Source organism: Bufo gargarizans, chromosome 7 (assembly GCF_014858855.1).
Source record: "Bufo gargarizans isolate SCDJY-AF-19 chromosome 7, ASM1485885v1, whole genome shotgun sequence".
Taxonomy (NCBI): Eukaryota; Metazoa; Chordata; class Amphibia; order Anura; family Bufonidae; genus Bufo; species Bufo gargarizans.
This window is the reverse complement of record NC_058086.1, coordinates 52,396,519-52,525,321: the sequence shown is the minus strand read 5'-3', so window position 1 is coordinate 52,525,321 and position 128,803 is coordinate 52,396,519. Positions and strand designations below refer to the sequence as shown.

Sequence of the window (128,803 nt, the reverse complement as noted above, 5' to 3'; positions counted from 1 at the left end):
CACAGCACTAGGGGGAGCTCACTGTATAGAGACTGATACAGCCCCAATTAAAGGGAGTGTGTCAGCAGGAAAGTCCCTGATACACCCAGTACACTGCCTGGTAGAGCTCAGCGGAATATGATGATCCATTACCTTCTATCCATATGCAAATGAGCAGTTAAGTGCACCGAGGGTGGGTCCAAGCCACTCTGTGCACCTTTGCTCCTCCTTGATTATAAGGGTCAGCAGAGATGACTATGCAGGAACCTAACCCTATCAGCCAGGAAGGAGAAGTGGATGACACTTTGCAATACTGGGGGACGAGAAAAGTAAAACATTTTAGCACTAATCTGACATTTGCCATTATTTGTGACTTTTCTATGCCAAAATATAAACCGGGAGAGCATGCATGTGTTCTCTGCAGAGAGCGGGGAATAAGCCTCTGCTAGACCCCCGTGTCCCCCCAGACTGCTCTGGCAGTAGCTTATCTCAGGTATGTTGAAATCTCAATCTTTCTCTCAACATCTGACATCAGGGGAGAGCAGGGTACACCCCTACGCATTGGGTGGTCGGTCAGTCCTGCTAAAATCGGCAGGTTCGGCCAACATTCATCTACTTTTTATGGCCATTTTAACAGCTGATACTACTAAAATAATTAAACCTAACAGACAACGTTTTTATTCATCCATTCCAGTCTCTTATCCTACAGTACAGATCCAGAGGAAGGAAACGCATGACGTAGAAAGTTCCTCGACGCCAAATCTGGGAAACTGAATAAATGGATCAGTGACTGTTCTTCAGAAGTCTAGTAACTATACCTTCTAATATTACTACACTCAACAGTCAGATCCCTCTCCATTTCAGTATGTTTACCATCACAGCCTCTGGTAGAGAGCTCCACAGTCTCACCGCTCTTACAGTAAAGAGTCCACAGTCTCACCGCTCTTACAGTATAGAGTCCACAGTCTCACCGCTCTTACAGTATAGAGTCCACAGTCTCACCGCTCTTACAGTATAGAGTCCACAGTCTCACCGCTCTTACAGTAAAGAGTCCATAGTCTCACTGCTCTTACAGTAAAGCAGGGCTTGAAAAATTTCCTTGGAATCTAGGAGTCAGCTAAAAAAAAGTTGAGACGTTTTTTTTTTTACCTTATAAAGCCTTATTTTCAGCGACAAAAATAACACCTCCTAAATTAACATATAAAGAACCAAACAACATGGGTATTAACAACATATACAGCGTCAGTGTACAGAATCGTGCGCACACATACAGCGGCAGTGTATAGTACCGCGCACACATACAGCGGCAGTGTACAATACCGCGCACACATACAGCGGCAGTGTACAGTACCGCACACATATACAGCGGCAGTGTACAGTACCGCACACATATACAGCGGCAGTGTACAGTACCGCACACATATACAGCAGCAGTGTACAGTACCGCACACATACAGCGGCAGTGTACATAATCGCGCGCACACATATAGCGGCAGTGTATAGTACCGCGCACACATACAGCGGCAGTGTACAGAACCGCGCACACATACAGCGGCAGTGTACAGAACCGCGAACACATACAGCGGCAGTGTACAGAACCGCGAACACATACAGCGGCAGTGTACAGTACCGCACACATATACAGCGGCAGTGTACAGTACCGCACACACATATACAGTGGCAGTGTACAGAACCGCACACACATATACAGTGGCAGTGTACAGAATCGCACACACACACACAGCGGCAGTGTACAGTACCGCACACATATATACAGTGGCAGTGTACAGAACCGCACACACATATACAGTGGCAGTGTACAGAACCGCACACACACACACAGCGGCAGGGTACAGAATTGCACACACACACATACAGCGGCAGTGTACAGAATCGCGCACACACACACATACAGCGGCAGTGTACAGAATCACACACACACATACAGCAGCAGTGTACAGAACCGCACACATATATACAGTGGCAGTGTACAGAACCACACACACATATACAGTGGCAGTGTACAGAACCGCACACACACAGCGGCAGTGTACAGAATCGCACACACACATACAGCGGCAGTGTACAGTACCGCACACACATATACAGTGGCAGTGTACAGAACCGCACACATATACAGCGGCAGTGTACAGTACCGCACACACATATACAGTGGCAGTGTACAGAACCGCACACATACAGCGGCAGTGTACAGTACCGCACACATATATACAGTGGCAGTGTGCAGAGTAGAGTTGTTGCGATAACAAATTTTTGATTCGATTTCGATACCATAAAAAAAGTATTGCGATACTCGATACCATGCGAAAAAATGTACAAAAAAATCCACCTGCATTCCTTTTTTTTTTTTTTTAAATGGCGAATCGCGCAGTTTTATTTATTTATTTCTGTTCCGACGTTCACCACATAAATTTTTTTATATTTTAATAGTTTGGACTTTTCTGACGTGGCAATATGTGATATGTTTATTTATTATTTTTATATTTTATATGTGAAATTGGGAAAGGGGGTGATTTATACTTAATATTTTGGTGTGGTTTTTTTTTTACACTTTTTATTTAATAACTATTTCCCCCCTTAGGGGCCAGAACCTGGGATCTTTTCATCCCTTGTCCTATTCACCCTGATGGATCTCTATTAGGGTGAATAGGATCTCACACTCTCCCTGCTGTCCTGTGCATAGTGCACGCAGCAGCGGGAGCTGACTATGGCAGCCAGGGCTTCAGTAGTGTCCTGGCTGCCATGGTAACCGATCGGAGCCCCAGGATTAGACTGCTGGGGCTCCGATCAGAAGCTGTCACTGCCACCAATGAAGAGAAGCGGAGGGGACCCTGTGGCCACTGCCACCAATGAGAAGGGGAGGGGACCCTGAGAAGGGGATGGGACTGCCACCAATGATTTTAATCCTGGGGGGTCGAGAGGGGCGGGCACACTGTGCCACCAATGATTTTAATGGGGGGGCGCACTGCACCACCAATAATTAACCCTTAATACAGGAGGCGGGTACTGGCAGCAGATCAGCGGCAGTTAACCCCTCAGGTGCTGCACCTGAGGGGTTAACTGCCGCTGTTCGCAGCTCCCTGACAGAGGCAGGGTGCCGGCTATGCAATTCTGCTGCCTCCTGTATTATGTGTTATATGGGTCCGGACTTTAAGCAACAGGCAACACAGAGCGGCGCCCAGAGATGTCCTAGCACTTACTATTATTCCTGGGCGCCGCTCCCTTCGCCCGCTGTGCCCCATTACTGTCTCCTGCTCCGTATGCTAATTACTATCGGAGCAATGGGGAGGAGACAGCAGCTTCTCTCCTGGGCGTTCCTTCTCCCTGCGCTGTGATTGGACAGCGCTACAGCCAGGGAGAAGGAACGCCCACATGATGCGGACCCACTGCGTCATACCTACCTCCTCCGCTCCCCCGATGCCACCCTGTCCACCCCGCTCTCTGTCCCGGGTAATCCTTCCCTGCGAGAAGTCCACGTAGAGGCGGCGGAGTGCCGGGAGCGCTCCGGATTACTAGGGGGGGGGGGGCAGCCATGTGAGGGAAAATACTCAATTCCTGATCGATATGGCGACCTGGCGCCTGGGATTTGTCGAGCAGTAAAGAGTCCCATAGTCTCAGTGCTCTTACAGTAAAGATCCCATAGTCTCAGTGCTCTTACAGTAAAGATCCCATAGTCTCAGTGCTCTTACGGTAAAGAGTCCATAGTCTCACTGCTCTTATGGTAGAGTCCACAGTCTCACCGCTCTTACGGTAAAGATCCCACAGTCTCGCCGCTCTTACGGTATAGAGTCCACAGTCTCGCCGCTCTTACGGTATAGAGTCCACAGTCTCGCCGCTCTTACGGTATAGAGTCCACAGTCTCGCCGCTCTTACGGTATAGAGTCCACAGTCTCGCCGCTCTTACGGTATAGAGTCCACAGTCTCGCCGCTCTTACGGTATAGAGTCCACAGTCTCGCCGCTCTTACGGTATAGAGTCCACAGTCTCGCCGCTCTTACGGTATAGAGTCCACAGTCTCGCCGCTCTTACGGTATAGAGTCCACAGCCTCGCCGCTCTTACAGTAAAGAGCCCATAGTCTCACTGCTCTTACAGTAAAGAGCCCATAGTCTCACTGCTCTTACAGTAAAGTGTCCCTTTTCTGTGCTGGTGTAGAAATCTTTCTCCTAGACGTAGAGGACACGCCTCTTTTTCACAGTCATGGATGATGGGGGTGATCTCTGTACTGGCTGCTGATGTATTACACTTACTTTTTAGGTCACCTCCTCAGCGTTCAGCTGTATGAAGAAGCCATGGCCCTGGTGCAAGCGTTGCATCCTCTGCAGTCTTTACTGGCACGCGGTCTGCTTTGCTGTGCAGGGAAATTGCATTCACCACACGAGGAAGGAAACTGCAATTACCGGGCACCTTGCTACAAAGCGGACGGCGAGCAGGTAAACACTGAAGAGGAGCGCCATGTCAAACTGCTGATCTGTGGGGGTGCCGGGAGGAGAATATCATGAAAGCGGACAGCCCCTTAAATAAGCATATAACATTGGCACTCAGTATATCAGATGTGACGCCAACGTAACAACAAAATCTACACAAAGGTGTAAAAACCATGTCAGAAATATTATATAATTATTACACTGTTAAAAACTCTTCACAAATAAATCTGCCACCTGCTGAGGTCAGTCACGTAAGGCAGTCAGTGCGCTGTAAAGTACACACAGTGCGGTATTACAGGTAAGATCCAAACCTGCAATCCCAAGAGGGACCCCCAATTCCCCTCTTTGAATGGAGTATTGATCCGCTGCTCCATTCATTCCTACAGGCTGACTGAGCGGAGTCTGTGTCGGCCCCTATAGAAGTGAATGAAGCTGTGGACCAAGATGCGCACAACCGCTCTATTCACAGAGGGGTCTGGGGCCCCCGTGATGGGATGTTATGTTTGGCTTGGCCTCGGGATCTGCGATGTCTCGGTACGACCGTCCGTAAAGGCCCAGATATCATCTGCTCTGGTTAATCAGCTCTTAACAGCTGATTCTTTTGGTGAGAAATAATTGTTTAGGCAACTACTGCCCCTATCATCCTTCAGCTGCCATACCTATAGGGATCTATGTCAGCTCATGTGTATGTGGCCTCCTGACAATGTCAGGAGATAAAGATTGGGCATGTTAATGTTCAACTGCCTGATCCTTTTCTTCTGGAGAAATATGCCACTGCCATAGGAGTCTCTCTCCTTTCCCTATGGCCGGTCAGGTCCAGTACAAAGAAGCGGTCACCTGCCGGCGGTGCCGGGACAGAACTGCTGAGGCCTCTGCTAATAAGAGGACCACTGTCCCTGGCACAGGCATCCCTGATTGACGACGTTGGGGGTCTTCACAGTCCTACAGTGCAAACTCTGCAGTCGTCTCTCTGTGCACCACTCTGCCAGGGCACCTGGTTTCTAAGAAGCAGCACCTTCCTCTGCCCTTGGGCGCCTCAACTCCACAGAGCGCTGCTCTCAGGCCCTGACCACCCACGCTGCGCTCTGTTACCGCACCCTAATCACATGTCCTCGCTTTACAATCATACACCCCTTCACTGCTGGAGCCGCCGGCTACTGTAATCATAATAATGCAGCGCAGGAAGCAGACTGCACCTTGGTGGGATGTGGGGGGGTATCCAAACACTTTATACAACATGGAATAAATGAACAATTAGCTTGCCCTCTGTCCTGTCTCTTTTCTACTCTCTGTTCACTGCACCCTCCCAATTTGTAACCAGCTGGGTGGTCTCTCCCCCCCCCCCCCTTTTACCCAAACACAATTAACCATTTAAACACAAGAGAAAGGACTGATTACATTGTGTCATAGCCTAGAGGAAGTGGGGGAAGAGCAGGAGAGAGGTGGCAGAGGGGGTCCATGGACAGCAGTGGTAGAGGGGCTGTGGGAGAGGTGAATGGAACACAGAACAGCATCACAGAGAGAGAGATCACAGATCTGTACTTCATATAACATGGCAAAAAGTGCTGCTTATATAAAATATTAAAATATGTGGTAAAAAAAAGTCACCAGATCCTGCAGATTTGGATTGTCAGTACAGCACCAGGAATATTGTATGTATTATTGTATTCTCTGCGTCCTTCACATCATGTCCAAGTGTAAGCACAGATTATATAACTACTATAATACTGCCTCCTATGTACAAGAATATAACTACTATAATACTGCCTCCTATGTACAAGAATATAACTACTATAATACTGCCCCTATGTACAAGAATATAACTACTATAATACTGCTCCTATGTACAAGAATATAACTACTATAATACTGCTCCTATGTACAAGAATATAACTACTATAATACTGCTCCTATGTACAAGAATATAACTACTATAATACTGCCTCTATGTACAAGAATATAACTACTATAATACTGCCTCCTATGTACAAGAATATAACTACTATAATACTGCCTCCTATGTACAAGAATATAACTACTATAATACTGCCTCCTATGTACAAGAATATAACTACTATAATACTGCCTCCTGTGTACAATATAACTACTGTAATACTGCCTCCTATGTACAAGAATATAACTACTATAATACTGCTCCTATGTACAGGAATATAACTACTATAATACTGCCTCCTATGTACAAGAATATAACTACTATAATACTGCCTCCTATGTACAAGAATATAACTACTATAATACTGCTATGTACAGGAATATAACTACTATAATACTGCCTCCTATGTACAAGAATATAACTACTATAATACTGCTATGTACAAGAATATAACTACTATAATACTGCTCCTATGTACAAGAATATAACTACTATAATACTGCCTCCTATGTACAAGAATATAACTACTATAATACTGCCTCCTATGTACAATAATATAACTACTATAATACTGCTCCTATGTACTAGAATGTTACTATAATACTGCCTCCTATGTACCAGAGTATAACTACTATAATACTGCTCCTATGTACAAGAACATAACTACTATAATACTGCCTTCTATGTACAAGAATATAACTACTATAATACTGCTCCTATGTACAAGAATATAACTACTATAATACTGCTCCTATGTACAAGAATATAACTACTATAATACTGCAATAAGAAAGAGAAGAAAATCCAGCTCTCTCCGGTGAAAAAATGCAAAACTTTATTCCAGCGAGTTAAAATCCATACAGGTGTACAAACACAGTCAACATGTTTCAGACCTCAAAGGAATATGGGTCCTTCCTCATGACAAACGTGTTAATGAAATGGGAGCTCTCCCTTAAGTAGCCCAAACTAACCCCAGGCTGATAGATATCACCTGGGAGGTGGAGACCCAAGGGGGCGTTCCCATGCACATGACAAAATAGAAACCCTATTAAACAATGGCAGACACCAGCAAAAGGAAAACACTTACATATAGATAAATTACGTCACTAAAAACAGTGATCATTGTACTAAGTAAAAATACAAGTACAAACAGAGCAAAAGTAATAATAGCAAAGCATATGTGTGGTAGAAAAGACGAAACGGTCCCAAATCAATACTGTAAAATGAGATCATGACGTCTATTTAAACCACAGGGCTGGCGAGATTCTAACTGGAAGATCCAGAAGGCCTCCCTATTGAGGAGTTTCCTCCTGTGATCTCCCCCTCTAGGCGGCAAAAAAACTCTTTCTATACCCTTTACTAGTAGGTGGGATACATCACCAGCATGTACCACTGCAAAATGCAGGCTGACTGCAGAGACATTCCGGTCCTTATAATGAGGCACATCGGAAATGTGTCTGCGAATCCGATTTTTTAAAGGGGTAGTGGTGCAGCCCACATACAACAAAGAACAAACCGTACATGTAACAAGATACACCACGTATTTGGTGTTACAATTGATGTAGGATTGAATATTATATACCCTCTCGTTATTCATGGACTTGAACGTTTTTTCAGTAGTCATATGTTGGCAACAAATGCATTTTTTATGACCACACTTAAAGTTACCTTTATGCTGTAACCAGGTGGCTTGTGGTTTTTTGGACACTGAAAAAAAGCTAGGGCTAATAATATTGCCTAGGGTGGGTGCTTTCTTAGCTACACACTTTATTCCGTTAGACACAATATCAGACCACTCGCCATCAAAATTGAGTACATTAAAATATTTCTTCATAATTTTACATATGGCAGAAAACTCTTGGCTATATTGTGTAACGAAATAAGTTGCTTGCTGGCAATGATTAGAATCCGCTGGTGACCTGCGTGCCTGAGATTGTTCCGGAAAAATCAACGACTGTCTATTAATTTGTGAAACCATTTTTTTAGCATGTTGTATATCTTGCTGTGAATAGTCCCTACGTAACAGTCTATTAGTGATGTTAGAGGCTTCTGTCTCAAAAGCTCTCTGATCGGAACAATTGCGACGGGCACGTATAAGTTCACCCCTGGGGATGCTATGGATAGTATGGGAAGGATGGCATGACTGGGCCAGAAGTATGGTATTACCTGCTAATTGTTTGCGATAAGTCAGTGTGTTGACTGCACTAGTGGAGGGATCCCCCCTCAGGCACAGATCCAAAAATTGAATCTCAGTTTGGTGAGTATGAAACACAAATTGTATATCATCCATGGATGATATACAATTTGTGTTTCATACTCACCAAACTGAGATTCAATTTTTGGATCTGTGCCTGAGGGGGGATCCCTCCACTAGTGCAGTCAACACACTGACTTATCGCAAACAATTAGCAGGTAATACCATACTTCTGGCCCAGTCATGCCATCCTTCCCATACTATCCATAGCATCCCCAGGGGTGAACTTATACGTGCCCGTCGCAATTGTTCCGATCAGAGAGCTTTTGAGACAGAAGCCTCTAACATCACTAATAGACTGTTACGTAGGGACTATTCACAGCAAGATATACAACATGCTAAAAAAATGGTTTCACAAATTAATAGACAGTCGTTGATTTTTCCGGAACAATCTCAGGCACGCAGGTCACCAGCGGATTCTAATCATTGCCAGCAAGCAACTTATTTCGTTACACAATATAGCCAAGAGTTTTCTGCCATATGTAAAATTATGAAGAAATATTTTAATGTACTCAATTTTGATGGCGAGTGGTCTGATATTGTGTCTAACGGAATAAAGTGTGTAGCTAAGAAAGCACCCACCCTAGGCAATATTATTAGCCCTAGCTTTTTTTCAGTGTCCAAAAAACCACAAGCCACCTGGTTACAGCATAAAGGTAACTTTAAGTGTGGTCATAAAAAATGCATTTGTTGCCAACATATGACTACTGAAAAAACGTTCAAGTCCATGAATAACGAGAGGGTATATAATATTCAATCCTACATCAATTGTAACACCAAATACGTGGTGTATCTTGTTACATGTACGGTTTGTTCTTTGTTGTATGTGGGCTGCACCACTACCCCTTTAAAAAATCGGATTCGCAGACACATTTCCGATGTGCCTCATTATAAGGACCGGAATGTCTCTGCAGTCAGCCTGCATTTTGCAGTGGTACATGCTGGTGATGTATCCCACCTACTAGTAAAGGGTATAGAAAGAGTTTTTTTGCCGCCTAGAGGGGGAGATCACAGGAGGAAACTCCTCAATAGGGAGGCCTTCTGGATCTTCCAGTTAGAATCTCGCCAGCCCTGTGGTTTAAATAGACGTCATGATCTCATTTTACAGTATTGATTTGGGACCGTTTCGTCTTTTCTACCACACATATGCTTTGCTATTATTACTTTTGCTCTGTTTGTACTTGTATTTTTACTTAGTACAATGATCACTGTTTTTAGTGACGTAATTTATCTATATGTAAGTGTTTTCCTTTTGCTGGTGTCTGCCATTGTTTAATAGGGTTTCTATTTTGTCATGTGCATGGGAACGCCCCCTTGGGTCTCCACCTCCCAGGTGATATCTATCAGCCTGGGGTTAGTTTGGGCTACTTAAGGGAGAGCTCCCATTTCATTAACACGTTTGTCATGAGGAAGGACCCATATTCCTTTGAGGTCTGAAACATGTTGACTGTGTTTGTACACCTGTATGGATTTTAACTCGCTGGAATAAAGTTTTGCATTTTTTCACCGGAGAGAGCTGGATTTTCTTCTACGTTTTTTTCTACTATAATACTGCTCCTATGTACAGGAATATAACTACTATAATACTGCCTCCTATGCACAGTCGGCATCGGCGCTGCAGATCCTCTACTTGGAGCACACAAAGTTTACAGGGCCCGGTGAGATGTCTGACCCTATTAATCAAGGGGGAGTCTGGGAGGAGCATGGCTTTGGTGGCCATTTGGCACCAGGAGTGGTGTGGAGTGGACCCGGCCTGCATGTTGGTACCTGCATTCCTTGGATATACTGGAGGCCACTTTGGCACCAAAAATGACAGAAATTAAAGCGGGCCCAGCATGCATGTGGAACCTACACTCGCTGAGTTGTATGGTAGCCGTCATGGCACATAACAGGTAGAATTAAGTGTTAGGAACCCGTCTAACAGAGATCGCCTTGACGTGCGGCAGACGGGCTCAAATAATTTTGTACAAAATGACCTGCCAAGCATCTCTAACTTATTAGTATAGCACTTGCAATTATGATGCCATTTTGTACTTTATTTGGTTTGCAGAGAGCTGTTGCATTGCATGTTTTGTTTTACAGTATTGTTCTCAGCCATAGCAACGTGCTCCTGCGCTTTGGGATGTGCTGACTGACCCCCCTTTTTTCTTTGCAGTTTGGCGCTCGCTCCTCCCAGTACAATGTATTCACCACAATATTCAGATCTGTCAGACGGAGACAGAACTGGAGGGATAGACTGGGTGCCTGATGGGGGATTAGATTGTGAGCTTCTAGGATGATGGGAGTGAGACATTGTGTGGACTGTGCCGCAGCACACTGCCAGTGCCAGACCATTACTGCAGATATCCGTCTCACCATTGATTTTACTAAAATAAATTAATAGTGAACAGGACCCTGCAAATAATAGGGTGCAGGCAGCGGCCCCATAGAAGACATCTCAGTAACAAACCTCCCAATCCTTTATTATCATATAAATAAGTCTGGTTGGTGGGGGAGGGAGTGGCGGGAGGGCGGGGCTTCTTCTGGGGCGACACTAGATCTCCATTAGTTGCTCGTTCCCCACAATGATCTCATTTACACGTTTTTCTGCAGAGAAAAAGAAGAATAAAGCAGGTTACACAGAGACAGCAGATATTATAATACACCGCTATATAATGTTACACTGTAGAAATAACGTCACAAGCAAAGCGGCAGCGTCTCACACAGGGACAGACTGTTCTGCAGCAGAGGTGCAGAGGCGGATTTAGAAGCCTTTACAATTCAGCCCCTGAGTGGAACCCCCATATTATATACATTACACACTATGGCCATGCAGTCTGCCATTACCTCAGTGTATAACATCCAGCCTCTAGCCATGCAGTCTGCCATCACCTCAGTGTATAACATCCAGCCTCTAGCCATGCAGTCTGCCATTACCTCAGTGTATAACATCCAGCCTCTAGCCATGCAGTCTGCCATCACCTCAGTGTATAACATCCAGCCTCTAGCCATGCAGTCTGCCATCACCTCAGTGTATAACATCCAGCCTCTAGCCATGCAGTCTGCCATCACCTCAGTGTATAACATCCAGCCTCTAGCCATGCAGTCTGCCATCACCTCAGTGTATAACATCCAGCCTCTAGCCATGCAGTCTGCCATCACCTCAGTGTATAACATCCAGCCTCTAGCCATGCAGTCTGCCATCACCTCAGTGTATAACATCCAGCCTCTAGCCATGCAGTCTGCCATCACCTCAGTGTATAACATCCAGCCTCTAGCCATGCAGTCTGCCATCACCTCAGTGTATAACATCCAGCCTCTAGCCATGCAGTCTACCATTACCAGTGTAGAACATCCAGCCTCTAGCCATGCAGTCTACCATTACCTCAGTGTATAACATCCAGCCTCTTGCCATGCAGTCTGCCATTACCTCAGTGTATAACATCCAGCCTCTAGCCATGCAGTCTGCCATTACCTCAGTGTATAACATCCAGCCTCTAGCCATGCAGTCTGCCATTACCTCAGTGTATAACATCCAGCCTCTAGCCATGCAGTCTACCATTACCACAGTGTATAACATCCAGCCTCTAGCCATGCAGTCTACCATTACCACAGTGTAGAACATCCAGCCTCTAGCCATGCAGTCTACCATTACCACAGATGTATAACCTCCCGCCTCTAGCCATGCAGTCTACCATTACCACAGTGTATAACATCCAGCCTCTAGCCATGCAGTCTACCATTACCTCAGTGTATAACATCCAGCCTCTAGCCATGCAGTCTACCATTACCTCAGTGTATAACATCCAGCCTCTAGCCATGCAGTCTACCATTACCACAGTGTATAACATCCAGCCTCTAGCCATGCAGTCTACCATTACCTCAGTGTATAACATCCAGCCTCTAGCCATGCAGTCTGCCATTACCTCAGTGTATAACCTCCCGCCTCTAGCCATGCAGTCTACCATTACCACAGATGTATAACCTCCCGCCTCTAGCCATGCAGTCTACCATTACCACAGTGTATAACATCCAGCCTCTAGCCATGCAGTCTACCATTACCTCAGTGTAGAACATCCAGCCTCTGTCTAGCCAGTCTGCCATTACCTCAGTGTATAACATCCAGCCTATAGCCGTGCAGTCTACTATAACTACAGGTGTATAACATCCAGTCTCTAGCCATGCAGTCTACCATTACCACAGTGTATAACATCCAGCCCCTGCCATGCAGTCTACTATAACTACAGTTGTATAATATCCAGCCTCTAGCCATGCAGTCTGCCATTACCACAGTGTATAACATCCAGTCGCTAGCCATGCAGTCTCATATCTAGTCTCTAGCCGTGCAGTCTACCATTACCTCAGTGTATAACATTGAGCTTCTGGCCGTGCAGTCTACTGTTACTACAGGTGTATAACATTCACCCCCTGCCATGTAGTCTACCATTACCACAGTGTATAACATCCAGCCTCTAGCCATGCAGTCTACCATTACCACAGTGTAGAACATCCAGCCTCTAGCCCTGCAGTCTACCATTACCACAGTGTATAACATCCAGCCTCTAGCCCTGCAGTCTACCATTACCACAGTGTATAACATCCAGGGTGGGTCTTCAGGTTGTACAGTCAGGTGGAAGGGGGGGGGGGGGGGGGTAATGCTATGGGGGTCTTGAGGTTGTACAGTTTCAGCCGACAGACATTGTGGACACTTGTATGGTGACAGCTTAGTGGGAACAGTTTGGGGAATGTGGAGGGTCCAGTACTTTTCTCCATATATCCACATACAGAGTATTACTGGGAGTGGGGATCTTCGGAGCGCTGCTTGTTTTGACGTTGCTATCATTTGGCTCGGCCCCAGTCACGCTCCTCATACACCTGCAGATGAGCGTGACCCCTGCAGAGCCTGTTGAGTCTGGCTTTAGAGGTGGTCTCCAGATCAGCAATGACTATGGTTGACACAACCCTGCAGATGCTTACAATAGCCGCGTGAGTATTTACACCGCACTCTACAGCGGCAGAGGCTTCGCTTACATCTGCGGGGCACTCGTGCCGGTCTCTGGGTGGTGGAATCGGAAGCCATGTATTTTATCTGCTTATATTCTGCACTGACACTTAGTTCCCACTGTGCCGAGACCACCCACAGAAGACAAATCTCAGTCTATCCCCCCTATGAGACTCTGGGGCTTCAATAGCACACCACACGCCCCACATAGAGCGGCTATTATGGCAACGATGGACATTATTATGTGCGCAGAATATCTGAACGATCACATTAAACCCGCCATATGTGCCGAGGGGCACTTAACCCTTTAATGACCAGACTATTACTGATGGCGTTTCAGCGCTGTAGCTTCCCCAGAACTCAATCCTCAATATTTAGCTGGGTGCGGTGGAGCCGAAACGTCGCTGAACTATGTGGTTTTACACAACGTGAAATTAGACATCTTTGTGTTTTTAGAAATTTGACCCAATTCTTTAGACGTGAGCAGCTTTCCAGCTACAGATGTTCTTCTACCCAGATCTGAGTAAACTAAAGGGTCACCAGGTGGCGGGACATACAGCACAGGGCGTGAGCTCACGTGTCACGCCAGTGCTAACCTCTGAACTTAGAACTTGGGGTGCTCATAGGAGGCCAGAGTGACGTGGAGGAGGGCAGATGTATACAGTGCTCTGTACATCACTCACCTTTACTATTGATTTGAAGACCCGAGCCGAGCAGGCAATCTTTAATATCGGCGCCGCTGTGGATGAAGGCCTTGTTACAGATGACGCTTCCCTGGAGGTTGCAACTGAGGGAAAGGCAAGAGACAGTGGCGTAAAACACTGACAACCGGATGACTCATGCCGACAACCAACCAACTGTCCTCAACCAACTTTCTGTGACCCTTCAATATTCAGATGCTAACGGCAAAATGTAAGCTCTTGGTCCGAGAATCAGAAAAGATGATCCCGACTGAAAAACAAAAACAAGTCTCCCTCCTGTCCTGTTTGTTTCAATGAGTCTGGGCTGTAACAAACCCTCAGCAGTGAGATGCATTAGGTATATTCTGATTTTCTGGATGTAAAACTAAAAAATGTCAACTCACTGACAGCAAGCAGAGATCTTGAAAACAATAAGAAATTGAAACACTTAGGGGGAGAAATTATTCCCCCTATACCTTCTTTCAGTTCTAAGCCCATAGGCCCCAACACATCATTATTTACGGCAGCTCCGATCTGCCGTGGGTCTCGTTCTGGGGCACGGACTGCCGGAGGAGGCCGCTATGTTATGGCCTGCGCCTCATCGTAAAGGACATGCCTCCTCCGACAGCAGACGCCGGTCTGGAGGAATCAGGGCCAAAGTCTTTTAGAAAGTTGTAGAACTGTTCATTATACAGCAATAAGCTTGATTTATGGAAAACTGGACATCAGCCCTTTAACACGGATGCTGGCTGACAACTAATGAGCACTATTACGGTACAGAGGAGTTGTCAGATGACTTTTGACTTACAGTCCTGCTCTACCAGTGTCAGTCTTCACTGTAATTTTGACAGTCTGTCAATGAACCACAAAGCAGAGCTCGAGGCTCTTCCAGGCAGCGGAGCTCAGCGAGCAGGGGATAGCGGCGGGGGGGGGGGGGGGGTGCTGACTACCCTGTGCTATCAGAGCCAGGGGCCCGGCCACATTACATGTAATGAAGAGGGCAGGAGCACCCTGTGGAGACGGGACAATGCCTGTCTCCCCCACGAGGCCATGTGCAGGGTGGGGTGTGACAACGGATGGGGGTGGGGTCCTCTCTGATGGGTGGAGGGGGATTACACAGATCTGTGTGTTAAAACAGCCGGACCACCTAACAAGATAAGAATGAAGCACCTCTGCTATCAGCACCAGCCCCTCCCCCTCCAGGGCACACACGCCTTGTAAACAATGTGACCCCCTGTGGAGGGCACATGGCCCCCAGCATGATAGCAGAGGTCAGAAATGGCAGAGACCGGAATAGATATATTTATGCTCATTAACCATCTCCATAATGGATATAGCCGTGTCATTCACATGGCCCAGCACGTCCCGCAGACCCCATACGGTCCCCCATGTGTCTGGTGGAAGGTTGGTCTGTGATGCACTTAATTTGTCATTCCCCCGACTGCCGTCACAATGTCTCCTGAACGCTTCCAGGGGTGATGTCAGGGATCACAATCTGTGTGCTGGTGATGAAATGGTTAATGTACGACCACCCAGCTGCCGGTGAACTCCGGGCTCAGCTCCGGGACACAGCAGTGCCACCAAGCGGCTGCCGGAGGAATGGCGGCAGTCCCTACCTGTCCTGTATCGTGACGTCGTTCATGATGATGCAGTTTGTGATCTTCACTCTCCCTTCGATGACGCAGTTGGCGCCCACAATTGAATGCTTCACAGACGTCTTGTCCCCGATCTTCGTCTGTTCCCCGATCATGCTGTCTGTTCCCACCTGCAGAGCGAGAAAAGAAAAGGTGGTCAGGGCAGGAATCTGAGGGATCCAGCAGGGCCAGAGATCTGTAAAACCTGCCCTGCTTCATACAATCAGCCGCTGCAGCTTTCTGATACATGTTGTGTCTTTAAGATCTCTGCTTGCTGTCAGTGAATGGAAAATTAATTTTATCAAAAGTTGTGACAATCCTGTCAGCTAAGCAGACTCCAGACCGTTACATTTTACCTGCACTGATACATTGTAACAAGTGCCAAGAAAGGAAAGATGCCAGCTGACACAGTGTCACAAGCCCCTCAGCTGTGAAAACAGAACCAGGCCAGGACACTACCTCCTGATCGCTGCTCTTAATTGTCTCTACCACCAAGTGTAAGAACCGTATTACACTGCGGCATCTCAGCCATGAGTGCGATGTACTAAGGGTCAGGGCGCAGCGACATGTCGCCTTATGATATCCCGCCTCACCATGAGCTTATCCGCGATGTCGGCCGTTGTATGGACGCGAGGCTCTTCACTACAGATGGAGCTCTGTGGCACCTGCAAAAAAGTAAGAGTCACCACGTGTCCAGCGTCTCCTCGCGGGCGCTCAGGAGCCCGTGCGTACAGCATCCGATGGCACCTCACCTGCTTGTTGGCCTCCATATACATGGCCAGGCTGTTCACCCGGCAGCACAGCTCACTACTGGCCACGTGCACATAACAGCGCAGGCGGCTGCCATGATACGACTCCTTCATGTCGCCCCGGTGGTCGTTCCAGCTGGACTTGTCTAAGGCCATTTCCAGGAGGCTATCCCGCGGTATATAACTGTAGATGTCTAGGAGGGGCGAGAGGTCAATATGATGCGATAGAAGTCGCTACCTATGTATATACCATAATATCCAATCTATATAACAAGGGAACTCCGCAGCCAATAACCTAGATAAACTGTTGCAACATATTGTAAGCCTTCAGCAGAAGCAATGAGGCGGCCATGTAGACGGGGAACGACAGGACAGACACGTATATGACGGGTGCCGGACGGGTTCTTACCTTTCTTGTCTGTTTCGTGGTTACATTCTTATGTGAGAACTGTTTACTGACGAGATACGGCACCAGCTCCCGCCGGACGGAGGAGAAGGAGCTGCAGGGGGAGAGACAAGAAGATCTACAGCCGCCAAAGAGACACGAACGGGGAGGTTGGTCAAAACTGGGGCAAAGGGAAACTGACTCAGCTGACCCTGGAGCCAATCACATTCCACCTTTCATTTTTCAAAGCTCCTTTTAGAAAATGAAAGGATCAATCTGATTGGTTGCTGTTAGCAACTAAGTCAGATTCCCCTTTGCTTCAGCTTTGATAAATCTTCCCCTAAATTCTGACAGTATCTAATGACCCTCTAATGTCTATGGGGCCAATAACACAGCGACACCAGGAAAGACTAGGATCAGTTACTTTCGCCTCCATCAATAGTGTCACCTGTATTTAAATTCACTGATCTCCAGAGCTGCACTCACTATTCTCCTGGTAGAGTTACTGTGTACATACATTACTTATCCTGTACTGATCCTGAGTTACATCCTGTATTATACCCCAGAGCTGCACTCACTATTCTGCTGGTGCAGTCACTGTGTACATACATTACCTATCCTGTACTGATCCTGAGTTACATCCTGTATTATACCCCAGAGCTGCACTCACTATTCTGCTGGTGCAGTCACTGTGTACATACATTACTTATCCTGTACTGATCCTGAGTTACATCCTGTATTATCCTCCAGAGCTGCAGTCACTATTCTGCTGGTGCAGTCACTGTGTACATACATTACTTATCCTGTACTGATCCTGAGTTACATCCTGTATTATCCTCCAGAGCTGCAGTCACTATTCTGCTGGTGCAGTCACTGTGTACATATATTACTTATCCTGTACTGATCCTGAGTTACATCCTGTATTATCCTCCAGAGCTGCAGTCACTATTCTGCTGGTGCAGTCACTGTGTACATATATTACTTATCCTGTACTGATCCTGAGTTACATCCTGTATTATCCTCCAGAGCTGCACTCACTATTCTGCTGGTGCAGTCACTGTGTACATACATTACTTATCCTGTACTGATCCTGAGTTACATCCTGTATTATACTCCAGAGCTGCACTCACTATTCTGCTGGTGCAGTCACTGTGTACATACATTACTTATCCTGTACTGATCCTGAGTTACATCCTGTATTATACCCCAGAGCTGCACTCACTATTCTGCTGGTGCAGTCACTGTGTACATACATTACTTATCCTGTACTGATCCTGAGTTACATCCTGTATTATCCTCCAGAGCTGCAGTCACTATTCTGCTGGTGCAGTCACTGTGTACATTAATTACTTATCCTGTACTGATCCTGAGTTACATCCTGTATTATCCTCCAGAGCTGCACTCACTATTCTGCTGGTGCAGTCACTGTGTACATACATTACTTATCCTGTACTGATCCTCAGTTACATCCTGTATTATACTCCAGAGCTGCAATCACTGTGCACATCACCTACGTACTCATTGTCGGCTAAGAAGTCCAGCACGTATTTCCGCAGACAGTAGAGGTGAGCGTCTAACATTCCCATTTTCATGTGAATTCGGGGATATCTGCAGGTAGAAGACATCATTGATATTTTCAGGGTCTAATAAACCAAACATTACACAATAAACGTTTGCTCTAAGAAGCAGCCGAGCAGTGAGAGGCCACCGTTACAGGACACATACAGTCACCCAGCTTTCCACAGATCCCGAATACCATATATAGCTTTTCTGTGTGTCAGTCTTTACTGTAGCTTTAGCATTATAGTCATCAATCAGGAGGTGCAGTTGCTGCAATAGAATGCACAGTCCCTCTCACCGGGGGCCCCCACAGAGCCCGGACTGGTAGGGATCCTGCATTATTCATCATGTCAGTAGTCACAGTCCTGTGTTCTCCTGTGCAGCTTCTAACAGGGAGCGATCTCTGTTCATCCTGGGCCTTCTAGTGTATGAATACAATGCCAGAACTACAGTAAAGACTGACACAGTCAAGCAGAGCAATAGTTAGGAATATACCTTCATATTAATTCATCTATGTGCTTTCCAGGGTGCGTGGAAAGCTGGATGACGTACAACACTCGCTATAGAGAGGAGGCAGTGAGGTGCTGTCGGTATCTGACCTGTAGGGTAATGAGGCACGAGGCACACTTTGCCTCACAGGCTATAGATATTGGCCAGGTGTAGTGAGAGTGGGTGGCTGCCGCTATCTGCAGACAGGACGGGCTCAGAATTGCACAGGGGATCCGAGAGGTCGACCTCTACTGCGCACATGATGGACGCAGCAGGTGTGGCTTCCTCCTGGCCGGTCGCTCCATTCTCAGGTTTCATAGGGAAGAGAGAAATCTCAAACTTCACTGAAAATATCGGGATGGACTGATTATATTAGAGGCGTCGGGTGAGATGGCGGACGGAGAGCGCAGCGCGGATACCAACCATAAGAAGACACATGGCCGGATTATCAGCACGCTGGATCAAAGGGGACACTTGAGCACTGACCGCCCTTTGGTGCAACACAGAGGTTTCTATCAGAGCCACATGTACGCGACCCCCTGCAGCAGCCATGAGAGCCAGAGCTCCCCCACAGCATGAAGACTCACGGCGACCACAGACAGTAATCAGGGTGATTCATGACTTCGGGGCCCCTGCAGCAGCACACCTGGGACTAACAGCTGCGGGCCCTAATCACAGCACGAAGCCTGGACTCCTCGCCCACGGCTGGAGGAACGCACCGCCACATCAGGCGACTCACCGCTGGAAGATGCATTTCTTCAGGTCCAGACCATCGTCCAGGTCCTCCTCATTGGCCAGAAGCAGGAGTCGGGAGCCGCTGTCGTCCACGCCGATGAAATCTCGCTCCTCCACTGACAACGAGAAGCGGGATTAATAAATCCGCTACCTCATGCACCATACAGGCTGCCACAAAGGGAACCTACACCCTGATGGAAACCACCGCCCTCACCAGTACCCGCTCCTACTCGTAAAGGATACCGCTTATAATACAACTCTCCTGTCACTATACGCTCAGTATGGTCACATCCCTATACAGTTTGTCTAATCAATCCATAAAGCACCAGCAACACTGGCCGAGCATGCATGTGTTCTCAGTGGGAGAGGCAGCAAGCCCCTGCCAGAGCCTCCATGTCCACCCTCTAGACTCCTCTTTCCTCTCCAGTCTCCTTTGGATCTTTCCCACCCCCAGTGCCCCGGAGATCTCGTGTACCCCCCCCCCCCCCATCTACCACAAGGGTAGGGTTAGGACACCCTGATAGACACAGGCTGTCAGGACATGAGGGGAGTTGTAGTTTTGGAATAGTTGGGGGGACACTGCATTGGGTAGACAGTTGGTCCCACACAAATTGGCAATGTGTATGGGCCCCCTACATATCACAGGACGCACACGTCGCGACTCACCAGCCTTCTGCTTCCCTTTCTGCCCGGGAACATGCTCGCTGGGCTCCGGCGCTTTCTGCATCAACATGGTGAGCGTGGCATTGTGAGCTCGAAACAGGTCAATGACTTCGTGCAGAGCAACTTCCGTGATGAGGTCGCAGCCGATTACCAGGACGTCGCTCTAATGGGAGTCAGTGAAGTCAGACAGGAGTCAAAATACATACCCCAAATATATGATTACAACGGTCACTTACTGCAAACTGCTCCAATCACTTCCAGAGCAGTATTCACAATACAGTCCAGGAGTCTGTTCCAGCAGACTACGGAACTTACCGTATTCAGCATAGCCAGACACTGCCGCCTCTCCATTCACTATAATGGGATCCGATGGTGATCCAGTGGGTATCCGCAGAACCGATTATAATAAATGGGGATCCAGCGGTGTCCGGCTACAATGGATATGGGAACTCCAGTAGTCTGATCCTCTGCTGGAACAGACAACCGGATTTACATGCTGGAGATGTGAACGTAGTGTTCAGTACTTCCAGAGCTGCATTCACACTGCTTATGCTCCAGACACTTCCAGAGCTGCATTCACACTGCTTATGCTCCAGACACTTCTGGAGTGACAGTCACAGGGTCTAAAACTTGCTAGAAGTCTCCAATGCAACAGAAGTCAAATGTCTCTGACTTTCTTGCGCCCTACACCTATATTTCTAGTACATGTCTTATACTCTGCTCACATCTAGAGCTGCATTCTCAATTCTTACACTGCTGCTCCATTCAGTATGCTTAAACTCCAGTAACATTCCAAGGAGCATTCATCATATGTATGCTCCAGTCACATCCAGGTTTCTTTTTTAATACTCCAGTCACTCTCAAAGCTGCTTTGAGTATTCTGCTTTAAGTGCGATGTAGTATTTGTCTACAGCACTGCAGAGCGCACTCGGCGCAGCCCCGGACCCTGTGAGCTCGGAGGTAGTTTTACCTTTATCTTAGAGGAGATGTGGCGCAGAGAGTCGGCCGTCCCCATCTCGGACGCCTTGTCATCGGGCAGACACACGACCTCCACCTTCATTCTCATGTCTGGGATGTATTTCTGCACCTCCTTGGTGGTCACCACAATGACCTCTGCCACCAATGAGAACACACGTTATCTACGGACCACCAGGCGCAGAAAACAGTGGTGTATGAACGGAGACTCGGGGCAGAGGTTCCTGGGATCCGCACATTACACACTCACCCTCGAATCCTGCCCGCTCCAGCATGTTCAGCGGGTACCACACCAGGGGTTTATTGCCCACCGGAAGCCGCGGCTTTGGGATACTGGTGGTGAGGTCCTGCATCCGGGACCCCCCATAAACCGCCATCACCACCGCCTGTAATTCTACCGCCATCCTGAAAGAAAACAAGATTAATCGCCATCCCAATTCCTATTTATTAAAAGGCCAGCATCCAGTAAATAAAGCGTCAATTTTCTAACAGACGAAATTCCGTTTCAGTTATCACCAATTTCAAGATCTTCGATTGCTGACGGTGAATGGTAACATGAACCTGTACAGCTGAAGGTTTGTTACAGAGAACCCTCTGTGACCGATACACGTTACCTGCACGGATACAGTGTAGCCAATTAGCAGGACCGAAGGGAGAATTGTGCTGCAGACGTCCTGACACATTGTAGCAATCCCTCAGCTGTGGGAAGTATTCGGCTTACATTTTACATGGATTTCGGTGTTATGGCGCCGATCCATGGCGGGATCAGCGGCAGGAATCTGATGGTCGGCCTTGGATTTCTCACCGGGATTCTATGACAAGTCCACGTTGGATTTCTCCAAGCATGTGAACATAGGACAGGTAGGTGCTCAGCCTCTGAAGGTAAATAACGTTTCCATTCAATGACTGCAAGCAGAGATGTGAAAACTGTGAAGGGCACGGTCTATTCATTTCCCTCAGATGCTGATATTGGGATCTGAGCGCAGCGGTGGGATGTATACAGGTCTATGGCTCGGGGGGCGTCCAGCACTAGAGGAGATCACCGACTGCGGTGAAACGGTCGCACCCAGCAATACCGAAACTTACAATGCGACAATTTCACCGCAAGTCACATGAAATGGCGCAGAAGTTAAAATGCATCAGTACAATGAGTGGTCAGTCTGCTGGGACTTGTAGTGCACCTAAAGAATCCATAACTCTATACAGGGAGGTCCTTAGCAGGTGGGGCATGCTGGGGATTGTAGTCCCACGCCAGCCGTTGTCTACAGGAAACCTAGCCCCTGATCTGGCAGTAATAGGGCATGCTGCGACTTATAGTGACAGACGAGGGATGACACCCTGTCCGGCACCCGGAGGGTGAGTGACCCGGTACCTGTCAGTCGGCAGCGGCCCAGTATCCCGTAGATCCCTCAGTTCCGGCGCTGGAAGACGGATCCCACTCAGGGACAAAAAGCCTCAGCGCAAACAGACCACGTGTTCTCCATGTGTGCTGTGTACAGCCGGCTGTCACATGACCGTGCCGAGGCCACGTGACCCGCTGGTGAATATCTGGTATGTGAGAGACACATGGCGGGGGCGGGGCCAGAGGAGTCACCGAACCTTTCATCCGGCAGCGCCGTTAGCCGGATCCTTATCCTTCTCCATTGACCTCTGCGGCTTCCTTTGTATTTTTTTTATGGCGGCATTTATTATTCTATATATATCCTGATAGACAGGTTAAAAAACCTGCGATGCGCCATTGTTTTTTTTACGCAATTCACCACACAGTAAAAATGATCTGATAACGTAATCCTCTGGTTCGGACGATCGCAGCGGCGCCAGATTTATATCGATTTTATGTTTTAAGACTTTTAAACCTTTGATAATGAACACGTAATAAATCGGTTTCTGTCGCCTTTTTCTGACATTACTTTTTTGTAGATTTTTTTGAGTGTGAGCTGTCATTTTTATGCTACCATTTTGGGGCAGATACGGCTTTTTTCATAATTTTTTGTGGAGACGACTTCTAAAATCAGTAATTCTGGCCTTGTGTCATATAAATGGCGCATGGTTCAGACGTTCTCCGAGATTTATTGTTTTATTTTCTATTGTCTTTGTTGTTTTTTTACAGATGGGTGTGCACGGCCGGCACCCGCTCTGTACACAGTGCACTAAGGGGTTAAAAGGGTTATCCGAAATAATGAAACATCTCGGGCAATCCTCCTTCTCCTGCAGCGGTGAGGCGCCCGTATCCGCCGATCGCTGGCCTCAGCCGTGTTCTTGGCAGTTGGGGCTCATCCGGAGCAGTCGGTGTACCGTCCCTATGTGATATTATGGGCTGTAGTCTACTCACAGGGGGGCACATCATGGCCGCCCGCTAAGCAGACGAGGAGTACGTGACCCCTCCACACTCTGACCTCCCATCATTGCTCCTCCTGCTGCGGGGTGTCGGAGCTCTCGCCCCCTTCATCCAGTAGATCCCTTGTGAGGCCAGACGCTGGAGGAGAGGGCTCGGCTGTTGGATGGGGTCGAGGTCATGTTCTTCCCCCAACCATTTCTTTATGGAGCTCGTGCCCCGGGCGCGGTCATGGAGAAGAGAAGAGTCTTCCCCAAACCGTTCCCACAAAGCTGTCATGCAGCGGCCATGGACACCAATGCCATGAGGCGACCGGCACAGTTATTGTGCTGACGGTAATGGCTGAGGAGGTCTGGACTCTGCAGTGATGGAGTTAGCAGAGCATTGGTTACTTTTATGCACTTGCTCCTCAGCACTCATCGATCCCGCACTCTAACTTTACGTGGTCTACACTTCGTGGCTGAGTTGCTGTGGTTCCTTCCACTTTACAATAATACCGCTCACAGGTGATGGCAGAATATCTATGATCAAAAATATGTCAGGAAGTGATTGGTGGCCGCAATGACATCCTATTACAGGACCACGCTATGATTCAGGGAGCTCTTTACAAGCCCTTCTGTCACCAATGTCTGTAAAGGCGACTGCATGGCTAGAGGCTGGATGTTATACACTGTGGTATTGGCAGACTGCATGGCTAGAGGCTGGATGTTATACACTGTGGTAACGGTAGACTGCATGGCTAGAGGCTGGATGTTATACATCTGTGGTAATGGTAGACTGCATGGCTAGAGGCTGGATGTTATACATCTGTGGTATTGGCAGACTGCATGGCTAGAGGCTGGATGTTATACATCTGTGGTAATGGTAGACTGCATGGCTAGAGGCTGGATGTTATACATCTGTGGTAATGGTAGACTGCATGGCTAGAGGCTGGATGTTATACATCTGTGGTAATGGTAGACTGCATGGCTAGAGGCTGGATGTTATACATCTGTGGTAATGGTAGACTGCATGGCTAGAGGCTGGATGTTATACATCTGTGGTAATGGTAGACTGCATGGCTAGAGGCTGGATGTTATACATCTGTGGTAACGGTAGACTGCATGGCTAGAGGCGGGATGTTATACACTGTGGTAACGGTAGACTGCATGGCTAGAGGCTGGATGTTATACACTGTGGTAACGGTAGACTGCATGGCTAGAGGCTGGATGTTATACACTGTGGTAACGGTAGACTGCATGGCTAGAGGCTGGATGTTATACACTGTGGTAATGGTAGACTGCATGGCTAGAGAGTGGATGTTATACACTGTGGTAATGGTAGACTGCATGGCTAGAGACTGGATGTTATACACTGTGGTAATGGTAGACTGCATGGCTAGAGACTGGATGTTATACACTGTGGTAATGGTAGACTGCACGGCTAGAGGCTGGATGTTATACACTGTGGGTAATGGTAGACTGCATGGCTAGAGGCTGGATGTTATACATAGTTAATATGGTTGAAAAAAGACAAACGTCCATCAAGTTCAACCAAGGGATCGGTGGGGACGCGAATCCCAGAAGGAAGTGAGACTCAGATTTTTACATGTTTTTAGAAGCATTAATGTTTTTTAATTTTAAGAATTTGTCTAAACCCTTTTTGAAACCGTCCACTGTTCCTGCTGTGACCACGTTCGGAGGTGTCTATTCCACAGATTCACAGATCTCGCAGTAAAAAAGTTTTGACTCTTCCGGAGACTGAACTTCCTCTCCAGTTGGAGGCAGCGCCCCCTTGTCTTTTGAGCGCATTTTACATGCAACAGCTTTTACCGTATTTTTTATATGGCCCATTTATATATTTGTACAGGTTAATCATGTCCCCCCCCCCCCTTAGATGTCTCTTCTCAAGACTAAATAAATTCAATTCTTTTAATCTTTATTCATAACTAAGACCCCTCCGGGCCCCTTATCAGTTTAGTCGCTCTCCTCTGTACTCTCTCCAGCTGCAGTGCATCTTTTCTATGGACTGGTGCCCAGAACTGGACTGTGTATTCCAGATGTGGCCGCACCAGCGCTTTGTAAAGTAGTAATATTACATCCCTGCCTCGCGAGTCCAGGCCTCGTTTTATGCATGACAGTATCCTGGTGGCCTTAGAAGCAGCTGATTGACATTGTACTGTTATTTATTCTACCATCCACAAGGACCCCCAAATCCTTCTCTATAAGTGACTCTCCCAGTGTTACATCCCCTAGGACAGTGATGGCGAACCTATGGCACGGGTGCCAGAGGCGGCACTCAGAGCCCTCTCTGTGGGCACTTGCACCCTGGAAAAGTATATGGTGTACCAATATGCCTTAGGCCTCCTGCACACGAACCCTGTGGCCGTGCTGCGGGCCGCAATGCAAGAACACTGACCATGGGGCAGCCGCAGTGGATCACAGACCCATTCACTTTAATGGGTCCACGATCTGCAAAAAGATAGGACATGTTCTATCTTTTTTCGGAACGGAAGTACGAGATGAAACCCCATGGAACCTCTCCGTAGGGTTCCGTTCTGTGCTTCCGTTCCGCACCATTCCGCATCTCCGGATTTGGCGGACCCAAGTGAAAGCGTCCGCATCCATGATGCGGTGCCCATGTATTGCGGATCCGCAAATGCGGTCCTCAATATGGCAACGGGACACCTACAGTCATGTGCAGGAGGCCTTAGACTTTTCCTGCCATTCATCAGCGCAGGCGTACTATGAACACCACAGGCAGGGCACTGAGTGTAAACAGGCTTTTATAGCGAAAAGTACATGGAAGATATACTATACTGGACTGTAGTATTCAGGGGAAATTCCCATGTTGGCACTTTGTGATAAATATGTGGGTTTTGGGGTGCAGTTTGGGCACTCGGTCTCTAAAAGGTTTGCCATCACTGCCCTAGGACATATGGAGCACGGAGATTATTACTACCAAGATGCAGAACTTTACATTTGTCCACATTGAACCTCATTTACCAAGTTGATGCCCAATCACTCAGAGTGTCCACGTCAGCTTGTAGTATATGGACATCTTCCATAGACTGTACAGTACTACATAACTTAGTGTCATCTGCAAATATAGATATGGTGCTATTAATCCCATCCTCAATATCATCAATATATAAATTAAATAACAGAGGACCCAGCAGTGAACATTGGGGTCACCCCTTATAACCCAGGACCATTGTGAATAGGAATCATTGACCACAACTCTCTGGACTCGGTCCTTCAGACAGTTTTCAATCCAATTACACACTATACTTTCCAAGCCAATAGACCTTACTTTACTTATTAAGCGTCTATGAGCAACAGTATCAAAAGCCTTTGCAAAATCCAGAAACACTACATCCACAGCCTCCCCTCTGTCCAAGCTACTACTCACCTCACTCCATCCATAACCGCCCCTCTGTCCAAGCTTCTACTCACCTCACTAGACCCACAGCCGCCCCTCTGTCCAGTCTTCTACTCACCTCACTACATCCACAGCCGCCCCTCTGTCCAGGCTACTACTCGCCTCACTACATCCACAGCCGCCCCTGTGTCCAGGCTTCTACTCACCTCACTACATCCACAGCTGCTCCTCTGTCCAGGCTTCTACTCACCTCACTACATCCACAACCGCCTCTCTGTCCAAGCTACTACTCGCCTCACTACATCCACAGCCGCCCCTCTGTCCAAGCTTCTACTCGCCTCACTAGATCCACAGCCGCCCCTCTGTCCAGTCTTCTACTCGCCTCACTCCATCCACAGCCGCCCCTCTGTCCAGGCTACTACTCGCCTCACTACATCCACAGCCGCCCCTCTGTCCAGGCTTCTACTCACCTCACTACATCCACAGCCGCCCCTCTGTCCAGGCTTCTACTCACCTCACTACATCCACAACCGCCCCTCTGTCCAAGCTACTACTCGCCTCACTACATCCACAGCCGCCCCTCTGTCCAAGCTTCTACTCGCCTCACTAGATCCACAGCCGCCCCTCTGTCCAGTCTTCTACTCGCCTCACTCCATCCACAGCCGCCCCTCTGTCCAGGCTACTACTCGCCTCACTCCATCCACAGCCGCCCCTCTGTCCAGGCTACTACTCGCCTCACTACATCCACAGCCGCCCCTCTGTCCAGGCTACTACTCGCCTCACTACATCCACAGCCGCCCCTCTGTCCAGGCTACTACTCGCCTCACTACATCCACAGCCGCCCCTCTGTCCAGGCTTCTACTCGCCTCACTACATCCACAGCCGCCCCTCTGTCCAGGCTTCTACTTACTTCACTACATCCACAGCCGCCCCTCTGTCCAGGCTTCTACTCACCTCACTACATCCACAACCGCCTCTCTGTCCAAGCTACTACTCACCTCACTACATCCACAGCCGCCCCTCTGTCCAAGCTTCTACTCGCCTCACTAGATCCACAGCCGCCCCTCTGTCCAGTCTTCTACTCGCCTCACTCCATCCACAGCCGCCCCTCTGTCCAGGCTACTACTCGCCTCACTCCATCCACAGCCGCCCCTCTGTCCAGGCTACTACTCGCCTCACTCCATCCACAGCCGCCCCTCTGTCCAGGCTACTACTCGCCTCACTCCATCCACAGCCGCCCCTCTGTCCAGGCTACTACTCGCCTCACTACATCCACAGCCGCCCCTCTGTCCAGGCTTCTACTCGCCTCACTACATCCACAGCCGCCCCTCTGTCCAGGCTTCTACTCGCCTCACTACATCCACAGCCGCCCCTCTGTCCAAGCATCTACTCGCCTCACTACATCCACAGCCGCCCCTCTGTCCAAGCTTCTACTCACCTCACTACATCCACAGCCGCCCCTCTGTCCAGGCTTCTACTCGCCTCACTACATCCACAGCCGCCTCTCTGTCCAAGCTTCTACTCGCCTCACTACATCCACAGCCGCCCCTCTGTCCAAGCTTCTACTCGCCTCACTACATCCACAGCCGCCCCTCTGTCCAGTCTTCTACTCGCCTCACTACATCCACAGCCGCCCCTCTGTCCAGGCTACTACTCGCCTCACTACATCCACAGCCACCCCTCTGTCCAGGCTACTACTCGCCTCACTACATCCACAGCCGCCCCTCTGTCCAGGCTTCTACTGACCTCACTACATCCACAGCCGCCCCTCTGTCCAGACTACTACTCACCTCACTACATCCACAGCCGCCCCTCTATCCAGGCTTCTACTGACCTCACTACATCCACAGCCGCCCCTCTGTTCAGACTACTACTCGCCTCACTACATCCACAGCCGCCCCTCTGTCCAGGCTACTACTCACCTCACTACATCCACAGCCGCCCCTCTGTCCAGGCTACTACTCACCTCACTACATCCACAGCCGCCCCTCTGTCCAGGCTTCTACTCACCTCACTACACCCACAGCCGCCCCTCTGTCCAGGCTTCTACTGACCTCACTACATCCACAGCCGCCCCTCTGTCCAGACTACTACTCACCTCACTACATCCACAGCCGCCCCTCTGTCCAGGCTTCTACTTACTTCACTACATCCACAGCCGCCCCTCTGTCCAGGCTTCTACTCACCTCACTACATCCACAACCGCCTCTCTGTCCAAGCTACTACTCACCTCACTACATCCACAGCCGCCCCTCTGTCCAAGCTTCTACTCACCTCACTAGATCCACAGCCGCCCCTCTGTCCAGTCTTCTACTCGCCTCACTCCATCCACAGCCGCCCCTCTGTCCAAGCTTCTACTCGCCTCACTACATCCACAGCCGCCCCTCTGTCCAGTCTTCTACTCGCCTCACTAAATCCACAGCCGCCCCTCTGTCCAGGCTACTACTCGCCTCACTACATCCACAGCCGCCCCTCTGTCCAGGCTTCTACTGACCTCACTACATCCACAGCCGCCCCTCTGTTCAGACTACTACTCACCTCACTACATCCACAGCCGCCCCTCTATCCAGGCTTCTACTGACCTCCCTACATCCACAGCCGCCCCTCTGTCCAGACTACTACTCACATCACTACATCCACAGCCTCCCCTCTGTCCAGGCTACTACTCACATCACTACATCCACAGCTACCCTTATGTCCAGGCTTCTACTCACCTCACTACATCCACAGCCTCCCCTCTGTCCAGGCTTCTACTCTCCTCACTACATCCACAGCCGCCCCTCTGTCCAGGCTTCTAGTCTCCTCACTACATCCACAGCCGCCCCTCTGTCCAGGCTTCTAGTCTCCTCACTACATCCACAGCCGCCCCTCTGTCCAGGCTTCTACTCTCCTCACTACATCCACAGCCGCCCCTCTGTCCAGGCTTCTACTCTCCTCACTACATCCACAGCCGCCCCTCTGTCCAGGCTTCTACTCTCCTCACTACATCCACAGCCGCCCCTCTGTCCAGGCTTCTACTCTCCTCACTACATCCACAGCCGCCCCTCTGTCCAGGCTTCTACTCTCCTCACTACATCCACAGCCGCCCCTCTGTCCAGGCTTCTACTCTCCTCACTACATCCACAGCCGCCCCTCTGTCCAGGCTTCTACTCTCCTCACTACATCCACAGCCGCCCCTCTGTCCAGGCTTCTACTCTCCTCACTACATCCACAGCCGCCCCTCTGTCCAGGCTTCTACTCTCCTCACTACATCCACAGCCGCCCCTCTGTCCAGGCTTCTACTCTCCTCACTACATCCACAGCCGCCCATCTGTCCAGGCTACTACTCACCTCACTACATCCACAGCCGCCCCTCTGTCTGGGCTTCTACTCACCTCACTACATCCACAGCCGCCCCTCTGTCTGGGCTTCTACTCACCTCACTACATCCACAGCTGCCCCTCTGTCTGGGATACTACTCACCTCACTACATCCACAGCCGCCCCTTTGTACAGGCTACTACTCACCTCACTACATCCACAGCCGCTCCTCTGTCTGGGCTTCTACTCGCCTCACTACATCCACAGCTGCCTCTCTGTCCAGGCTTCTACTCACCTCACTACATCCACAGCCGCCCCTCTGTCCAGGCTTCTACTTACCTCACTACATCCACAGCCGCCCCTCTGTCCAGGCTTCTACTCACCTCACTACATCCACAGCCGCCCCTCTGTCCAGGCTTCTACCCTCCTTCTCATAAATACAAATAAGGTTAGTCTGACAACTTCTGTCCTCGATAAACCCATGCTGGTTATCACTTATAATATTATTTATAGTCACATACTCCTGTAAATTGTCCTTTAAGATTCCTTCAAACATTTTTCCTACAACAGAAGTTAAACTAACTGGTCTATAATTACCTGTGGAGGACCTAGATCCTTTTTTGAATATGGGCACCACGTCTGCCTTGCACCAATCACTTGGCCCTGTACCAGTCCATAGAGAATCTTTACAAACTATAAACAGGGGCACAGCAATGACTGAACTGCGCTCTCTAAGCACTCTTGGTGTAATCCATATGGACCCGAAGCCTTGTTCCCATTTACCCAATTTAACTTCTCTTGGACCATATCTACAGTTAGCCAGTTAGGTATATCACTGGATGTACTAACAGCCCCAGCACCACAGATATCAACTCCTTTCTCTTCTTTTGTATATACAGAGCTAAAATACCCATTTAGTAACTCTGTGTTTTCCTTATGTTCAGTGACTACCCCCCCCCCCCCCCCCCTTACCAGGCCAGTTTACTGGCCATGGATCCAAACTTTCTGCGTTTTCTTCACTGAGCCACTTAGTTATCACCTCTGCCGTGTGACTATGTCTCCATCATGCTGGAAAATATATCCATCCAACCATCCATGTCCACCAGATTGCTCCTGGATGGTTGGGGGAGGTGTTTGATCCCATCCCTTATTCGTGGCAGTGTTCTGTGAGCCCACTGCCTTGGAAGAGAATCACACATGAAGGGGCTCAGGACTCTTTACTGCTGGCAGGATTCATGGCAGCGCTCAACGTTTCTTCTCCAGAACAGTGGGAAGGGGGCTTCATCAGAGACGATACCCTTTCCCGAGCCCCCTGCATTCCGGTCCCTGTACTTCCTGCAGAATGGCAATCTGTGCCTGAAGTTGTTCTTGGAGAGAAGCAGCTTTTTTGCCATCTTCTTGACACCTGGTAATCCACGAAAAACCTTCACCTCCCTGAGCGTACAGATGCCTCCACACCTGCCTGCTGCCATTCCTAAGCAAGCTCTGCACCGGTGGTGACCTGATCCCGTACCCGAATCCTCTGTAGGGGACGGTCCTGGGACTTGCTGGACTTTCTTGGGCACCCTGAAGTCTTCTTCACAGCAGTTGAAGCTCTTTCCCTGAAGTTCTTGATGATCCGATAAATGGCTGATTTAGATGCAATCTTACAAGCAGCAATGTCCTTTGCCTGTGAAGCCCTTATGATGCAAAGCAATGATGACTGCACGTCTTTCCTTGAAGGTAACCATGGTTAACAGGAGAAGACAATGATTTCAAGCACCGCCCTCCTTTTAATTCTATCAGACAGAGTGATACCAGCTGCCCTGTCCTCGTTAACACTTTCTCTAATGAGAAGATCACTTTAATGATGGTGGCAGGGTATTTTGTGGCATGGCCGAAATACTGCGGAAATGTTTTAGTTTTTTTTCATGGCAAAGAATGACTCTACAATTAACGGACACTCATCTGATCACTCTTGTGTTGTGCTATCTCGTCAGCATATACAGTACATCGAAGGGAGAGGCCATAAGTATTTTATAGCTGGCATTGCCAGTGAAGCAGGCTCCGCCCCCTGTGGGTGTGACCTCAGCCGGTCACTCAGCTCTCCCAGGGACAGATAGAATTCTGGAAGGCAGAGTAGAATTTTAACAACTTGCCAGATGAGGAGAACGTCACTGTCTGTGGTGCTCATGGTGCAGCTATGCAGGGGTTAATGTGTGCCAGCTGCGGGAATAGGGCCACAGTAGATGGGACCACCCAGGCGGTGGAGCTGTTTGTATCTGTGTAGATCTGGGCTATATGTTTGGTGCGTGCTGCTTATTTGTGCGTCTGTGTTTATGTGTGTGAGAGACAGATGTATTTGTGTAATGGTGCGCTCCTCTGCACGCCGGTAATTGTGTGTGTATTTACACAAGCAGGCACAGATGTGCGGCCGGCGCGCTGGGTGGCGAGATTTGTGTATCTTTGTCTGATAAATGGTATGGATCCCGCCGCGAATAAGGGAACATCACACAGACGGTCACCGAGGGCTCGGATCCGGGAAGAGTGCCCCCCACGACCAGCTGACCCCTAGGCATTCTGCGGGCCCCTCGTATGTCCACCCTGAGCAAATCACCAACATAAATGCCTGTCCTCCCTCTGACTACATGTAAATTCCTCACCATTTCCCAGATCTCTGCTTGCTGTCACTGAGTGGAAACATCAGGCTACGTTCACATCTGCGGGGAGCAGAATACCGGTTTTCTGTGTCTGCCATAGCTGGACACTGCTGGTGCTCTAGCAATAATGCACGCAGCGGTTATTTTATTACACTGTAGTGAATACGGATCTGGCAGGCGGTACGGTACGGTAATTCCGGTACCTCGCTCCTCTGCCAGGAATACCTGACCTTATTTATATTCACAAAGAAATACATCAATTGTATCCAGCCTAGACAATCCTCTGATCTTAGACTGATACATTTTACCTGCTCTAATACATTGTAACAAATTATCAGAACAAGAGAGCGCTCTCGGCTGTGGATGTAAATAAGAATGTTCACATGCGCTGACAGCAAGCAGAGGTCTAGAAAATGGTGAGGAAAGTAAATGGGAAGATTTACTACAAAAAATGCACCAAAATGTATGTGTTGTAGAAGGGAAGCGGCGTGGCTAAGAACAGTCATAAATCACGCCGTATTTATGACGCACAGTTAATGCAAATCATTGATGCAAGTGTCTGACGTCTAATAAAATGATGCAACACGGGCCTCAGTGATGAATCTGCCGCATCTTCATTTAGGACGGTGATAAGAAATCAACTGAATGAAAGAGGGCCAGGGGACGATGTATCATAGCGGACAGCGTATCACAGCGGACAGTGTATCATAAGGAATAGTGTATCACAGCGGACGGTGCAGGACGGTGTATCACAGCGGACAGTGTATCACAGGTGACGGCGTATCACAGGGGACGGCGTATCACAGGGGACGGCGTATCACAGGGGACGGCGTATCACAGGGGACGGCGTATCACAGGGGACGGCGTATCACAGGGGACGGCGTATCACAGGGGACGGCGTATCACAAGGGACGGCGTATCACAAGGGACGGCGTATCACAAGGGACGGCGTATCACAAGGGACGGCGTATCACAGGGAAGTATATCACAAGGGACGGTGTATCACAAGGGACGGTGTATCACAAGGGACGGTGTATCACAAGGGACGGCGTATCACAAGGGACGGCGTATCACAAGGGACGGCGTATCACAGGGAATAGTATATCACAAGGGACGGCGTATCACAGCGGACGGCGTATCACAGCGGACGGCGTATCACAGCAGACAGCGTATCTCCGGGGACAGTGTATCACAGCGGACAGTGTATCACAGCGGACAGCGTATCACAGCGGACAGCGTATCACAGCGGACAGCGTATCACAGGGAATAGTGTATGACAGTGGACAGCCGATACATTGTTACACACGTCGGGGGCAGTCGCTGTGGGTAGTCTGAGTGCGGCAGGCGGTGCTCATCACTTTATGTGGCTTCTCCTCAGGTTTCCTGCAGGTTTTTATCTTTTCACCCTCAGAAACTCCTCTGAAGATTATCCCTAAATGTACAGAAAGAAGCCCCCAGATTATCTCTGAGACCGCCATAACTGCCCGTGAAACATCCACCTCCTATCTGTCTCTGTCTGTTATATCTCTCAGTATCTAAAGTTGGCCGCACAGCAGCAGATAAGTACCGAGGAGTGCGGGCGGCCGCAGAGGCGATCCACCGACCTAATAACCGACAAAAACAAACTCCACTGCACCTCCAAGAAAAGAGTATTCACCAAATAGCAGCAACGTTTCACTCCTCTCAATGGGACCGTTCTCAAGCAGTGACAAGGTGTTTGTTTTTTATCTGTCCGTCCGTCTATCTCAGGGATGCTCCATCTGCACTGGGCTTTTATTGGCCCCTTGGTGCAGTCACAGGGTTGCTCAGTGTGTGGCCCCAGGGTGTGATGTGAGCCACACATGTCACCTATAAAGCAGCCGCTCACTGGGAACGACCTGCAGGTGTGCGCGGCGGCGGCGGCGGCTCCTGGTGCCGACAGCTACGTGTGACTCACACGACACCTTGAACCTCGCAGACATCATGGAAAGTGCAGAGCACACACATGTCATCGCGTCCACCTCACACGCTGAAGGTGACACAGACACGCAGTGTGAGGGAAGGAAGCGACCGCGGTTACACAGCGATTCAGAAACATCGCCCCCTGTCTCCCACGACATGAACTACCACAAGTGTCATGGGTCACCCTCCATAACACGGTCCTGGAGATGACAGACATCAGTCACATTGCTGAAGAGACAACGGGAGGGGGACGCCGATTCATGAGCGACAGCTCTGTCTAAAGACTTGTGATTCAGAGGTCTATCCCATTCTCCCCTGTAGTCTGCTGCCCTCTCCTGGTGACATGCTGCAATGACGTCTACTCCATGACATGTTGGCGTCAGGACAGCAGGGCAGAAACTATTCTCAATGCAAGAAGGGTCATTTCTAAATGCATCCATACATCTCCCAGGCATGCACATACTGCGATGGCCGCTCCATCCACAATATCTACATCTATTACACAGTACAGGAATGCAGAACTATTCACACCCTTTAAGTGTAAGTAGAGGCACCTTTGGGGGCTCTTACAGCCTGGATAACCCCCTTGCTCTTCACCGACCCCCAACTATTCTGCAGTGTTGCACTTCAGGTTTCCCCCAGGATTTCCCTGTATTTTGCTGCGTCTATCATTTCCCATCACAATTATCAGGTCCTGCTGCAGTGGAGCCCACTACATAATGAGCCCCCAGACTCACGACTGCTAATGCCGCCAGTATGGACTTATCAATCATTTTCCAATAATTTTAATATTTCTATTAAATGAACATCAATTTGTAGAGAAGATTTTCTAGAAGCCCTGTAGAACAAGCACCCAGCCCTCGGGCACCATAGTCGAGGTAGCACCACCTCCAGGCGGGTACAATAAGCAGTATTTCACCGCACACTGTCAGAGCCATACAAAAAAAAAAGGTCACAAACCACACAGCCGCCAGGGACAACTGCGCAGGAGCCAAGCAGCAACTAAAGGTCTCTGGCACCAATCAGGGTATTAAGAGTTCATAGAGGACAGGCATAAATAACATGTGGTTCTCCCTGCGCCGGGGCTGAGTCTCGTATCTCGCCATTTTATTCCTCCCATGGGCTCATGTCTGTATCGATGGCCACACAGTTGTACGCAGCGTAGCGCAGCTTCTCCTCGCAGATCTTGGCGCTGGAAGACACAAAATGACAATGAACACTCGTGTGCAGAGGAGGCAGAGATCAGCAATGCAACGCGTTTCGGAGACTCTCAACCATCAATGGCAGATTATGACGCTGGCCAGTCAGCAGGGGGCGTCAGGCACAGATACTGTACCTGGGGTAGCTGGGCAGGTATAAAATGCTGGAGCAGGTGGAGGACTCCGGGAGGGCGTCCGTAGTCTCTGAACTATGGGTGAGAAATCGCAGGATTAGAGGGCTGACGGCGGCCGACATCAGTCTGCGTCCAGCACAGATCTCCTGCATATACCATGGGCTGAGCGTACTCACCTGAATTTACCTGGAAAGATGTAAATCGGCGCTGGAAGACGACTGCGCCCAGTGACAAACCTGAGGAAGCGGCTGCGATCCTCTGAAAAGTACAAGACAAATACGTTTCGTGAGATTCTGTAAGGAGGGAATGTCTATACCAGGGATCTCCAACCTGTGGCTCGCCAAATGTTGCTAAACTACAACTCCCAGCATGCAACACCTGAAATTCCACAGACCATTGTTCTATACACACAGGGGCGCAGTTCACCACAAACAACTGTAAAACAGCCCAAATCAACCCCCACTATTGTGTAAAGGACCAGCAGCGTGGAGTTCTGTCCAACACCGGAGCCTTTCAGTCCCACAGACGCGTCTGCGGATATTCTCCTACCCGGCGTGCAGATATTCTCACCGTTTGTGAAGTTACTTAGAGCCTCCCAAAAATACAGAACCCGAGTGTCTGTTGGTTCCAATTCCTCAAACCTGGCTGCAGAAAACATGAAACGCGTCAGAACCAACAGAGGAGAGTTACAGATTATAGAGGCAATCCATCCACAAACTTACCTTGTTTTTTTAAGGCCTCTACAGAGATTTCAGGGTCTCCGCAGACTCTTTTTTCCAGTTCCTGCCAGGTGAGAAGGTCCAACACAGCCTGAGGAACGACTTTCAGCAGCCCGGCCTGGAGGGCTTCAATCTAAGGCAGCAGCGTACATGGCGTCAAATGAAATAGTACAAGCAGTATTATACTTCAGAGCTGTACTCACTATTCTGCTGGTGCAGTCACTGTGTACATACATTACTTATCCTGTACTGATCCCGAGTTACATCCTGTATTATACTCCAGAGCTGCACTCACTATTCTGCTGGTGCAGTCACTGTGTGCATACATTACATTACTTATCCTGTACTGATCCCGAGTTACATCCTGTATTATACTCCGGAGCTGCACTCACTATTCTGCTGGTGCAGTCACTGTGTACATAAATTACTTATCCTGTACTGATCCTGAGTTACATCCTGTATTATACTTAAGAGCTGCACTCACTGTTCTGCTGGTGGAGTCACTGTGTACATACATTACTTATCCTGTACTGATCCTGAGTTACATCCTGTATTATACTCCAGAGCTGCACTCACTATTCTGCTGGTGCAGTCACTGTGTACATACATTACTTATCCTGTACTGATCCTGAGTTACATCCTGTATTATACTCCAGAGCTGCACTCACTATTCTGCTGGTGCAGTCACTGTGTACATACATTACTTATCCTGTACTGATCCTGAGTTACATCCTGTATTATACTCCAGAGCTGCACTCACTATTCTGCTGGTGCAGTCACTGTGTACATACATTACTTATCCTGTACTGATCCTGAGTTACATCCTGTATTATACTCCAGAGCTGCACTCACTATTCTGCTGATGCAGTCACTGTGCACATACATTACTTATCCTGTACTGATCCTGTGTTACATCCTGTATTATACTCCAGAGCTGCACTCACTATTCTGCTGGTGCAGTCACTGTGCACATACATTACTTATCCCGCACTAATACACTATAATATACAGTATACAGCAGACCGGACATTTCAGCTGCAGCCTCTTCTCCTCTGTCCTCGTCGTGACACTTACCTGCTCTTTGCTCTCCTCCAGTCGCGCTTTCTGCACCATTCGGATGAATTCCTGACGGTCCTCGTAGCGCACGGATATGTTGCTGCCTCCAGGCACCAGCTCCACCATCCTCTGATCGCTGAGGACCGTTGTGTACGTCAGCTCCCCGCCAAACTTAAACTCAAACGTGTCCTTATCCATCACCTCCATCATCTCAAGCAGCTTCACCTGATCGAGAAAGAAACAGCGCCCTCAGCAGGTCAGGAAAGGTACAACAGTTTATTTGCAGTCTTGACCAGCCCTTTAAAGGGGTTCTCCGCTTTATTTATACTGCTCACCTATCCTCAGGACAGGTCATCAATATGAGAAAATGGGGGTCCGACTTTCAACTCCCCTGCAGATCAGCGCTGCCTTCTCTTCATCGTTTACCTCATTGTCGCAACCGCAGCAGTGAGCAGTGTAACTACAACTACACCGTCCCATTCACTTTTATCAGACGGCCCCTTCCTATTTCCCATTCACTTCTATGGACGGCTCCTTCCTATTTCCCATTCACTTTTAGCAGGCGGCACCTTCCTATTTCCCCTTTCACTTCTATGGACGTCCTCTTCCTATTTCCCATTCACTTCTTTTCACGGCTCCTTCCTATTTCCCATTCACTTCTATTCACGGCTCCTTCCTATTTCCCATTCACTTCTATGGACGGCCCCTTCCTATTTCCCATTAAATTTTATCAGACGGCCCCTTCCTATTTCTCATTCACTTCTATGGACGGCTCCTTCCCATTTCCCACTCACGACCTCTTCCTATTTCCCATTCACTTCTATGGGACGGCTCCTTCCTATTTCCCATACACTTCTATGGATGGTTCCTTCCTATTTCCCATACACTTCTATGGACGGCTCCTTCCTATTTCTCATTCACTTCTATGGATGTCTCCTTACCATTTCCCACTCACTTCTATGGGACGGCTCCTTACCATTCCCCATACACTTCTATGGATGGCTCCTTCCTATTTCCCACTCACTTCTATGGACAGCCCCTTCATATTTCCCCATACACTTCTATGGAAGGCTCCTATTATTTCCCATTCAATTTTATCAGATGGCTTCTTCCTATTTCCCATTCAATTTTATCAGACGACCTCTTTCTATTTCCCATTCACTTCTATGGGACGGCTCCTTCCTATTTCCCATTCACTTCTATGGGACGGCTCCTTCCTATTTCCCATTCACTTCTATGGGACGGCTCCTTCCTATTTCCCATTCACTTCTATGGGACGGCTCCTTCCTATTTCCCATTCACTTCTATGGGGCGGCTCCTTCCCATTTCCCATTCACTTCTATGGGGCGGCTCCTTCCCATTTTCCATTCACTTCTATGGGGCGGCTCCTTCCCATTTCCCACTCACTTCTATGGGGCGGCTCCTTCCCATTTCCCACTCATTTCTATGGATGGCTCCTTCCCATTCACTTCTATAGACGGCTCCTTCCTATTCAAGTGAATGAGACGGTGTAGTTGTAGTTACACTGCTTGCTGCTGCGGTTGCGACGGCGAGCAGGTAAACAGTGAAGAGAAGGCAGCGCTGGTACAAGCGTGGCCTTCTCTACTAACAGCCGATTGGCGGGGTGTAGGGAGTCGGAACCCCGTGATCTGATATTGATAACATATAGCGAGAATAGGTCAGCAATAAAAAAAAAAAGCGGAGAACACATCGTGTAGTCACAGAGCAGGACTCACAAGCAGAGAATCGATGGATGGGAAATCTTTGCTCCAGCTCACTTCCTCGCCAGTCAGCCGCTTCCATATGAGGCCGGGTAATGCCAGGACCTGCGGGCACAGGGCGGTCAGCGGAGGAGGGGAGAGATACAGAGAAGCACAGCTCATTGAAAGCGTAAATACCAGGAACTCCTTGCCCCGCAGCGCTGCGCCCATCAGCTGCCCGATCCACTCGTACTTTGCCAGATCCCTGCAGGACGGGTTGGTTACGTACATATCCCGCGCTTCACCGATGCCATTCCCCTGGTGTAGAAGGAATAATCACATGTAAGCCCCTGATACCATCATGGCAGACACCGAGGAAACGCAAGCCCTGTCATTTCTGCAATGTTCAGTTTACATGGGAAAACCGGCTCCTGCCACGTGCGATGTGATGGTTACACCGCTGCCCAAGCTGTCGGGGGAGCGTCAGCCACAACCCTGCTGACTGTTTCCACCAGAATGATGGCATTAAGAGAAGCTTTATGCAATGTGTTCATCCTATTATCAGACTCTTTCATGAGTCTCTAGACGAATAGTCGCTTCTCACCTGATTAGATGTGCGCACGAAAAACGGCAGCGGCATGGGAGAATCCGCCGAACTGGGGCAGAGCTCTTCTGATATATCAGACAGACTGTCACGAAAACCTCCACCTGCAAGTCCAAACCAGGAGTGAAAAACGTAAGAGGGGTCACACAGAAAATACCATCGCCAGCAACATCTGGCTAATGGACAACCAAAGATGGAGGCTGGATCACCAGAGCGGGGAAGGGGAATATATAATCAGTACGAATCCCCCCCTTACCTTGATCAATGATTCCCTCTGCTATGAATTTACACTCCCACCACTGGTCATAAATGATCGGCCACCTAAAGGGTAAAGAGCGCAACAAGGTAAGGAACTGGGCGCAACAAATAATAATGGACCACAATACAAGAAAATTGTCCTGATGAGTGCCGGATGCAACAATGTAACTGTAGAGAAGCTTCAGGGAGGACTGGATGCAACAATGTAACTGTACAAAAGCCTCAGGAAGGAATGGATGCAACAATGTATCTGTGGAGAAGCTTCGGGAAGGGCTGGATGCAACACTAACTGTAGAGAAGCTTTAGGGAGGACTGGATGCAACAATGTATCTGTGGAGAAGCTTCAGGAAGGACTGGATGCAACAATGTAACTGGAGAAGCTTCAGGGAGGACTGGATGCAACAATGTATCTGTGGAGAAGCTTCAGGGAGGACTGGATGCAACAATGTAACTGTACAAAAGCCTTTAGGAAGGAATGGATGCAACAATGTATCTGTGGAGAAGCTTCGGGAAGGGCTGGATGCAACACTAACTGTAGAGAAGCTTTAGGGAGGACTGGATGCAACAATGTATCTGTTGAGAAGCTTCAGGAAGGAAAGGATACAACAATGTATCTGTGGAGAAGCTTCGGGAAGGACTGGATGCTACAATGTAACTGTACAAAAGCCTCAGGAAGGAATGGATGCAACAATGTAACTGGAGAAGCTTCAGGGAGGACTGGATGCAACAATGTAACTGGAGAAGCTTCAGGGAGGACTGGATGCTACAATGTATCTGTGGAGAAGCTTCAGGGAGGACTGGATGCTACAATGTATCTGTGGAGAAGCTTCAGGGAGGACTGGATGCTACAATGTATCTGTGGAGAAGCTTCAGGGAGGACTGGATGCAACAATGTATCTGTGGAGAAGCTTCCGGGAGGACTGGATGCTACAATGTAACTGTGGAGAAGCTTCAGGGAGGACTGGATGCTACAATGTAACTGTACAAAAGCCTCAGGGAGGACTGGATGCTACAATGTAACTGTGGAGAAGCTTTAGGGAGGACTGGATGCTACAATGTGTCTGTGGAGAAGCTTCAGGGAGGACTGGATGCTACAATGTGTCTGTGGAGAAGCTTCAGGGAGGACTGGATGCTACAATGTGTCTGTGGAGAAGCTTCAGGAAGGACTGGATGCAACAATGTATCTGTGGAGAAGCTTCAGGGAGGATTGGATGCAACAATGTAACTGTACAAAAGCCTCAGGAAGGAATGGATGCAACAATGTATCTGTGGAGAAGCTTCGGGAAGGGCTGGATGCAACACTAACTGTAGAGAAGCTTTAGGGAGGACTGGATGCAACAATGTATCTGTGGAGAAGCTTCAGGAAGGAAAGGATACAACAATGTATCTGTGGAGAAGCTTCGGGAAGGACTGGATGCTACAATGTAACTGTACAAAAGCCTCAGGAAGGAATGGATGCAACAATGTAACTGGAGAAGCTTCAGGGAGGACTGGATGCAACAATGTAACTGGAGAAGCTTCAGGGAGGACTGGATGCTACAATGTAACTGGAGAAGCTTCAGGGAGGACTGGATGCTACAATGTATCTGTGGAGAAGCTTCAGGGAGGACTGGATGCTACAATGTAACTGTGGAGAAGCTTTAGGGAGGACTGGATGCTACAATGTGTCTGTGGAGAAGCTTCAGGGAGGACTGGATGCTACAATGTAACTGGAGAAGCTTCAGGGAGGACTGGATGCTACAATGTATCTGTGGAGAAGCTTCAGGGAGGACTGGATGCTACAATGTATCTGTGGAGAAGCTTCAGGGAGGACTGGATGCTACAATGTAACGGTACAAAAGCCTCAGGAAGGAATGGATGCAACAATGTATCTGTGGAGAAGCTTCGGGAAGGGCTGGATGCAACACTAACTGTAGAGAAGCTTTAGGGAGGACTGGATGCAACAATGTATCTGTGGAGAAGCTTCAGGAAGGACTGGATGCAACAATGTAACTGTACAAAAGCCTCAGGAAGGAATGGATGCAACAATGTATCTGTGGAGAAGCTTCGGGAAGGGCTGGATGCAACACTAACTGTAGAGAAGCTTTAGGGAGGACTGGATGCAACAATGTATCTGTGGAGAAGCTTAAGGAAGGAAAGGATACAACAATGTATCTGTGGAGAAGCTTCGGGAAGGACTGGATGCTACAATGTAACTGTACAAAAGCCTCAGGAAGGAATGGATGCAACAATGTAACTGGAGAAGCTTCAGGGAGGACTGGATGCAACAATGTAACTGGAGAAGCTTCAGGGAGGACTGGATGCTACAATGTATCTGTGGAGAAGCTTCAGGGAGGACTGGATGCTACAATGTATCTGTGGAGAAGCTTCAGGGAGGACTGGATGCTACAATGTATCTGTGGAGAAGCTTCAGGGAGGACTGGATGCTACAATGTAACTGGAGAAGTTTCAGGGAGGACTGGATGCAACAATGTATCTCTGGAGAAGCTTCAGGGAGGACTGGATGCAACAATGTATCTGTGGAGAAGCTTCAGGGAGGACTGGATGCAACAATGTATCTGTGGAGAAGCTTCCGGGAGGACTGGATGCTACAATGTAACTGTGGAGAAGCTTCAGGGAGGACTGGATGCTACAATGTAACTGTGGAGAAGCTTCAGGGAGGACTGGATGCTACAATGTATCTGTGGAGAAGCTTCAGGGAGGACTGGATGCTACAATGTATCTGTGGAGAAGCTTCAGGGAGGACTGGATGCTACAATGTAACTGGAGAAGTTTCAGGGAGGACTGGATGCTACAATGTAACTGTGGAGAAGCTTCAGGGAGGACTGGATGCTACAATGTAACTGTGGAGAAGCTTTAGGGAGGACTGGATGCTACAATGTGTTTGTGGAGAAGCTTCAGGGAGGACTGGATGCTACAATGTGTCTGTGGAGAAGCTTCAGGGAGGACTGGCTGCTACAATGTGTCTGTGGAGAAGCTTCAGGAAGGACTGGACGCAACAATGTAACTGTACAAAAGCCTCAGGAATGAATGGATGCAACAATGTATCTGTGGAGAAGCTTCAGGGAGGACTGGATGCTACAATGTATCTGTGAAGAAGCTTCAGAGAGGAATGGATGCTACAATGTATCTGTGGAGAAGCTTCAGAGAGGACTGGATGCTACAATGTATCTGTGGAGAAGCTTTAGGGAGGACTGGATGCAACAATGTAACTGTACAAAAGCCTCAGGAAGGACTGGATGCAACAATGTATCTGTGGAGAAGCTTCAGAGAGGACTGGATGCTACAATGTATCTGTGGAGAAGCTTCAGGGAGGACTGGATGCTACAATGTATCTGTGGAGAAGCTTCCGGGAGGACTGGATGCAACAATGTATCTGTGGAGAAGCTTCCGGGAGGACTGGATGCAACAATGTATCTGTGGAGAAGCTTCCGGGAGGACTGGATGCAACAATGTATCTGTGGAGAAGCTATCTGTGGAGAAGCTTCCGGGAGGACTGGATGCAACAATGTATCTGTGGAGAAGCTTCAGGGAGGACTGGATGCAACAATGTATCTGTGGAGAAGCTTCAGGGAGGACTGGATGCAACAATGTATCTGTGGAGAAGCTTTAGGGAGGACTGGATGCAACAATGTAACCGTACAAAAGCCTCAGGAAGGACTGGATGCAACAATGTATCTGTGGAGAAGCTTCAGGGAGGACTGGATGCTACAATGTATCTGTGGAGAAGCTTTAGGGAGGACTGGATGCAACAATGTAACCGTACAAAAGCCTCAGGAAGGACTGGATGCAACAATGTATCTGTGGAGAAGCTTCAGGGAGGACTGGATGCTACAATGTATCTGTGGAGAAGCTTCAGGGAGGACTGGATGCTACAATGTAACTACAAAAGCCTCAGGAAGGACTGGGTGCAACACTGTAACTGTGGAGAAGCCTCAGTAGGACAGTAACTGTCTATAGAAATGGTGCCGGGCGGAGGCACACCTACCGGTAGTCCAGCGGCTTCTCCGACTTATCTGTGGGCTTCAGGCCTTCGTACACCTAGAGGCAGAGTTCACACAAGGATCAGATCTGAGAAGATGCAGTCCCCCCCCCCCATTTACTACACAAAATGTGGCAAAATATGGAGTGCGCCAAATGTGTGATGTGTTTTTGAACCTTTTTTACAGATATTGCCCTGTATTAACCCCCTGGCACCTGGCTGAAGACGGTCTTCTTGTAGGTGGGGTCCAGAGCCGGGTTGTCCCTGTGCTCCACCGCCAGCCGGCGGTTTATGTACAGCCGCGGCATGGAGTTGGGTCTGCTTGTCTCGGAGTCCTTCAGGCACTGCGTGATGAGCGGACTGCGGCATTTGGACAGAAGCAGGAACGGTTTAATGTGCTGAAAGCAGACAGACAACGTGTTAAAGGGCCAGGTCCAGTAAATGAAGCGTCACTGATGTGGAATGGACAGTCCTACTACTTTCTAAGAGACTTCACATTTTCATTCATCATTTTCAAGACCTCTGCTTGCAGTTAGTGAATAAAAACCCCTTCATTCTGTCCTGATCTAGTCCTGCACACACGGCTGATGGGTTTGTTACCAGAACGTCAGCAGCAATCATCCTGTTACAATGTGTCGGTCCAGGCTGTTTTCCTCACAGAGGACTGAATACAACGATAACAAACCCTCAGCTCCGAGAAGACAAGATGGGGTTTTGCAGTTCTAGGATTTACAGCGCTGACAGACGGAGATGTGAGAATCTACCTTCAACTGGTTAAACGTGCCGACACTGTGGTCCCAGAGGGGAACGAGGCGATGGAGGACGTTGTCGAGCAGCTTGACAAATCTGGGGAAGGTAATAAATGATTAAGGAACAATTCCCCTAAAATCCCAGCAAATCCCGGTCCCTGGGACATTATCCTCTAAGCTGGCTGGGTGACAACTGACAACCCTCACCGCTCCCCCACCGGTTGTCACTTGGCTTATATAAAGCTAAATGATAAATCTGCTCAGACGCCGTGTCACGTGTCCTGACCTCTTGATGACGGTCGCTCTCCGGTACAGGACGCCAGGGTCAATGGCTTCCAGGCGCGGGTATCGTACCAGGTTGGGAGAGTGAAACATGTCGGCCGTGAGCCCCAAATCCCTCTCCTTAGAGGACTTAATCTTTATCCCGTGGATCCGGACATCGAGCCTGTCATCTACAGGAAGGGAGGAGAAAGGATCAGTAACTTACTAATGGACTTTCAGGTCCTCATTGTTTTCTAGATGCCCGCTTGCTGTCAGTAAATGGGAACATTCACTGGACCGGCCGTTATATACAATGCACCTGCAAAGTCTTCACACCCTCTCACTTTCCTCACATTCTGTCCTCTCGCTCCTTGTGCTATCAGTTCCCCCATAATTCTGCCCTCAGTCCCCAGAATGAGAACAGAAGGGGAGAAATATTTTCAAATTCATAAAAACAAAAACAAAATTTGGCTTGGACATAAGTATTCATCCCCTTTCACATGGACAGAAGTATTCATCCCCTTTCACATGGACAGAAGTCTTCAGCCCCTTTCACATGGACAGAAGTCTTCAGCCCCTTTCACATGGACAGAAGTCTTCAGCCCCTTTCACATGGACAGAAGTCTTCAGCCCCTTTCACATGGACAGAAGTCTTCAGCCCCTTTCACATGGACAGAAGTCTTCAGCCCCTTTGCTCTAACATTTGACACTTTGCTCTGGTGCCTCCCATTTCTCTGGATCATCTCTGAGATGTTCTGCACCTTGATTGGAGTCACCTGCGGTAAATTCTGGCGATTGGCCATGATTTGGGAAGACACGGCCCTGTCTATATAAGATCTCACAGCTGACAATGCATCAGAGCAAAAGCCAAGCCATGAGGAGGAGAGAACTGCCTGTAGAGCTCAGAGACAGGATTGTGTGGAGGCTCAGATCTGGAGAAGGGGAGATTTCTGCTGCACTGAAAGTTCCCAGGAGCACAGAGGTCTCCATAATTCTTACATGGAAGAAGAAGAACCAGGACTCTTCCCAGAGCTGCCGCCCCCAAAATAAGTAATCCAGGAGAGGGAGGGAAGCAGACCTCGTTTATCTTATAAAATACTCTCAAGGTAGAGGAGGTCTTGGACTCCCCAACATTAAACACTATTATACTGCTATCCATATCTACCTCAGTCACGGACCTTTCTATCTTAGGACCTGACTACCTTAGAATACTGTGGTTGTCGGGTAGCGCTGACCTCCAGGCTCTCTCAAACATGGTACGATATCTGTTTGGCGCTCTCTATGCAACTCCCACATCTTATTCCCTTTAAGTGGTCAAACGAGCCTCTGCATTCATTCTGGACCAGGCCCCACGGAGTCAGCGGAGCCTCCTGTAAGTCTTCTTCTAATAAGATTCCAGATTGTGATACTTCACAATTGCAACTATCGTCCATTACCATCAATGTTCTGCAGTATCAGCATTTCTGGGTGAAACGCTCTTCGTTCTTATCCTTCAGCGACGTGCAATCGCTTCTACTGCACAAGAGTACAAGACAAAACCTCCCTTCTTTATTCTCCCCCCTTTATACTATCCTGGGGGCATCCCTTTCAGATGTGGACACCTTTATCTTAGCTTTTCGCCAGGCATCAAAATACAAGAAAATCACCACAAGTTATTATCAAGGTGGAATCAGACACCAGATCTTCGGTTTAGGCAGGTGTCGGACACCAAGCTTTGCTGGAGATGTAACTGACATGTGGGTCCGCTCAGTCACATATGGTGGTATTACCCGCTGGTGATCTCCTTTTGGACATCGGCTCAGACACACACGCCACGGGCCCCCCGATTTGTCTTGGTAACACAGCTCCTAGCTGCGGCCAAATGTTTCATTCCCTGCTCTGGCTGCAACCTTATCCATCAACTGAGCCCCAATGGTTGCAGAAGGTACGTCGGAGGAGCTGACTCGCTGGCGGGCTTGTAGACTGTTATGTGTATATAGGGCCGTGGCTACAATATGCTAGAAGTATTTAGTTAATACACCTTTCACTTCACCCCCCTCCCCCTTATGCTGGCATGGCATATGAAAATATATGGCATATTAAGGTTTCATTCAGTGGCATGATGTTATATAATCGGATATGATAATTGTACTCAATGTTTACATTCATGCTGGAGGATCGCAGTGATTTTGTTTGTATTTGTTTATTCTTTTTGTTCTTTTTATGTAAAACTGAATAAAAACTAATTTGGTAAAAAAAAAAGTAATCCGGAAGAATGGCGGTGGCGAGAGAGGAGACCAAGAACCCAATGGTCCCTCTGGCCAAGCTCCAGAGATCCTGTGTGCAGATGGAGAAACTACCAGCAGGTCAAACATCACTGCGGCCTCCACCAATCTGGGCTTTATGGCAGAGCGGCCGGAAAGAAGCCTCTAATGTCTGGAAGAAACTAGGCGCCGCTCATTACCTGCCCAATACCATCCCTACAGTAAAGCATGGTGGGGGCAGCATCATGTCTGGATGTCACGGTAGGTAAGATAAGGGAAGGAAACAGAACTCGACAAGGCAAACAAAACAACTGACTAGGCCCCAAATGCTAGGGAACAAAGGGATCACCTCCTAGCAATCCCTAAAACACTTTCCCTAAGCTGCTATGCCCATGTGCATATCTGGATGGTAGAAATGCACGTGCCCACGTACCTAAGACTATAACACAGTGAACCAAACCCTCAGCTGCAGGGAAGAGGGAAAGAGACACCCAGCTCCTTCAATAACCGAAGGAGCTATCGTCACCCTAGAGGCTTAGTAAAAACAGACACAGAAGGAACAAGGGAAAAGGGCTTATCTAGAGATGTGTTGGAGCAGACGATCCACCAAACTTCCAGAACTCACACAAGGCAAAAACTATAACCCGCAAAGGCTATAGGGAGAGGGAGGAATAAATCGCCTCACAATTACCTAAAGAACAACACCTGGGAGGAGGTGGGATTCAGTTCAAACCCACAACAAAACAAACTGTCAGATCGAGTCACGTGCAGCAACTCTGACAGATCTCCTCAGAACACCCACAGGGCAGGGCGTGACACTGGAGGAGACCAGATGCCGCCTATCACCTGCCCTATACCATCCTTACAGTGAAGCATGGTGGTGGCAACATGATGCTGGGGGGACAATCTGAATGGAACAAAGTCCAGAGATATTCTTACTGAGAACCTGATCCAGAGCTCTGGACCTCAGACTGGGCAGAAGGTTCTCCTTCTAACAAGACAATGGCCCTAAGCACACAGCCAGGACAACACAGGAGCGGCTGAGGGACAAATCTGGGAATGTCCTTGAGGGGCCATAGCCAGAACCCATGGAACATCTCTGGAGAGACCTGGAAATGGCTGTCCACCAACGGCCCCCATCCAACCTGACAGAGCTGGAGAGAAGAATATCCGAAAATCACCAAATCCAGGTGTAAACCTTGTGGCATCATCTCCAAAAAGACTGGAGGCTGGAATCACTGCCAAAGGGGCAGAAGACTTATGTCCCAAGTAAAGGGTTTGAAGACTTATGTCCTATGTGCAAGGGCTGAAGACTTATGTCCCAGGTAAAGGGGCTGAAGACGTATGTCAATGTGAGATTTAGGTTTTTCCTTTTCAATAAACTAGTAAAGATTTCTCACTTCTGTTCCCACTTTCTCATTCTGGGGGACTGACAGCACAAGGAGCAAGAGAACAGAATGGGAGGACAGTGAGGGGTGTGAGGACTTTCTGATTGCAGTGTAAGCCACAAATTAAACCCTTCACTATGTGTTTATGCTGAACCGCCATATGTCACGTTCCACCAGTCGTCCACTCACCAAAGCACTCGGTAAAGCGGATCTCGATGACCGGCATGTGTGACGTCATGTCATCCAGGATACACACGTCGCCAATGAGGTTACTGCCGGGAGAAGAGAAGAAGATCAGAAAGACACAAAAGTAACAGATGAGGCTTATCAACGGAAAGCTGAAGATCAAATTGTTCTTCACCCCCATCCGGAACCGTTCATGGCACTGATTTAAAGAGATTTTCCAGGATTTACTTTTTTTTTCCTAAGGCTCTATTCACATTATGTTTGGAGAATCCATCAGTTATATCAGGAGAACTCCAGCTGAAGGCTGCAACGTCTCCCACTGTATAGGTATACATTCTGATACAGCCATCTTCATCCACTTTTCTGGACAAACTCCAATAACATAACTGTCCGACTGTCAGGGAGCCAGACGTGGGCAGGACGAGATGATCAAGGGAGGCTGCGGGGATAATGATGGGATCATGTGGGGAAAATAACAGTAGCCTGCGGGGAAGATGAAGGAAGCCTGCGGGGAAGATGAAGGAAGCCTGCGGGGAAGATGAAGGAAGCCTGCGGGGAAGATGAAGGAAGCCTGCGGGGAAGATGAAGGAAGCCTGCGGGGAAGATGAAGGAAGCCTGCGGAGAAGATGAAGGAAACCTGCGGGGAAGATGAAGGAAGCCTGCAAGGTGAGGAGACCCTATGATGAAGATGAGGTGAACTTGTGGGGAAGGCTTCCCTTTGTGCCCTCAGCCCCTTTAGTAAAATGTGCGCAACGTATGCATTTACAGGAGGCGAGTGATGTCATACCGCGCCACCCATAGTCACTCATAGGTTATTATGGCCTCACAGTTTTTAAAGGACTAGTACAAGCTACGCCATTTCATCCCTCCTTATGATGTCCGGATGCATAGCGGCCAGGCGGGCGCTCCTCTGCCGGAGCCGGATGGAAATGTTTAGTGCATAAATCGTGAGTTTCCTAATGTAGGCGCTAAATGTGATGAATACTGAGCAAGGATGAAGCATACCCCCGCGCCCCCCGCCCCTCATACTCACTCCTCTATGACGACATCCCTCAGTTTCTTCAGGGAATCTCTCTCGCCCCCGAAGACCAAGACCCTCTTGGGCATGAAGCTCCCATCCATGAAGTCGACGGTCAGCAGCAGCTTCCTGTATAATGTGGGGGAGGGGCTTTAATAACATGTAATACGTGAACTATGTGACCTAGCAAGACAAAAGCAGGGCTGAGGATGGGAGTTGTAGTTCGCCAGGTTCTGACAGGTTAAAACCCATAAGCTGTAAGTAGAAAGTTTATATTCGGTGTTTGTACAACAGGACAACTCTTCCCATCATTGCCGATATCCCTTACTTGATGATGGTGCCTTCCTTCATGAGCAGCTGGATCCAGTGCTGGTTTTCGGATCCGTCGCTCTGCCAGTACGTGTCATGGCGGCCGTCCGTCAGAAAGGGCACACTGTTCTCCTCCTGCAACAGCAGAGTTCACAAGTCAGCTCCCTCACAGGTTGTCACACAGCTTTCCTGGGATTCGGACTGGCATCGGTCTTCTCCATCAGGGCACCTGCCATTGAGGATCCTAGGAAAGCTGGGTGAGCTGTCATAGTAGCGCCACCTCTGTGCCGCGGTTTTATCATCTGGACACTGGCAAGGGGCGAGGTAAGAAAGCACCAGACCGAAAGGTCACCGCGATATCAGGCGGATGGGGGCGGAGCCACATCACGTACCACAAAGGACGACACGTTGATGCTTTCCACAATCTGCTTTATGTCCCCAAAATTCTCATCCTCCTTCCCGACGCACTCATATAAGAAGTGAACCAGATCTTCATCGCACTCGTACGTCCAAGAGGGAGGGACGAACCTGCGGACCAGGAAAGATGACATCATGGAGGGAGGCGGGGCTTACGGTGCTATTATAATAAACGCACCTGTAATAAGCTATAATCGTTCACCCTGAACAGACTCAGGAGACTGGACGTAACCTGAGCAGTGGCATTACTGTGGCCTGGCCCTTTAAGGCACAAGGTGGGTACTCCCAGCACACTGGATATATGGGGGAACGTACACACTGTCTGATGACCCAGGGAGGAGCTCACAGAAAAACATAGGATTAAGGCAAGTGCTCCCAGTACAGACGTCGTGCTGGTATGAGCAGCTCTCACCGTAGCTTCTCAGTGGCCTCCACATCGCACTCCGTGATCCGGGATTTTCTGCTGAGATGCACGGAGAATGTGGCGTCCATGACGTCCTCCCACCTGTAGACGGCGACAGAGAGCAAAGAACCAGGAGAGACTGTATGTAGAGAGCATCCTGCGTCATACATGTACATACAGCTCTTACCGTGTGTCATACATGTACATACAGCTCTTCAGTAATGCGTCATACATGTACATACAGCTCTTACCGTGTGTCATACATGTACATACAGCTCTTACCCTGCGTCATACATGTCCATACAGCTCTTACCGTGTGTCATACATGTACATACAGCTCTTACCCTGCGTCATACATGTACATACAGCTCTTACCCTGCGTCATACATGTACATACGGCTCTTACCGTGTGTCATACATGTACATACGGCTCTTACCGTGTGTCATACATGTACATACGGCTCTTACCATGTGTCATACATGTACATACTTCTCTTCAGTAATGCGCCATACATGTACATACAGCTCTTTAGTGATGCGTCATACATGTACATACAGCTCTTACCGTGTGTCATACATGTACATACAGCTCTTACCGTGTGTCATACATGTACATACGGCTCTTACCGTGTGTCATTCATGTACATACAGCTCTTACCGTGCGTCATACATGTACATACAGCTCTTCGGTGATGCGTCATGCATCATACATGTACATACAGCTCTTACCGTGTGTCATACATGTACATACAGCTCTTACCGTGTGTCATACATGTACATACAGCTCTTTGGTGATGTGTCATACATGTACATACAGCTCTTACTGTGTGTCATACATGTACATACAGCTCTTACTGTGTGTCATACATGTACATACAGCTCTTCGGTGATGTGTCATACATGTACATACAGCTCTTACCGTGTGTCATACATGTGCATACAGCTCTTACCGTGTGTCATACATGTACCTATACAACATACTTGCTCAGGGGATTGTAATCCACCCCAAATATCTGCTGCTGTCTGAAGGCTTTGTTGGGCGACTCAATGGGCACCAGCCGATCGCCGCCCTCGTCCTGCTGGCAGAGAAGCACCCAGCCCTCCGCCATGTCACAGCACTCTCTGTATTCCGCCATCTGCTCCTGCGCAAAAGAGTCCGACACGAGAAACGTTATTTTACTCGACTATTGGGGCCCTCAGTGTTCGGGGTCCTGAGAGCGATGAGTGCTTTACTGCACTGCTGCTGAGATGCAGCACGTCTTATACTCCAGTCCCACCCAGAGCTGCCTCCACAATTGCAGGAGAGCCTCCTGTAATCACACACTGCTCCAGCAGTCGTGGCTGCAGCTCTGGATACGACTGGAGGATAACCCTGCTGTCAGATGGATGGGGCGAGCTGACTCCCACCTTGCTAAGCTTCACCCAGAGGCCGCTAGCGTTTCCGTACTTCTCCCCCGTGGCTCGGATGCAGCTTCCTTTACGGATCTCCACGGTGGCACGCGACAGCTTCTTGAGGTTCTGCTTGGAGTAGCCGGGGGCCTCCCACACGGTGAGCAGGGAGCGGGCGGAGGACGCGCTGCTGGGGTCCTTACAGACCTTGTAGAGAACTTCCCCGGGAACGTAGCACAGCGCCTCAGGGAGCGGCACGGCGCGGCGGAAACAGTCGATGCACTCCAGAACACAGCGGATCCGGCCCAGGAGCCGGTGCAGGTTGTTGGCGTCCTGCATGGCTGCAGTGGAGACAATACAGTTATATCATTAAATGGCAACAACGTATCCAGAGGGGGAGGGGGCAGGGTGGAATACGAACAGGAATCGGAAAGAAAACCACTAGGTACAGGAGATCACACGGGGCTGCGATAATGGTGCGCTGTCACTTTAAATACTCCAACACAGAAGGTTGCGAGCACAAGAGCTTACAATCCACCCGGACCTCGGGGCCCCACAGGAGACCTCAGCGCCGCGGACGGTATCAATCCTATAGGGGCACAGCGCCCTGTACACTGGAGGGGGACCGGGACACACAGCGGGACCCTGCAGCGCAGCCTCACCTTACAGGCGGAAGACCGGAGCGGAACCCGGAAGTGCAGCTACCGTACAGCATGGAGTAGAGAGAGCAGCCAGGCTGAGATACAGGGCCCCGAGAAAGCAGCCAGGCTGAGATACAGTGCCCCAAGACAGCAGCCAGGCTGAGATACAGGGCCCCGAGAGAGCAGCCAGGCTGAGATACACTGCCCCGGGAGAGCAGCCAGGCTGATATACACTGCCCCGGGAGAGCAGCCAGGCTGAGATACAGGGCCCCGGGGGAGCAGCCAGGCTGAGATACAGGGCCCCGGGAGAGCAGCCAGGCTGAGTTACACTGCCCCGGGAGAGCAGCCAGGCTGAGATACAGGGCCCCGGGAGAGCAGCCAGGCTGAGATACATGGCCCCGAGAGAGCAACCAGGCTGAGATACACCGCCCCGGGAGAGCAGCCAGGCTGAGATACAGTGCCCCGAGAGGGCAGCCAGGCTGAGATGCACTGCCCAGAGACAGCAGCCAGGCTGAGATACACCGCCCAGAGACAGCAGCCAGGCTGAGATACAGGGCCCCGGGAGAGCAGCGAGGCTGAAATACAGGGCCCCGAGAGAGCAGCCAGGCTGAGATACACGGCCCCGAGAGAGCAGCCAGGCTGAGATACAGGGCCCCGAGAGAGCAGCCAGGCTGAGATACACTGCCCCGAGAGAGCAGCCAGGCTGAGATACACTGCCCCGAGAGAGCAGCCAGGCTGAGATACACTGCCCCGAGAGAGCAGCCAGGCTGAGATACACAGGATAGGATTAGATACACGGCTCAGCAGGCAGTATCACACAGGATAGGATTAGATACACAGCTCAGCAGGCAGTATCACACAGGATAGGATTAGATACACGGCTCAGCACGCAGTATTGGGGGTAAATTCCCTTTATTGGGGTATTTTCACCCGTCTCGGGCAGTGTGGTCTCCAGGGTCCTACCTTCTGGGCACGCAGGGTGTAATCTTCGGACACATTTGACCACCGAGGCCCACACTGCGGATTCTCTCGGGTTTTAGGCTCTGGATCAGCGGAGGATTGTCTGTATTCTGGGTCGTATAGTTCCACAGCAGATGCAAATAGTCAGTATGGTCAATAACCAACGACCCGTAGGCATACCTCCCAACTGTCCCAGATTTGGCAGGACACTAGTTCCAGATTTCAGTGGCTGTTTGTACTGTAAGGGGCATATTTCTGGTATAACTACTGTGAGGAGCACATATCTGGGTATAACTACTGTGAGGAGGCACATATCTGGCACAACTACTGTAAGGGGCACATATTTGGGTATAACTACTGTGAGGGGCACATATCTGGCATAACTACTGTAAGGGATACATATCTGGTATAACTACTGTGACGGGCACATATCTGGATATAACTGCTGTGAGGGGACACATATCTGGCACAACTACTGTAAGGGGCACATATCTGGGTATAACTGTGAGGGGCACATATCTGGGTATAACTACTGTGAGGGGGCACATATCTGGCATAACTACTGTGAGGGGGCACATATCTGGCATAACTACTGTAAGGGGCACATATCTGGGTATAACTACTTCGAGGGGCACATATCTGGGCATAACTACTGTGAGGGGCACATATCTGGGTATAACTACTGTGAGGGGCCCAGGCATTTTTAGACTTAGATAACCCCTTTAGGGGCACTGGGTGTGGTTATGTTTTGGGCGGAGTTAGAGGCGTGGTCTACCATAAAGTCGCCCCTATTTGGGGGGCACATGTGGGGCTTCCTGGTGTAGGAGAGGCTGTTCCCTGCAGCAGGGACCGAGGCCTGGGGCACAGGAGACCCACACATCACCTGGGAGGAGACTTCCATGGATGTTCTGAGCCTTGTAGTCCACCAGAACTAATATGACTAGCACACATATCAGTCACATCCTGATCCATCACAACTCCCATCATCACCACCTAGATCCCATCCTCTCACTGTGCGCGCATACTAGAATATATACGGCCTGGTCACGCTGACAGCCGCTCAGCTCCTTCCTGCCTCTTGTCCGGTTGCTTAGTAACGCTGAATGTGTTGTCAATCCTGATTGGGCGACGGAGAAGCCTCTAACCAATGGCTGATGCTCTTCCTGTGAGTAACTCTGAGGGGGCGTGGTCGTTAGGTAAGTCTAGGTTATGGCTGCGCCCATGTGGAGGCGTGGACTGGAGGAGAAGGGCCGAGGATTCACTGACTCTGCTTGACACCCAGCGGCATGGCGCAGCCCGAGGACCTGCTGTGAGTATGAGGAGTGCTGGGGGGCCCTGCGTACACGCTCCTGGTGTGGGGCCCCCCTGCATACACGCTCCTGGTGTGGGGGGCCCTCTGCATACGCGCTCCTGGTGTGGGGGCCCTCTGCATACGCGCTCCTGGTGTGGGGGCCCTCTGCGTACACGCTCCTGGTGTGGGGGCCCTCTGCGTACACGCTCCTGGTGTGGGGGCCCTCTGCGTACGCGCTCCTGGTGTGGGGGCCCTCTGCATACGCGCTCCTGGTGTGGGGGCCCTCTGCATACGCGCTCCTGGTGTGGGGGCCCTCCTGCATACGCGCTCCTGGTGTGGGGGCCCTCCTGCATACGCGCTCCTGGTGTGGGGGCCCCCCTGCATACGCGCTCCGGGTGTGGGGGCCCCCCTGCAGACGCGCTCCTGGTGTGGGGGCCCCCCTGCATACGCGCTCCTGGTGTGGGGGCCCCCCTGCATACGCGCTCCTGGTGTGGGGGCCCCCCTGCATACGCGCTCCTGGTGTGGGGGCCCCCCTGCATACGCGCTCCTGGTGTGGGGGCCCCCCTGCATACGCGCTCCTGGTGTGGGGGCCCCCCTGCATACGCGCTCCTGGTGTGGGGGCCCCCCTGCATACGCGCTCCTGGTGTGGGGGCCCCCCTGCATACGCGCTCCTGGTGTGGGGGCCCCCCTGCATACGCGCTCCTGGTGTGGGGGCCCCCCTGCATACGCGCTCCTGGTGTGGGGGCCCCCCTGCATACGCGCTCCTGGTGTGGGGGCCCCCCTGCATACGCGCTCCTGGTGTGGGGGCCCCCCTGCATACGCGCTCCTGGTGTGGGGGCCCCCCTGCATACGCGCTCCTGGTGTGGGGGCCCCCCTGCATACGCGCTCCTGGTGTGGGGGCCCCCCTGCATACGCGCTCCTGGTGTGGGGGCCCCCCTGCATACGCGCTCCTGGTGTGGGGGCCCCCCTGCATACGCGCTCCTGGTGTGGGGGCCCCCCTGCATACGCGCTCCTGGTGTGGGGGCCCCCCTGCATACGCGCTCCTGGTGTGGGGGCCCCCCTGCATACGCGCTCCTGGTGTGGGGGCCCCCCTGCATACGCGCTCCTGGTGTGGGGGCCCCCCTGCATACGCGCTCCTGGTGTGGGGGCCCCCCTGCATACGCGCTCCTGGTGTGGGGGCCCCCCTGCATACGCGCTCCTGGTGGGGGCCTGGACTCTCCTCAGTCATTGTTAGGCCTCATGCACACAACCGTATTTTGTTTCCGTGTCCGTTCTGTTTTTTTGGCGGATAGGATAGGGACCCATTCATTTCAATGGGTCCGCAAAAAACGCGGACAGCACACCGTGTGCTGTCCGCATCAGTATGTCCGCTCCGTTGTGCATGCCCTATTTTTTTTTTTCTAGTTTGCGGACAGGGATAGGCATTATTACAATTGATCCGCAAAAAAACGGATCCGCAAAAGAAAACAGATGCCATACGGAACGTCATCCTTTTTTTTGCAGACCGCAAAACACATACAGTCGTGTGCATGTAGCCTTATTCTGCACCCTGTGCTGCCTGCAGGATTTAGGAAGGAGAACTAGTTCTGGGGCCCCTGTGGCCCCTGTACCAGTCACATATGGAGGCCTGCGTGCGGCTCATGGCTTAAAGGGGCAGAAATACTTTTCCGTTTAAAGGGGTTTCCACAGTGCAGCCATGTGTGGTGTTAAAGGGACGGTGCCCTGAATTCTGCCCGTGGGGGGTGTCATGTGACCGCGGAGCCGGCGTCAGGTAAACACAGAGCGCCAGCACCTCAGGCGGGTGACAGTCCTCGGTGCTCGTCTCTGCTGGGACTTGTGGTTTGTGGATTGCGCCCTTCTTCATGTGAGCGGGGTCCTCCCATCAGTGAGACCCCCGCCTATATACATGGGGTGTTGGGGTGACGGCCGGTGTCCAGAGGTAGCTCCGAGGGCCTGAATGTGTCAGCATCTTCCTGGCAGGGTGGGGCCCCCGGGGTCCACTCAGCATCTTCTCTTCAGGGTGGGGCGCCCAGAGTCCACCCCCGTCCCCTTTGAAGGTTTTGTCTGTAGCCTCCAGATAACAGGACCCGGCCCTGAACCTGCAGAGATAATGAGCGGCCGTGTTCCGGGGAGGGCAGGCCCCTGGAGATAAGCAAGCGCCTCTTTGTTTTCGGCAGCCATCTATCGCCATTCCATTTCTTTAAGAATTGTGAATGTGGCCAGTGCAGCTATAGGGCCCGTAGGGATCAGCCGCGGGGGGCGGAGCTACGTCCAAGGATGCCCATTGTGTGATCTGTCATCGCCATGGGCGGAGCTTCTCTCCAGGTGACTGATACAATGTATTCATGTATAATGCATCGTTACATTGTTGCACTGATCGCTCTTCTGTCCTCAGGCCTAAGGATTTCCCGGATCTGAAGAACGACACGTTCCTGCGCGCTGCTCGAGGAGAGGAGTGCCCCCATGTTCCGGTGTGGTGTATGCGACAGGCGGGTAGATATCTGCCAGGTAGGTGGTTTTATGGTGATCTGCAGCCAGTGACTGCGCAGTGTGAACCTGCAGATAACTCTGTACGTATGCTGCTCTGGATGTGACTAGAGTATAGGGTGATGTAACCCGGAGATCTAGCAGAGCAGGTGCTACAGATCTCCCTCTTTCCCTATGACAACACTTCCCGCTCTCGTGCGTAGCTCGGTGTTGTCAGAGGGACTCGACCCAGTCCGACCTGCGGTTTATTTCCTGTGCTAGAAATACTAGAGCTGCAGTCTGTCGCCGTGAGGCCCGGGGCCCCTGTGAGCAAGAAGTGTTGTCATGGGGACATACGAAAAATCGCATTCCGACAAGGGGGCCGCTAGGACAGTAGAATACGTCTCGCAACGCAATGAGGGCGCTCTCCTCATCAGTTACTCCATGTCTCCAGTCACATCCAGAGCTGCAGTCACTATTTACCTTTTATAGCTCGGGGGCAGTGCGGTGAGTGCTCTGGGTACGATGGGAGTAGTAGTGTTGTATAATGTAAGATGGTGGGGGAATGAAATCATGTCCAGCATGTGGCGCGCCAGCCCAGGGGCCCCAGCAGTTGGGCCCATGGATGACTGTGCCGCCCCCATTATTACCGTCTTATCTTTGCTGCCCTCTAGTGGCCGGACTTTGTGTCACAATTTATTTTCTCCTGGTGCAGAATTTCGGGAGACTCGCGCCGCTCAGGATTTCTTCGCTACTTGTCGGAGCCCCGAGATCTGCTGCGAGCTGACATTACAGGTAACAATGGACGCAGTGATGTCACTGTCCCCGCTCTGTAAGGTGGGGGGAGGTGGTCTGCTCTTTACCGCTCTGTCTCTTCACTTGCAGCCGCTGCGCCGGTTTCCTTTGGACGCTGCCATTATCTTCTCGGACATCCTGGTGATTCCTCAGGTGATCTGTGGTTAGATAGATGTATATACTGGGTTGTAATAATTGTCATGTCCACCAGAGCGCGCCAGAGTCCACTCTGCCCCAACCTCATGTGCTCTGTTGGTGTCCTTCAGTCTTAAAGGGCCATACACATGACGTAGGATCCGTGTGTGGGTTACAACAGATTGTGGACTTATGTGTTCTAATTCTGCCATGGTTCAGGCGCTGGGGATGGATGTCCGCATGGAGCCAGGGAGGGGGCCGGTGTTTCCAGAGCCTCTTAAGGGCCCCGAGGATCTGCAGAAGTTGAAGCCCACAGTGGACGTGTCTCAGGAGCTGGGTTACGTGTTCCGGGCGATCACGCTGACTCGTCATAAAATAGCCGGGCAGGTCCCTCTAATCGGATTCACCGGCGCTCCGGTAAGTATCACCAGGGCTCCGTCCACCATGGGTGGGAGCAGGTGGCGGCCGCGTTCAGTGACCCCCTTGTCGTCTTCTCTCAGTGGACGCTGATGACCTACATGATAGAAGGAGGAGGCTCCAATACCATGTCCAAAGCCAAGCGCTGGCTCTACCAGAACCCGAGCGCCAGTCACCAGCTGCTGCAGAACCTCACTGATGTCATTGTGGACTACCTGGTGGGGCAGGTGGCAGCCGGAGCGCAGGTAGTGCAGGGGCCGGTGGGTGGTCTCCGGTTCGGGGCGGTGTCTGGCACTGACTCTCGTCTGTGTTGTCCAGGCCCTGCAGGTCTTTGAGTCTCACGCCGGATGCCTCGGCCCCCGGCAGTTTGCCGACTTCTCGTTGCCGTATCTGCGGGAAATCTCTGGTAGAGTGAAGCAGAAGCTGAAGGCGGAGGGACTGGAGCAAGTGCCAATGGTGAGTCCGGCAGGGTCATGTGACCACGCACCTAGGATGGGGCCGCGCGGGAGGGTCCACAGGTCCAAACCTCATCACAAAAAGTTTTTCAGTAACATGCAAATGTCACATAATATCACGTGTGTGATGTAAATATTCCCGCTCCGCTGCTGGTCACATGCCGGACAGGGGGAGGGGGGGATAATGCTTCAGATTCCGGGTCGTTCATCGCCATCTAGTGGTCATTATACCGTCTGGTCCTTTCTTGCAGATTGTCTTCGCCAAGGACGCTCATTACGCATTAGAGGATCTCTCCCAGTCGGGTTATGAGGTGGTTGGACTGGACTGGACGATCCAACCCCAGGAGGCGAGGTGAGAAGTGGACAGTGTGGGGGTCCCTGGGGTTCTGTTTCTGCCCCAGTGTACCCCAATAATCTGCAGACACGGGAACCTCAAGATCTAACCATTTATTTCAGGGAGAAAACTGGAAAGAGAGTGACGCTGCAGGGAAACCTGGACCCGTGTGCGCTGTACGCCAGCAAGGTGAGCGCAACACTGACCGCACTGTATGTACTATAGCGTGTAATATAGGAGGCATCATTATAGTAACATTCTAGTACATAGGAGGCAGTATTATAGTTATATTCTTGTACATAGGAGCAGTATTATAGTAGTTATATTCTTGTACATAGGAGGCAGTATGATAGTAGTTATATTCCTGTACATAGGAGCAGTATTATAGTAGTTATATCCCTGTACATAGGAGGCAGTATTATAGTAGTTATATTCTTGTACATAGGAGGCAGTATTATAGTAGTTATATTCTTGTACATAGGAGGCAGTATTATAGTTATATTCTTGTACATAGGAGCAGTATTATAGCAGTTATGTCCCTGTACATGGGAGCAGTATTATAGTAGTTATATTCTTGTAGATAGGAGCAGTATTATAGTAGTTATATTCTTGTACATAGGAGCAGTATTATAGTAGTTATATTCTTGTACATAGGAGCAGTATTATAGTAGTTATATTCCTGTACATAGGAGGCAGTATTATAGTAGTTATATTCTTGTACATAGGAGGCAGTATTATAGTAGTTATATTCTTGTACATAGGAGGCAGTATTATAGTTATATTCTTGTACATAGGAGCAGTATTATAGCAGTTATGTCCCTGTACATGGGAGCAGTATTATAGTAGTTATATTCTTGTAGATAGGAGCAGTATTATAGTAGTTATATTCTTGTACATAGGAGCAGTATTATAGTAGTTATATTCTTGTACATAGGAGCAGTATTATAGTAGTTATATTCCTGTACATAGGAGGCAGTATGATAGTAGTTATATTCCTGTACATAGGAGCAGTATTATAGTAGTTATATCCCTGTACATAGGAGCAGTATTATAGTAGTTATATCCCTGTACATAGGAGGCAGTATTATAGTAGTTATATTCTTGTACATAGGAGGCAGTATTATAGTAGTTATATTCTTGTACATAGGAGCAGTATTATAGTAGTTATATTCTTGTACATAGGAGGCAGTATTATAGTAGTTATATTCTTGTACATAGGGAGCAGTATTATAGCAGTTATATTCTTGTACATAGGGAGCAGTATTATAGCAGTTATATTCTTGTACATAGGAGGCAGTATTATAGCAGTTATATTCTTGTACATAGGAGGCAGTATTGTAGTAGTTGGTGTTGTGAAGATATTCATCTTAGAATAATTGATTTCTTTGTTGGTAACTGCATTTCTGAGCTATGAATGTGCTCAGGGCTGTTGTCGTTCCCCTTCCCTCACTCTTTTGGCTCAGGAGGCCTGATGTGAGGGGCATTTAGAGGTAATATTTTCCATGTCGCTCATGGTTCCTGCACTGGTTATACTGGTTGTGACTGCTCTGTCTTCTATGTTTATTGTGCGGGAGATCATCTCTTGTTTGTTTGCTGCAGGAAAATATTGAAGAGATGGTGAAGAAAATGCTGGAGGCCTTTGGGTGTCGAGGCTACATTGCTAACTTGGGTCACGGTTTGTATCCGGACATGGACCCTGAGCACGTGGGCGCCTTTATTTCTGCTGTTCATAAGTACTCTGATAAAAAGGAGAACTGAGGGCAGAACTGTCTGATCCCAGTAGAAGATGGAGAACGTGCAGGACCTGCTGCTTCAGGGGTTAATAACGAGACGATTCTAGCTGCACTGACCACCGCCTCGTCTGTTCTCCTCCGTGTAGAGAGGAGGTCGCCTCGTGTCCTTCTGAAGAGCTGGAGGAACATGTTACAATTACTGGGTGGATGTATCATCAGGCAATAGAATAAACAGGTTTCTGGAGCCTCATGGAGGTGACGTGTCGTATGTATGGAGTCTGCCGCACATCTAGACGGGTGGATTCTGCAGTAAATCACTTTACAATACTAAATATACAGTCAACCAATAGGAAGCGAATTCAAACTATGGAGTCGGCAGAAAGCAAAACCTGAAAGCGTGAATTCATAGAAATCAGAAAAGTGGTCATTTAAAGGGCACCTGTCACCATGCTCTGACCTATAAACCCAAATGTGCTTGTTTACCCTGATAGTTGCCAGCGATCGATCCATAATCTTCTCAGGACTAACCTGTCCGATTTTATCGCCCTAAACACTTTCCCGCTTTTTATACTAATTAACATAGAGTCATATTTCCTCCGAGTCAATCTCCTCAGCGCCGCCTAAGAAACGCCCTACAGATAAAATCTCGCGTGAGCTTCCTTGCTCCGAGTCTAGGTGAGCAGCCCCCTAACCGTCCCCTCATTTGTAAGATTGACAGCCTGCAGCGCAGCCAGGATTGCATAAGTCTCGCACATGCACGGTGCGATCCTGTCTCCGGCTGCCGCTATTAGCCGTGTTTCAACTTGTGCCATCCTGGCCGCGCTGCAAGCTTTCAATCTAACAAAAGAGGGGATGGTTAGGGGGCTGCTTACCTAGACTCGGAGCAAGGAAGCCTCATTTGCATACGACCTCCGGGGGAATAAAAGTAGTTTTACAGCGATCATGCGCCTCAGACATCGTACACAAGAACGTAACAGAAGCCGGATGTTAACCGCTTTAAGGTACTGCTGGCGGGCGGTTCATGATCCATTTTGGTGCTGACAGGTTCCCTTTAATAAAATGTTAAAATCACGTACAATGTAAAACCTGAATTAGAACCAAGGTTTACATTGTACTGTCAGTTCCTGATCCATCTATTCACATGTACAACAAATATTTAGAAATTCTGTGCTGATTAATTTCAGTTCTTACTCAGAGCTCCCACTATGGACGTAATTACATGAGAACAGTCTCTGCAGCCACATAATCTGTATGTAGTGGTGGCTGTATAATCTGTATGTAGTGAGCGCCCTCTAGTGGTGACTGTATAATCTGTATGTAGTGAGCTCTCTCTAGTGGTGGCTGTATAATCTGTATGTAGTGAGCTCTCTCTAGTGGTGGCTGTATAATCTGTATGTAGGGAGCTCCCCCTAGTGGTGGCTGTATATAATCTGTATGCAGTGAGCTTCCTCATACATGCTCAATAACTGCAAGCAGTAGAATTTTACGCAATTCTCTGCAAGGGACTTTGATATTACAAGGACATTGACTGCACTGGAAAGGTCAGATTCTCCCACAGCTTCATAAATCTACTAAGCAGATATTTTCCTTTTCGGTGACTTATTAACATCGGTGGGTTGTCACAGCCCCATTGCTCTAATACGAGGCTCTCCGCTCTCGGACTTTACATCTGTGACTGCCTCTGGGCTTCTTCATGCTGCCATATTCTGCAGTGCACACGTTGCCCCCTGCTGGACAGCCCTGTGCACTGCACCCTGTATCTGCCCTCTCTGAGTTGTGAGCAGGTTTCCAGACTTTGAATATTATATTCAGACAAACAGCCGAATGTTTGTGATTCACAATTTATTCATAAAAAAGCACTGGAATTTTCAACACAATTCTTATAAAATGGTCTCGGCAAATACATAAATAGGGTCATTTTTTTATTAATATTAACAAACAGGCTGCACAAATATAACAAAAAAGCCGTAAAAATAAGACCAATGATACGTCTGTGGCAAGGAATACTGAGGGGAGAGCGCTCTGGGGCGTGTAGAAGCTGAAAGAGACAGACGCGTGGCAGAGTCAGTGACAACCCATGATCACCCCTCCCCCACTCGCCAAGACCTGGCCGCTTCATCACCTGACACGCAAGAGAAAGACGGAAATAGGGGGGGTGGTTCACAGGTAGCACGAGGCCGATGAGTGGGTACAAATAAATAGAAGGGAGAGGAACATAAACTGGTGCAAGGGTGGGTTCACAGGACGTTGTTCATTTTGGGGGTCACCCCCTACCACACATTTATTGCTAAACGTCACAGTCTGCCGTAACTGCCTGCGGCGCACGTTTTGGGGCCACCAAGAAAAACACACTGTCACTCCTAAGGACCCCAAATCAAAGGTCGGGTTCAGGACTCCCACCTCTTCTCAGGGTGCGTTCATTATTGCAATATCCACTCTGTACAACCAGTCGTGTGAATGGGGGGAGGGGGCAGACGAGCTCAGATTCTTGGCACAGTCGCGGTATCCGGTACTGTGGGGCAGAGCCCCCCCACACATTGCACAAGTGGTGACCCCTCCCCAGCAAAAGAAAAAAAACACCTCCCTCCTCCCACCTGAGAAAAGCACTTAAAGCACCACCCCAGCCAAAGCATTCAAGTATACGTCGCCCTGCGGAGGACAGAACCGTCATAAATAAATCTGCTAATCCACATATATTCTCGTATTTACAGCTCCGTAGACGCTTTCTTGTCGCTTTATATCGTGTAGTGTTCCCTGAGATTCAGTTGCAGTTCAGCGATGAGGCGGGAGACACTTCTCGTCAGGGACAGGATGAGGGAGGTGAACGGCGGCGGAGGCGCGTGCCATGGGGAGGCCGCTCTGGAATGGTGGCGGCGGGGGGTGTGGGGGTCAGCGGAGACCTGGACCGCAGCAGGATGGACCAGGGCTTTAAGTCTTTCTGCTACTTCCTAATGGACTTTGTGTTTCAATAACTCTGCTTGTTGTCAGTAAACAGGAATATTCATATTCCAAGGTTGAAAACCTGCACAGGTCTCAGGCAGTGTTCACACTAGCGTCTCATACATCTCACAGCTTAAGGATTGTTACAGTGTATCAGTACAGGTAAAACGTCTTGTTAACCCACAGAGCGGTGCCTTGACTGTGTAACAAACCCTCAGCTGTAAGGACTATTAGGTCTGTATGGGTTTATAGGCTCTGGATTCTAAACACGCATTTTCTCATTCACTGACAGCAAGCAGAGATCCTGAAAAGGGTAGAAACAAAGACAAATATTTACCAATACACATGCACCAAAATTCTGGTCACATGCCATGCGTAACATTTATTAAGCGCCTGACACTTTTTGCGGCAGTTTTCCGGCTCACAATAGCGGCCTCGGGTCAGCCCAGCTCGAGCAGCGCAAGGAAGAGGAAAGCGTCTATTTTCTAGTGAGAAGTAAGATAAATTTGGCGCATCCCCTCAGTTTTCAGATGAGTAAATCTAGTGTCAGAACACGTGACCGGACGATCGCCGCAGTCCCGAGTCTAACACCACTGATTATTTATATATATATATATATATATATATATATACGCTAAAGCTAATCTCAGGGCTCCGACCTCGCTAAGGGCAGCAGGACCACCACTGACCGCCAAGTGTCAGAGAGAGGCCTGCCTCCAGTGGTCACCGCCAGGCGCTGCGCTCTCACCAATGTTACTCCTTGTGACTGGGACACGTTTTCTGAATCTGCGTCTAGTTACCTTTAAGCCCAGAATTTGGTTGCCCCCCCCCCCCCCCCTCCCAGGCGATGCTACAGGAGCCCACTGCAGGATTCCTGCACTCCGCGATGGACTGCTGGGACTTATAGTCCCACAGCTAGGAGCTCAGGCAGACTGGGCCGCAGCGTCCTGCTCCTTGGGGGGGTGGGGTTCCAGGTACACGTCGGGGACAGAGGGACTGCTTCTTCATCAATTGGTTGGGTCATTGCCTGGCCGCCTCCCTGGTGGTCCAAGACACGTCAACCCTGAGTGATGCAGAATCAGAAGTCATTCCCGCGGCTGTTATATGGGATATTGTGTGCACTGCGGCGCCACCCGGTGGAGGGAACAAGATCTCCACCATCCAAAGATGGCAGCGGCAAACTTCACACGATCTCCGCGAGAACCAAACTGGTGACCCGGTGCCCCCATCACCCCCTCTCCCACAGAGAATCATGAAATGTTTGGCAGGTGTGATGAAAGGCTCCTGCTGCGACAGTCCAGGTTTGGCCCCTTGGATATGAAGGGCCCACATAGACAAGGAAGCAGACAGCTCTTCAAAGCTTCAGAGATGGGGAGGCACGAGCCTCAGCCGAACCTCTCCCTCACCAGCATCATCAGCTTCTTCTTGCCTTTATAGATCTGCTTTAAATTGTCTATAAACTGGGCGAACTGGAGCAGTCCGTCCTGGCCGAGGAGGAAGGTCTCCCGGGCTTTGCTGAGGAACTCGATGAACTCTCCGTAGTGCCGGGGGCTGATGTGTGTGAGGCGGGAGTGGGTGGTGTTAATGTAGGCGCCAACCGCTGCATCCAGCAACTGGCGCAGGGGGGGTTTGTCTGTCGACATGAGTTTACCAGAATTTCGCCTGCCAGGAATTCCAGCCAATCCCGGAGCTGTGAGCGTGCATCGTCTAAGGATGTCTGACAAGACAGTGGCGCAGTGCACGCTTTTCACCACCAGAGGCACCAATGCCGCCAGTTCATTTTTGCCCAGTGAGTGACTGAGGGAGCAGGCCCACAGCACGTCATTAATGGCGGGGTGCGTGTCCTGGTTGTACGCCAGGTTGAGGTGGCTCATGGCAAGTGAGCAGAGTTTGAACGCCCGCAGCGGATAGCCCCGATGCTCCATATAGCGGGCGATGGTGAAGAGCTGGGAGTAGGTCATGCCCCCTGAAGCAGCATCCACCGCGATTTGGTAGGCCGTCTCAAAAGCCGTGTGGTCTTTTTCGCAGAGGGTGAGAGCCGAGAGGGCGCAGTTCTGTGGGTCTTTCATGGCGCACTGCAGGGCTAAGGTCCGTGCGCAGCTGGCCAGCTCCTCCCGCTGTGCATAGTCCAGGTTCAGACGCAGTACGGTGCTGTGTGACGTGGCTGCTGCCGCCACAATGCTAGTGGCCTCCGTGGGTGTGAAGAGGGTGTACCAGGTCTGGAGAATGCTCACAAGAGCGCGGACACCTGCGGGGACAGCACAAGACCACATCTCAGCACAGAGGACGCCCATATAACTGACCCCGCATGTCCACTGATCGGACTTACCAACTTCCGTGGCACATGTGACCAGCCACCGCACCATCTCTCTGCGCCTCCAGTTCAGGGTGCTGAGCGTCATTCTCATGACCTGAAGGCAGAACATGTCAGTGATTCAGCGACTGTTCCAAATGCAAAGGGTTAAACCATAAAATATGGCAGCTGAGAAGGCGGCAGCGGCCCGTACCTGCAGCCCGAGCTCCAAGGCGACGTTGAGCAGCGTGGTGTCTGAGCTGCTATCAGCTGGCGTGGCGATCTTAAAAGCGTCCTGGGCCAGCTTAAAGATCAGGGAGGAGGAATGGATGTTCCGCTGTATGGCTTCAAGAACGGTGCGGAGGCGCAGCATGTCACCTGCGGGCGGAGAGGACATTTAAGGGTTAATAGGATGACACAAAAAATTAATCAAATCAATGGCATCAGAGACGAACCAATGAGGAATGTGAGAATTATAACAGCGGGAAATAAGGAGAGCGCGCTACGTGAAGAGCCGGGGAGAAGCATAGAATGTAATTAGCATTCTCACCACAAGAGGCAGCACATGTCTTTCTCACCTTTGGCGGCAGTCAGCATGGTGGAGGCCAGTTCACACTGCTGCGACTCCAGGTGCCCCAGAGTGAACCAGCGGGGATAGCGGCTCGGCACCACGGACACAATGTGATGAGGGTGGGAAACATCGCCTGAGGGGGCGCTGCTCTCCAGCACCGGGAGCCTGAAATACAGAATAGGGATGAAATCGGATCCAGCAACAGCAGCAGAAATATCCACCAATAACGTACCGCCCCGTACACGCCTCGTGGCTCCCAGCTCACACCTCATATATCCTTGAACATGCACCTCCCAGTACACGCAGCTCCCTACCTCCCAGTACACGCAGCCCCCTACCTCCCAGTACACGCAGCCCCCTACCTCCCAGTACACGCAGCCCCCTACCTCCCTGTACACGCAGCCCCCTACCTCCCTGTACACGCAGCCCCCTACCTCCCTGTACACGCAGCCCCCTACCTCCCTGTACACGCAGCCCCCTACCTCCCTGTACATGCACCTCCCTACCTCATGGCACACCAAGCCCCCTACCTCCCAGTACATGCACCTCCCTACCTCATGGTACACCAAGCCCCCTACCTCCCGGTACACGCAGCCCCCTACCTCCCGGTACACGCACCTCCCTACCTCCCGGTACACGCACCTCCCTACCTCCCGGTACACGCAGCCCCCTACCTCCCTGTACACGCAGCCCCCTACCTCCCTGTACACGCAGCCCCCTACCTCCCTGTACACGCAGCCCCCTACCTCCCAGTACATGCAGCCCCCTTACCCCCCTGTACATGCAGCCCCCTACCTCCCTGTACTTGCAGACCCCCTACCTCCCAATACATGCACCTCCCTACCTCCCTGTACATGCAGCCCCCTACCTCCCAGTACATGCAGCCCCCTTACCCCCCTGTACATGTAGCCCCCTACCTCCCTGTACTTGCAGACCCCTACCTCCCTGTACTTGCAGACCCCTACCTCCCTGTACTTGCAGACCCCTACCTCCCTGTACACACCTCCACACATACTCACCTCATGGCGCGGAGAGACAGTTTATAGGCCAGGTCCGCATCGTGGGGCAGCAATGCAGAGAAGAGGTATTTGGCGAACGTGTGCATGGGGACGCTCTCCCGGTGGATGACTTCCCCCAGACCGCTGAATGGACCCCCTAAAACAGAAAGTCCAAGATGGAGAACCTTGTGTCACCGCTCTGTGATTCAGATCCGGGACCCCTCTAGTCTCAGTCCTTATTATTGGGACACTGCCCACTAAAGCCAGAGGGTGGCGCTCTCACCTTCCAGCAGCAGGATGCACTGTTTGCGCAGGGTCTGGACAAGTACCGCATCCAGCTCCAGCTCCTGCAGGCGGGCGATGATCTGCTCCTCATTGCGGCACACTTTATCTTGTGCGTACAGCCCTTCAGGCATCAGCCGCTGCTGCCCCATGCCCATCAGCGCCACCTCCAGTGCCAGGGACAGGTAGGATTCTCCATTCTCCAGTGAGTCGTTCAACACACACACATGTTGGTAGTTTGGGCGCTGGGACTCGCTGCTTTCTGTGAGGGGAGAGAAGGAAAGTGATAGTGGGGGCGTCCTGCACAATACATGACCATCTGGGGGCGCTATATCAGTCCTGAACAGACAACACATGTTCACTTCCCACCTGTTCCTTCCATGGCATTTTCCTCATCCACCCGGCATGCCTCTGTCAGGGTGGTGAACAGACACCCGATGGGGTCCAGCGGGTGACCCACCCACCCCTCCAGGTTGGTGATCGTAGTTGTGTTTCTCTGAATCAGTTCTGCAGGAATATAAAGCCAGAAATGTCTGTAAACCGAAGATAAGAATCTCAACCAGCACCATGCACTCACCCTAACTCCAACCCGGCACCATGCACTCACCCTAACTCCAACCCGGCACCATGCACTCACCCCAAATCCAACCCGGCACCATGCACTCACCCCAAATCCAACCCGGCACCATGCACTCACCCTAAATCCAACCCGGCACCATGCACTGACCCCAAATCCAACCCGGCACCATGCACTCACCCTAAATCCAACCCAGCCCCATGCACTCACCCCAAATCCAACCCAGCACCATGCACTCACCCTAAATCCAACCCAGCCCCATGCACTCACCCTAAATCCAACCCAGCCCCATGCACTCACCCCCAATCCAACCCAGCACCATGCACTCACCCCCAATCCAACCCAGCACCATGCACTCACCCCAAATCCAACCCAGCACCATGCACTCACCCTAAATCCAACCCAGCACCAAGCACTCACCCTAAATCCAACCCAGCACCACGCACTCACCCAAATCCAACCCAGCACCACGCACTCACCCTAAATCCAACCCAGCACCACGCACTCACCCTAAATCCAACCCGGCACCACGCACTCACCCTAAATCCAACCCGGCACCACGCACTCACCCTAAATCCAACCCGGCACCACGCACTCACCCTAAATCCAACCCGGCACCACGCACTCACCCTAAATCCAACCCAGCACCACGCACTCACCCTAAATCCAACCCGGCACCACGCACTCACCCTAAATCCAACCCGGCACCACGCACTCACCCTAAATCCAACCCGGCACCACGCACTCACCCTAAATCCAACCCGGCACCACGCACTCACCCTAAATCCAACCCAGCCCCATGCACTCACCCTAAATCCAACCCAGCACCACGCACTCACCCTAAATCCAACCCAGCACCATGCACTCACCACAAGACCAGTCACTCAGCACTCATCCTCGACACCCAGCACCCAAGACGCCATATACACATACCCTCTTGTTTTCTCTCCAGGCCATGCCGCCCAGTATCACACATATCTGGCCAGCGACAATGATGGGAGTTGCTCACCTTTCTTCTGCTGCTTGTAGATCTCCAGCTGCCGCTGCTGTTGTAGTCTCAATGTACTTATAATGGCGACCGCCAGGCGTAAAGCTTCTTTGGGATAACCGTGTGATCGCAGGGCATCAACTCTTGCGCACGCCGTAGGAACGTGTTCTGAAAAGATAATGTATATTTAAAAACGTGAGTCCCAGAAGAATACACGAGCGGCAATGCAGAGATATAGATTCCCTTCATACACCTCTAAACCACTCCTATTGTGTACAACACTTTCCCACATCAGATACTGAACCCTGGTCGCATCGCATCGTTACGCCTGTGGCTGGCGGAGAACAATAGTTCAATATCACTGCCCACCACCTGTGTAATACCAACAGGGGGATGATGAGGCTTGTAACTCCAGCGGTAATAGATGCTCCTGGTGCTCTCTGCTACTCACCCAGCCATAGGGGTTGTCCCTGGGAGTTGAAGAGCAGGCTCTCTCCATCCCTCTGGCCGGAGGGCGACAGATAGAAGTCGCTGCTGATTATCCTCTGCAGGTGGCTGTCCTGCCAGTGCAGATCACACGCCTCGATGGCACGGGTGAACACCGTCCTCCGCGGACGCACCAAAGAATCTGCAGGAGAAGAGAAGACATCCAGAATATCATCGTCTACCTACAGGCGAGATCAGCGGCTGCTGACAATATCGCTGAACGTCACTGCGCCACTTGTGAGCCGGTGTATGATGGCGGGCAGGAGGGCCTGATTCACATCCCCCGCCTTTGGTGACAGAACGAGAACAAGTTTTGTGGAAGAGTTAAACAGAAGGAAACTCTACAGGGAAGTAAACGCTGAGCACTAATCAACCTCCTGTCCTCTGAGCGAGAGCGCAGCACGCAGGGCAATCAGGACAAGTGCGGCTGACGAGGCCCCAGACATTGATTTGCGCGGCTCATCAGATGATTGGGGGTGAGATTGCTCGGGTCACAAAAGAGCTCTCAGAAAAAGGGAAAAAATAACTGCACAATGTGAAGAGGACGGCGACAGGCGGTCGCAGGAGAAGACAACCCCAGATCTGTGGTCTGCAACCTCCGGCTCTCCAGCTGTGGTGAAATGACAACTCCCATCATGCCCTGACAGATGGCAGTTGTCAGGGCATGATGGGAGTTCTAGATTTACTACAGCTGGCCTCTGATCTAGAAAGGTACTCTGCTTTCAGGAGGTGTGTATGGCAGCTCCAGCTGCAACTTTCTGACATATAGCAGTTTGTGTTTCACTTCCTCACCAGATCTCTGTTTCCTGTCAGTGAACAGAAGTATTCATGCTGAATCCCATCTTAACAATCTTTACCAGGCTCACCAAGGCCTGGATGCAATTGTAGCAAACTCTCAGCTGAACTGAAGGATGAAGTATCAGAAAGTTGCAGAACTTTCCATTCTATGCAGAATGCTCTTTATTAACCCCTGTGCTTACCGTGGCCGTTGCTCTGAGGAAGGGCGTTGGTGATGTTAGGTAGGTCGTTGCCATAATTTCCATCCTCCAGCGGACACATGTCCATATCGTTCCACTTCTTCAGCTGCCGCAGCCAGCACGCCTTCTCTTCGTGTTTGCAGTGCGGGTTCAGGACGATACAGACCCACAGCGCCCCTAAAGACGGACCCAAAGAAAGAGGACTGTGAGGAAAAGAAATGGGAGCGTGACCATGCTGTCCATACACACAGGATGGCCGCAGAGCTCTGCCAGGTGGAGACGAGCGGCGCCACCCACCACGCATGCCGCTTATCACTGGGTGAGACAAGGGATGGGACTTCTATTTGACTCCTCGCCTCCTGTCACTTTGGGCTCATACATATATCTGATGGGGGCACAGAGTCACGGCTGCACACTTACCAAGCTCATCCCATAGCTGGCGGCACTTATCCGTCATCCCTGTCCCCTGCTGTCTCCACAGCACTAGCCGGGGGTCCGCCATGAACTGCTCCGTAATCAGGGTCAGCATGCGGGCACCATTGGAATCCCTCATCCGCAGCATCTCTCTCACCTGTGGAGACGGTATAATGGGGGTCACATTCGGGGTTCACTTGTGCGATTTCAGCCTCTGTGTGAATAAGCTCCTACCTTGGCAAACATGGAGTTGAGCTGCTTCCCAGAGCTGTAATATCCTCCCTGAGACAGGAAGAGCTTGACCTGCTCCCGGACCTGCTCCTCGTCCAGATGCCAGCAGTTCTCGTCATTGATGCTTGCTCCGGCCGTGGGATCGGGGGCACCTGGAGGGAGTGAGGAGACCGAGTGATGAAGGGCGGGGGTCGGGAGGGTGGCAGACGGGATCCGCCGTGTACGGGGCTCATTACCGTGCACTTGGTTGATCTCCGAGTTGGAGGACAGGATCTCGTCGGCCAGCTTCTGGGCGGTGGGAAGCACTTCCGTGTGGTGCGCCGTGATCAGGTACTGCACGAACTTCTGCAGCTGGTCCCGGTTCATCTGGAAGAGGGTTTCTGAGATGGGAAGACGCAGCTTGACCTGGTCTGGCTTGCGGATTCGGTAGAGTGAGAGCGCCACCACGTGGGCACAGTAGAAAATGTCCCTGTTGCCACAACCACAGGTCACTGAGGTGATTTTACAGCGGTCAAAACTGATGGCCACTTTGTAGGTGGCTTCCGGCTCGGACTGCGTGGCCGGCTCCGTCACCGTGCCGCTGAGGTGGAAGCCTGCAAGAGAAGAAACAGACTCATTAATCATCAGTCTCCTGCTCTGGATCCTCAGCGTCCTCTGCTTGCTGTCAGTGAACGGGAATATTCTTGTCTAGTCATACAATTGTTGGTCTGTTACAATGTATCAGTACTGTGTAGGGAATCCTCTGTGAGCTCCACTCATCAGGCACACAGATCTTACCTTACATGAATCTGTCCGTTAACTGACAGCAAGCAGAGATCTCGAAGATGGTGAAGACGTTTATAACAAAACTGCAGAACATTTATGAATGAATAACTGGACGAGTGCGTCACAGAGAAGAGATCAACTCAGAGTGACCCCAAAGGACGGGCAATGGTCGGGAGGGGGGGGGGGGGGCACAAGCCATGGCCGGGGACTTCTCCTCCCATCTGCAGGCGGACAGCGATAATCGCAGCCAAAAATAATTTCCTCTACTCAGAAAAGGGAAGAAAAATTGTGCGGCGGCCAGAAGTCTTGAGGGAGTCCAAACGGAAATTGGGAGGGGTGAGAAGGAGTTACTGACGAGATAATGATAATCGATGCGGGCGCCATGGAGGACGAGGGGGGCAGATACAGAAGGAGGCGACTCCTGTACCAGCGCCAAGATGAAGGGAGACAAACAAAATGGCGCAAAGTCCACAAGAGGCAGGAAAAATGGCGGATACAAGGACAAGAAAGGGTTAATGGCACCCACTCTGCTTGCTGTGAACTCCCTGATTACTGGATGCATGCAGCAGTCGGAGTGGAGGATTCCTGGAGGAGACCCTCATCCTGCTCCGCCACCGTCCCCTCAATGGTCGCTGTTAACTCCTTATAGGTCAGAGGTCGACGGCGCCCCCAAGAAAGCAGCGCGTGCTCTGTAGATGGAGGCCTCAGTTCTGAGCAACAAGCCCGGGGCGACGACCAGGCTCGCCCCCAAATAAAAGCCCTCCTCAGCCTCTGTGTCTGGTCCACAGAAACATGGCCGCTCTTAAAGGGGTAGTCTGGCTGTCCTAGAACCTAAGGGGATGAGGCAAATCTGCTGATCAGGATTGTGGGAAAGCTGGGTGACAACCCTCCGGGAGCTGGGATCGTATAGGGCCGCCCGCCGAACAGACGGCGGATTACATACACACTGCTGCTTAGATACACACTGCTGCTTAGATACACACTGCTGGCTAGATACACACTGCTGGCTAGATACACACTGCTGCTTAGATACACACTGCGGGCTAGATACACACTGCGGGCTAGATACACACTGCTGGTTAGATACACACTGCGGGCTAGATACACACTGCTGGTTAGATACACACTGCGGGCTAGATACACACTGCTGGTTAGATACACACTGCTAGTTAGATACACACTGCTGCTTGGATACACACTGCTGCTTGGATACACACTGCTGCTTGGATACACACTGCTGCTTAGATATACACTGCTGCTTAGATATACACTGCTGCTTAGATACGCACTGCTGGTTAGATACACACTGCTGCTTAGATACACACTGCTGCTTAGATACACACTGCTGCTTAGATACACACTGCGGGCTAGATACACACTGCGGGCTAGATACACACTGCGGGCTAGATACACACTGCTCATTAGATACACACTGCTGGTTAGATACACACTGCTGCTTGGATACACACTGCTGCTTGGATACACACTGCTGGTTAGATACACACTGCTGCTTAGATACACACTGCTGCTTAGATACACACTGCTGGTTAAAAACACACTGCTGCTTAGATACACACTGCTGCTGCTTAGATACGCACTGCTGCTTACATACGCACTGCTGGTTAGATACACACTGCTGGTTAGATACACACTGCTGCTTAGATACACACTGCAGGCTAGATACACACTGCTGCTTAGATACACACTGCTGCTTAGATACACACTGCAGGCTAGATACACACTGCTGCTTAGATACACACTGCTGCTTATATACACACTGCTGCTTAGATACACACTGCAGGCTAGATACACACTGCTGGTTAGATACACACTGCAGGCTAGATACACACTGCTGCTTAGATACACACTGACACACTGCTAGTTATATACACACTGCTGGTTAAGATACACACTGACATGCTGCTAGTTATATACCCAGTGCTGATTAGATACACAGTGCTAGTCAGATACACACTGCTGATTAGATACACAGTGCTAGTCAGATACACACTGCTGCTTAGATACACACTGACACGCTGCTAGTTATATACCCAGTGCTGATTAGATACACAGTGCTAGTCAGATACACACTGCTGATTAGATACACGGTTCACTTCCCGGTCAGGGCCTCACTAATGTGTTTGCACAGGCGGCAGGAGGACATATTGGTCCCTGAACCTTTGGAGGCATGTGAGGAATGGCGAGGGGCTTTGTTCCAGTAATCTCCCGGGCAGGGGGAAGAATGCACCCCTTCACTGCCAGCACACGTCACCTCTCCAGCTGCAGGGCTTCAGGCAGACACAAAGCAGGGTCTCTGTGCTGGGGGGCATGAAGAATGAGACCCCTCTGTGTGACACACCATAACCGCCTGGGACAGTCAATAATTGGGGGAGGTCATAAAATAATTAAAGAGCCGCTCCCAAAGCCCCACATTCCTGACCGATGAGATATACTGCACCCGGTCCAGTCATCCTGAGCCTCCTGATTCATAACATGCAGATGGCCACTGACGTTCAATATTTCTGTTGGTTCTGAAGGGAAGGTTACCCAGTGCCCCATGTATGCTTCCATTCACTGACAGCTATCCACCCCTGTGGTCGAGTCTCCGGCCACCGCTATCCACCACTATCCACCCCAGTGGTTGAGGCTCCGGCCACCGCTATCCACCCCAATGGTGGAGGCTCCGGTCACCGCTATCCACCCCAATGGTGGAGGCTCCGGTCACCGCTATCCACCCCAATGGTGGAGGCTCCGGTCACCGCTATCCACCCCAATGGTTGAGGCTCCGGCCACCGCTATCCACCCCAATGGTGGAGGCTCCAGCCACCTCTATCCACCCCAATGGTCGAGGCTCCGGCCACCTCTATCCACCCCAATGGTTGAGGCCCCGGCCACCGCTATCCACCCCAATGGTCGAGGCTCCAGCCACCTCTATCCACCCCAATGGTTGAGGCTCCGGTCATCGCTATCCACCCCAATGGTTGAGGCTCCAGCCACCGCTATCCACCCCAATGGTCGAGGCTCCAGCCACCTCTATCCACCCCAATGGTTGAGGCTCCAGTCACCGCTATCCACCCCAATGGTTGAGGCTCGGGCCACCGCTATCCACCCCAATGGTCGAGGCTCCAGCCATCTCTATCCACCCCAATGGTCGAGGCTCCAGCCACCGCTATCCACCCCAATGGTTGAGGCTCCGGCCACCGCTATCCACCCCAATGGTTGAGGCCCCGGCCACCGCTATCCACCCCAATGGTCGAGGCTCCAGACACCTCTATCCACCCCAATGGTCGAGGCTCCAGCCACCTGTATCCACCCCAATGGTCGAGGCTCCAGCCACCTCTATCCACCCCAATGGTTGAGGCTCCGGCCACCATTATCCACCCCAGTGGTCAAGGCTCCGGCCACCGCTATCCACCCCAATGGTTGAGTCTCCAGCCACCGCTATCCACCCCAATGGTCGAGGCTCCAGCCACCGCTATCCACCCCAATGGCAGAAAACAGAAGAAAAGAGCTTAGAGTACCATAAGTTAGAAAAATATACGCTTTTATTAAATTCATGATAAAAAACACACATATAGTGAATGCCAAGGACAGGGTAAGGGAGCAGGGGAAAAGAAAACGAGCGCCATCCTGGATGGACACACTGGTCACAACATATAATGGTCTATCAATAGGGTAACTGCAGATATGGGAAAAACAACTAGTAATGTATGGTACAATGACCAACCCATAGGTGCAGACCTTAAGAATAATTGGTTGTAGAGGGTGAGTGGAGATCAAAAAATGGTCAAACCGCCATGGCTATAGTGCATAGTATATGGTACGAAAAACATAGGTAATACTATGTATAAACAGTGTACCAAATGGATCAGCAGTAATGGACCAGCCTGGTCCATTACTGCTGATCCATTTGGTACACTGTTTATACATAGTATTACCTATGTTTTTCGTACCATATACTATGCACTATAGCCATGGCGGTTTGACCATTTTTTGATCTCCACTCACCCTCTACAACCAATTATTCTTAAGGTCTGCACCTATGGGTTGGTCATTGTACCATACATTACTAGTTGTTTTTCCCATATCTGCAGTTACCCTATTGATAGACCATTATATGTTGTGACCAGTGTGTCCATCCAGGATGGCGCTCGTTTTCTTTTCCCCTGCTCCCTTACCCTGTCCTTGGCATTCACTATATGTGTGTTTTTTATCATGAATTTAATAAAAGCGTATATTTTTCTAACTTATGGTACTCTAAGCTCTTTTCTTCTGTTTTCTGCCGTCATGCTCGGAGCTTGTACCGAGTTATTTTCTTTCGGGTGTCCCCTATATTTGGTTATTATACGGGCACTGCCCTTGCTATATATGCTGGGGGACTTCTGGGGTCGTTTTCCTTTTCTGTATCCACCCCAATGGTTGAGGCTCCGGCCACCATTATCCCCCCCAGTGGTCGAGGCTCCAGCCACCGCTATCCACCCCAATGGTTCAGTCTCTGGCCACGGGAAGTCTTTCACATTCTTTCATTTGTAATGGCTGGATAATCAATGAAACTCCATGAGCCTAAAATCCCCCAAGACCCTGGGCTTGAAGAGCGGCCCCCCAGACAGAGCAGCTGGAGGGCCCACTGGAGATCAATCAATGGCCCCCATTCATTACAGTGATCTGCTCGGAGACAGAGCAGGGAAATGGCCAGGTCAGAGGTCATGAATGGGGGGGTCTCAGGTCAGGTTCGGCACAGGATGGGGGGGCCAAATACATAAATGTCCTCTCATGATGTTTATTAGATGTCCTGACCCCCCTTGGGTGAACACCAATATGGCCGACCCCAGGGCTAGTTAACAAACCTGCCTAATAATGCAGGAATACAGCGGACTTGTCCAGCCAGGAGCCTAGGAAAGCTGGATGACAACTGTTGTAGCCGGAGTAATGGCGCCATAGAGGCGGTCATCCAGCTTTCCGGGATGTAGAATGACAGAGTTGACTTATTTTATTACGCGGGTAAATAGATTTACCCCAGAAGTGTGCAATTATCAGGGGAGGAGGGCGCTTAGAAAAGCTGTGTGGCGACCGATGTGGGGGCTGTAATGGCGGTCATACTCTTTGTCACCCGGGAAAGGCTGGAAAGAACTCCAAGGACGACTCGTGGACTATATTTTCCCACTAGAGGTGGAGCTGCCCTTTGAGGATAAATGCGATTGCATTTCCCTGGTCGGATCCATGGCTGCGAGGATGAAAAGTGCGTTATACGGAGGCGAGCGCGGACACCGGGAGGGGGCTGAGAGAGCCGGCCGGGCCCCGAGCTCTAGATGGCGGAGGAGGCCTGTAAGCTTCCCTGAGCAGCTGAGTCTGCCGGAGGGACGCCGCTCCTCGCCATCTGCTCCACACCCGGGACACACAATCCCTCCTTTCCAGTCCTGTTAACCTCAAATCAGCCGTGAGGGCCCCTGTCCGGCTGTTAATCCCGCGCAGCCAGGGCCCTTCGCTTCCCATCTGTTCCAGGAGAAGCAGAGTTAAGGACAATCCCTCCCCTCATTCCCCTCCTGAGCTGCGCTCATTTATGCCGAGTCTGTAGAGCCCCCCTGCTGCCGCCTCACCTTCCACTTATCCACAACCTGCCGCCGTCAGCCATATTGTCACCTGTAAATGCCCTCAGATCCCGATTCCTCCGACCCGCAGGCCACATACGGGAATATTCACACACAGCAGAAACCTAATGCATTAAGTTTACTGAAATCCCTGCAAATTTCTGCAGCAAATCTGCTACGTGTGAAGAGGGAAGGTTTCCATGTTCCGATTTTACTGCACATGTCTGACTTTTGCGCAGGACGCCGTGGGCTTTTGGGCTCGGAGCTGTGGACAGAACTGCGTTTTATCACAATCTACCTCCTGGTTTGTCGGAAACAGAAAAAAGCGAATCCTTCTTCATCCTGCGCTTTTTTATTCAGTGCTGTTTTGTGCCTGTTTTTTGTGGTTGTTGGTTTTCCGCTTTGATGCAGAAACCAATCAATGATGTCACCAAAATGTCACAATCCAAAATTCTCTACGTGATGCTCTTCTTATTGCACTAGTCACAGCAGTTTAGCGCTACCCCTCCCCCGCTGCTAAAAATTCGCTGCCACAAGTAGGAACCTCGGGCTATCAGTGGAGATGACCATCCAGAGATTAGACTGCAAGCTCCTAGGGACAAGGATGATGGGAGTGATTACATTCTGTGTACAGCGCTTTGTCAGCACAACACTACATATAAAGGACTTACACCGACAGCATGTACAGGTGTAGGCGGCCATCGTAGGGGCTCCGTATACAAGGAGAGATCCGTCCTTATAGCTGGGATTTTCTCTATGACTCCACTGACGGGTGCATATACCGGAGCTGATAATGGGCCGCAGCTGGGTCCTGATTCAGAGATGGTGACATCTTGGGGCCCGTGTCTCTCACTACGGGGCCCCCTCTGATCTTTGCATCCCCTCGATCCCATTAGCTTGCCTTCAGTCTCTGAGATCTCATCCTCACTGATTGATGCAAGACACAGAGGTGTGAACAGGTGGGAAACCTCGGTGCTTTGCACTAGGGGACAGGATGCAGTTTTAGTGACTTCTGGTTTCCTCGTTTGCAGAGTTACTACCTTGGAAAGGTCAGATCTGAGCCGCAGATAATGAGTGCGCCCCCCACTCCCTCCGGTCTAATCTCCTTACCCCCCCCCCCCCCCCCCTCCTCGCTCCTTTGTCTTATTGCAGCACTTTAAAGATTTCAACCTGAAAGAAAAGGCTGAAATTTGCAGAAACAATACAGACGGATGAGCAGGAGCGGCGGCCCCGGGTAGAATCCCCACTGCTCCGGGGCCCCCCCTGTACTCCTGTATAACTGTGGGAAAGCTGGGGCTGTAAGGGAGTGACACTTGTTTACTCCTTTTAGTGCAGTACGGCAGCCATACTGGCTGTCACCCAGCTTTCCTCGATGCAGAACTTGGCAGGTTGAGCATGGCATATGCAATAATAAGACATATAATCCAATAAAGCAGATGCATTCATGTAGAGGAGCCCCGGGGCCCCTGCAGGACGCTTGGCTCCTGTCCTCTGGCTGACACGCTCGATTTCCATTTCTTGCATCAGCTCAGCAGAAGCCAATGACAGGCTGAGGATGGGACGGGCGGTCCGCTGGGGCCGAGGATGGGGCGAGCGGTCCGCTGGGGCCGAGGCTCCTTGTCGCTGTGAATGGCCTCTTGGAACCTCCTGCTCCAAATGATGTTAATTAAACAGCAGGAATACACCACAGACCGCGAGTTCCCGACCACAGGGGACACACGTGCGGAATCAGCCGGGAATTTAATCACTTTGCCACCGGTAGTTAAACATTAACTCGTTGCAGCGCTCCACGCCCGGCTGAAGGGGCTGAGCGCACCTTGTGGAGGCGCGGGACGCTGTAAGGTGCAGGAATATCACAGCAAATAATGTAAAACATCTGCACAAATAAAAGGCACCACAAAATCTGCACAAGGCACTTTGCTTTTCCTCATTGGCCCCTTCCCCGCCGCCGCCGGCTTCTGGTCCGGAGAAAGGTCACCCCCTATTACAGTTATTCCAGAGTATATGGACCCCACACAGGGAATGTCACTGCACACAATACCGTCCCGGGGCCCAGGAGCTGCACCTCTGCAGAGCCCCCCACGCTCGGAGACCTTGGGCCTTTTACCTCCCACCCCAGCAGCAGGACATATGGGTGGGGGAGCACGTGCAGACCCCTATGAAATGTGACTGATCCCTCCCTGCAGCCTAGAAATGCTAAATGCGCAGCAAAACGCGATGCGCGGAGTCTGACGGTGATGTATGTGCAGAGGGTGGATACCCATCGTAGAACGCCAGGCGCGTGACACAACCCATAGAAATCCAGTCCGTCAATGGTATAGAACAAAGCAGCGACTCAGGAACTCCATGATCACATTCACACAAGTCCTTGAGATGTCCCCAAACTTCCAGAAAGCACGCGCCTCATACAATGACCCCTGGGGCCCCTGCTGCGGTGCTCTGCCCTATGGTAAGGCTTCATTCCTCCGGCTCCGGATAACTATTCCCATGGCAACAACAAAGCTCCGGCAAGGAAATGAGTGACAGGCTCACCGCCAAATCCCTGCCCCGATGTATGGACTTGGGAATAATCCGACAGAATGCGCATGGAGGGGAAAAAAGGGAAATTTCACCGCTTTCTGTAGATCGGGGGGGGGGGGGGGGGGGGGGGTCATGTGTAATTTACTGGGGAAGAGATTGTTACAAGCAAATGAAATGTATCAGGTGACATGTAGGAGTAGAGGGTCATCTGATACGAGTGTGAGAACTGCCCATCACTGACAGCAAGCAGAGATGCTGAAAACACAGCATCTATGCGTTCCCCAATGCCGTAACTTCACGTCATATGCGTTACCCGTGCGGCTGCTTTGGTTCCCGTCTTTAGGCTACTGCTTTAGTGTCACCCATCTCTACGGGCAAAAATGTCCAAAATCACAGCAACTTCCTGCACTTAAAGCGACAGCGTAACCTGCACCAAAGGGCGGCTGCAGACAGTAGACGCTACCTCTCCTGACCCCTCATACACATGCATGCTCAGCCTGAGAGAACCACTGCCGGGCCCCTCTGTCCCCTCCTAGGGCTGGGTTCACATCTGCGTCCTTCATTCCAGCAGTCAGTTCTACATGCAGCATTTTTTGTCTGGCTGAAAGCGAGAACATACGACAGTAAGTAATCCTATTGCAGTGAATGGGGTTCTGGCTGTGCCGGACACGGTAAACTCCAGCAGTCTGTTCCTCCACCGGAGACAAAACCGCAGCCTAAGGCAAGCAGTTCCGTCTCCGCAACTTGCAATGCAAACGGACAACATTTGTAGATGGATCCGGATGCGGATACGTCTTACAAAAGCATTGCAAGAACGGATCCGTCTCTCCGGCATTGTGGTATTTTTAATGCACTAATACTTTTTAATGTAAATTAATGCTGGGTCCAGCATTCCGGCAACTGATCCGGAATTTTGGACAGAGATAATACCGCAACATGCTGCAGTATTTCCTCCGTCCAAAATGCCGTTCAGTGACTGAACTGAAGACGTCCTGATGCCTCCTGATCGGATCGCTCTCCATTCAGAATGCAGGGGGATGAGACTGATCAGTTCTTTTCCGGTATTGAGCCCCTAGGACGGAACTCCTAGTGTGGAAAACGCTAGTGTGAAAGTAGCCTTAGAGCACATCTCCAAGCTCCTCCCCCTCATTTAGGCTCCTCCCCCTCTCTATGCGTCGCCAGTGGTGGGGCGCTCCCATTGAAATCAGCGGCTTTGGTCGACATTTATCTAATTTGTATGTCCCCTTCTAGACTCTTCTATCCTACTTCTTTTGTTTTGAACACTTAAAGGGCAGTGTACCTGTCTCACTTGGTTCCATTCACTATGCCAGGGATGGCCAACCTGAGGCTCTCCAGCTGTTCCAAAACTACAACTCCCAGCATGCCCAGAGGCTCTCCAGCTGTTGCAAAACTACAACTCCCAGCATGCACAGACTGCCTACAGCTAGCAGCCTACAGCAGGGCTTGGCGGGAGTTGTAGTTTTACAATAGCTGGAGAGCAGCAGGTTGGCCATGCCTGCACTATGTTTTGTTTGTTTTAAAATTGTTTTTATTGTTTTCCAACAAGAAATAAAGAACATAGAGGTCAGCATTGTTTCAACCTTTTGGAGGTATACATGGTTGTAATCGCAAAAGATTAACATATTCAGTATCTTCCAAATGATATCTTCAAAAAAAAAGCATCTGCTCATCTTAATATAACAGACATATGAATATTCATTAGAGATCTAAATGGATTGCCTCTAAACACAATAATGTAAGAAGAAACATAGACGGGGGGAGAAAAAGCAAGAGGGAGAAAGAAGGGGGGGGGAGAAAAAGCAAGAGGGAGAAAGAAGGGACGGGGGGGGGAGAAAAAGCAAGAGGGAGAAAGAAGGGAGGGGGGGGAGAAAAAGAAAGAGGGAGAAAGAAGGGACGGGGGGGGGGGGAGAAAAAGAAAGAGGGAGAAAGAAGGGGGGGGGAGAAAAAGCAAGAGGGAGAAAGAAGGGACGGGGGGGAGAAAAAGCAAGAGGGAGAAAGAAGGGACGGGGGGGAGAAAAAGCAAGAGGGAGAAAGAAGGGACGGGGGGGGAGAAAAAGCAAGAGGGAGAAAGAAGGGACGGGGGGGAGAAAAAGCAAGAGGGAGAAAGAAGGGACGGGGGGGGAGAAAAAGCAAAAGGGAGAAAGAAGGGACGGGGGGGGGGGGAGAAAAAGCAAGAGGGAGAAAGAAGGGACGTGGGGGGGGGGGGAGATTAGCTTTGCAAAGCACAAAATTCCATCGAGGCAGGCGTAAAGTGTAATGTCTCGTACGACCTCCGACTAGGAACTACCAATATGAGTGCTCACAACCGAAGAAGATCCATTCAAAGGGAGGCAGCTCAAAGGGAGGGGTCCCACTCTCGCAGAATGCTCCTCCTACTGTAAGAACTCATGTCCCAGAAAAGTTTCTAAACGTTTTCCATGGGTTCCAAACATTTTCGAACTGCATAGGGGTGCGAGCATACCAGTGTGCAATTTGTTTGAGGCGATAGAGTTGATCGCATTTGAGGATCCAATTTTGAATAGTTGGCGGGTTTGGTTGTTTCCATGTTATTGCCAACATATGTCTAGCTGCCGCTAGCAAAGTGTTACATAGCGACCGTTTATATTTGGGGCACCTGATTTCCCCTAAAACTCCTAAAAGGCAAATTTTCGGGGAAATAGGTAACTTCAAGCTACAAATGTTAGATATAAGTTTACCAACCTCTTGCCAGTAATAAGTTATCTTGGTACACTCCCACCAGATATGTGTATGCGTACCTAGGTTGCATCTCCAGCACATAGGGCTGCACTCAGGAAACATGCGATGAAGTCTTTGAGGTGTGTAATACCATCTTGATAAAACTTTATAGCTGTTCTCTTGCAGTTTGACGCACCTGGACACCTTAAGAAACGCTCTGAGCGCATGTTTTACTTCTAAGGGGGATAATTGAATATTCAGTTCTGCTGCCCATTGCTGAATAAATATAGGGGTCTCTGAACCCTGGTTGGAGAGTAGGGTTTCATATAGTTGGGAAATTTTACCTTTTGGTTCCTTTATTTGTAAAGCAAATTTTTCAAATGGGGTGTGAGCTGTTACCATCGGGGAAATTGTTAAGTGTTTTTTTATCTGTTGGAGTAAATAGGCCAAATGGAAAGTGGAAAGGTTAGACAACGCCGGATGAGAGCGCAAATCTTCATACGTAGGAATATCCTCTTCTTTACATAAGTTTAAAATAGGTGTTGTAATAGATTTCGTCCTAACCGGAAGGGCGTCTAGAAACTGTATAGGCGCTTGAAATAATATATCTATCACTTGCATTAAAGCAGGATAGTTTGGGACTAATGATGAAAGCCATTTAGATTCTGACCATCCCCTAATCGAATATAAGGTTATAGAGCTGACTGTCTTCAATGCCTTCCTAGCCAATGAACTGTCCATGACCCTAAGTTCACACCTGAGCGTTTTACAGCGTGTTCCTACGCGCTATAAAACGCTCAACAAGGAGAAACAAATGCTTCCCTATGGGAATGGTTCTCACCTGGGCGTTTTACAGCGCGTACGATCGCGCTGTAAAACGCCCGACGCTCAAAAAAGTTCTTGAGCTTCTTTGGGGCGTTTTGTCGCGCGTTCCCGTACATAGACTTTCGGGAATGCGCGACAATGGGCGTTCGCTTGTCGCTGTATGCGCGATTGTAAACGCCCGTACAATCGCGCATACAGAGCGCTCCATCGCGAACGCTCAGGTGTGAACCCAGGGTAAACATGCCTGCACTATGTAATGCCTCTCATTCCCTGCTGTTACTAGTGTCCTCCTCCAGTAGACTTGCATTGATAAGTTTACCCCAGTTCTCCATCTGCTTCCTATCCGTATATCAGACCTCACGTTGTACATTACTTTACCATTTGTCACATTCTGGTTCTTAGAAATTTCTATATTCAGATGATTTTTCTGTAAATAAAAACCTATTATTGCCAATAGATATTGATAGATGATAGGTGTCCATCTCTGATCGCCCAGTCTGGAGGCACAGCATGCATAATGGACTTTATGAAGGCGATCAGTTCTTGTAGTATAACTCATCCGGCTACCCCCAGTCTGGAGGCACAGCATGCATAATGGACTTTATGAAGGCGATCTCCATAGGAGCAGATCAGTTCTTGTAGTATAACCCTCATCCGGCTACCCCCAGTCTGCGCTCTTCACACCGGCCTCATCTGTTCTGACCTTGAGATAAAGATGGAATTAAGAAGGTCTCCAGTTACCATGCAAACCAGGCTAAACCCAGAGAACCGGCCAGTCCACGCCGGCAGATGGACGAAATTGCCCCGCCGTGAACGGATTACGCTCCTGCTGCCTCTTGTGTGGAGTGACATGGCAACAGCGCGTTACTCTGCCGTCCTGCGCAGCTCCACAGTAACAGGAGGTAATCCGGAGGATTACAAGCGATGAGCCTTCCCGGTAACCTCCGTGTCCTCCACGTGTAGAAGCCACAGGACGAACACCCGTCAGATGGAAGCCAAAACTCTGCGCGTAACCGGCCGCGTGGTTATTGGGTTAGATCAGAGCCAATGAACCCGGACCACCGGTCCGATGAGGGTGGAGGGCGCTGCATGACATTAGGGTGGAGATTAAGGGGGTGGGGGGTCTAAACGGGTAAATGGAAAAGCATGGCCGCCTGCCTATGCATCTGCATAGCTACCATGGGTTTATGGCCTATTCCTGCTGCATTATTCTAAAGCTGAGCGACAACCCATGTATGAAATGCAATGACAGGATGGTTGTCACCCAACTTTTCTAGACCCCTGAAGAATAGATCTGCATCTCCACATGATGGGCAGGCTGACCACTGTAAGGGTATGTTCACACAGGATGGATTCTTGTGCTGAGAAATCCCTTCCATACCTATGAATGGGGGCGCGGATCGCTCCTCCGACAAATGGGACAGTGACAGGAGTTTCTGCGACCAATCTGCCACGTGTAAACAGACCTGACAGCAGTTATACTGGTTGTCACCCAGCTTTCCCAGACAGACCTATAACTAAAACGCTGATGGATGGGATTCTAACACATTGATAGAAGAAGACGCTAAGACTTGGATTCACTGGGAGTTTTATTCAGTGATTTCAGCTCCGGCTGGATGTCATAGAGCTGGGGATGTGACACTTGTGGCCCCAGGAGGAGCCCTGCAGCCACACGAGAAGCCTCATCTGTCTTAATTGCAGGAGGCTTCATTAATACTGCAACCTAAGGAGTCTCTCCGCAGGAATATAAATAACGATCTGATGCAACGAGTGAGCAGAGCGCGCAGCGGACGGCGCAAAGCAATGTGGAAGCGCGACACCAAGCCATCCCCCCAAATAAAAACCTTCAGCAAACGTGGCGTCCCAATAACCAGGCGGATGGGGGTGATTTCCAGGGAGGACAATGCTGTAGATGATGGGAGTGATTTCCAGGGAGGACAATGCTGTAGATGATGGGAGTGATTTCCAGGGAGGACAATGCTGTAGATGATGGGAGTGATTTCCAGGGAAGACAATGCTGTAGATGATGGGGGTGATTTCCAGGGAGGACAATGCTGTAGATCAGTGGTCCCCAACCTTTTTTGCACCAAGGACCAGTTTCATGCCAGACAATTTTCTCAGGGACCAGGAGAGGGGGGGTTGGGCAGGACTTAGTGGGTGCTGGTCGGCGCTGACTGATTCACGCACATAACAAAACACAAGGTGCATGTTAAAATAGATAACTAATAATATTATGGCAGGGGCAGCAAATAATGAAGGGGCAAAATGAAAAGGAAATATATAGAGAATGGGGGCTAAATGAAATATAGGTAGAGAGGGGCCACTGACAAAACTTTGGCAATAATAACCCAGTTATAATTGCCAATGTTTTGTCAGAGGCCCCTCTCTACCTATATTTCAGTTTTTACCCCCATTCTCTATATATTTCAGTTTTTGCCCCTCTTTATTTGCTGTCCTTGCCCTGCCTCCATATGGCCGGTGCGGGCTCCCCCCTTCCTGAATTCAAACATTAGTGCCACTGTTCATCATCTGCCCCCCCGTACTATCTCTGTACTTGCAGGCTGTGGAGGGCTTCAGTTCTGTGCGCAATCCCGTGGCTCTGCCTGCGGGATTGCCATGTTATTCCAGCAGTGATCCCGCGAGACCCGCCGCAGGAGGTCACGGGTCTCACGGGAATATGACAGGTTATGAAACACAGCGCAGGCGCACTCAAAATATAAGGAGGGCCTGGCCGCCGCACTGAAAAAAAGCACTTGCAAGGCTGCGGGCCCTCACCCATGCCCGCCCCTGTCCTGGCGTCTTCTCTCCTCTGTAGTGCCGCGGCCCGGCAAACAATCTTCCAGGCCCCGATCCTGGGCCGCGGCCCGGTGGTTGGGGACCGCTGCTGTAGATGATGGGAGTGATTTCCAGGGAGGACAATGCTGTAGATCAGTGGTCCTCAACTCCAGTCCTCAGGTGCCCACCTGGCACTCATGTTTTCAGGGTTTCCTTAGTATTGGGCAGCTGATATAATTAGTGTCCATCCCTCAGGATTTACCACAGGTATTCATTCTGTGAGATACTCCTAAATCCTGACCGGCAAGTGGGCCCTGAGGGCTGGAGTTGGGGAACCCTGCTGTAGATGATGGGGGTGAATTCCAGGGAGGACGATGCTGTAGATGATGGGGGTGATTTCCGGGGAGGACAATGCTGTAGATGATGGGGGTGATTTCCGGGGAGGACAATGCTGTAGATGATGGGGGTGATTTCCGGGGAGCACAATGCTGTAGATGATGGGGGTGATTTCCGGGGAGGACAATGCTGTAGATGATGGGGGTGATTTCCAGGGAGGACAATGCTGTAGATGATGGGGGTGATTTCATGCTGTAGATGATGGGGGTGATTTCCAGGGAGGACAATGCTGTAGATGATGGGAGTGATTTCCAGGGAGGACAATGCTGTAGATGATGGGGGTGATTTCCAGGGAGGACAATGCATTAGATAATGGGGGTGATTTCCAGGGAGGACAATGCTGTAGATGATGGGGGTGACTTCCAGGGAGGACAATGCTGTAGATGATGGGGGTGATTTCCAGGGAGGACAATGCTGTAGATGATGGGGGTGATTTCCAGGGAGGACAATGCTGTAGATGATGGGGGTGATTTCCAGGGAGGACAATGCTGTAGATGATGGGGGTGATTTCCAGGGAGGACAATGCTGTAGATGATGGGGGTGATTTCCAGGGAGGACAATGCTGTAGATGATGGGGGTGATTTCCAGGGAGGACAATGCTGTAGATAATGGGGGTGATTTCCGGGGAGGTGACCCCGCACATAAGAGCTCGCCACATCCTATGGAGTGTATAATGCTACAAGCCCTTGATGTGCGGCCCTCGTGACCCGGACATGGAGCTAATGGCGAGACCGCGCCATTCTCACAACAGCTTTTCTGCATTAACAATCCCTGGAAACTTGCAACTCGATTCCCCATGACCGCACACTTCCCATGGCTGCTCTTCCGAGACCTGCTGGCGAGCATTCACAGGAGGCCGCCCGCATGTCGCAGCCTGTAACCCAAGGAGAGCCGCCCGAAAAAGGCGCAGGAACAAAAGGCAGAGGGTGAAATCTTATCTGTGGCTTCTGGACGGATGGGAGATCACAGTCGGGTTTCGCTCATTCAGCATCTGGAGGTCGGAGCGCGAGCAATTAGCTTAAAAAAGATGGCAATGCTAAAGTGTGAGCAGCTGCGTATGGGGGCGATGGACGCCACTATACGGAGGTAACAGACAGCAAGTGGCGGTAATATATACTGATCAGTCATGATGCTAGGGCAGAGAGATGGACGCCGCTATACGGAGGTAACAGATAGCAAGTGGCGGTAATATATACTGATCAGCCATGACGCTGGGGGCAGAGCGATGGACGCCAATATACAGAGGTAACAGACAGCAAGTGGCGGTAATATATACTGATCAGTCATGACACTGGGGGAAGAGCGATGGACGCCAATATACGGAGGTAACAGATAGCAAGTGGCGGTAATATATACTGATCAGTCATGACACTGGGGGCAGAATGATGGACGCCACTATACGGAGGTAACAGACAGCAAGTGGCGGTAATATATACTGATCAGCCATGACGCTGGGGGCAGAGCGATGGACGCCACTATACGGAGGTAACAGATAGCAAGTGGCAGTAATATATACTGATCAGCCATGATGCTGGTGGCAGAGCGATGGACGCCACTATACGGAGGTAACAGATAGCAAGTGGCGGTAATATATACTGATCAGTCATGACACTGGGGGCAGAGTGATGGACGCCACTATACGGAGGTAACAGATAGCAAGTGGCGGTAATATATACTGATCAGCCATGACGCTGGGGGCAGAGTGATGGACGCCACTATACGGAGGTAACAGATAGCAAGTGGCGGTAATATATACTGATCAGCCATGACGCTGGGGGCAGAGTGATGGACGCCACTATACGGAGGTAACAGATAGCAAGTGGCGGTAATATATACTGATCAGCCATGACATTGAAACCACCTCTGTGACTCTGGGCGCTGGATAAGGCCTCCTGCACAGAATCGTATTTTTGGTCTGCGTCTGATCCATATTTTTTGCGGATGAGATGCGAACCCATTCATTTCTATGGGGCTGCAAAAAAATGTCGACATCTCACTGATGTCATCCATCGTCCGCAGCCGTGGCACAAACTATAGCCCATGTCCTATTCCTGTCTGTTTTGTAGACAAGAACAGACATTTTTACAATGGGACCCGCAAAAAGTGTGAGATGCACACCGACCGCATCCATAATTTACGGACTGCAAAACGGATACAGTCGTGTATAGGTCACAGGAGGCCTTATGGTAACAGGATGGAACTGGCGAATACAGAGCCGCAGACCTCCATATATACGCTACATACCAGGGCTTGAAATTCCAGTCATTACCTTGGCTGCCATTGTTACGGCACAGCTGGGACCAGTGACTCCAGCTTCGCTGCTCTGTCAGTGGCCCAGACTGCCGCTCTGTTCCGTAACATCTTAGGCCTCATTCACACATACGTGGTTCACACTCCTGCTGAGTGCACAGCGTCATTGGTTGCTATGACGCAGTGCGCGTCGTGCCGCTGTACAGTAATACACTTATATCATCTATACGACAGCAGGACGGGTTTTCACGGACTGTAGTCCGTGAAAACCCACGTATGTGTGAATGAGGGCTTATACTGCAGCTCTGCTCCATTATGACCAATGACTTCAGCTGTTCTATCTACTGGAGTCTGAAATTCACTTCTTCTCACAGATATAAGCTGGTGTGTTGTAGTGATACTTTACACTGCAGCGCTCAGCGCTGCTTGCTCTCATTGCCTGCTGTATTTAAGCACAGGCTCAGCAGAAGTCAGTACATGGAGAGATGATAAGCAGAGACTATAAACTACAAGACAGAATCGGGAGATTGACGCACATAGAGGAGGAGCCTAAATGAGGGGGAGGGGCCTGGAGATGTAAGTAGTGTGTAGGACAGTGCTGGGTGGCTGCAGGTCAGGAGTCCTAACCAATGGAGCGCGGATCTAATCCAGAGATTACACTGAGTTTTCTGCTGTTGATCAGATGAAGAAAACAAAATCCATTTTTAAGAAAATCCTTTAATTCTTGCCGGAAAGAAAGAGAAAAAAAAACGCTGAAAAAAACCCCGGCAAAAGGAAACATGGTGACGCTGGGGTCGGCTTCTAAATGGGTGTCCCACAAACCAGCTTCACGTGAAAGGCTCCCAAGAGGCTATCCACCGCCACCTGCGCCATTTACACCTTCTTTTTCTCCTCATCTGGGCCGACGCTCTGCTCGTGGGCGGCCACAGTGTCACGTGCCCCATTTCTCAACTCCTTACATGGATTTATGGGGGGGATTCACAAATCAAAATGGTGCAACATACATAAAAAAACTGCTGTGCCGCGGTCATTCTGTGTTTTAGACACTAAGAAATCTTATGGCTTAAGACACGCCAAAGGACGCCATAATGCTGCTGCCTTACACTGACTAGAAATGAGAGAGTATTAGGAAATCTGCCCCTACATGTCTCTCCCCCTCCACATCACCACCAGGGTCTCCTTCCCCCTCTGGCAGCCACATATATCATCTCCTGTACACTCCCCTGCACACAGATAGATAACAATTAGACCATGGAGTTCAAAGCAGTGAAAAGAAATACCACTTAAAATCTTCCACGCCATACCGCCATCCCCCTGCAGAGGTCCTGCCCCTTCCCTGGATGCCAGCCTTTGATTCCCCTCTACGTTGCTGGAGAATTAGTCTGATTGATAAATTAGGTGCACCTGCGATAGTGAAAACCATCCCCTGCCCGATAGCCCCACTCCTCTATTACACCTCTTTAGATTGTGAATTTGTTGAGGCCAAAGTCACCCCAAGCGACAAGGACAGTGCAAAATGGAGTCTTGCACATTTTTTTTTTTTTACACCAAACAGTGTCATGCTTTGTAAATGACCACCAACTGAACAGGTGACATTGCTCTACACCAGGTGGAGCCATACTATGTAAGTAACTGACCACCAGGTGGAGCCATACTATGTAAGTAACTGACCACCAGGTGGAGCCATACTATGTAAGTAACTGAACACCAGGGGGCGCCATACTATGTAAGTGACTGAACACCAGGTGGAGCCATACTATGTAAGTGACTGACCACCAGGGGGCGCCATACTATGTAAGTAACTGACCACCAGGGGGCACCATACTATGTAAGTAACTGACCACCAGGGGGCACCATACTATGTAAGTAACTGACCACCAGGGGGCACCATACTATGTAAGTAACTGACCACCAGGGGGCACCATACTATGTAAGTAACTGACCACCAGGGGGCGCCATACTATGTAAGTAACTGAACACCAGGTGGCGCTATACTATGTAAGTAACTGACCACCAGGTGGAGCCATACTATGTAAGTAACTGAACACCAGGTGGAGACATACTATGTAAGTAACTGAACACCAGGGGGCGCCATACTATATAAGTAACTGAACACCAGGTGGAGCCATACTATGTAAGTAACTGAACACCAGGTGGCACCATACTATGTAAGTAACTGAACACCAGGTGGAGCCATACTATGTAAGTAACTGATCACCAGGTGGAGCCATACTATGTAAGTAACTGAACACCAGGTGGAGCCATACTATGTAAGTAACTGAACACCAGGTGGCACCATACTATGTAAGTAACTGAACACCAGGGGGCGCCATACTATGTAAGTAACTGACCACCAGGTGGAGCCATACTATGTAAGTAACTGATCACCAGGTGGAGCCATACTATGTAAGTAACTGAACACCAGGTGGCGCCATACTATGTAAGTAACTGAACACCAGGTGGCACCATACTATGTAAGTAACTGAACACCAGGTGGCACCATACTATGTAAGTAACTGATCACCAGGTGGAGCCATACTATGTAAGTAACTGAACACCGGGTGGAGCCATACTATGTAAGTAGCTGAACACCAGGTGGCGCCATAATATGTAAGTAACTGAACACCAGGTGGCGCCATACTATGTAAGTAACTGAACACCAGGGGGCAGCATACTATGTAAGTAACTGAACACCAGGTGGCGCCATACTATGTAAGTAACTGAACACCAGGGGGCAGCATACTATGTAAGTTACTGAACACCAGGGGGCGCCATACTATGTAAGTAACTGAACACCAGGGGGCGCCATACTATGTAAGTAAATGTTAGGATTGTTCACTAGATGGAAATGACAAATTTTGTTAACCTTTCTTGATCTGTACAAAAAATATTTACTGGTGGACGATGCTGTGCAGCTGTTGGCGTGTCCATACTTACCAGCTCATATTCCTTTGCCATTCAATAGTCTAGAGAAGCTGGGTGGCAAGCAGATGTGGCTCTCACACCACTGCGAAGGTGTGCCCCAGCAGCTAAAGGGTTACAAGCAGTCTAATACTGTACACCGCATTCAGCACTCACATGGAAAGCTTCCAATCTGCACGATTGTTCTTCAAGTGGTCCGCCGTGCACGCAGAAACAAGGGGACAAATCAGAGAGACATAATGCCGAGAGGGAGGAAGAGGAGGATGGACGGAGCCATGAATGAGGGAGGCCCCAACCTGCCGCACACAAGTACAGGACCACAACAAACACTTCGGGGCCTCTCGTGCATGTAAATGGCCCTGATGAGCCAGGCCACAGCCTTTCATGTGAGGACACGAAGCTAAGTGATTGCTGAAGAGGAAAGAGAACAAGTCTCCATCCAAGTGCACTCGCTGCAGGCGGCCCCTGGGGCGGATGCTCTACGCTGCCAGCGATCTGCTCGCCCTTCTATATGGAAGAGGCTTTTTTTTTTTTTTGCACTAAAGCTGGTGCTTCGGTGCATTGACCTGATTCTATGAGCTCACCTGGAATATCTGCTGGCCCCGCCCACAATATGGCATCTACAACATTTCCATACAATGCAGCACAACCCTGTCCTGATGGGACCTTGCGCTGTTCATCTTGGGCCTACTGACACATGAACAAAATGCTAGGACTACAGTGAAGACTGATGAGAGCAGAGTAGTAGTAATGTGAGAACAATGCAACTATTAACAGCGCAGTGACAACCACTGTGGGCACTGTGAAGGCAGCCATCTTTGGTTGTCACTCAGTGTCTGTTACCGATGTCATGTGAACAGTAGCAGCTCATTAGAAGATCGCCCCCTTGTGTTAGGGGCAATGCTGTGTATACATGATGACGGTATATTCCCCCTGCACAGACAAAGGGGAAGAATCAATGGGTTAATGGTCATGTGCGCTGTAATAAACGGCAGGAGGCGGCTGAGCATGAAAACTGCGCAGTGCGAGAGGAATGTGACAAGATGACGGCAAAGTGTGAGAAGTAAGACCCAGAAAAAAGGTGTAAAGTGAAGGGGCAGGAGGATCGAGGGGGAGAAGACACCAGCCAGAGGGGGATTCTGTGGGTGAAGGGGGTCCTGCACTGCTGAGCAAGCTCCACTGGGGTCATGGAGTTCAGCACATTGTGGGCGTCCAGCAGGGATTGAGGTTTTGAGGGCGTTCTACAGGGGTGAGGTGGTCCAGTATTGGAGAGGAGATTCTGCAGACTTGAGGGAGTCCTGTCTTGGAGGAGGATCTGTACTGGAGAGAGGGTTCAGCAGAGGTCGGGGTCTTCTGTAGTGGAGAGGAGTTCTGCAAAGGGCATGGGTTGTGGCGGTTATGCAGTGGTTGGGGGAGTTCTTTAGGGGTAAGGGGGGTTCTGCAGGGGTCAGGGGGTTCTGCAGGGATTGGAAGGTTCTGCAGGGATTGGAAGGTTCTGCAGGGGTCAGGGGGTTCTGCTTTGAGACAAAATCCATGCCAGAGTTTAAACAGACCTAAGCTGTAATGAAGCTGACAGAGGCGGAGAGGCTGTAATCACATGGAATTATGGCGGACCTCTTCAATCATTCAGGGTGAGCAGCCTGTCATTTCAGACAAATTAAAGCCAGAGTCATTTATGAATATTCACTTGAGTTGTAATTATGTTAATTAGCAGGAGGGGGTGTTCAGAAGGAGGCTCGGCGGGGCCGGCTGTGGTTGGTCTTCTTTGTTCCCAGGCTGCAGCAGTCAGCAAATGACTGAAGCCACAAGAAGCTCATGTGTACCTAGAATATGGCGGACGGGCACAGGACAGGTACATGCAGGAGCGGGCACAGTCTATGATGCAGGCCAATAATGATGGGGACCACAGATCACATACTGGAACATGGTCTAATGAGCGGATTTTGACACTCCCGGTCTCCCCACTGCCGAGTATTCAGTACCAGGGACCCCCATCCAGGATGTGCCTTGCCTCCTCCCCCTCAGTCCCCCACATTATAAGGAGGGTGAGAGTACCAGTCTCCTGCAGAGCTGTGTGCCTGACTGACACCACTAAGGGGTATTCATCCAAGAACCGGCCATGGGCAGGCGGTCTCCGCTGGCCTGGTGACCTGTTCCTACAACACACGACATGTCAGCAAGGCCCGGAGGTGACATGACATCCTAGTTGTTCCTCCCTGAGTTGTCAGGACGCCCTCAGTGTCAGAGGAGGAGATGCGAGCGGAGTTGGCGAAGCGTCCGGATGCACGGCCTCACGTCCCAGATACTGAAGGGCGATATTCTCCCGGGGTGCGTCCGACACTCATTGTCTCACAATTGCCACCTCTCCTATTCAAGGCCATATTGTTCCTATTGTAATGCAGAGGCTTCTGTTCTGGCAGCGAACCTGCACTTATCTCTCAGCGTCTGCCCCCCCCAGGCTCAGGATGAATATACCGGGCCCCGCATTGCTTATGGTTTCCATGGTAAGGCCGGAGGGCGTTATTTACTGGCTGCTGGACCTAAAAACCGTCCGGGGTCTGTACCTGTGGACCACACGACACGCAGCCGATATAAACGCCACCTGTCAGAGGAGCGAGCGGCGCACTGGAAGTGCATGTGTCAGGGGGCGCTCACGTCCCCACCCCATACAAATCCCTGGGGGGCTGCAGTGGCTAATGAGACCAGACAGGAACTCTCCAGCCCCCCGCCGTTTCAGCTTGTAATTGCTTTTTATTTTTATATTCAATTTTAAGTCCCTTTTTTTGTTTATTTCTGCGCCGTTGACGCTGGTGTAATGGGAGGAAAGTGTAACATGTGATAACTCTATGGGCGGTAGGAAGACTGAACTGGAAGCAGTGGTCCCAGTGCCGCCCAGTAACCAGGTTGTCACCCATGTCACATGATGTTCACCTGTGCGGGCATCTAAATGGATAGACTCCACAAACTCCTCCTATCTTCTTAGGCCCCTCCCCTCAGTCACAGCTCCCTGAAATCTAGGTTATGATCCTTCTGTCCTCAGCTCTCCATGTACCAACTGAGCTTGTGCTTCCGCTCCGTCTGAACTGCAGTGTAAAGCATAGTGGATGAACCGACTGGGCCTCTCAAGAGAAAAGACATGGATTTCCCTCCACTTTGGACAATGCTGTATCCTAATAGAGGAAAAGCAATAAGCAGCCGACCCTACAGACAAATAGTGGGTAAGCAGCACCCGGGGGTGGTGACTATAGACGTGGACATCGGCTTCTTATCGGTTACGTGGTGTACACGGAGCAGTCCTCGGCTGGTTCCACGGGAAGCATGTACTGCAGGACTCGTGGCCTCTCATGCACTAAACCAACAGATATGGAGTGAAGGGTTTTGGACCCTCGGCGGGCCCCAAGTGAATCAGGGTCCCCTTTCACAGGGGCTCAGGGCAGATCTTTAATTAAGGCTGTCCAAGCATAACCAAATGCAATTACTTCACCCAATGCATGGTGATTATTTCATTAACCCCTGCAGCCCACATGCAATGCCCATGATAAAAGCCGTCTGCCGGCGTGCTACAGGGATCTACGCTCTCAGTCCTGTCACTTTAAGGTTGTTTTTTTTACAGTCCTACATTGGAAAAACGCAAATCTGGAGATGAATAATTCTGCATCAATGGATTCCCGGCCGCAATCAGCAGACATCTGTCTGTCATTCAAAGGCAGCAGTGTGGGAGCTATTGTCCCCAAAGTCTTTATTAATGTATGTGGCTGTCATGTGCGGAGGGTGCAGGCCTGTCTGCCTTCATACATGATCCCTGACGACAATCAATGCCCCCGCTCCTGCGCTGCTGGTTCATGAGGCAAATGGCTGAGCTGCCCGGGATTATGGAACAGCATAAACACAGCTGTTGGCGGCGGCGGCGTCCTGCTCTCACACGTATCCCGCTTTCCAGTAAGGATGTCCAGGAAGTGGGTCAGAGCGGCTGCACAATCCCCCCCAGCTCACTAGCTGTTGCCATAACTCATTAGGATAGGTAGAAGGCCGAGTGCAGGAGAAAGGACCTGGGGGCAAGTAAAAGGCCGCACTGTGTACCAGGGGGCACCAAGAAACCAGCATTCATTAGTGCCAGCCATTGCACCCATCCTCCCTGCTTAATGTACATTTCCGCTTATACATTGTGAGGCTCTTCCACAAGGAGCCGGGCTCCGGCATCAGCTGCCAGCGTCACCACAATCTCTGGACAAAGATTGGAAAAAATATATAAAAAGTAAAAAGAGCAAATTCTCAGTTTTGAAAAATAAAAATACAAATGAAGCAATCGCCAACCTACTAAATAACCAGGAGCGGCGCCAGATTTGCAAATGGCCGACAAGTAAATGTGAATTAAGAGGAAGCGCCGAAAAACCACTGGAGGCATCGACTGGTCAGAGGGGTTTAAAGGGCTCGTCTACGTATATAGATAATAACTGGTATCAGCTTATTATGAACAGGCCTGCAACTCCCCAATACATGTACTGTGTGTTTCAGCTTCAAGATCTATGTTTGCTGTCGGTGAATAAACTTCTTTACACCCAGAGACTAAAAACTCATCCTGATCTACTACTTTTCACAGCTGACTGTTTGTTACTGTTGTATCCATGAGCTGATCCACCTGATACATTGTCACAAAGGCTGCGCTCACACAGGACCGTCCGCACTGGATCCACTGTAGCCTCAGCTGGGACACGTTTTAGGTCACAAGGGCTTTCTAGGTCCTGGATGTAATATGTTCCCTTGCTCTGCCAGAACATAAAGTCTATTAGGAATCTGCAGACAGGACTCAGGGGGTAGGTGTCCTTCACAACGTAGAGGTGCGGGACGTTCCCGGGGTGGAAGGTCTGAGATGTTCTCTGTGGATCTGAGTGGGGGCCGCCATATCTTTAGATCCACCCACACAGGATTTGTGGACGCCCCGGGACACAGGACAATCACGTTTATAGCGGAAGCATGAAATCAGCGGCAGGGTGTAGAATCCCGCCGACTCGGGAGGACTGAGAGCGAATCAGGCGGAGGAGCAGCCGGCAGGTCCGCCACCATTTACCCCAGTAACGACTGTTAATGTGTTCAGATTAGAGATCTGTCCCGGCGACGTGATCCTATTCCAACCGCTCCGAGACGCGACTCTTCCGAAGTTCATCCATATTCATAGTCTCTGGGCGTTTAATTAAATTCCTCCCTGCACTTTCTTCCTTGCCCCCCCCCCCCCCCCAGCCCATTCCCTAAACACTGGTAATCCATCTTTCATAGATAAGGAGCGCCACAAATTATCCCAAACAGTCGCGATAACAGCAATTTTGTGAGATTAGGTTTACCCGTTAAATACCGGAGCCCGGCCGAGGAGGCACAAATCTTAATCTCTGGCGGATCGATGCTGGTCTTGTGGCGATGGCGCTCCGCACTTATTACATATTACAGCTTTGAAGTTAATCTATAATTACAGCAAATAATTCATGAGCAGCCGCTCGATGCAGCGCAGATATAGGGCTGACAACTCGCCGTGCTCGTAACGCAGCCAGTGCGGGGGCGCTCATCACAGCGATGTTGGCTGATGTCCGGACACTTCTCATGTACAGATTTACGCTTTATCTACTTATCTTACGTTATTTCCCGCCATGTTCTCCAATCACACCCAGATTAGTCTTCAAAATCCTGCTGGTTGCCCTTGGAAACAGACAACGGTTTCGCTTCACCCCTTTGTCATACATGTGACGTCACAAAACTCAGGCCTAAAACTGCCCATACACCTGAGATAGCGGCTGGCCCAACACCCGTCCAGGCATCAGCAATCGCTCCCCCATACACAGGGCGGCCGAGTATGCATGTGTGCTCCACGGAGAAAGGGGAAAATGCCACTGTCAGACCCTTCTCACCCCCTCCAATCACCTCTGCCCCCCCTCCAATCACCTCTGCCCACCCTCCAATCACCTCTGCCCCCCTTCTAATCACCTCTGCCCATCCTCCAATCACCTCTGCCCCCCCTCTAATCACCTCTGCCCCCCCCCCTCCAATCACCTCTGCCCACCCTTCCAATCACCTCTGCCCCCCTCCAGTCACCTCTGCCCACCTGCAATCACCTCTGCCCACCCTCCAATCACCTCTGCCCCCTCCAATCACCTCTGCCCCCCTCCAATTACCTCTGCCCCCCTCCAATCACTTCTGCCCACCCTCCAGTCACCTCTGCCCACCCTCCAGTCACCTCTGCCCACCCTCCAGTCACCTCTGCCCACCCTCCAGTCACCTCTGCCCACCCTCCAATCACCTCTGCCTACCCTCCAATCACCTCTGCCCCCCACCAATCACCTCTGCCCACCCTCCAATCACCTCTGCCTACCCTCCAATCACCTCTGCCCACCCTCCAATCACCTCTGCCCACCCTCCAATCACCTCTGCCCCCACCAATCACCTCTGCCCACCCTCCAGTCACCTCTGCCCACCCTCCAGTCACCTCTGCCCACCTCCGATCACCTCTGCCCCCCTCCGATCACCTCTGCCCCCCTCCAATCACCTTCCGCAGCAGCTTATCTCCAGCAGGAACAAAGGAGCAGACATGCAGAAATCCAACATGCCTGATCCTTCTTTCCCCCGACATCTGCCGCTGGGGGGAGTCTCGGACCCCACACACACAGTAGATGGACAGCTCGCACGTTCAGCTGATATTTACCCAATGTATGGGTACACCGACGCTGTAACTGTCATCTGAACTCCCACCATGCACTGCTCTCAGGTGTGAGCTCAGCTTTGTATGTGACTGGAGCAGTGACGTCTCCACACAGACTAACACGGCTAGAGATTAGGGCTCATTCACATGAATACGTCCCCCCGCCATATTGTGATATGGTCTGTACAGGGCTACAGCACAGAGACATTGTCTGCGCCGGATTAACCGCCTATGGCCACATCTGCTGCACCAAAATCAGGACGCCCAATCATCCATGCAGCTGAACCTCTCGCCAAACTGCTGCTGTACGAAAGGGGTTAATCTCGTAATCAGAAGCCCCCGCCCCGAAATTAATTAGTTCACAAGGAATTACCAAACCTGTGGAAAGTAACGGAAACCATTGTTTGGGTACACAATGTTCTATGCTCTAATTGGATTTTTAAAGGGCCGGCTTCCAATCTTGTGTAAATAACGCTTCATTAATAAAATGACAACCCCTCACTATTTTCAAGACCTCTCTTTGCTGTCAGTGAATCGTAACAGCTATAGTTGAGAAACAGAGGCTGAAACCCTGCCCTGACCGTGTATTGCTCGCACAGCTGAGGGCTTGTTACAGTGTAACCACACAGGACCAGCACAAACCTCTCCCTTCCTGATGGTTTGTCACAGTGTATCAGTCTAGAACCCGCTGTATTTAGCTCACAGAGGGCTGTCTGTAACAAACCCTCAGCTGTGAACAGTATTCATCTGCACAGGTTTTCATCCTCGGGGTGGGAATAGTGAGTAACTTATCATAAAAATGGTTTATATTATTTAGTACCAATTTAAAACTGAGCCCCCACTTCTCTGCCACCCCAATGTGGGGGCTCCTGTGAATTATGGGGGGGGTGGAACCTCCTGGTGAAGATGTGTAGGACGGACCCTGCAAGTGACGATTTTCCGCTATTCGCCTACATCGCCGATCACTGAAGAAGTGATACCAAACGCCCGCGCCTCGGAAACACTCCTGTCAGTACGCCGCGCTCTGATCGACCGGGGGCAGCGCTGCCTGGGACCGACTCCTGTCACATCTCAGCTTAGATACAAGGTTATCTGGAAAAGCAGGGTAATAAACAATATGACGGCGCACAGACCGGACTACTCCCCATTTATCTATTGGGGGTTAGAATCCCTACTAATATGTCCTTGTTTCATCTTCTTCATAGACATGAAGCCATTTCTTAGTTCTCTCTTCCTGGGAAAGTTGGGTTACTAAGGATAAATCACAGGAGTGTAAAATTAATTGCGATCAGGGCCAGCACACGTACCCATTGATTTTAATGTGTTTGTTCACACGCCGTGGGTCAGTGGAAAAATCCCGGAGATATGCGTCACTTTGGTCTATGCTGGGGACCAAACGCCCATCATGAAAAACCTCTGCATCCACGTTAATTAATTTTCATCTGAGCAGCGTCCGTGAAATATGGATAACATGGACGAAACACGAAGAATACACACACAGATTTTCCACGGATTGGTATGTGAACCATTTGTTGCTGCCTTAGGGCTCATTATAGACGTCTGTACATTTGGGTCTACATCCGTCCCGCAATGTGGGGGCCCATTCATTTCAGTAGGGCTACAAAAGATGTGGACAACACGCCATGTACTGTCCGCATCCATACTTCCGTCTGGCGGTCCCCGAAAAACAAGATAGAGCATGTGCTATGCTCGTCCGCAATTGCAGACATGAAAAGGCATTTCTATCACAGGGTCGGCCGCTCCATTCCACAAAATGAGAAACGCTGATGACCGCAAAACATTGAGGTGCAGTAAGTGTGCTGCAAATTGCGCAAAATCTACCTTGCTCCATGCGCCATCTTGGCACAAAAATCTCCCTTTGTCACGTCCTGCCCTCGCTTGGCTATGCTGTTTCCAGGCGGTCGGTAAGATTATCCCTCTGGCCGAGTGCATTAAGAAATTACCTTCTGCCATTATCCACTCAGCTACAAAGTCTCTCGCCGGACGTCTGCGCCGCCGCCTTGTCCCTTTCACTTCAGATGCAGATGAGGGAGGAAGAACATAAGAATAATGTGATTTTTCTATGTATACGTGATCGCTGCGGCGGCGGCGGGGAGCGCAGATGAGGGGCGTTTATCCTGAGTTATTCACATTAGTTGTTAATCTCTCCGCACTGAAAGCAGAACTACATTCCTGGGAACGGTAACAAGAAAAGCCGGCTCTTCCACACAATGCGGGGGCCTGTATATACAGAGGATACACGGGGGAGGGGGCTATTAATCAGACTATCACTGGGAATGGCGCACGTGGAAAGCTGGGGTTGGACACAGATTTTCTCATACAAGTGCTAGAAAAGAAATCCCAGCGCATTTTTTGCTGTCCCCAGAAAACACGTGGTGTCAACGCAATCGGCAGCGAGACTGCGTCCACCCAGCGCCTCATCAGCCCCCCCAGTTTCTTACGCTTAGGGCAGGAAAGGGGTTAAGTCATGAAAAGTATGTTCTACAAGCAAGTTCCAGCAGCTTACACTAACGAACCGTGTCCTGCCCCAGAGCAGAGGTGAGGCACTACCACCCCCAGGGGGCTGACGGAGGATCCCACCACGCCGACTCAATGTGCGCAATCTCCTCACCTGATGAGAACAGAGGTGGATATGCTCGCGCCCAGCAGCAGATTGTCGGGAGGTGAAGTGATGGATTTACATACAGCAATCTCCTCCACAGTATGTAAACGAGCAGTCGCCATTGCTCTCGCTCGTCCTCCTACAGCTGCATTGTTTCTGGGCAGCAGATCGCCGTTTAGACCGTATGATATGCTGCCCAGAAACAATAATTGGCGTGCCTGCGAGAACGACAGAGTCACCCAATGAACAAGCGCTTCGCTCATTCATCGGGTGATCGGCTGCAGCCTTAGACGAGCAGATTGTCAGGAACAAGTATTCGTATGAACGCTAATTACCGTTAATCTGCCAAATAATAGTAACATGTAAATCCCCCTTTAGGGCTTATTCACACAGTTCTCATTGTGTTTCTATCTTCGCCCAGGTTAAGGACCCTTGTAAACCCCAATTTACATACAGCAAAACTTGCACTATCTTTGTACCGTTCCCAGGGGTTGCCTACAGGACGCCACGTCTGATCTGCCGCCAGGAGACTACTCAGGCCCCTCGCAGGGCTCTGTACAACGGACTGGTCCGTGCATGTCACAGTTTAACCTGTTTTTCTGTCCGATCTCATCTGATACAAGAACTGAAAGAGAAACCTGGAGACCAACCATAGCTTTCCTTCTAGATGCAGGGATCAATCAGAAGGGATAATAACATTATAAGCTCCGATTTATGGACAGTGTGAATTCGCCATCGGCAAGTCGTAAAAGCAGCGCTAAATGCAATCCCTATCTGTATCACCCCCGTCTTCTTACAATCGTATGATATAACGATGTTACTGGGTCTCCTCAGAACGGCGCATTGACGACCGCAGGATGAGAGCGCGGAGCAACTATGTCATGTGACACATGGACGCATTATGGTTGACGATTCCCATGAGAGATGAGGATTATTTTACCTCATAAGACAATAATGAGCGAGTCTGTCGGCTCCTTGTATCCTATGGACTCACGGACCTTCACGTCATGAACTTTTTACCGTCTCCAGTAAATCTAAACCAGTTCCCATTGATGAGCTCATCACGGAGCACAATGATCCCCATGTATCCGGGGGGTGGATGTGATACATTGTTACAGAGGAGGAACCACTGGACACTGAATCCTGGGCAGCCAGATCTAGGCTGCGGGTCCGCGCGGGGTTAATCAGGACACATTTATAGCGTTTCTATTAGGCTACATGCACACGACTGTATGTGTTCTGTGGTCCGGATGCCATCCGTTTTTTTTTTTGCGGATCCATTGTAACAATGCCTAAAACAGACAAGAATAGGACATGTTCAATTTTTTTTGCGGGGCTACGGAACGGACATACTGATGCAGACAGCACACGGTGTGCTGTCCACATTTTTCTTTGCGGCCCCATTAAAATGAATGGGTCCACATCCTATCCGCAAAAAAGAACAAAAACGGACGGACATGGAAACAAACAACGTTTATCTGCAAGCATGTAGCCTAGGGGCTCATGCACACGACCATATGGCTTTTTCAGTGTTTTGTGGGCCTTTTTTTAACGGATCAGTTTTTCCGTTTTTTGTTTCAGTTGTGTTTCCGTTTCTATTCCGTTTTTCTGTTCCATTTTTCCGTATGGCATATACAGTAATTACATAGAAAAATTACTTGAATGGAGCCACGGAACGTGATTTGCGGGCAATAATAAGACATGTTCTATCTTTGAACAGAACAGAAAAATGGAAATACGGAAACGGAGAGCATACGGAGACACTTCCTTTTTTTGGTATAAGGCCTCTTGCACACGACTATATGCTTTTTCAGTATTTTGCGGTCCGCTAAAAATACGGATGACGCCCATGTGCGTTGTTTTTTGCGGAACAGCTGGCCCCTGATAGAACAGTACTATCCTTGTCCGTTATGTGGACAATAAAGGCTTGTTCACACAAACGTATTTTGCGTTCTGTATATGGAACCATTCATTTCAATGGGTCCGCAAAAGATACTGTCCGCATCCGTTGCTCCGTTCCGTGGCCCTGCAAAAATGATGAGGCATGTCCTATTCTTTTCCGTTTTGCGGAAAAGAATAGGCATTTCTATAATGGACCTCCTGTTCCGTTCCGCAATTTGCAGACCGCAAAAAACAGCACGGTCGGGTGCATGAGCCATAATAGAACATGTTCTGTCTTTGGACGGAACAGAAAAACGGAAATACGGAAACGGAAGGCATACGGAGTACCTTCTGTTTTTTTGGGGGATCCACTGAAATGAATGGTTCCATATACAGTCCGTATACAGAACGCAAAAAACGGAGCGTAAATGGGAAATAAAACGGTTGTGTGCAAGAGGCCTAAGTAACTCATACTGAACAAAAAAAAAAGGCCAGTATACTGAACCTTCGTGTGCATGAGCCCTAAGGCTGCCTCATACGCACTGAAATCCTAATGCGCATATTCTCAGGAAATCTATGGAGAAATTGGGCTTCAGAGAATCAGTAACGGCTCATGTTTTCACACAGACTTTTACCGCAGATACATCTAGTCCCCATAGGGATATGATGCACACGTGACGGCACCCTAAGGCCACCTGCACACGTTGCAGGTTACGCACTATTGTTCCCACCCAAATTTTACATGTGGAAAAACCGCAGCATAATCCAATGCCAGCAAAGTCTCACGTACGCTTTGCTTTTTTCTTCCGTGCAGAAATTTACCTTCCGTACGGATCTTGAAATCTGCACCATGTCAGTTCTTTGTGCAATTTTTGGTGCCGATTTCACCCTTTCTAATGGAAGGATGAGATCTGTGGTAAAACTGCATCAAAATCTGCTACTAACACTTGCAGATTTGGTACCGAAATCCATACGAAATTTCTGCAAGTCTCCCCGCACCTGTGTGCAGGACAATCTGCAGCAAATTCGTATTACTTTACAGCACTGGACTGCAAGAAATGTCATCCACACGCTGCGTAAACAATCTGCATCGTAAAATGACATGCGCTGCAGATTTGAAATTGCCAACATGTCAATTTATGCGCAGTATCCACCGCGGACTTCACCCAAGTACAGACGAGCACATGGTTTTAAACCAGAAACCATTTATCAAATGTACATTGATAGAGATGAGAGATGTGGGAAGGTGAAGCATGGTGGACAGGCTTGGCAGAATTAGGAACTGAAGCCGCTGACAATGTTTTGCCGCACAGGAAGATACGGATCTACTTGGCGGTAGATGGCCACCACTATTACTGCCACAGATCAGAATGAAAGTGCTGATCACAAGGGAAATAACGGAACAGCAGGGATTTATTTTTGGTCACAATTTTTCCCATTTGTATCCTGGCAAAATATCTGCCGAGAATGTCCCGGACGTTGTTACTGGAGCTAAAACCGCTGCACGTAGTTGCAGCGACCTGTGTGTGGTCTGTGGTCGGCGGTATCCACGGCCGAGGTGAGCAGCGGATGCAGAGATCATTTACAGAAACCTAGATGGCGGCACAAGCCGCCTGTGAGTGCACATCCCTGCACACAGCCAGCCCTGCACACTACAAACGCTGATGGCCTCTTTCTGAGCCGCTTTGTTCCTCTTTTTTTTCTAAATGCCTAATTAAATCCCTTTGAATCTGGAACTGGGAATAAAAAAAGCCTCTGAGGGATGAAAGAAACTGCATTTAAAAGTTTTCAGCGGCTGGAGGAAGAAGGCTTTGGAGTTCTTGCTTTCCCTCCTCCTGGAAACTTGCAGCCAAATGTTACGATTTTAGGGCTTTTGGGTTCTGGAAGAAGTTAACGAAATTCCATAACCCTGGAAAAAAAATAGGAAGGGTGTCTGCTTATAAACAAGTGACCCTTTCATGGCTCCCATCGGTGGGGCGTCCGCAATCACACGAGTGGAAACTCTGGGGGAGCCCTGCCTACGACAAGTGGGAGATATCAGGCCTGGGATGAAGATACAAACCTCCTCATTGTGTGTTACAATGGGTATGACACAAGAAGTCCGCACCGAGCTGCGGAAACGCGTTAACCTCTAACGAAGGCGTGGATTGTCCTGGCAGCCCCCCCCCAAAGGTGAGTCAAATGCAAACATGATAATCAGAGATCTAAAGCCGGATGCCAAGCCCTGAAGACATCAGCCATTGTCCTATGCACTCTGCAGACCAGCGGTCTCCAACCTGTGGCTCTCCAGCTGGTGGGAAGCTTCAACTCTCAGCATGCCCTGATAGCCAGAAGGCGGGAGTTGTAGTTCTGTAACTGCAGGTTGGAGATCACTGGTGGGAACCATGCCATGAGTCCAGCAGGCCGGAGATATACCCCCGGTCTGATGAGTACAACAGCGACATTCGCCTCAGGAAACTGTTCTGATAGCTAACATTATTCAACCGTGTATGGCCCTTTAAATAAAATGGAGGTCAGAGGGATGAGTGGACGAATAGTCCATACTAGAACAGTCCAAATGCTGCGATCTTCTACCGGAACCACCGCTGATTCAGAACTGGTGACCCCAGTGAATCAATCACGACCCCGGAACGACATAATCATGAGGAATCGATCACCGGTTCTGTAACTCGTCTGAAAAGATTGTCACTAATATTGATCGGACCTGATAACTGCAGGCGCTCATTGTTCACGTTCAGACTTCCCTATAATCGGCACCGACAACTTCTACATTTGCACCAGACGGTGAAAGCGCCGCAGCGTGATGTTTGCGATCCACCCCAGTATTTTGGACGTGGTGTAATGTGGAAGCGCAGGCCGCCAACGTGGCGCAATTTCACAGAATCGGATGAATCAATTTTAATAGCGCTCTACTCGCTCGTCCGTCCGGAAGGATCATTTTATTTTTGTTTTCCTGCGAGATTAGAGCGGCAGTCGCCCCGGAGAATCGATTTACTGCATCTGAAAAACTCACCGTGAAAGAAAATACCAGGGAGAGATAAACAGCCGTCCGCCATCAGAGGCTGAGATACAACACCGCGTCAATTAGATCTGTGCACCCCCACCCCCCAGGAAGAGGGACAGCTAGAGCCGAGCTGCCCTCTGACACTGTCACTGCTTTGTCAGCCTGACAGCCTTGTGATTGTCTGGCCCGGGGATTTTACCCTACAAAGCCTGTTAGTCAATCCACGCTGATAAGGGGGGGGGATAATCTCTGCGCTTGTCTGGAGAATGTCACTTATTAGCAAAGCTTCCTTAGAAACAAACATAATTACAAAAAAGCAGGAGGAGGAGAATGATGGGGATGATGATGAGGGCGAGTGGTTTACAATGTAACAAACAAAAATGGTAATAATAATAATAAACATAGTAAATAAAGGAAAACTGCACTGGAGGCGGCTGTGACCGGCCAGACACCCCACAAACAGGTAGACCACGAAACATCTAGGAGAAAATCACCGGATAGGACGGCCTTCTGTGTGTGCTCATGCTGAAAGTCAGGACTGACAAGGACCCCAACACCCTGAGCTTTTAGAGTTAACGTCCCACATCCAGAGCACCCCTATAATAAAGGGGGGCCATAAAACAGGCAGGGGTGACGGCTCACGTGCAGAACTAATCTACCAAGGCTTTTCTGAAAAATGCTGAACTTCACAGAATGTAAAGGAGGTCACTGTGTCTAACGAGGTCAGAAGATCCAGGACTATGACCATCACTGAACCTGACACAAGACGAGGACATGACGCCGAGCTCTGACAGGAAGCCGGAGCGCTGATCAGTTCATCAGTCCCCGGGCTCGGCCCCACACCTCATTTACAGAACTGAATGTCTCATTACTCATCCACGGTCTCATCACTCAGCTTCCCTTGTCCTAACCCAACCAAGACGTACGTGATGGCCCTCGTGTCACCCAGAGCCCTCCATCCCCTGTCACATCACTCATCGACTGAACCTGCTTCTGTCAATAGTCCGTGGTCCTGAATGGGACTCACTCATTAACAAGACTTCACACTGGATCTCCATTCACAGCAATCATCCATGGTCCTGAACCATCAGCAACCCTCAGCCAAAGATCTGAACTGGTTCCAAAAATCAACCAGTGTCATGAACTGGTCCCAATTCTCAACCGAAACTTCAACTGGTTCCAACACTCAATTAAAATCAACCAGGGTCTAGGACTGAAACTGGTCCCAGTACTGAAACACAGCTTTGACTGGTCCTCACGCCGAACTATGATCTGTACACAGTCAACCTGAGCCTTAAACGGGTCCCATCACTCAATCAGTTCCAAAACAAACCCTTGGGCTTCTTGCACACGAACGTTGTGCGTCTGTTCCGTGCATTGGGGACTGCAATTTGCAGCCGGGACAGATCGAGACCCATTCAACTTGAATAGGTCCGAGATCCGTCCGCAAGTTCTATTTTTTTGTGGTGCGGAGGCACAGACAGAAACACCACAGAAGCGCTCCGTAGGGTTCCGGTCCGTGCTTCCGTTCCACATCTCCGTGATTGCGGACCCGTTCAAGTGAATGGGTCGGCATCCGTGATGCGGAGTGCACACAGGCCAGTGCCTGTGTATTGTGGACCCGCTGTATGCGGGCTGCAATACGGCCACGTTAACACAACGTTCGTGTGCAAGAGGCCTTGGTCTTAATCGTGGACCCATCATCTCACTGGGATCTTAATCGTGGACCCATCATCTCACTGGGATCTTAATCGTGGACCCATCATCTCACTGGGATCTTAATCGTGGACCCATCATCTCACTGGGATCTTAATCGTGGCCCCATCATCTCAGCAGGATCCTGACCCCGGACCCATCATCTCAGCAGGATCCGGACCCCGGAATCATCAGCTCAGCAGGATCCGGACCCCGGACTCATCATCTCAGCAGCATCCTGACCCCGGACCTCCATAGTCCTGACCCCGGACCCCTCACTGGGGTCCTGATCCTGAACCTCCACAGTCCTGACCCTATCCAGACACCAGAGGCCTTGTACTACCCAACACTCCTGTAAGCTCCAGGCCCAGTCATCCGGCACAGCCCCCCCCCCCCCCCTTTATCAGTTTCCCTGAATTCGGGCCCCCACCCTGCACATTAGGGCCACTCACCGACTTGCAGCACGTTCTCCACGCAGCCACTCTCCAGAAGTCTTATCCCCCGTCGGAAGGGCAGACCCTCGCCTCCGCCGGTCCCCGGGGCCCCAGGACCCCCGATGCCTGGAAGGGCAGAGCTCTGGCCCGGCCCCAGGGCTCCTCCTATGGCTCCCCCGGCCGGGGCCCCCGGCTCCTCGCCTCGGTACTGGAAGGAGGAGTACATACAGATCTCTCGCTCGTTGCGGGGGAAGGACCAGTAGACGATGCGGCGCTGCACGGGCTCCGGTATCCGCTCGAACCGCTCCTCCACCCGTTCGAAGGCCCATTTCTCCGCCACCGCCTTGGCGGCGCAGTCCAGAAGGGACTCGGGCTGATACTGGGGCCGAGCGGCGGCTCCTCGCTGCTGGGGAGACTGCTGGGGGGGCGGGCAGCTCCGGGAGCACAGCCGTTTGGCCGGGGGGAGCTGGAGCGGCGGCGGAGCTCTCTCACCCTCCGCCATGTCCGCTCGGCTCGCTCTGACTGACTGACTCCAGGGGCCGCGCCGCGCGTCCACCTGCCCCTCACACAAGACGTCTGATTGGCTGCTTCCCGGGACCGCGGATAGGAACTGCAATCTCATTGGTCCATTCTCGGGGCCGCGCAAGTTAGGAGGCCGCTGATTGGTCGGCAACAAGAAAGGCCAGGAAGCCGGAGAGGAATGTGACACTCAGCAGCTGTCAAAGCCCAGAGCTCAATGTACACAGTGCAGATGTACAGCGCCGGGTATACTGTGTATACAGCGCCGGGTATACTGAGTATACAGCGCCGGGTATACTGAGTATACAGAGCCGGGTATACTGAGTATACAGAGCCGGGTATACTGCGTGTACAGCGCCGGGTATACTGAGTGTACAGAGCCGGGTATACTGCGTGTACAGCGCCGGGTATACTGTGTGTACAGCGCCGGGTATACTGTGTATACAGAGCCGGGTATACTGTGTATACAGAGCCGGGTATACTGTGTATACAGCGCCGGGTATACTGTGCATACAGAGCCGGGTATACTGTGTATACAGAGCCGGGTATACTGTGCATACAGAGCCGGGTATACTGTGTATACAGCGCCGGGTATACAGAGCCGGGTATACTGTGTATATAGCGCCGGGTATACTGTGTATACAGCGCCGGGTATACTGTGCATACAGAGCCGGGTATACTGTGTATACAGCGCCGGGTATACAGAGCCGGGTATACTGTGTATACAGCGCCGGGTATACTGTGCATACAGAGCCGGGTATACTGTGTATACAGCGCTGGGTATACTGTGGTGTAAGGTGAGGGCTTCGCAGATGGGGCTTCATGCAGCTGCCTTCTTTTTTTTTTGCATAGTGTATAATAGTTTTTTTTTTGTTTTTTTTTTGGGGTCGACTAAAATATCCTCCACTAGTAAAATTGTGTGTGATTAAATAGCTGTGTATTCCCCACATATCATATCCGCTGCCCATCAGATACCCCGGCCTATCATATAGGGGCGTAGATAAAGGCTCATGGGCCCTGCTGCAAAAGTTCAGCTTGCCCCCCTCCCCCCCCCCCCCCCCCAGTGCTTTGTGACCAGGGGCCGGGGTGCTCCAAGCCTTTCTGAAAACCACAGCACCACGTACCTGTCACATCCAGTGACGTCTCCTCTGATGTAGACGTTCCTCTTTCTTTATCTTCTCCTTTCGGACCAGACCGCCATGACGAAGAAACATCTTAGTTTCCTACTTTTCCATCCTCCTTCTGAACACCCATCATGCACTGCAGAGACAGCGCCCGAAAATACTAGTACCATGCAGACAGCGCCTTATTCAATAATAACTGGCACACGGTGCACTAAAAGATGGCTGCGCTCAGGAAACAGTGTCCCCCCAATACAAATAAGGCCCCCATTGTGCCCATACTAGCAATCATGGTCCCTATAGTCCCCCAGCAATAATAATTCTCCATATAATGTGCACAAGTACAAAAAATGCCCCCTTATAATGTGTGCCAGTGCAAAAAATGCCCCCTTATAATGTGTGTCAATGCAAAAAATGTCCCCTTATAATGTGTGCCAGTGCAAAAAATGCCCCCTTATAATGTGTGCCAGTGCAAAAAATGCCCCCTTATAATGTGTGCCAGTGCAAAAAATGTCCCCTTATAATGTGTGCCAGTGCAAAAAATGACGCCTTATAATGTGTGCCAGTGCAAAAAATGCCCCCTTACAATGTGTGCCAGTGCAAAAAATGCCCCCTAATAATGTGTGCCGTGCAAAAAATGTCCCCTTATAATGTGTGCCAGTACAAGAAATTCCCCCTAATAATGTGTGCCAGTACAAAAAATGTTCCCTTATAATGTGTGCCAGTACAAAAAATGTTCCCTTATAATGTGTGCCAGTACAAAAAATACCCCCTTATAATGTGTGCCAGTACAAAAAAATGTCCCCTTATAATGTGTGCCAGTGCAAAAAATGCCCCCTTATAATGTGTGCCAGTGCAAAAAATGCCAACTTATAATGTGTGCCAGTACAAAAAATGCCCCCTTATAATGTGTGCCAGTGCAAAAAGTGCCCCTTATAATGTGTGCCAGTACAAAAAGTGCCGTCTTAAATTGTGTGCCAGTGCAAAAAATGTCCCCTTATAATGTGTGCCAGTGCAAAAAATGCCCCCTTATAATGTGTGCCAGTACAAAAAATGCCCCCTTATAATGTGTGCCAGTACAAAAAGTGCCCCTTATAATGTGTGCCAGTACAAAAAGTGCCCTCTTATAATGTGTGCCAGTGCAAAAAATGTCCCCTTATAATGTGTGCCAGTACAAGAAATGCCCCCTTATAATGTGTGCCAGTACAAAAAGTGCCCTCTTATAATGTGTGCCAGTACAAAAAGTGCCCTCTTATAATGTGTGCCAGTACAAAAAGTACCCTCTTATAATGTGTGCCAGTGCAAAAAACGCTCCCTTATAATGTGTGCCAGTACAAAAAATGCCCTCTGATAATGTGTGCCAGTACAAAAAGTGCCCCCTTATAATGTGTGCGAGTACAAATAATGCCCTCCTATAATGTTTGCCAGTGCAAGAAATGTTCCCTTAGTCCCCCACCTTTGGTGTCATATAAAAACTACTTACCTCCATGCGGCTGCCAGCGGGCCGGTTTCCTAAGCTGTACGCTGCCCGGCTCATCCTGTGCCGGTCTCTGAAGGCTCCAATGCCCCGCTGTCCAGAGGGGGTCCATGTAGGCCCCCGTGGCTTAGGGGCCGGTCTCTACTGAGACCACTGATACCCCTATAGTTATGCCCCTGATTGTATGAAATATATAATCAATTATATTGTAACACGGGGGGGGCAGAGTGAAGCTCCTGAGCCCCCATATGTCATGAGAGGCCTGTTGTTTCAGATCCGGCAGGCTGTTCGGGCTAAGCCCCTAAAGCTGCACCACTGGCAACATGATGGGAGTTGTCATGCGTGTAATGAGCAGCACATTATCAGGATAGGCTGTCAAGCTCTCAATGTGAACTAGAATATTTCAATTCACTGACAGCACTCAGAGATAATGACAATGGCAGGGAATTGAAACACAAAGCAAGTTGCAAAGCGTTACATTATGCAATTTATTTACAATAAAATAGGAAATTGTTTAATTTATCACTCCCATCATCCCTGTCTCCAGGCGCTCACAGCCTGGTCTAGCTATCTCTCACACAGTGCATCACTCCCATCATCCCTGTATTATGATGTAGACCTTTATGTGAGGGTCTCCAGCGCTGGCACTGGGGGCAGGGGTCCTCGGTGATCTATAGCCTGTACCACCTCACATCCCAGCTGCAGGATGTCATATGTCATATCCTTCAGTATGGGGGAGGGCGGTCAGCCCAGTGTAAACAGGGGGTGCAGGGTGGGTGTGTGAGGACGGGGACCCTGAATGACCTCGCAGAGCGATCCAGACATTACAGCAGCTTCCTGTCTAATAAGCCCTCTGTCCGGCCACCATTCTTTACTCTCCCTGATCTCTCACACTTTTACCTAGTGTCTCTGCCAAAAGTGACCTAGTCAGCGTATCTCAGCCTGTCCTGTGTGATACTGTCTGCTGAGCCGTGTATCTAATCCTATCCTGTGTGCTACCGTCTGCTGAGCTGTGTATCTAATCCTATCCTGTGTGATACTGTCTGCTGAGCTGTGTATCTAATCCTGTCATGTGTGATACTGTCTGCTGAGCTGTGTATCTAATTCTATCCTGTGTGATACAGTCTGCTGAGCTGTGTATCTAATCCTATCCTGTGTGATACTGTCTGCTGAGCGGTGTATCTAATCCTATCCTGTGTGATACTGTCTGCTGAGCTGTGTATCTAATCCTATCCTGTGTGATACTGTCTTCTGAGCTGTGTATCTAATCCTGTCATGTGTGATACTGTCTGCTGAGCTGTGTATCTAATCCTATCCTGTGTGATACAGTCTGCTGAGCTGTGTATCTAATCCTACCCTGTGTGATACTGTCTGCTGAGTCGTGTATCTAATCCTATCCTGTGTGTTACTGTCTGATGAGCTGTGTATCTAATCCTATCCTGTGTGATACTGTCTGCTGAGCTGTGTATCTAATCCTATCCTATGTGATACTGTCTGCTGAGCTGTGTATCTAATCCTCTCCTGTGTGATACTGTCTGCTGAGCTGTGTATCTAATCCTGCCCTGTGTGATACAGTCTGCTGAGCTGTGTATCTAATCCTATCCTGTGTGATACTGTCTGCTGAGCTGTGTATCTAATCCTCTCCTGTGTGATACTGTCTGCTGAGCTGTGTATCTAATCCTCTCCTGTGTGATACTGTCTGCTGAGCTGTGTATCTAATCCTATCCTGTGTGATACTGTCTGCTGAGCTGTGAATCTAATCCTATCCTGTGTGATACTGTCTGCTGAGCTGTGTATCTAATCCTCTCCTGTGTGATACTGTCTGCTGAGCTGTGTATCTAATCCTATCCTGTGTGATACCGCCTGCTGAGCTGTGTATCTAATCCTATCCTGTGTGATACTGTCTGCTGAGCTGTGTATCTAATGCTATCATGTGTGATAATGTCTGCTGAGCTGTGTATCTAATGCTATCCTGTGTGATACTGTCTGCTGAGCTGTGTATCTAATCCTATCCTGTGTGATACTGTCTGCTGAGCTGTGTATCTAATGCTATCATGTGTGATAATGTCTGCTGAGAGGTGTATCTAATGCTATCCTGTGTGATACAGTCTGCTGAGCTGTGTATCTAATCCTACCCTGTGTGATACTGTCTGCTGAGTCGTGTATCTAATCCTATCCTGTGTGTTACTGTCTGCTGAGCTATGTATCTAATCCTATCCTGTGTGATACTGTCTGCTGAGCTGTGTATCTAATCCTCTCCTGTGTGATACTGTCTGCTGAGCTGTGTATCTAATCCTCTCCTGTGTGATACTGTCTGCTGAGTCGTGTATCTAATCCTATCCTGTGTGTTACTGTCTGCTGAGCTATGTATCTAATCCTATCCTGTGTGATACTGTCTGCTGAGCTGTGTATCTAATCCTATCCTGTGTGATACTGTCTGCTGAGCTGTGAATCTAATCCTATCCTGTGTGATACTGTCTGCTGAGCTGTGTATCTAATCCTCTCCTGTGTGATACTGTCTGCTGAGCTGTGTATCTAATCCTATCCTGTGTGATACCGCCTGCTGAGCTGTGTATCTAATCCTATCCTGTGTGATACTGTCTGCTGAGCTGTGTATCTAATGCTATCATGTGTGATAATGTCTGCTGAGCTGTGTATCTAATGCTATCCTGTGTGATACTGTCTGCTGAGCTGTGTATCTAATCCTATCCTGTGTGATACTGTCTGCTGAGCTGTGTATCTAATGCTATCATGTGTGATAATGTCTGCTGAGAGGTGTATCTAATGCTATCCTGTGTGATACTGCCTGCTGAGCTGTGTATCTAATCCTATCCTGTGTGATACTGCCTGCTGAGCTGTGTATCTAATCCTATCCTGTGTGATACAGTCTGCTGAGCTGTGTATCTAATCCTATCCTGTGTGATACTGTCTGCTGAGATGTGTATCTAATCCTATCCTGTGTGATACTGTCTGCTGAGCCGTGTATCTAATCCTATCCTGTGTGATACTGTCTGCTGAGCTGTGTATCTAATCCTGTATCTAATTTCCCATCATCTGTTACTGCGGGTGGGATACTCGACGTCTCTTCCGTGTGACACAATACATCTCTGCGGCCGCCATGTTGCAGTTAATTGTACTGAAGTCCGGTAATAAAGTTTTCTTTGTTGATTGGCGCGGCGTGTCCTGCCGTGGGTTTGAGCCGCTCTCGGTGACCGGGGGCTGCCAGGGTAAGGCTACTTTCACACTAGCGTTTTCCACACTAGGAGTTCCATCCTAGGGGCTCAATACCGGAAAAGAACTGATCAGTCTCAGCCCCCTGCATTCTGAATGGAGGGCGATCCGATCAGGAGGCATCAGGACGTCTTCAGTTCAGTCACTGAACGGCGTTTTGGACGGAGGAAATACTGCGGCATGTTGCGGTATTATCTCCGTCCAAAATCCCGGATCAGTTGCCGGAATGCCGGATCCGGCATTAATTCACATTGAAATGTATTAGTGCCGGATCCAGCATTAAAAATACCTCAATGCCGGATCCGTCCTTCTGATCTGCGCATGCGCAGACTGGTAAAAATATATATATAACGGATCCGTTTCTCCTGAGAGACGGATCCGTTCTTGCAATGCATTTGTAAGATGGATCTGCATCCGGATCCGCCTACAAATGCTGTCCGCTGGCACGCAGATTGCCGGATCCGCCTATATATGCTGTCCGCTGGCACGCAGATTGCCGGATCCGCCTATATATGCTGTCCGCTGGCACGCAGATTGCCGGATCCGCCTATATATGCTGTCCGCTGGCACGCAGATTGCCGGATCCGCCTACATATGCTGTCCGCTGGCACGCAGATTGCCGGATCCGCCTATATATGCTGTCCGCTGGCACGCAGATTGCCGGATCCGCCTATATATGCTGTCCGCTGGCACGCAGATTGCCGGATCCGCCTATATATGCTGTCCGCTGGCACGCAGATTGCCGGATCCGCCTATATATGCTGTCCACTGGCACGCAGATTGCCGGATCCGCCTACAAATGCTGTCTGTTGGCACGCAGATTGCCGGATCGGCAGGCAGTTCCAGGGGGAAAGCAGCCTAAACACAGACTCCTTTGCTACATTGTTTCCTCCCATTTCCTGCCTCGTTACATTTTGCTCTTTTTCTTCCTGTGCGCAGGTGACCGATCACATGACCTGCCTGACCCCTCCTCCTGAAAGTGACCCCAGACCACCACTTCCCTGATACAGGGCACTCACCCAGGAAATGACCCCCAGGGGGCGACAGGAATGGCTCCTGCTCCATCAGTGTAGGGCCCCCTCAGTCTCCATAAGATCTCCTTCCTCCCTCCAGTCCAGCTGGTGCCGTTCATCAGCACAATCTTCATTTCCAGGAGTGGCCCCTCTGGAGCGCGCAGGAGCTTCACTGCAGCAGGAAACTCTCTTATTAAATTGGAGTTCCCCTTTAATTCCATAGTTTAACCCCTCCGATTGTTAGGAAGATATGGACAGTGGAGAGTTACGGAAAAACACAGAGACGAGAATCTCACCCATGAGGGGCACATATTTTCCGATTCCTCCCTATAACATCTCTAATGATGACCCTGAGTTTCCACGACAAATTTCTGAACATTTTTCCAGATTTATTTTATCTTTTTAGGCTACTTTCACACTAGCGTTCGATCGGATCCGATCATATTAATGCAGACGGTGGCTCCGTTCAGTACGGATCCGTCTGCATTAATAACTTAGAAAAAATTCTAAGTGCGCAAGATGCCTGAGCGGATCCGTTCAGACTTTCAATGTAAAGTCAATGGGGGACGGATCCGCTTGAAGATTGAGCCATATGGTGTCATCTTCAAGCGGATCCGTTCCCATTGACTTACATTGTAAGTCTGAACGGATCCACTCGCCTCCGCACGGCCAGGCGGACAGCTGAACGCTCCATTCAGACTGCATCAGGGCTGGACGGAGGCGTTCGGGTCCGCTCGTGAGCTCCTTCAAACGGAGCTCACGAACGGACCTACGAACGCTAGTGTGAAAGTACAGAAATATTTTTTTTACCAAATTAAAATCTAATCTACTGAAGTGGCTACAGAATATAGAATGACCCAGTGATGTCGACCCTGCCTGCGGGGGCTCCCGTGTGAGGGGCCAGGAACTCAATCCACACAATGTAACATACAACTATTCCACTGCCCAGCCCCCCCCCCCCCCCCCCCCCAAGGGCACCAGGGGCCGTGTCATTGATTTACGTCAGTGATGGAAATCACTGACCAAACACTGACGTGTGAATGAGGCTTTAGGGATATTAATGAGTGAGGGGGCGGAGCTGTGACAACCTCATTTATTTTCATGACAGGTTGTCACACTAATTACAGAATTATTCCGCAAACACTATGGGTCAGTCTCACTCCTGACTGGTTGATGAGGTCCTCGGTCAGTGATGACTGGTTGATGAGGTCCTCGGTCAGTGACGATTGGTTGATGAGGTCCTCGGTCAGTGATGACTGGTTGATGAGGTCCTCGGTCAGTGACGATTGGTTGATGAGGTCCTCGGTCAGTGATGATTGGTTGATGAGGTCCTCGGTCAGTGACGATTGGTTGATGAGGTCCTCGGTCAGTGATGATTGGTTGATGAGGTCCTCGGTCAGTGACGATTGGTTGATGAGGTTCTCCCTTCTTTTGTTGATGGGGTTGATGATTCTGCTCATTGTCGGCTCTATGGTCATTATGAGGCTCATCAGCTTTATTTCCATTGTGTTTGTCTTTTCCAGGGCCCGCAGTCCTAGAGTCTGACCGTCGATCTGGATTTACATCTGTAGTAATATTCCCAATGGTTGCATTCTGCTGCAAAACAGAAAATGCAATGTATCTGTACCGCTCTATCATCTCTGTATTATATTACTATCAGGATTCAATGTATCTGTACAGCTCTATCATCTCTGTATTATATTACTATCAGGATACAATGTATCTGTACAGCTCTATCATCTCTATATTATATTACTGAGAGGATACAATGTATCTGTATAGCTCTATCATCTCTGTATTATATTACTTTGAGGATACAATGTATCTGTGCAGCTCTCTCATCTCTATATTACTATAAGAATACAAGGTATCTGCACAGCTCTATCATCTCTGTATTATATTTCTGTGAGGATACAATGTATCTGTACAGCTCTATCATCTCTGTATTCTATTACTATGAGGATACAATGTATCTGCACAGCTCTATCATCTCTGTATTCTATTACTATGAGGATACAATGTATCTGCACAGCTCTATCATCTCTGTATTCTATTACTTTGAGGATACAATGTATCAGCACAGCTCTATCATCTCTGTATTCTATTACTATGAGGATACAATGTATCAGCACAGCTCTATCATCTCTGTATTCTATTACAATGATGATTCACTGTATCTGTACAGCTCTATCATCTCTATATTATATTACTATGAGGATACAATGTATCTGCACAGCTCTATCATCTCTATACTACTACGAGGATACAATGGCCCATATTTGCTCTTTTGTTTGCTGCATTTTGTACCGATCCGCACAATTTGGTAGAAAAAGTTGCATCCAGTGCAGACATTTTTTTTTGCTGCGCTTGTTGTGGGATGTTGGAAAAGGAGACGTGCCCTAAAATGTTACTTTTTGTACCAAAATGAAACAGAATTTCGGAAAGAAACCAACTAAAGGTTGTCTTTTAATCTTCTAGAAGCAGCGGATTCCTCATACGACTGCGCGGGGATGGATCTGCGGTTGTATCAGTGCAGCTCCGCTCATTACATTTCTGGTGATAAATTAATAAAATTTTACCATTTGAGTGACATTTGCGTAAAAGCTGCAATTCTGACAAAAATCTTCATAATAGGTGGAGATGATGGCGGCTTCCACATAGGGAAAGTGGAGGTAGCTGAGAGGGAGGCGGATGTGGAAGGTGAGGCGGCCGCACCTGTGGAGCACAAACACGATCATCGTCATTATGGAGGACGTGGAGGGAGCGGATGGCCCCGAGCATCCACCTCTAGTACAGAGGGAACGATGGAAGGGGTTTGAGATTTTTGGGGATGATGCTCCTCTGTGATATCAGGAGTCCAGTCCCTGCATAGTCCTCGGAGGCCATGTCTGGGAGCTGCTGTCACCCACCTGTCATAGATCAGGAAGTCGTCCTTGTTTCCGTCCAGGATCTCCCACACGTCCTCCTGGTTGGGGAGCGGCTGGTACACGGGGATCCCCGCCGGAGCCCTCCTCCTCAGCTCCGGGAGCATGAGCTTAGACAGGAAGCTCTGGTCATTGACAATCATGTAACTTATGTTCGTGAGACCCCGACCGGCCAGCTTATCGCGTAGCGGACCCATACTGAAAGACAAAAACACCGCTACATTACACCTCATTTCCAGGATCTTTGCTTGTTGTCACTGAATGAAAACCTGTCCAGCTCTACTCCTGCTCAGTGGTGTACATATCATGGTATGGGGCCCCTGGGTAAAGGGCCTAATGCAGGTTGGTGGCACTAATGTGTGGTGAGAACCAGTGCAGGGATCTGATTGCCACTTTACGGTAAGGTTGTGTGTTACATCCCATGTACAGGCAGTGGGATCCTGAAATGTGGAGGCGAGGCTGCCCCCTGGTGGCCACATTCCAGTACAACACCCAGGACAGTCCTGCGTCCTGCTACCACCGATCTGTAGAAATGTCGCTAGCGTTAGGCCTCTTGCACACGAACGTGTGCACCCCGTGGTCGTGCTGCGGCCCGCATATGGATGAGCACAGTCGGTGGGGCAGCCGTTTAATGGGTCCGCGATTCGGCCGATCCGCAAAATGATAGGACACGTTCTATCTTTTTGCGGAACGGAAGTACGGGACGAAACTCCACGGATGCACTCCGTAGTGCTTCCATAGGGTTCCGTGCTTCCATTCTGCACCATTCCGCATCTCCGGATTTTTGGACCCGTTGAAGTGAATGGGTCCGCATCCGTGATGATGCAGAATGCCTACGGAACGGCACCCGTGTATTGCGGATCCGCAAATGCGGTCCGCAATATGGCGACAGGGCGCACACGTTCATGTGCAAGAGGCCTTACCTTGAGGGTTCATGCACACGACCATATGTATTTTGCGGTTCGCAAAAAAACAGATCAGCAAAAAATACAGATGACATCCGTGTGCATTCCGTATTTTGCAGAACGGAACATCTGACCCCTAATAGAACAGTCCTATCCTTGTCCGTAATGCGGACAATAATAGGAAAAGTTCTATTTTTTTTGCGGAACTGACATACAGAAACGGAAGGCACATGGAGTAATTTCCGTTTTTTTCCGGACCTATTGAAATGAATGGTTCCACATACAGTCCGCAAAAAAAAAAAAAAAAGTTAAGAAAATACATGAGTGTGCATGAGCCCTAACATCGAAGTACACAAAGAATATCACTCCCATCTTCCCTGTCCCTAGAAGCTCACCATGTAATTTCCCTATATTACACACAGTATCACTCCCATCCTCCCTGTCCCTAGAAGCTCACCATGTAATTTCCCTATATTACACACAGTATCACTCCCATCATCCCTGACCCCAGGAGTTCACAATCTCACAATACAGTCCTTTTACATCTGTTCCCAGAAGCTCACAATCTGATCTATTGCAGGGTATCACTCCCATCATCCCTGATCCCAGGAGCTCTTGATTTAACCCCTCACACTGATTAGGGGGGGTCGCAGATCCCATATGATGTGTGCTGGGCAGGGTTATACGTGTCCGCGCTGCTGCGTCGCTCCGGGTCGGCAGCCGGCGCTGATGGTAAATACGACCTTTGTCCGGCTAATATTTACACTAAAAATTTCCAGTAAAAAGAGCAAAACAATGAAAGTTGTGTGCGTGCGGCTCCGGCGGTGTCCGCGGACTCCGCTGCCTCCTACCTGCAGAGCGGACAGGAGTCAAATGTCCCGGATTGTCAGATGGCCACACGCAGTAAAATCCCACTAATCCGGCATCAGTTTGGCAGGGAAGATATTGAGTGTCCTCCAGCGGGATGGGTGGCTCCTGTCCCCTCTACAGACATGGGGTCATCTGTCTGGTCACCCACTGGGTGGCGGACCTACTGCCCGTGACAAGCGGCACCGGATGGCGGTACATGCTTCAGCCAGACAATGGCGCTTATTTCCCGCACACTTCTATAACCGGACTTACCTGGCAGCCTGGACGAGGCAGAAACTGCAGCTGGCCTGTAGAAGTGCGACCACGGTCACCTGACCCACTGACCGCCCCATGGGCTCCTCGTCCGCGACGCTCCAGTGAGGCGGCGACCTACAAAATGATGTCTCATTGTGTGCCGAGGAGACCACAGCCAGGAGCCCCAGGAGGGAGGCGGTAAATAGTGCGGGGCCCCTCATGATGGAGATCGGAACCTCAAACCTGGAAAAAAGAATCCAATGACGCAGATTATGGCGACTGTTTTTATCAGATGTCTCAGGTTGGAAGGGAATGGGGATCATTCACACGTAACTGCCAGCCGCTTGTCATTTCCAGGCACATACCTCAGTTTCTGTGCTCCTCTCAGCGCCCCGGAACCGTATTACAGCGGCCGCACAATGAGTCAGCGAGTGCGTCTACGTAACATACCTTGCACACGGCGAGTAAACATGCAGAAGGTACAGAGGAATTGCTGTGCATTTCTGCATCTAAAACCGCATGTGTTAGGACTCTTTTTTTTCCGTTTACAGTCCGATTTTTGTGTTCCGTATACGGACCCATTCATTTCAATGGATCCATATACAGATGACGTCCGCGTGCATTCCGTTTTTTGCCCCTGATAGAACAGTCCTATCGTTGTCCGTAATGCCGGCAATAATAGGACATGTTCTATCTTTGAACGGAACAGCAACACGGAAATACGAAAACAGAATGCATACAGAGTACATTTTTTATTTTTTTGCAAAACCATTGAAATGAATGGTTCTGTGTACGGACCGTATACGGAAAGCAAAAAATGTCTGTGTGAACGAGCCCTTAGGCCCCTTTCACACGAGCGTGACGGATTAGGTCCGGATGCGTTCAGGGTGCGTTCAGTGAAACTCGCACTATTTTGCAAGCAAGTTCAGTCAGTTTTGTCTGCGATTGCGTTTAGTTGTTCAGTTTTTTCCGCGCGGGTGCAATGCGTTTTGATGCGTTTTTCACGCGCGTGATAAAAAACTGAATGTTTACAAACAACATCTCTTAGCAACCATCAGTGAAAAACGCATTGCACCCGCACTTGCTTGCGGATGCAATGCGTTTTTCACGCAGCCCCATTCACTTCTATGGGGCCAGGGCTGCGTGAAAAACGCAGAATATAGAACATGCTGCGATTTTCACACAACGCAGAACTGATGCGGGAAAAACAACGCTCATGTACACAGACCCATTGAAATGAATGGGTCAGGATTCAGTGCGGGTGCTATACGTTCATGTCACGCATTGCACCCGCGCGCGGAAAACTCGCTCGTGTGAAAGGGACCTTACGCTGTGTTCTTTCTCTACATGAGAATCTGCAAGGAAAAAACGGACGTAATCGGCAAGGTGTGCAGATGGCCTAAGACATCACAAGTACAACTGCAGGGAAAATATCATATTTACAAAACAATAAATGATTTAAAAAACCTAAAGAAGCAACAAATAAATAAAAACTAAAAACGTCCCCGTTGTGGCCTGTACTGTGATGTTAGAGGCGGTTCTCGTGTTTCTGCGCCACACGTCGCGCTCTGCGGTAACAGCGGTGACTTTTACAGAATATTCTGAATATTTTCTGAAGCCGCAACGTTTGATTTCATTTTGCAGAAAATGTTTTTTTCATTTATGTGGAGAAAATGCAGTAAACAAGTGACCAGCGCGGAGACGACGACGACCACCCGATCCCCTCTGCTCACCCACAGTCCGCTCTGCTGCTCCTCCGGCTGCAGTGTGTGGCACAGTCCGCTCTGCTGCTCCTCCGGCTGCAGTGTGTGGCACAGTCCGCTCTGCTGCTCCTCCGGCTGCAGTGTGTGGCACAGTCCGCTCTGCTGCTCCTCCGGCTGCAGTGTGTGGCACAGTCCGCTCTGCTGCTCCTCCGGCTGCAGTGTGTGGCACAGTCCGCTCTGCTGCTCCTCCGGCTGCAGTGTGTGGCACAGTCCGCTCTGCTGCTCCTCCGGCTGCAGTGTGTGGCACAGTCCGCTCTGCTGCTCCTCCGGCTGCAGTGTGTGGCACAGTCCGCTCTGCTGCTCCTCCGGCTGCAGTGTGTGGCACAGTCTGCACAGGGTCTTGTACTTTACCCCCAGAGGCAGCCCCCACCCCCTCCACATCAGGAAGGGCATTCGGCCCCAGAGCCAGGACACCCAGGGGCCAGAAAGCAGGTGGAGGGGCAGCTCTACAGACCTGCGGAGTCGGCCCAAACTCTCATATCACCTTTAGGAAAGTCCTCAAGTGTCACAAGGAATCTCACACACATTCCATATCAATACTATATGCTGCACAGTATAGAATAATACTATATGCTGCACAGTATAGAATAATACTATATGCTGCACAGTATAGAATAATACTATATATTGCACATTATACTATAGAATAATACTATATGCTGCACAGTATAGAATAATACTATATACTGCACATTATACTATAGAATAATACTATATACTGCACAGTATAGAATAATACTATATGCTGCACAGTATAGAATAATACAATAGAATAATACTATATGCTGCACAGTATAGAATAATACTATACAATAATACTATATGCTGCACAGTATAGAATGATACTACATACTGCACAGTATAGAATGATACTATATACTGCACCGTATAGAATAATACTATATACTGCACAGTATAGAATAATACTCTATACTGCACATTATACTATAGAATAATACTATATACTGCACATTATACTATAGAATAATACTATATACTGCACAGTATAGAATAATACTATAGAATAATACTATATGCTGCACAGTATAGAATAATACAATAGAATAATACTATATGCTGCACAGTATAGAATAATACTATACAATAATACTATATGCTGCACAGTATAGAATGATACTACATACTGCACAGTATAGAATGATACTATATACTGCACCGTATAGAATAATACTATATACTGCACAGTATACTATAGAATAATACTATATACTGCACAGTGTACTATAGAATAATACTATATACTGCACAGTGTACTATAGAATAATACTATATACTGCACTGTATAGAATAATACTATATACTGCACAGTATAGAATAATACTATAAACTGCACATTATACTATAGAATAATACTATATACTGCACAGTATGCTATAGAATAATACTATATACTGCACATTATACTATAGAATAATACTATATACTGCACAGTATGCTATAGAGTAATACTATATACTGCACATTATACTATACAATAATACTATACACTGCACCGTATACTATACAATAATACTATACACTGCACATTATACAATAATACTATATACCGCACAGTATGCTATAGAATAATACTATATACTGCACATTATACTATAGAATAATACTATATACTGCACAGCATACTATAGAATAATACTATGCACTGCACAGTATACTATAGAATAATACCATACACTGCACAACATACTATAGAATAATACTATGCACTGCACAGTATACTATAGAATAATACTATACACTGCACAGCATACTATAGAATAATACTATGCACTGCACAGTATACTATAGAATAATACTATACACTGCACCGTATACTATACAATAATACTATACACTGCACATTATACAATAATACTATATACCGCACAGTATGCTATAGAATAATACTATATACTGCACATTATACTATAGAATAATACTATATACTGCACAGCATACTATAGAATAATACTATGCACTGCACAGTATACTATAGAATAATACTATACACTGCACAACATACTATAGGATAATACTATGCACTGCACAGTATACTATAGAATAATACTATATACTGCACAGCATACTATAGAACAGGGATGGCCAACCTGAGGCTCTCCAGATGTTGCAAAACTACAACTCCCAGCATGCCCAGACTGCCAACAGCTATCAGCCTACAGCAGGGCATGGTGGGAATTGTAGTTTTACAACAGCTGGAGAGCCACAAGTTGGCCATGCCTGCTTTAGAATAATACTATATACTGCACAGTATACTATAGAATAATACTATATACTGCATATTATACTATACAATAATACTATATACTGCACATTATACAGAGGCCTGGCCGAGCATCACCAGGGATGGAACCAGCGTCTGGAGATGTCTATGCGTTCCAGACTTCAGGCTGTAATTGGCTGCAAAGGATTTGTAAACAAGTATTTAAAAGTAAAAGTTTGATTTATGATTATTATTCTGTCCCATTACTTTTGGTCCCTTAAAAAGTGGGAGGCACAGATGCAAACTGCTGTAATTCCTGCACCGTTCACCTGATCTGGATGTAAATCCCCTCAAATTACAGCTGACAGTCTGCAGGTAAAGCTGACAGTCTTCAGGTAGAGCTGACAGTCTGCAGGTAGAGCTGACAGTCTGCAGGTAGAGCTGACAGTCTGCAGGTACAGCTGACAGCCTGCAGGTAGAGCTGACAGCCTGCAGGTAAAGCTGACAGCCTGCAGGTAGAGCTGACAGTCTGCAGGTAAAGCTGACAGTCTGCAGGTAAAGCTGACAGTCTGCAGGTAGAGCTTACAGTCTGCAGGTAAAGCTGACAGTCTGCAGGTAAAGCTGACAGTCTGCAGGTAGAGCTGACAGTCTGCAAGTTAGGCCTCTTTCACACTACAGTATGTTGAATTCAGTGTTTTGCGTTCCGTTTTTCACGGATCCGTTGTTCCGTTTTTTGCTTCCGTTGTGGTTCCGTTTCCTTTCCGTTTTTCCGTATGGCATATACAGTATACAGTAATTACATAGAAAAAATTGGGCTGGGCATAACATTTTCAATAGATGGTTCCGCAAAAAACGGAACGGATACGGAAGACATACGGATGCATTTCCGTATGTGTTCCGTTTTTTTTGCTGACCCATTGACTTGAATGGTGCCACGGACCGTGATTTGCGGCCAAATATAGGACATGTTCTATCTTTTCAACGGAACGGAAAAACGGAAATACGGAAACGGAATGCATACGGAACACATTCCGTTTTTTTGCGGAACCATTGAAATGAATGGTTCCGTATACGGACCGTATACGGACCGCAAAAAACGGACCGCAAAACGGAAAAAAAAAACGGTAGTGTGAAAGAGGCCTAAAGCTGACAGTCTGCAGGTAGAGCTGACAGTCTGCAGGTAAAGCTGACAGTCTGCAGGTAGAGCTGACAGTCTGCAGGTAAAGCTGACAGCCTGCAGGTAGAGCTGACAGTCTGCAGGTAAAGCTGACAGTCTGCAGGTAGAGCTGACAGTCTGCAGGTAAAGCTGACAGTCTGCAGGTAGAGCTGACAGTCTGCAGGTAGAGCTGACAGTCTGCAGGTAAAGCTGACAGTCTGCAGGTAGAGCTGACAGTCTGCAGGTAGAGCTGACAGTCTGCAGGTAAAGCTGACAGTCTGCAGGTAGAGCTGACAGTCTGCAGGTAGAGCTGACAGTCTGCAGGTAAAGCTGACAGTCTGCAGGTAGTGCTGACAGTCTGCAGGTAAAGCTGACAGTCTGCAGGTAGAGCTGACAGTCTGCAGGTAGAGCTGACAGCCTGCAGGTAAAGCTGACAGTCTGCAGGTAGAGCTGACAGTCTGCAGGTAGAGCTGACAGTCTGCAGGTAGAGCTGACAGCCTGCAGGTAAAGCTGACAGTCTGCAGGTAGAGCTGACAGTCTGCAGATAAAGCACGTCTTGTCCGTCTCATCTCACCTCCATTGTGGTGGTGTATATATAGAGACAGAAATGTTACCATTGTGTCCATGTCCCAATATTTATGGACCTGGCTGTAGACTATTAGGAAGTTGCAGAATTTCTCATTACACAAGAATTAGGTTTTATTTCACTGGAAACCTCTCGGCATTAGGGCTCACGCACACAAATGTATTTTTTTCCGTATCCGATCCACATTTTTCCCGGTCGGATGCGGACTCATTCTCTTCAATGGGGCCGCAAACGCAATCTGCTGTCCGCATCCGTATGTCTGTTCCGTGGCACCCGCAACATGTCCTATTCCTGTCCGTTTGCCTGATCCTCATAGAGATATGCGTGGCATGTACACGAGGGGCCCGGCACTGCTGATTGGCTGCACGCCTGCGGCATAGTGTGGGGCCCTCAGCTGGCAGTGGCCCTTGAGGTTAATGACTTGCTGCCTGTCAGGCCTCTTTCACACGAGCGAGTTTTCCGTGCGGGTGCAATGCGTGATGCGAACGCATATCGCCCGCACTGATTTCGGACCCATTCACTTCAATGGGGCTGTGCACATGAGCGGTGATTTTCACGCATCACTTGTGAGTTGTGTGAAAATCGCAGCATGTCCTATATTGTGCGTTTTTCACGCAGCCCTGGCGACATAGAAGTGAATGGGGCTGCGTGAAAAACGCATTGCATCCACAAGCAAGTGTGGGTGCGATGCGTTTTTCACAGATGGTTGCTAAGAGATGTTGTTTGT

At 49.7% G+C, this 128,803-nt stretch overlaps 5 protein-coding genes across 9 annotated transcripts; 1 reads left to right on the top strand and 4 right to left on the bottom strand.

The window, feature by feature from the left end:
- Nucleotides 1-11,013: 11,013 nt before the first annotated feature.
- On the bottom strand, nt 11,014-22,929 carry EIF2B3 (eukaryotic translation initiation factor 2B subunit gamma). The gene is made up of 12 exons (XM_044301286.1): nt 22,796-22,929; nt 21,674-21,828; nt 21,419-21,561; nt 20,452-20,611; nt 19,790-19,901; nt 18,520-18,609; nt 17,026-17,116; nt 16,620-16,850; nt 16,461-16,532; nt 15,850-15,998; nt 14,237-14,340; nt 11,014-11,158 (listed from the first exon to the last, which is right to left on the bottom strand). Exons 2-12 carry the CDS (start codon nt 21,825-21,827, stop codon nt 11,106-11,108), a joined length of 1,359 nt encoding a protein of 452 aa, XP_044157221.1. The 5' UTR covers nt 21,828; nt 22,796-22,929; the 3' UTR covers nt 11,014-11,105.
- A 12,837-nt stretch (nt 22,930-35,766) lies between these two features.
- On the bottom strand, nt 35,767-53,765 carry HECTD3 (HECT domain E3 ubiquitin protein ligase 3). 3 transcript variants are annotated; one of them, XM_044301687.1, is made up of 22 exons: nt 53,675-53,765; nt 53,031-53,353; nt 52,605-52,765; nt 51,633-51,725; nt 51,196-51,331; nt 50,823-50,938; nt 50,510-50,623; nt 49,480-49,562; nt 45,685-45,850; nt 45,414-45,495; nt 44,865-45,047; nt 44,656-44,708; nt 40,666-40,730; nt 40,410-40,513; nt 40,004-40,123; nt 39,842-39,931; nt 38,124-38,330; nt 37,053-37,182; nt 36,901-36,975; nt 36,507-36,588; nt 36,334-36,405; nt 35,767-36,189 (listed from the first exon to the last, which is right to left on the bottom strand). In XM_044301687.1, the coding sequence occupies exons 2-22, from the start codon at nt 53,349-53,351 to the stop codon at nt 36,105-36,107; spliced, it is 2,538 nt and encodes an 845-aa protein (XP_044157622.1). In that variant the 5' UTR covers nt 53,352-53,353; nt 53,675-53,765; the 3' UTR covers nt 35,767-36,104. The 3 variants fall into 3 exon arrangements, with proteins under 3 accessions (XP_044157622.1, XP_044157624.1, XP_044157623.1); XM_044301689.1 differs by lacking the exon at nt 53,675-53,765 and adding an exon at nt 53,544-53,673; XM_044301688.1 differs by lacking the exon at nt 53,675-53,765 and adding an exon at nt 53,434-53,668.
- A 2,010-nt stretch (nt 53,766-55,775) lies between these two features.
- On the top strand, nt 55,776-62,489 carry UROD (uroporphyrinogen decarboxylase). The gene is made up of 10 exons (XM_044301028.1): nt 55,776-55,922; nt 58,300-58,412; nt 59,086-59,165; nt 59,256-59,318; nt 59,520-59,717; nt 59,801-59,962; nt 60,036-60,173; nt 60,424-60,524; nt 60,629-60,695; nt 62,106-62,489. Exons 1-10 carry the CDS (start codon nt 55,900-55,902, stop codon nt 62,262-62,264), a joined length of 1,104 nt encoding a protein of 367 aa, XP_044156963.1. The 5' UTR covers nt 55,776-55,899; the 3' UTR covers nt 62,265-62,489.
- Nucleotides 62,490-64,066: 1,577 nt separating this feature from the next.
- ZSWIM5 (zinc finger SWIM-type containing 5) lies at nt 64,067-110,579 on the bottom strand. The gene is made up of 14 exons (XM_044300832.1): nt 110,075-110,579; nt 73,233-73,589; nt 73,000-73,148; nt 72,772-72,922; nt 72,355-72,528; nt 71,340-71,516; nt 70,910-71,056; nt 69,693-69,830; nt 69,325-69,585; nt 69,063-69,198; nt 68,051-68,208; nt 67,687-67,850; nt 67,509-67,590; nt 64,067-67,427 (listed from the first exon to the last, which is right to left on the bottom strand). Exons 1-14 carry the CDS (start codon nt 110,556-110,558, stop codon nt 66,565-66,567), a joined length of 3,441 nt encoding a protein of 1,146 aa, XP_044156767.1. The 5' UTR covers nt 110,559-110,579; the 3' UTR covers nt 64,067-66,564.
- Nucleotides 110,580-118,504: 7,925 nt separating this feature from the next.
- Nucleotides 118,505-124,436, bottom strand: LOC122943884 (selenoprotein Pb-like). Of its 3 annotated transcripts, none has more exons than XM_044301973.1 (5): nt 122,716-122,762; nt 122,369-122,593; nt 120,327-120,539; nt 119,997-120,132; nt 118,505-119,013 (listed from the first exon to the last, which is right to left on the bottom strand). In XM_044301973.1, exons 2-5 carry the CDS (start codon nt 122,569-122,571, stop codon nt 118,561-118,563), a joined length of 1,005 nt encoding a protein of 334 aa, XP_044157908.1. In that variant the 5' UTR covers nt 122,572-122,593; nt 122,716-122,762; the 3' UTR covers nt 118,505-118,560. The 3 variants fall into 3 exon arrangements, with proteins under 3 accessions (XP_044157908.1, XP_044157909.1, XP_044157907.1); XM_044301974.1 differs by lacking the exon at nt 122,716-122,762 and adding an exon at nt 124,084-124,436 and having other exon boundaries at nt 118,506-119,010; XM_044301972.1 differs by lacking the exon at nt 122,716-122,762 and adding an exon at nt 124,084-124,436 and having other exon boundaries at nt 118,507-119,013.
- Between the last annotated feature and the right edge of the window lie 4,367 nt (nt 124,437-128,803).

Coding starts and splice junctions, on each gene's coding strand:
- EIF2B3 (XM_044301286.1), bottom strand. CDS start 21,827: ATGGCGGTAGAATTACAGGCGGTGGTGATGGCGGTTTATGGGGGGTCC. Junction 17,117..18,519: donor GACTTCTTAGCCGACAATGA/GTACGTAGGTGA, acceptor CTCCCCCTGCAG/CTCCTTCTCCTCCGTCCGGC. Junction 15,999..16,460: donor ACATCGCGGATAAGCTCATG/GTGAGGCGGGAT, acceptor CTCGCTCTGCAG/GTGGGAACAGACAGCATGAT.
- HECTD3 (XM_044301687.1), bottom strand. CDS start 53,351: ATGCAGGACGCCAACAACCTGCACCGGCTCCTGGGCCGGATCCGCTGT. Junction 51,726..52,604: donor GATTACAATCCCCTGAGCAA/GTATGTTGTATA, acceptor CGCCGTCTACAG/GTGGGAGGACGTCATGGACG. Junction 51,332..51,632: donor GAGGCCACTGAGAAGCTACG/GTGAGAGCTGCT, acceptor CCTGGTCCGCAG/GTTCGTCCCTCCCTCTTGGA.
- UROD (XM_044301028.1), top strand. CDS start 55,900: ATGGCGCAGCCCGAGGACCTGCT. Junction 58,413..59,085: donor GGCGGGTAGATATCTGCCAG/GTAGGTGGTTTT, acceptor CTCCTGGTGCAG/AATTTCGGGAGACTCGCGCC. Junction 59,963..60,035: donor AGGTGGCAGCCGGAGCGCAG/GTAGTGCAGGGG, acceptor TGTGTTGTCCAG/GCCCTGCAGGTCTTTGAGTC.
- ZSWIM5 (XM_044300832.1), bottom strand. CDS start 110,558: ATGGCGGAGGGTGAGAGAGCTCCGCCGCCGCTCCAGCTCCCCCCGGCC. Junction 72,529..72,771: donor CCAGCTATGGGATGAGCTTG/GTAAGTGTGCAG, acceptor GTCCGTCTTTAG/GGGCGCTGTGGGTCTGTATC. Junction 67,851..68,050: donor CATGCTGACTGCCGCCAAAG/GTGAGAAAGACA, acceptor CTCCGCCCGCAG/GTGACATGCTGCGCCTCCGC.
- LOC122943884 (XM_044301972.1), bottom strand. CDS start 122,571: ATGAGGGGCCCCGCACTATTTACCGCCTCCCTCCTGGGGCTCCTGGCT. Junction 120,540..122,368: donor TGCCTCGTCCAGGCTGCCAG/GTAAGTCCGGTT, acceptor TTTGTCTTTCAG/TATGGGTCCGCTACGCGATA. Junction 119,014..119,996: donor ACGCAAATGTCACTCAAATG/GTAAAATTTTAT, acceptor TCTGTTTTGCAG/CAGAATGCAACCATTGGGAA.